At 46.7% G+C, this 143097-nt stretch overlaps 6 protein-coding genes and 2 pseudogenes across 10 annotated transcripts; 5 read left to right on the top strand and 3 right to left on the bottom strand.

The window, feature by feature from the left end:
* Positions 1 to 15829: 15829 nt before the first annotated feature.
* On the bottom strand, positions 15830 to 16057 carry SPAAR (small regulatory polypeptide of amino acid response; the record flags this gene model as incomplete). Its single annotated transcript, XM_084237830.1, has 1 exon — positions 15830 to 16057. The coding sequence occupies one exon, from the start codon at positions 16055 to 16057 to the stop codon at positions 15830 to 15832; it is 228 nt and encodes a 75-aa protein (XP_084093956.1).
* Positions 16058 to 52172: 36115 nt separating this feature from the next.
* LOC311173739 (olfactory receptor 13J1-like) lies at positions 52173 to 53519 on the top strand (annotated as a pseudogene). Its single transcript has 2 exons — positions 52173 to 52181; positions 52593 to 53519. The product of its transcript is annotated as an olfactory receptor 13J1-like (transcript).
* A 3163-nt stretch (positions 53520 to 56682) lies between these two features.
* On the top strand, positions 56683 to 57685 carry LOC311173738 (olfactory receptor 2K2-like; annotated as a pseudogene). Its single transcript has one exon. The product of its transcript is annotated as an olfactory receptor 2K2-like (transcript).
* Positions 57686 to 60219: 2534 nt separating this feature from the next.
* On the bottom strand, positions 60220 to 85474 carry TMEM8B (transmembrane protein 8B; the record flags this gene model as incomplete). Its single annotated transcript, XM_084237508.1, has 13 exons — positions 60220 to 60637; positions 60887 to 61003; positions 61137 to 61283; positions 68356 to 68534; positions 68701 to 68843; positions 68928 to 69051; positions 69211 to 69304; positions 72186 to 72511; positions 73029 to 73297; positions 73600 to 73733; positions 79636 to 79843; positions 80218 to 80407; positions 84955 to 85474. 13 exons carry the CDS (start codon positions 85472 to 85474, stop codon positions 60302 to 60304), a joined length of 2787 nt encoding a protein of 928 aa, XP_084093634.1. The 3' UTR covers positions 60220 to 60301.
* Positions 85475 to 87989: 2515 nt separating this feature from the next.
* Positions 87990 to 93752, top strand: FAM221B (family with sequence similarity 221 member B; the record flags this gene model as incomplete). The annotated part of the gene is made up of 7 exons (XM_084237829.1): positions 87990 to 88163; positions 88500 to 88641; positions 88777 to 88920; positions 89067 to 89210; positions 92911 to 93021; positions 93204 to 93401; positions 93589 to 93752. The coding sequence occupies 7 exons, from the start codon at positions 87990 to 87992 to the stop codon at positions 93750 to 93752; spliced, it is 1077 nt and encodes a 358-aa protein (XP_084093955.1).
* A 2947-nt stretch (positions 93753 to 96699) lies between these two features.
* Positions 96700 to 98709, top strand: HINT2 (histidine triad nucleotide binding protein 2). The gene is made up of 5 exons (XM_084238302.1): positions 96700 to 96786; positions 97910 to 98050; positions 98142 to 98246; positions 98345 to 98417; positions 98533 to 98709. The coding sequence occupies exons 1-5, from the start codon at positions 96706 to 96708 to the stop codon at positions 98622 to 98624; spliced, it is 492 nt and encodes a 163-aa protein (XP_084094428.1). The 5' UTR covers positions 96700 to 96705; the 3' UTR covers positions 98625 to 98709.
* Positions 98710 to 101173: 2464 nt separating this feature from the next.
* Positions 101174 to 102716, top strand: SPAG8 (sperm associated antigen 8; the record flags this gene model as incomplete). Its single annotated transcript, XM_084237828.1, has 7 exons — positions 101174 to 101241; positions 101292 to 101490; positions 101619 to 101793; positions 101990 to 102035; positions 102119 to 102233; positions 102354 to 102416; positions 102522 to 102716. The coding sequence occupies 7 exons, from the start codon at positions 101174 to 101176 to the stop codon at positions 102714 to 102716; spliced, it is 861 nt and encodes a 286-aa protein (XP_084093954.1).
* Positions 102717 to 103199: 483 nt separating this feature from the next.
* On the bottom strand, positions 103200 to 120589 carry NPR2 (natriuretic peptide receptor 2; the record flags this gene model as incomplete). 3 transcript variants are annotated; one of them, XM_084238610.1, is made up of 21 exons in its annotated part: positions 103200 to 103265; positions 103397 to 103488; positions 103754 to 104096; positions 105261 to 105329; positions 105507 to 105630; positions 106058 to 106204; positions 106363 to 106531; positions 106615 to 106770; positions 106951 to 107110; positions 108788 to 108859; positions 108989 to 109093; positions 109299 to 109376; positions 109595 to 109669; positions 109832 to 109961; positions 110418 to 110502; positions 110730 to 110862; positions 111083 to 111177; positions 111414 to 111549; positions 111831 to 111944; positions 118903 to 119108; positions 119923 to 120589. In XM_084238610.1, the coding sequence occupies 21 exons, from the start codon at positions 120587 to 120589 to the stop codon at positions 103200 to 103202; spliced, it is 3222 nt and encodes a 1073-aa protein (XP_084094736.1). The 3 variants fall into 3 exon arrangements, with proteins under 3 accessions (XP_084094736.1, XP_084094737.1, XP_084094738.1); XM_084238611.1 differs by having other exon boundaries at positions 109832 to 109952; XM_084238612.1 differs by lacking the exon at positions 109595 to 109669 and having other exon boundaries at positions 109832 to 109952.
* Positions 120590 to 143097: the final 22508 nt, after the last annotated feature.

Here is a 143097-nt window from a genome sequence, read left to right as displayed (position 1 = left end):
GCCTGCCTCCTTCAAAATATATCTGAATTGAACTCATTCCGGGGCACACCTGCTTCCCTGCAGGTCATTCTTCATGTTTGAAAGCTTCATGTCTCTCCCAATTTCAAAACCCCTCTAGTGGAGTCCTGAGAGATTGAGGAATCAAACCCCAATTCCTACCTGATCTGCACCCTATTCACCTCTTCACCCTTCCTTCCGTCTCCTGCAGCCACACTAACATCCTTGCTAGGTTCACATATTTCCAAGTTCCTTTCTGTCACAAGACCTGGAATGTGCTTCATCCAGGCAGTCACACTGCACCCTTTCACATCACTCAGGTGTCTGCAGGAAGGGCACCTTCACACATAGCACCTATGATTTCTCCCTTACTATTTCTTTCCCCCATAACACTCAGTAGCACATAGCAAACAGCCCCTTTATTTGTGTATTTACTGACATCTGTTGTGTTTACTGTTAACATAGAACACCCAGAGCAGAATACAGCACAGTACACACAATAGTACTCAATGAATATTTATTGAATTAGTGAATGAATTAATGAGGTAGAACATTTTCACTATGAAGAATGTGCACTGTATTCACTTTGGTGTAGTACATCAAAAGAAGAACAAAGAGGGCCTCCCTGGTGGCATAAGGAATTAAGCACAGCACTGTGAAGCTATCTGCAGCCACTGCAGCATGAGTTCAATCCCAGGCCAGGGGGCTACCCACATGGTGCAGCAGACCTCTCCTGACTCGCCCGCTGCTCCCCTCAGCAGCGTATTTCAGTCAGTCTGCCTGTTCTGTTCCCCACTCTGTCTCTGGTGAATCCTCTTACCCCCTTCCCCCACACCTCTGGCCTGTACACAGTTCCAGTATGCCTAAATAAATAAATCTTTAAAAAAGAAGGACAAATAAAGGTTATTCTCTACATGTTGAACTGATATCGAGAGAGAGTAAGCCATAAGGGTTTTGTGACGTGAAAACCACTAGGCAAATGGAGATGATTATCATGCTATTAATGTGGCTTTGTGCTAAAATGCACAGGGCGTATTCCCTGATCTCATGGATAAAGACATCAGCAAGTCCAGATGATCACAGAAGGCTCTAATGAAGGGCAACAGCTCATTGTGAGTATATTAGATTTCTAAGACTCCTAGAGGCTTATTTGAAGAACACACTTAGGTGGATAATTATTTCAATTTTAAGACTAGAGGTTTGAAATTATTTTTTTCAAATTCTAATTTTAAAAATTAATGTTTATCCAAAAAGTAGTATATGTGGAACAAATGATTACTTTGTCAATAAAGTTTAATTTACTGTACAGTAAATGAATCCCAGTTCTGTTTTCCATAATTTCACCAAAAAAATTATTCAGCTGCTGTAAATATACAAGACTGGCATCTAGTGGCCACTCAAACAAACTACAGCTCCAGCTCCTTGAAGGGTTGAATAGAGACGAGTGGATTGATCTTGTCATTTCCGAGGTCTTGCAGGGCGGTTACCAAATTACCAGATTTCACAGGCATTTACACTTTTTTAATGGCGTCTTATGAAGTTGCCATGATTTTATTTTGTTTCATCGGGATGTTAAACAACAAATCCCACGTGCTGTCTAACAACAATAACAAAGATTTTAACAACCTCCATCACAGAAAGAACATAATCTCCAAATAAAGGCATTACTTCAAATTGAAAATTTTTTTAAAGATTTTATTTATTTATTTATACAAGAACCGGGGTACAGGCCAGATGCATGGGAGGGTGAGAGGATTCACCAGAGACAGAGCAGGAAACAGAATAGGCAGACTGACGAAATAACACTGCTGAGGGGAGCAGCGGGCAGGACAGGAAAGGTCTGCTGCGCCATGTGGGACCCTCGCCGGCTGGCCGGGATCGAACCAGCACATATTTAACTTTATAAAAAATGTTTTTCCCCTTGACTATAAGACCTGAAAAACTTTATGGACCAGTAACAATGTGCAGGTTAGCATTTGGCATTGGCATTTGGAAACTGCTGCTGGAACAACCTTCACTTAAATACCCTCAGCAGCAGTCAGGGGCTTCCTTCAGCTACCTCCCTCTAGCCTGATAGAAAGGAGGTTTCTCTTTAACTGAGGATAACACTGGCAGCCTTCACCCATGGGTTCTGGTTTTGGTCTGGGATTCTCCTTAAGGAAACCTAAATCCTTTGTCTCAATTCTGATGTGTGAACGTAGCCCTCAGCTCCCAGCACTCACCTCCCATGACCTCTTCCCTAGGCTCAGTCTGGAGTTCCTTCAGCCAGAAGTTACAGGCTCAGCTGGCAGAGGAATAAGGGACATTCTACGCTTTCCAGGGGTCTGAATGCTACAACATTGAGATCATAGATGTTTGCAAAAAGATCCTGTGATGAATTAGAAGTCTGGAAACTTCTTTCCCCAGGCTAATCAACTGAGAACAGTATAGAAGTGTACTTATTTACCAGTCGTCTTGGCAAATGGGAGGGTCAGCACCCAGGGAGCCACAAACTCTTACATTACAAATCTTATCACCTGTATCCGTAGACCAATTCTCTCCCTCCACCTCCTGAGTCACTGAACAGTGCTGAGGTTTTTCATTGATCATGCTCCATTTCTAAGTTTCTTGCTAGTGGTTTGTGCCTTTGAGAGGAATAAAATGGGGTTACTGTGCTGCTTAATTTGTTTTAGCTGCGAGTAAATTTTTAAATCACGTATAAACAGTGGTTTAAATAAAATCATTTATCTTCAGAGTAAAAGCCTAGAAGTAGGCAGTCTAAGCTGGTATGGTAATCCCAAGGTATCAGGAAACTGGACTCCTTCTATCTTCTTTCTCCATCATGTGTGGTTTCCATTCCCAAGCTGATTTTATGGCCTAATGTGATTCCTGGAGCCAGTCACTACATCTGCATCTGGCCAGGTAGAAGGCGCAAAAGCAAAGAGCAGCACTTCCTCTATTTCTAGACATTTCACAGAAGCTGCACACCATTTATTGGCCATTTCTAGCTCCAATGGTGGCCATGTTGTTGTTTTTCTGATATTGAAAAAGGAGGCAACTGAGGTTGGGAGACAACTATCTATCAATATGTTGAAACTACTTTGCCCCACATGCACAAGATCAGACAAAATGTCAAATGATCATTGATCCAACCCTGTAAACAACCTCTTCGGAAAAATCACCAAACTCAACACCAAACTGCGTAGGACTCCACACCTAAAATCCTCTAAAATAAGATCAGTGACAACAATGAGATGAGACCAATCAAACTGTATCCAGCACAAGCACTATCATTCAAGCAAAGGGGGTTGTTTTAACTCAGATCTTCTGAGTCAGGGATTCTCAGCTAGAATCCCTTCCCAAATTTTCTCAGAAATGTCATGTTTTTCCAAAGCTCAAATCCTAATAAAGATACAATGAGAAATCTAGAAACCTGGGGAAAGTAATCCCCCTGTGACAATGAAAGCTTTACCATCAACACAGCTCAGTCACTGGCTCAAAGAAATGGGCTGATATTGTAACACTGTGATCTCCATAGAAAGGGGAGTTTCCCCTGGCCTCCCCTGGTGGAGGAGGCAGTTGAGTGCCAAGCTGTGAAGCTGTCCACAGTCTCTACAGCGCCACTTAGGTCCAGATGGCCGGAGATGGTCCCACATGGTGCAGCAGGCCTCTCCTGTAGCGCCTGCTGCTCCCCTCTGCAGTATATTTCGTCAGTCTGCCTGTTCTGTTCCTCACTCTGTCTCTGGTGAATCCTCTCACCCTCCTGCGCATCTGGCCCATAACCTTGTTCTTGTATAAATAAATACATAAATCTTTAAAAAAAAAAAAAAAGGAAAAGAAAAAGAAAGGGGAGTTTCCCTGCCCCACCCAAGGGAGGGTGGAGCTGAGCAGGGAGGGAAAGCTGAAAAAGTAGAGGAAGAATAGAGGAGGGAGGGGAGAAAACTGGAGGAGGTACGTGGAGCAGAGAGACATGTGAAGAAGCTGCACTTGCTTCTCAGCCTTGACCTTGTACCAAGAAGTTGGGGGACATGTCTTCTACATTTGAAACAGACATGTGTGAGAGACCTGTGGGGAGGCTGACAACGGCAGCCTTTATCTTGAATTGGGTTTTGATTTTGCTTTTTCCCTTCAACTTGCCTGGCCCCTTCTGCCCCTTTCCTGTGGTTCCCCACCAGAAGGTGCCTAAGACTTTTGGCAAGCTTTGGGGCCTCAGTGGCCCTGCTTTGGGCCAAGCCTATTTGACTGAACATTTACCCACAAGGGGATGGGTAACTTTGGGTGTTTAACTGGAAATTATTTTAACTGTATTCTTTCTCTTCTCTCTATCACAAACTAATTGTAATAAAATTCTTTTTATTGATAGTCTTACACACTAAAGTATGTTTTGTCTTTATGCAGCAGATGGCAGAACCTATTTAGAGCAAGCAGGTTAGGGGTCTTGGGGTGCCCCTCATTCTGCCCTGCTAACAATATCGAATCAAAAACAAGAACAGGAAACACTAAAGCCTGCATTGGGAAATTTAAGGTCACCAGCTCGTGAATGGAACAGGAGCTTGAAGCAGTGATGGCAGCGGCTGGCTCACGTGGGCTTGAAAGAGAGCCAAGTGTGCGCCTCTCTTTCCCACTCACAGTGACATCACATTTGTAGCTTCAAATTGATCACAGTGGGAATGTTTATACCTTTCCTCAGAAACTGGCAAACCCTATATATCAGGACCTTTTTTCCCCTCAGAAAGAGCCGGTTTACCAGCACACACATGTCATAAATATATGTGACCTGGTCAGACTCTAATAGTCACTTTTTCAAATAAAATCAATATTTGTAAGTTAATACACACAGGGTATATATTCAAATACTGTGAGTGGTGTCAGGAAAAAAAAACAGATTTTGGAAACAAAGTAAGTCCTTACATTGGCATTTTCAGCAACTGATTCTGCATAGTACTATTACATGTACTAGTGGCTCTGAATGCTAATATCATTTGAAAACTTCCCAGTAATGACTGAAGTCTGACATTTCCAAGTGTGTGAGTGTTCACCATAGGCTACCATTCTTTATAAACACTTAGCAAAAGAGATGCAAAAAGATGTGGTGGTTGTAGAACATTCCAACATGAAATCAGACAGCTTAAAATCTGAATTGGCAAGAGCAATATTGAATTTAACAGTAAAGTCAAGACCAGGGTAAACAGACATAAAAACATGTTATTAAAAAAGGAAAAGAACTTCTATGAAGCAACATGCTCCCTAATAACCCCTTTGAACATGTTTGGGACACATTCTTAATTCAACCAACATCAAAACGAAAGAAAGTTTTCAATGTCCACGATATTCATCATGAAACAAAGATCAAAACTACCTGATGGAGCAATTAATATTGTGGAGGTTATTTATGATGAAAAAAGTTATATTTAGGGCCTCCCTGGTGACCTAGGGGTTAAGTCTCATCACTATCACCATTATGGCCTGAATTCAATCCCCTGCCAGGGAGCTACCCATATGGCACAGCAGATCTCTCCTGTCTCTCCTGCTGCTCCCCTCAGCAGTGTATTTCAGTAGATCCACCTGTCCTGCTCCCCACTCTGTCTCTGGTGAATCTTCTCACACACACCCTCCCCCTGTACCTCTGTCTACTCCCCAATTATTTTATGCAAAAAAAAGGAGTTATATTTAGTTATATTTATTTATATGTTTATTATTATGGTCACTCATTATTTAAAAGCATATTACATTAGTCAGGTGCACTCAGTTTAAAGGATTCCAATTTTGTGTACAACATCCAAAGCATCATAATCAGGAGCCAGTGCAACATATGTCTTCTCTCCATCAGGTCTGATCAGGGTGTCAACCTTGGCCATGTCAATGTCATAGGCTTCTTCACAGCCTGTTTGATCTGGTGCTTGTGGCCTTGACATCCACCATGAACACAAGTGTTTGTTGTCTTCTGTCTTTGTCATGGCTGACTGGGTGGTCAGGAGGAACCTGATGCTGGCACAGTGGTCAAGCTTGTTTCTACTGGGGGCTCTCTTCCAAGGATATCTGGGTTGCCTTCAGAGCCACAGTGTTTTGGGTTGCCAGGGTGACAAAGAGATGATATTATTTGATATTATTATTATTATTATTATTATTATTATTATTTGTAGCTGTGGACACATTTCAGCACTGATTTCTTGGCCTTCAAGCTTTTGCTTTTGCTTGACTTTGGGAAGGAAGAGTGTTTCCTTCTTTACTTTTGGGGCCATCTTTGTGAAATTAACTTTTAAGTATCAAGCACTTGTGGCACTCCCAATTTTAACTTATTTTATGTGGGATAAATTTGGAGCTAAAGTTCCCTCCTTTTTTTTAATATTTTCTATATTTAGTATCTATGTAGGTAGAGATCATTTTTATTTTAAATAATCTTGTCAAAATATATTGGCTCATAATAGCAACAATAAACTATGAACCGTTTTATTTACCAAAAAAGGAAACTTTTAGCATCATACTGTCATAGAAAAGTATCTGTGGGAGCTGGGATTATTCTGTGCCTCAACAAGTATCCACTGTTTATTATTATGGTCACTCATTATTTATTTATTTATTTATTTATTTTTATAGAGGCATGATCTAACCGGCGCTGCAGAGGCCGCGGGCAGCTTCGCAACCCAGCGCTCAACCGCTGCGCCACTGGGAGGCCCTATTTATTTATTTTAAATAGAGGCATGTTTTTTATTTATGTTTGTTTGTTTGTTTTGTTTATACATGCACTGGGTACAGTCAGAAGCGCAGGAGGGTGAGAGAATTCACCAGAGCCAGAGCGGGGAGCAGAGCAGGCAGAAGGACCGAAGTACACTGCTGAGGGGAGCAGCGGGCGGCAGGAGAGGTCTGCGCACCATGTGGGACCCTCCTCCTGTGGCCGGGGAGCAGCTGGGGATCGAACCGGCGCCGCGGAGGCCCCGGGCAGCTTCGCAACCCAGCGCTCAACCACTGCGCCACTGGGGAGGCCCACACTCATTATTTAAAAGCATATTACAAAAAATGTAGAATTTATGACTTAAAGGATTCTCAAGAATTCCCAGAAATTCTAATTCGTCATTCTAGACTATTGAATATTTGCATCAGTTGGAAATTTGGAAACATTACTCTGATTTTCAAACTTTTTTAAGACAGCTTACTTTTTTCTCAAAAAAATCTACTTTGGGAAGATGTAAAAAATGAAGCTCTAGATGAAGAAGACAGTAGAATAGAGAGACCTGGTTCTGTCCTGAGCTTGGCGGCCAAGTAGCTGAGTGATGCAGGGCTGTCCCTTGAGTATCCCTAAGTCTTGGTCTCCTCACCTGTCAACTGCAGTTGATACAGCTCTTCTGGGTCCCAGGCTGATTATAGGGGACCCTGAGGATGACTCATGCAGAAGAACTTTGCACACCAAGGACACCCTGAATAATGCTCAGGGCCAAACAGACAGAGGGCTTCCACGCACCTGATACAACCCTTGTACTGAAAACTAGATGAGGGAGCAAGGCTGGAACCCTGAACACCACTCTCCATCTTACTTGCTTTCTTAGTAATCTGTCTGCCCCTCAGCCAGAGCCTGAACCTTTCAAAGGTGAGGCTTTGGGATGTACGCAAGAGCTTGGTTTAAAGGGGAGCTAGTTCCACGGTAACTAGTTTGGATCAGGCAGAAAAACACAGAAATGTTTGTTCCTCACAGGAAAGTGATGGGTTATAAAAGGCAGAGTGTGAACTATGAGGAAGTTCAAAATCTATTGGGGGCCAAAAAGTCGTGTTTCAGGGCGGAACTGCGTAAGTACAGAGGAATAGTCCAGCTCCTCCAGGCCTTCCGGTGGTGCATCTGCAAAAGGCCAGGAGGGCCTGGGTGGCTCCACTTCCCCACTCAGAGGATGCCCTTTGCCTCCTTGGCTGAGCTCACGCAGAAAAAGGGATCAATTTTGTTCATCTGTGTCCATAGGGTTCCTGCTAAGTGGAGCTTGGGCATTCCTTAGCTCCATAGATCCATTTTCTTTCTTCTTTTTGGCAAAAAACTATTTGCTGAAAATGATAATAGTCAAATGTGTTTTTCTCAACCTTTGTACCCTCATTTTCTAAAATACGTGTAATAAATAGCAGCACATGCTTTTTAAGATAAATCCAAACAATGCAGAAATATATAACATAAAAAGTCAGCTTTCTCCTCCCTCCAAGCCTATTCCCCAGCAGTAATCATATCTTTCAGGCTCTTCTCTATGTTTATACAAACACTTATAAATGTGTGTATATGTATTTGGGGGTTTTGAGGTTCTTTTTTTTTTCCTTTGGAAGGAGGAATGTGTACTTGTTTTTTCTTTTCTCTTAAGGGACCATTATATATCTCTTTTTTTCCCTCTCTCTCTTCTTCTATTGGACAGTCTCCAAGTCAGTACATTTTTGTAATGGCTATTATTGCATTTTGTAGATTTACCATAATTTGCTTATATATTTCCCTGTTGATAGATACTTGAATCTTTACAAAGTTTTGCTATTAAAACTAATACTATAGGGGCCTCCTTGGTGGTGCAAGGGGTTAGGATGCAACCTATGAAGCTATCCGCAGCCTCTGCAGCACGAGTTCGATCCCCGGCCAGGGAGCTACCCACATGGCGCAGCAGACCTCTCCTGACTCACCCGCTGCTCCCCTCAGCAGGGTGTTTCAGTCAGTCTGCCTGTTCTGTTCCCCACTCTCTCTGCTGAATCCTCTCACGCCCCTGCACTTCCAGCCTGTACCCCAGCTCTTGTATGCATAAAATAAATAAATCTTAAAAAAATCTAATGCTACAAGAACACCATCTGATATATATATATCTGCACACTCGTGGGGTGTTTCTGTTGGATAAGATTGGGGTTGCTGGAGAGGTACATTGGACAGCATCTGGCACAGGGTTCACCAGCCTCACTGTTACTCTTATCCTTCTCATCTGAGGGTGTAATTTCCGTCTCCCCATCTTTACCTCTAGGGAATGCAGCCCCAAACCCCAAAGCTCAACAGTCTTCTTAATACTGTGTTCCTTCAAATGTCACTTACTCTGTTCTTTGACAGCCAGGAATGGGATTAACTGTGGAGCCAATTCAACGTACATCTCAGTGAACACTAACAGCTGAGCAAAGAATATTTTGCTGCTATAACAAATGACCACAAACTTAGTGGCTTAAAACAACACAAATGTATTATCTTAGAGCTCTGGAGGTCAGTGTCCCACATGGGACTCACTGAGACTCAATGGGCTCAAATCAAAATGTCCCTTTTCCTTTCCAACTTCAAAAGGCTGCCCACATTCCGTGGCTGATGGCCATCTTCTATCTTCAAGTCTTTCTCATGTCACATTGCTTACCTGACTCTCCTGCCTCATTCCCACATTGAAGGACCCTTTGAATGCATTGGGCTCTCCTGGATAATCTTCTTATTTGAAGGTCACTTGATTCGCAACTGAAAGTGACCCTTTGCCATGTATATGACAAGCGGTTGGAACTGAGATGTGGGCATCTTGGAAAGACCACAGCCTTCCCTCCACAGATAGTAAGAGCTCATAGAGTGGCCCTCCAGGACCTTTACATGTGTATCTGGAAAGGATCCCTCTTGGGACCTGTCAGGCAGTGGTGAGGTAAAACAGGGAGACCAGTCAGAGGATATTGCCCAAGTAAGACCAGTGCAATGTCAGCAAGAGTGGGACCAGGGAGTGGAGAAGGGACCAAGGAGTGTCAGTTCACTCTGACTCCTAAAGGCTAGGGTAACCCCATGGATGGAAACCATGGACCAACTGGAAATAGAAGGCAGCCTGGGCTTGCCTAGTGCCAAGTGCCATGCAGACCTGAGGGCCTGTCCCTGTATTTGCATCACAGAAGTTCCCCAGGACCGAGGGCTAGGTTTCCTAAATCTGGTCTACAACTTTGGGAAGGCTTCTGTGTGGAAGTCCTAAGTGGCAAGAAAGCCCCTGTTAGCTATGGGCCCTGCCATCTCCGTCTACAAGGGGGCAGGGGCTTGGGGAGGCCTGGAAGTTTCCTCAGCCTTGCCAGAACTGAGGAGCTGGACCCAGGATGCAGGAACTTTCTCAGGCAGCCTGGGGTGGGAGCCAGGCCTCTCCGTTAAGCTAGGCTACCTCTACTCTGTCTCAACACTCACCCCCAGCATACCCTCTGGGCCCAGAACTTCTGGCAGTTACCCTCACACCCAGATCCTAAAATTTTCTGAGAACTTGGAGATCATGCCCCACTCCACACACACTCTTCAGCCATGCCTATGTCAATTTTGTGAATTAGGCAAAAGATATATGCGTGTCTATCTGTCCAACTAGCCTTCTCCTTGTGTCTGTCCAGGGAATTTATTTCTTAGTCACATTTCTTAGTCACAGTTTTCGTATCTCTAGCTGAGATTAGAGCTGGTTTATTTCACCACTTAACAAAATGACTTTTGTTCTTTCCCTTTGTTAGTTTCCTTTTTCTTACTCAAAGGCAAACCAGTCATTACAGAAAATACAGATAAGCAAAAAGGAGAAACATATTAAATACACAAACCGTCCCCCCTACCCCAGGAGGAACACTGGTGAACACCTGGACAAGTGCTCCCCACAGCTCTCCTCTCTACCTAGGGGGATTTCAACAGAAGTGGGATGTCACCACACAGTGTGTTTATAGTTCTCTGATTTCTTCTACTGTTCACTTCCCTTACATGGTAATGAGTTAAAATTTACCTCATTGTTTTTAAGCTTGCCTTGTTTTCCATTTTTTGGTAGGATTTGCTGGAGTTTAGGCTGTTTGTATCTTTTCACTGTTACAGTCCTCTGGACCTGTGTGTGTGTGTGTGTGTGTGTGTAAGAGGGAGGAGGAGGGAAGGAGAGAGGCTGAATCTGTCTGTCTTTTCAACAGTGATGTCCTGAGGGGAGTGAGGGCCTTGCACAATGACCCTTTTTACTTCTTGGAACAAGTGGTTTCCTTTAAGGAAAGTACTTTTCCGGAAAACATGTTATTTCAGGCCCTCCTGGTTCCAGAATCCCGTCTGTCCCAGAGCAAAACACCACCCAGGTTGAGGAATGTGGAGAGAGAACAGGGCAGGGTGGGCCCCTCCTCCTGATGGTGGAGCAGGCAGGATCTTCTCTCTCAGACAACCCTAGAAGGGTAGGAAGGGTTCTCACTGCCTCTGCACAACAGGGACACTGAGGCCTAGCAAGTTAGTGGAGGTGGGGTAGGCCTAGCCCTTTCCCCTCTGCCAGGTAGGGCAGGGTGGAACACCCCTCCCACCCTCATGGCCTCCTTGTCTCCCTGGGGTGGAGCTGGGAGGGAGGTCCGGGAGGTGAGGGGAAGGAAGCCTCTGCATTGAACTGAGAAGTACAGCCTCTGCACTTAGGAAGCCTTGGGGGGCCTCATGGGCAGGCTCAGATGAGGTATGTTACTCTAGAAGTCCAGCCCTCAGCAGACATTTTTCTGGGCTGAGGCTTCTTGGGCTGCCCATTAAGCATTAGCCCGGGTCTTCCTCAAAGATCCAGGTAGGAACAAGGCTTTGCTCAGGGAAACAGTGGACCAGAGGAGAGCTTGCTAGGCTGGACCTCCATGGAAAGGAGGACAGTCTGGCTCTGCTCCTGAGGTGCCTGCACAGCTGCACTGGAAGCTTTGACTCAAGTGCCTCAGTGCTGGCAGCTTAGCTCCCTACGCTGTGAAATGGAGCTGATGGGGCTGCCATATGGCTGATAAAATGACAGAATAGACTAGTGCCTGTAGCATAGTAGAGACCAATAAATAAGGGCTAGTAATAGTAGGAAAATACTGCATTTGGGAACTGGGAGGCTGGAGCTGAAGAGTAGCTCCCCATCAGATTTCCAGGTGACCTTGAGCAGTTCTTTCCCTCGCTGCCACCAGATAAAACCGACAGTACCAGGCTAAGTCTCTGTCCTTGCCCGGCCACTTCCCTCTCGTGGGGGTAGAGGCACTTCTGGTTGGCCTGTCCCTTTCCTTAGCACCACACTGAGGGATGACAGGAGTGTCTCGGGTACACACAACACAGCATGAACACACACACACACACACAACATACACATTCCCATCACGTATCACATAACATACACATTCACACCACACACACCACACAACCTATACACTCATACACTATATAATATATACACCCCAACACACATGCACGCACACCACACATACCACACCACACACACTCACACCCCCACACATACATGTAACACTCTACTATGGAGTCACTCCCTTCACTCCACAAAACTGTTCTCACCAAGGTCGCGACCCACACATGTGGGGCAAAACCCAGGATTTCATCTCCATGTTCACTGTCACCAGCCCCCTGGAGTCTTTCAACCAGTTGACCCGCCCTCTCTGAGACCAACTCTCTCCCACACAGGATTGCCAGGTAGAATACAAGGTACCCTGTCAAGTTTGAATCTCAGATAGACAATAAATGTTTTAGTATCTGCCCCAAATATTACATGGAACATATTTTTACCAAAACATCTTTGTTGTTTGTCTGAAAGTGAAGTGAACTGGAGGTTTCATGCTTTTATTTGCCAAATCTGGCAACCCTCTGCCCCACTTCTCTGCCCCATGTCACCCCACCTTCCGCCCCTTCTCCAGCTGCTTCTCCTCAGTCCCTCCTGTTTGTGAGAGTGCTCCAGGGGGGTTGGCCTTGACAGCCTTCTTGGCTCCAGCTCCCTGCACTCCTAGATAGCTTCCCCCACCCTCCTGGGTCATGCACTGGGATGACTGTATCCATTCTTCCCGCACCTTGTCTCTGGCTTCTAGTGTAGGGACCAACATTCCCCTCTAGCAACACACTGGTATGTGTGCTTAGAGACCTGCCCAGCTAACAAGCAAGCTGCCTCTGCTGCTGCATCACGTTACCCAGAATGTGCTGATCAGATGAGGCAAGAAGAGCTGCCCTCGAGAGCTGGCCATTGTCCGACCTCGTCTGCTCATGCCAAGTCAAACTGAGCCACTTACTCCCTACTCCCAAGCATTCTCTGAACTTGGTTCACACTGTTCCCTCTGTCTGAACACCCTCCCCCAAATTCAGCTTGTTGAAGCACCCTCTTTACTTCAAGTCCTGTTCAAGGGCCACCTCGCCCCTGGTTTTGTCAGGTCTCCCTCACCTTGGGCACCTGAGTGTGTTATTTGTAGGCTTGTGCAAGCAACTAAATGGAGAGTTCATTGAGGGCTGAGACCATGTGTGGCTGACTCCCAGGCCTCCTGGGCAGCCCCGGGGCCACCCTGTGCTCAGCCAGTGATATTGAAAGGAGGAGTGAATGACTGAGTAGGTAAATGAGTGACCAGATGAATGAATAAATGCATGGATAAACCAGGAATACTCAGTGAGGAGATGGGGTAGATGAGTGGGTGGATGTTTGGAAGGATGGAAGGAAGGATGGGTGGATGGATGGGTGGATGGATGGATGGATGGAAGGATGGATTGGTGGATGGAAGGATGGATGGGTGAACAGGCAGGTGGATGGATGGATGCATGAATGGATGGCTGGAGGATGGTAGTGGATGGATGGGTGGGTGAGTAGATAGGCAGATAATGAGTAAATAAGTGGATGAATGAAGAAATGAACAAATGAGGAGAACTTGGGGCTGAATGAGGTTGTCCCCACACCTGCACTACTTTGTTTTCAGTGATTCTAGTCTGCAGAGCCTCCTTCCACTGACCCAAAGAAAGCTGTGAACACTCAATATGGGGGCAGAGCCCTAGGCCTGGGTTCTGACACTTGGGTCCAGGTAAAGAACACCTGACCTAGAGCAGAGCTGACTCTTCTTAAAGGCAGAGAAAAGTCTAGGTCCCTTCTCTTCTCTTTTCCCCGGTCTTGTACATTTATCTGTATTGACCTGAATTTGCATGCCCAGGTATTTCTTTATATATGGACAGCCTCACCCATCTGACTGGTCTGGTAGACATGCACCACCAAGGCCCTCTTCAAGGAAAGGACCTGCCTCAGCTGTGGAGTTTGGTCTGAGGTTACCCCGGGGGGCAAGGGGCAGCATGCTGTGACTAGCAAAGGTGGGGGGATATTACGAGCCTCTATCAGGGCTTCCCTGGTGGCGCAAGGGGTTGTCACAGCACTATGAAGCTATCCACAGCCTCTGCAGCACAAGTTCGATCCCCAGCCAGGGAAGTGGCCTACATGGTGCAGCAGACCTCTCCTGTCTTGTCTGCTGTTCCCCTCAGCAGTGGATTTCAGTCAATCTGCCTGTTCTACTCACTGCTCTGTCTCTGGTGAATCCTCTCACCCCCTGTACCTCTGGTCTGTACCCCAGTTCTTGTATGCATAAATAAATAAATCCTTATCTAAAAAAAGAGCCTATATCACAATTTGACTTCTTCCTCTATCTAGTCTTGCTTGCTCTTGCTCCCCCTCACAGGTCTTGAGCCCTATAAACATCTTGCATCCAAAATTTTGTCTCAGTGTTCACTTCAGAAGAATACAACCTGCAATGCTTCCCTTCACTCGCTCCCAGGTCCTCCCTGCAACCAGTTTGCTTCCATGTACATCTATGAAAGTCCTACTTGGGGGGCTCTGGGATCCAGTATGACTCAGGTGTGATCCCCAGAAGCCCCTGTCCCTTGGACGCAGATCTGCCCTCCCTAAACAACCCCCACCAGCCTGACTCCCCTTCAGCCCTCTGCATTGCTGCAGCCCCAAGCCTTCCTCTCTGAGAGTCCTTCCTGTGGCAGACACATGACCAGGGCAGCCTCTCCCGATATTCTTAGAGGCCAGAGCCCCTCAGGGTCAGCCCTGCCCCAGCGGCTTGGTCCTGGGAGAGTGCCCCATTGAGGGCTAGATGGACCTGCAAGCCGGACGACACTTCACAGCACTCTTGAAATACGGTACAGCATTTATTTCGTGGGCACAGAGAAAGCAGATTTTCTACTAATAAAAACTGAACATCTCTTCATTTGTGATGAAAATGAGCTTTGCTACATGCTCTCCGTGTAACATAATATCTTAACTTATTTGGAATAATCTTTCAGTTCATGGTTTTTCTCTCATTTCTAAGTGACTCAAGTCACTCACTCTAAGAATAGAAGTGACTTGTTACAGTAGGAAAGTCTCATTCAAAACATATTAAAAGTCTTCTTGTAAATAAGACTTTGCTGTTGCAAAACATCTCATGCTTTCCGTGATCTTATTTTCTCTTGTTTCCTTTTGTGGCTTTTCAACTCTGATTCTTGGGAGACCCATAAAAGGATACACACTTTCAATTACAAAATAAATCACTGGTTCCCAGAAAGCAGCTTTTTGGTTTCACAATTTCAGGTCTGATTTCAGACACCCGGTAGGGGCCAGGCCTTGGCTGGGCTGTGAGCAAAGTGCACATTCAAGTAACAAAAAAACTTAACTGGGGAAGCAGGTAAGAAGTGACACTGTGCACTTGAGGGCGCTGCTTCCCCTGGTGGCAATTCAATGAGTTTGGCAGCCATCCTCCAGTAACCTGAGTTCACCCAGACCCTGTTTACCACGGATTCCTGTGATATTAGGGCCCTGTGCAGGCCAGATGAGCCGGCCCACCGTTCAATCAGCATCATGTTTAGTCGCTTTTCAGATCCTTCCTAAGAACCCTCCTGTGGGCAGGGTCCAGCTGAGTTCTCAGAGGCCAGAGCTGACTCCTGCCTGGTCCCACCGTCTCCGATCGCCTGAGCTAGAAGTCACAGCAAACTGGGTAAGATGGCTGGGCGCCATTCATCCAGCTGGATGAATTGGCTGGACGCAGGACAGACAAGGATGCCAGACTCTGGGGAGAGGGATAGCAGGGAAGTCTTGCCTGGGAGTGGGGGAGGGGCAGGGTAGGTGAGTCTGAATCCACCAGCAGAACAAGTCTTGGGGGCCATTAGGCCTCACAGGAAGGTCCAAAAGTCCCGGGCACCTGTCACCGCTTGGGGGTGACGACCTGGTCCTGTGAAGAGAGACGCATCCTGGCGAAATGTGGCCACAGTGAAGCTATGGCTTGGATGCCCCTGAGGATCCTGGGCCCTTGAGTCACAACTGAAGCAGCAGAGGAGACAAGTGATGGCCACAGTGACTACAAATAGCACTGCCACCACCCCGATCACTGCCGTCTCCATGGCCCCACGTGGCAGCTGGCTGGGGGCCGCCTGGCGTGGTCTGAGAGTCCTAGCTCCCCATCTGAAACAGGGGCTCTTGGTAGTGGCGGGTACTCTGCTCCTCCAGCAGTTCTTCCGGTGATCTAAGAAGATGCTAGTCTGAGGCCCTGGCTGGTGTCCCCTCTAGGTGCCCTCACATGGCACTCCCTGGCCTCTGCTGGTCTCTGTCACTGTTTTCTAAGCCTCAGACCAGGCTCCCACTGGTCTCCACAGACAGTTTCTGGCAGAAGCCTCATCCTGATCGACCCAAGCGCAAGACTCCTTGATGGGAGGGGCTGGAAGGAGAGAGCAGAAGACTTTGCTCAGAGGAAGCCTTGCTCTCTGGTGACGTCTACAAAAGTCAAGAGAGTTTATATTTTTGGAGAAGAGACAAAATAGACCCTCTCCTATGGATCCAAGCCATCTCCTCCCCTGGAGAACCTTGGGCCAGTCCTTGAACGATCCTATCTGCTGCTGCCCAAGTCCCTGGTTCCGTACTGGGCAGAGACTGCAAGGGTACCAGTTCTGGCAAGGTGGGGAGCACTGCTGGGTCCCCACAAGTGCATGGGGCTCCCTAGGCAGGGCAGGGGGGCAGTTTCATTTGCCTGCTTTTCTGAGTGGGGTTGGGAGAGCGTTGTTTAGATGAGGCAGGACAAGCTGCAGTCTGGTGACTTCTCAGCCCCTTCCATGACACACCCTGGGACTCCGAGGAGACCTCTTCACACTGGCTTCCCCCAACCCTCCCTGCTGCCTGCTCCACCCCCTGCTCACACTCCAACCTTGTGAATACTTACCCTGGGCTCCCAGGGTGACAGGTCTGGCTGTGCTTGGGGCCATGACCTCCCGACCTGGCTACTCAGGGCCAGGCCATCGCTTGCTCATCCCTGCGTGCTGCTGCCTTGGTCCTGCTTGGGGATAAGCTCTGAGCTGTCTGTGTAACTGTCAGCACTTCCTGAATGCAGATGTCTGAGAGCTGTGAGCCTTCCTCCAATTGTGAGAGAGGGCCCAGGACCCGCAGGGCTGCTGCCCCCTGGGTGACTGCACTTACCCCACCCCCCACCCCGGTGCACACAAGGTCATTCTGGCCCTGCCTCCACCAACCCCTAATCTTCATCTGCAATGTAGGGCCCCTGCTCGGCCCTCTAACCTTCTGCCTTGTTTAGATTTTCTTTTCTGAGTCTGAGATTTGCGGGTCCCTTACCCTTCTTTGATTCATCTGTGAACTGTGCCCTCTGGTCCAGCCTCATTATGGACATCAGCATATGCATGGAGGCTGTGTGCTTGAGGACAGGCACATCTGCTTCAAGAGCTCTTAGGGGTATTTGTGGACCTCACACTGATCATATGCAATGGACTGTGACTGATGTGACCTCTGAAGCCCAGGCCACAAAGAGTAACCCTTGATAAAGGTGGGTCGAGGTGAAAATGGCTTTCTAGCTCAGTCCCCTCACCCTGAGCCATCCCCAACTGCCCAGTCTGTGACCATGGCAGCGGCACCTTCAGAGAGTAGATGAAAGAGAGATATTAAGTTCTGCCCGTAATTCAGAGGTGTTTTTCCCCAGCTGTCACTCTTCTTATGTTTGTAATCCTGTGATGTGCAGCCCCTGCCCATGAGCCCCAGATGCTGTGGGGGTCCCAAAGATATCTGTCACTTAGAAGAAATGCCTGTGTCCTCTGAGCATCCATCATCATCAACTAATCAACAAAAAGACCACGGTCATCCATGCCACTGATACTCACAAGGAAGAGGGTAACAGCAGACCCCCTAATACAGATGGGAAGCTGGCTCTTCCCCTGGCTCAAGGCCACACTTAGGAAAGGCTGTTAGACTGACAGGGGCTCTGCATGGGGGGAGAGGGACAATGTCCAGGCCACCAGCAGGCTGCAGATATCCAGCTGCTCCACGCTTCCCGCCTTCCAGGCCCCCACGCCAACACTGGGAAGGTGCAGCAGGAGAAGGCGCTCCCTCAGCGAGGCCACTGGAACCCAAAGGCCTCCCTGGCTCCTCCTTGCAGGTCCTTACTGCTCTCTTCAGTATCCCTTGGGCCCTAAATATCTACCAGCGCTTATTCCAATCTTATTTACTTTTCCAGAGAGCATGAGACTCTGAGAATCCGCCCTGAGCATCTTCTGTGTGGGCTGGTTGGGGGAGGGGGGATTGGGGGGCCTAAGGGAGGGTCTCAAGAAGCTCTCAGACCTTGAGGGCAGAGGGGTTTGCATCCTTCCTGACATCTCTGGGGAAGAGAGTTTGGTCAGTACTCCAACAGACATACCAAAGAAATAATAAACTGGAAACCCACAGAAGAGGGAAACAAATTCTTCTAGGGCAAAAACACAAAGAGATCACATGTGGAAATGTCTGCTCCTCATTTCTTGGGGAGCAGAAATACACCCATAACACTCTACATTAAAAAAAGGAGTTCTCAGGGCTGTCAGCCTTACAGTAGAGGTTGACTAGTAGCATATTTCTCCTACATAGAGGAAGAAAAAGTAAAGAGAAAAAAAAAGCAAAGGGGAGGGGGAGGGTTTTTCTAGAGTCAATGACTGGTGCAGTGAGGGGAGGACCCAAGCCACAAAGATGGGACCCAGTGTGGGGGCCTCGAACACCCACCAGGAGGCAAAGACTTTATCCCAAGGTCAGAGAGGAGTATGGGCAGCTCCCTCTGGCTGCCTTATACAGAAGCTGCAGAGAGGGACGTGGCTGCAGATGGGCAGCCCTGAGGGACCCCACACGAATCTGGCTAGGGGCGAGCTAGGGCAGGACTCCGGGCAGGACACTGCAGAGATAAAGTCAACAATACACAGTGACCTACGGCCTGCTTCCCAGCCCAGAAATCTAGGGTGGCTGTCAGTGTGAATTTCCCTCCCTCCGGCTCCCCCTCAAGGTTCCCCACCACCACCACCACCACCATCAGGCCTCACAGAAACTCCACCAGGAAATAATGAAGAAACAGGACATTCTGTTCCAGTGAGTCACCAGGTCCCTGCTTTCCGCCTATTCTGGAGCCCAAGCCCTTCCCCACCACCGCGCCTGACGCCCCAGCCTCTCCTCCCTCTACTTCCAAGCCCCACTCACAGGCACAGGCTAAAGGCTTCAGAACACGGTTTCCTTCCTCCCTGTGAAATCCTGCCAGCTGTTGTTGGGGTGTTTGGGAATATGCCTCCCTACTGTCAAGAAGGGGTCTCTGTTATCCATTCTACTTTAGGGAACAGGAAACTGAGACCCTAAGGACACGAGCCCTTTTGCAAGACCACCCAGCATCACTTCCTCTAGTTTAAGGAGCTCCACCCTTCCCTCCCAACCCCAGCACCACACACACAGACACCAGGGGGTGCAGGCTGGCTAGAGACTTGAGGCTTGAATGAGAAACTGTGACCCCATTTCCAAGAAACAGTGACTTCAACACAGCCCACAGATGGGGTTTCTGCAGGCCTGGGCCGGGCTTGAAAGAGCACTGTAGGGAGAGACCTGGGGCCCAGCCTGGGCCGCCTCACCTCTCCTCTCTCTGAGCCCCTGGACTGTCCCACGGAAGCCCAGAGCCCCCCTGGATGGCAGAGAGCATTCTCTGGGCAGGCTGCATGCAACCCTAAATCCTCCCTCAGCACTGAGGCCCCACACCCTTCTTACCTATGGTCCATGGAGCTCTGCAGCACCCACCCAGCTTCCCCTACTGCACAGGCAGCCCTCACGCCCCAGGCAGAAGCCACCTGCTCCAGGCACTCACTTCCCATCAGAGAGGGAGGTCCCAAGCAGGCAGACACAGGCCTGGAGGCTCCCTCCCTCCCACTTGAATTGTAATCAAGAGACTCTTCATAGAACTCTCTTGGTGGTTTAGATTTTCTTGTATTAACGCACCAATGAATTGACCATGCAGCCTCATACTGCCTTCTCCAAACAAAAGAGCATTCCCAGGCCCCTCCCAGGTAGCCCCCTGGCTAGAGGCCTGAGGATGTCAGAAGACAGCACTTCATAGACCAGACAAGCACTGGTGCACTGGATGAACAGGCACTTCCGTGGCCACCAGGAGTTACAGTCATAAGGTGGTGTCTGTCCCCACAGCACCACCCTGCTCTTCCCCTCACTCATCTGCATGCACTGTGCCACCCCCGGCACACCTGCATTCTCTGCCTTCAGGGTTCACAGGGTAGAGTTTGCAAATGGAGTCTGAGCAGGACCAGGGCACAGTACCGAGCCTTCACCCCAGAGAGACGTCCTGCATGGGAACATCGGGGTCCACTGGTCCTGGCGATGGGGGGGCAGGCGACGGTTACCATCCTCAGTCATCAGTGGTGTCCCCGGTGGGCGTGATGGTGGGCGTGGTGGTGGGCATGGTGGTGGTGGTGGTGGGCGTGGTGGTGGTGGTGGAGGCCTGCGTGGTGCATGTGAGACACATGGCCAGGACGATGGGGGTGATGAAAACGTCCCGGTAAGAGCCAGGGATGAGCCCACCGGACTCGGTTTCTCCTTGCAACCGGCCGGTTCCTCTCCACGTCAGGTTCCTGATGGTCGTGGTCCAGGCAGGTGGCCAGAAGCAGCAGCAGCAGCAGGACAGCCACAGCAGCACCTGTGATCAAACCCAGGAGGGTCGTGCTCCCCAGGAGGCCTAGCATTTGGGCTCTGGACAGTCCCTTGCTCTCAGCAGCTCCTACAGCTTCCTCCCCTTCGGAGGCCTCTGCTCAGCCCTCACAGTCACTGGACTTTGTTTTCTCAGCCTCTGCAGGCTGGAAAGCAGCCAGGGAATGTAGGCGCAGCCCGCCTGGAGCCGCAGGCCAAGGGCAAGGCCAAGCAACTGCTAACTCTGGGAAGGCCACAGGGAGCTGGATGGGGACAGGGGTGGACAGGCAGGGCTGTGGAAGGGAGAATCAGAGGCAGGAGTTAAGAGGTTCTCTGGCCACTCTCCTCACGGCCCGGCTGAGGGGCCAGGCCAGCCCCTGACCCTCCCTGGGTCTCAGCTCTCTCCTCTTCTAAAAAGAGAAGGGCACAATGGTTGACAGTGTGGATTCTGGAACCACACAACTCACTAGCTCTGTGACTATGCAAAGTTGCCCTTTTCTGTGCCTCAGTTTCCTCATCTGTAAAATAGCTAAAGAATATCTTCCCTCCTAGGGTATTCTGAAGACTCTAGGAGTTAAGATTTATAAAACACTTAAACAAGTTGCTGACAAGTTTATGCTGTTAAAAATGGGGGAAAAGGGGGCCTCCCTGGTGGCGCAGGCAGTTGAGCAGGGCGCTGTGAAGCTGTCCGCAGCCTCCGCAGTACCGATTCGATCCCCACCGGCCCACGGAGCAATCCACATGGCACAGCAGACCTCTCCTGTCTCACCTAGCTGCTCCCCTCAGCAGTGTATTTCAGTCATTCTGCCTATTCTGTTCCCCACTCTGTCTCTGGTGAATCCTCTCACCCTTCAGTGCATCTGACCTGTACCCTGGTCCTTGTATAAATAAAATAAATCTTAAAAAAAAAAAAAAGGGAAAAAAGCACACCCAACCTGGAGTCCTTCATGCTGGCCCTGCTCACCAGCAAGGAGGGTCTTATCACGCAGGTGACTATGCTGGTGTTGATTAGAAAATGCCACACCAATTGATTTCGGGTTAAGGTTTGGGAGAGGTAGAAACTGCCATGGGTATTAAATATGGGCAGGGCCAACACCAGTGTAGTCACCTGCCTGATAAGACCCTTCTTGATGGGGCCTACCGGGTGGCACAAGGGGTTAAGTCGCAGCGCCATGAAGCTATCCGCAGCCACTGCAGCACAAGTTTGATCCCGGGACAGGCAGGGAACTACCCACATGGCACAGCAGACCTCTTCTACCTCAACCGCTGGGTGCTCCCCTCAGCAGTGTATTTCAGTCTTCCTGTTCTGTTCCCCACTCTGTCTCAGGTGAATCCTCTCACCCCCTGCACTTCTGGCCTGTACCCCAGCTCTTGTATGCATAAATAGATAAATCTTAAAAAAAAAAAAAGACCTTCTTTGCTTCCCCTGAGGGAAGGTGGCTTTACCTGAAATTGAGGCAGTGAAACAGAACAGATCTCTCTTTCTGACGCATAAGATAAGTATTCCTATCTGCTGCATTTAACAAGCTTGTCTTCTTGTATTCTAAGAAAAAGAAAGGATATCCCTAAGAGGATAATAAGGAAATTAAACAGCTAAGGAGGGAACCCCCCTCCCCAAATCTCCATATGCCTGCATCTAAAGGTCAAGCGAGGGGCCTCCCCGGTGGCGCAGCGGTTGAGCGCTGGGTTGCGAAGCTGACCGCGGCCTCTGTAGCGCCGGTTCAATCCCCGGCTGCTCCCCGGCCACCGGAGGAGGGTCCCACATGGTGCGCAGACCTCTCCTGCCGCCCGCTGCTCCCCTCAGCAGTGTACTTCGGTCCTTCTGCCTGCTCTGCTCCCCGCTCTGGCTCTGGTGAATTCTCTCACCCTCCCGCGCTTCTGACTGTACCCAGTGCATGTATAAACAAAACAAACAAACAAACAAATAAATAAATAAATAAAACATGCCTCTATTTAAAAAATAAAAAAAAAAAAAAAATAAAGGTCAAGCGAACCTCGACCATCTCGTTTTTTTTCACTTCTTTGTATAAACACCCCTCCAGGAGTCTGGTGCCCTCCTCTGCTTGTTCACAAATTAAACCACTTTCCTTCTCCTCAAACTCTGTTTCCTTTCATTGGCTGAGGGAACCGAGGCCAGCGTTCAGTAACAAAATAATCTTTCTTAAACTGGTAATCTTGCCCCACCCTCTTTCTGTCTACAAATACCCTGCATTTTGTAAGCCCTTGCAGTATCTAGGCATCTAGACAGGGTGCTGCCTGATATAAACTGCCTACATCTGGATGGGGTGCTGCCTGATATGAATCATAAAGCCCATTAGATCTCTAAAATCATGCATTTTGTTTTTGAATACCACTGTTAATCTTGCAGTGGAGTTTGGACTGGATGACCTGGGAGATCTCATCAGCTGAGGATCTGTGGCTCCCTGGCCTGCAGCAGAGACTTCTGGAGCTGAGGCGGCTTCTGTGGAAGGCTCTTCATGAGCTTGGTGGGAGCAGCAGGGCATATTCCCCAATCTCCAGGGAGGCGGAGCAACAGTTTTTACGCCTTGCATCCTGCAAGTTTCCGAGCCAAGAGGGCCTGGGGGTCAGCCCATAGCTACAGGAGGCAGGAAAGAGGCCCTGAGCTCAAAGAGACCAGGCTCCAGTCCCAGACTCCTGCTTCCAAGTTCAACAGTCTGGCCAGAAACAGCAAGCTCACTGCACCCTCACGCTGCCTGCCCCTCACATGCCATTACTGCTTGGGGAAGAATTTATAGAGTGGGCAGAAACTGAGCAGTCCCCTGCTCCTTTGGCCTCCTTATGCCCCATCCTCTCTGTTCATTCTAGACAAGCACTTTTCCATGCACCACACTGACCTCAGGGACAACTCGTGCTCTTCCTCGATAGCACTCTCTCTAGGCTTATTAGGCTGTTCTCAAACTCCTCCTCATTGTGGCTCTGGCTCCCCAAAGCCTCATCTCTGCATCTCCATCCCTGAGACCACAGATGCCAGGGCGGCCTTCCAGAGAGTCCCTGCCCTCCCCCAAGAGTGTGCTCCTCTCCCAGCCACGAGGAAAGCTTCCAGCAGCCAGTCTCCCCACTTTGTGCAAGCCCCTCCCCTCACCCAGTGGACTTCCTGCTTGGGAAAAGTGCCAGGACCAGAGGCCACCTTCTGGGACCTTCGTCTGTGACCGGGCTCTCTGCTCTCTCCAGGAGGCCTCAAACCCTTAGTGAAAAGCTTCTCTGGATTAAAAGGCCAAATATTCCCTTCAACCAAATTGGGCTCAGGGGCAGCAGGTCTAATGAACCCTGGGTTTTTTTTGTTTGTTTGTTTTTTTAATGAAGTAATAATTTTTATTTATTTATTTATTTGTTTGTTTGTTTGTTTATACAAGCACTGGGTACAGTCAGAAGCGGCGGGAGGATGAGAGAATTCACCAGAGCCAGATCGGGGAGCTGAACAGGCAGACTGATGAAATACACTGCTGAGGGGAGCAGCGGGAGGCAGGAGAGGTCTGCGCACCATGTGGGACCCTCCTCCGGTGGCCGGGGAGCAGCCGGGGATCGAACCGGCACCGCAGAGGCTGCGGGCAGCTTTGCAACCCAGCGCTCAACCGCTGCGCCACTGGGGAGGCCCACCCCTGGGGTTTTTGCCCTCGTAGGGGAAAGCCACTTGAACTTTTAATGATACTGGAGTGAGAACTCCCTCCTGTGGTTTTTGAGGTCCTGGGAGCCCAGCTGTCATTCCTGGAGGCCTGTTAAGGAGGGAAGTCTGCTGTATGGAGGACAAAGGTAAACAGAACTTTCTTCTTTTTCTAGAGCTTCTCCAAGGAGACCCCACACACACACACCAGCCAGGGAGGGTGCAAGGCCCTGCACCTACAGAACCTGTCAGCACAAATGGCCTCTTGGGACCACCCATACCCAGCCCTGGCTGAGGGTTGGAGAAGAGAAGCCAGTGCAGAGAAGGGATTGGCCGAAGGTTCCCCAGCATTGTGGCTACTCTGTGCCGCTAGTAATCAAGACAGCTCTATTCCAGGAGCAAGGGGGACATCTGAGGGGGAGTGTGACATCAGCTGGGACCTCCCACGGAGATAAGCTGGAGGAGGGTGTGTGTGACTGAGAGGGCAAGGATTAGGGGAGAGCCCCTCACCCTCCTCTCACACACACATGACATTTATATTTCTTAAGTGCGGGGTCACTGCCCAACTGGACAGAAGGTAGGTCCCCAAGGTGGGCATTTGATTAGATGCATTGGACACTCAGGGGAAGGTGTTGAGAAGATACTGAGAGATTCTGAGAGGCCTGGTTGGACACAGGACTTACAGGACTGATGACTTCGGAAGCAGGCGCAGGCATCTGGAGTCAACTCCCTCCCTCAGAAAGCTGTCCTGCGGCACTGGCCACAGGGTGTGATGTTCTGCACACTTCACAAGCAGCCTTCCCAGCTGTGGGACCAGAGTTCCAGGCCACAAGGCTGACAGGTCAACCTTTTGGAGTTCACATCGGTTATCTTCATGTCCATAATTTCCAGGGTGCACAGGCTTATGCATGTATTGATTTGCACACTTGTGTGTACTCATAAATCGACATTGCTCTGTGGGTAAACTTACGTATCAAAAACTGCCAATTCTTGGCTTAAGATTTAGAGCTTAAAATGTATGAGAATGAGCACACACTCATGCACATGTGCACAAGTGCATACAAGATCTATACAAGTTCACAAGTTTGTGCTTAATACGTCTTACAGGTGAGTAGTCTTTGGTTGTCTGTGGAGGGCAACCATTGTTTCCACTGATTGGTGGCACCACCTAGTGGTAATACAGTAAATTGATCCTTTCCACATTCTGAGTTGCCAAAAGTGATGGTGTCCTGATTTTTGTTTATAATTTGAATCTATGCATTTAACTCCTCTCCACTCCAAATTATGATCAGAAACTTTAAGAAATTTCCTCAAGATATAGTGCAGGTGGAACCATATTGATGAAGCCATTGACTAAGGAAGAGCATCGCTGGGAATTCTCCACAGCACCTATGTCCTATGATAGGCAGGACTAGGAAAAAGAATGAAGTGGGTACAGTCAGGACACAAGTCGAGCGACTTTAGGAACTGCGCAGAAAAGCAGGGACGTTAGCCACTAGGTTCCTTACCTGGACACTCAGGTCAGATAGACAAGGGAGACACTTCTCCCTGTAAACTGGGGCTGCCTCAGTAAATACTGAAATGAAGTTGCCCAGCTCTTCTTAAAGGCTTTCCCTACCCTGACCATGGACAATGGGAACCCCAATCTAGAAAACCAAGCATAAACAACTGGCATTTTCTTTCTTTCTCCATTGCCTGGAACCAGCATAATTGAAATTAATTTGCATAGTATTTTATAGAACCATTTCAGATTCCAGTCCCAAACATAGAGCTAGGTCATTCTGTAAAGTAAGCAAATACAGAAAAAAATACTAGACATACAACAAAAGATACATAAGGAATTTTGTCCTTTACTAGAATCTTAAAAAAATGCAAACGTCCCAAATTCATACATGTCCACAGATAAATTTGGCAATTTTGGTCAATTCATGTATGAATTTAGGAAAACTTACAAAATAAAAAATTTACTTTTAGATTAAAAACTAAATCAGGAAGGACTGCTTTGAAAATCTCCCCCATAACTCTGAAAAGGAGAATAAAGAGATTGGGGGAGGGGGCTTCCCAGGAAATCAAATATACTCATATAAAAGATATTCTAGAAGTAGAGAACAGAACCCACACAACCATTAAAGAAATAAAAATGTTTGACTTGAAGAATAAAGTCCTTCAGTGAAAGCCCCACTGAGTACTAGGTAAACTGTTTGAATAGGTCAGATCAGACCATCTAGAAATATCCAGGTGCAATTTTAACATTAAAAATTTTATGTGAAAAATGTATAAAGGAAATCAAAATGGTTGTTACTATGGAAACAGTTTTGCAGTTTTTTACAAAAATAAACACACTTTAGCATATGGTTTAACAATCACATTCCTTGGTATTTACCCAAAAGTTTAAAAATTATGTCTGCACAAAAACTTGCACACAGATGTTTATATGGTGGAGACCAGCTCCAGCTAGAAGTCGTGTCAGGGGTCTCAGAGAGGAGAGGACGGCGTCGGCCAAGTTTTCTCGAAAGACTGGGGGGAAGTGGAGCGAGGGAGAAGTGGAGCAAGATGCAGAGATGAGGGTCTCAGTGGATCTTTATTTATACCTTAAGGCAAGCAGTGGGATTACATCAGCGTAAGCATTGAAGCAGAGCAAAGACAATCAATACACATTTTTTCATGATCATGTAAAGACTCCCTTGGCCTTACACCTGTAGGCCATTTCTCTGGTAACCTAAGAACAACTGGTTTCCTTGGCTCAGCTCATTTTCCAGCATAATCAATTATATAAGTGTAGAGGGCAGGAATGGACCACAGTTCAGGTTTTCTGATCCAGCAGACCGGGTAAAGGAGGAGTCAGAGGCCTCAGAGGCTTTTTGCAGGTCTTTTATTTAGATTGACCAGACATACGCCAGGCAGGGGTGCTGGGGAGCCGGGAGGCTAGCAGTCCTCCCAGCCCCCAGCAAGTCTTCATTCTATCTGGGCTCTCCGGCCTTCTCTCAGCTTCTGCTTTCCTTGCTTCTCTCTCGGCTTCTGCTGGCGTCTCCATGACGCCGCCCTTAAAAGCACAGTCTTAGCCCAGGTGAATCCCATCTACCTATGCCCACACCCTACTCCAGGTGTCCGCCATCAGGCATGCATTCAGGACCACAAGGATCCATCATCTATCCTGATGGCGGGAGGGCAGAAAAGCCTGATATTTTTCCTTACCCTACAATAAGACAGCACACTATATAGCAACAATTAAGCATTCTATTAAACTTTGTTAGTTTCCGAGTGGGTGAGAAAAGTCTTATTCTATATTCTATTACTAAAATCAACCTATATCCTAGTATAAAATTAACTTGGCTAATTTATTGATTACTTCAAAGTGGCTTTAAACAACTTATCAAGTCTATCTTAGTTTTACTGAAGTCTAACTCTTAACTAGAAATTCCTAACCTCCACACAGCCTGTGAACTATTGACCTCTTGCATACACCAGGAAATGTACTGCTGCCGCAAGCATGCACCCCCTGTATTAGATTATGGCTTCCAAGCACAGCTGGTTTAGGGCAGCTTGTTCTCCATAGTTCTCAGGGCCAGAACATTTCTTTCCTAGCTATACCTTTAGCATTTTGTACTTTCTTTGATACTGATTCAAGTGTAAGAATAACAAATCAATTAATGTCTAGGTCCAAATTGGGTTTTCACATGCCAATTAATAACTTGCTAACTTCTGCATTAACCAAGAACAAAGAGGAGAGCATTGAAAAGGGGCGGAGCAACATGGCGGCGAGAAGACGCTGCGAGTAAGATCTCCCATTAAAAAAAGTTAATAGGGAGGAAAAGCGGCAGGTCCCAGTGAGAACTGGGACACGGAAGATAAACGGACGACTCCAGCAAACTGCCCGAAGAAGAAAGTTGCCATAAAAGAGGACGAGAAGGGAGGGAAGCGCAGAACCCTGCTCCCCTCCCCCGCCCACAGAGGCGGCACTCTCCGACCGGCAGAGACCAGGGAAACAACAAACCAAAACGCCCAACAAGAAAAACGGATGCAGCAAGCGGGACTGTGAGTGGAAAGGAACTATTTCAGCCACCACACCCCGTGAACGGGAGCTGAGGCGAACCCTGCAGGATCCGCCGTGGAGGTGAGCTCCACGCGCCATTAAAAAGAGAGCCCCGCCCACCAGGAGGAGACCAGCACCAGCACACAGCCCCGGCCGCCCGGTAAGCTTGCGCGAAAGCGGCGCTCGGATTGCAGCTGCCCAGGCCCCTGTGCCTGCGACCTAGGCTTGCGGGGAGACGGCGGAGGCCCTCCCTGAGTGAGCAGGAACAAGGTGCCCAGGCAGGGGAGCGGGATTCAAAAGGCGCCATTCCCGCGCCACTGATCTGGGCTACAGCCCGCGTCCTGGAACTGAGGGCTTTGGAACTGAGACCCGGGCGGAGGCCCTCCCTGAGTGAGCAGGAACAAGGCGCCCAGGCAGGGGAGCGGGATTCAAAAGGCGCCATTCCCGCGCCACTGATCTGGGCTACAGCCCGCGTCCTGGAACTGAGGGCTTTGGAACTGAGACCCGGGGCACGAAATTAGGGGCGTGGGTTCCCCACGACGGTGGGGCACAAGGCAGACACAGCACCCCAAAGCCGTTGAGGTGTACCCTACCATCCCCGCTCTGCTCCCTGTCCCACGGGGTGGAAAATCAGCTCCCCAAGGGCTCTAGGAGAGATCCCTGGTGCCACCTAGCGACTTGACCCCAGCACAGGCTACTGAAGGAGCTAGTGGCCAGCTGGGGAGTTAGCCCACACCGGGCCCCTTCTGAACAAGTAGTCTGAGCCCACAGGGAGAGCGAGCACCCACAGCCGGGGCAGACCAGGCGCGCAGAAGAGTGTGCCTGAGACCAGAAGCGCAGGGAGTGTGTCCCACATCACCATTTTAGAACAGGGACATTTCTTCAGTAAAGACTACCTGCAGAAGGCTTCCTCAGGAGCCAGAGGTGAGCGGGGGAAGTTCGCCCACGCCAGACCCCCTCTGGCCTGCAGTCCAAGCCCAGAGGGAAGCAGGAACCCACCGCCGGGGCAGACCAGGCGCACAGGGGAGTGTGTCCCCACATCGGCATTTTAGAACAGGGACCTTTCTCCAGTAAAGGCTGCTTGAAACTGACAGATGACTCCTGGAAGAACCAGAGGGGAACAGAGAAGCCCACCCAAGATGCCGGCAAGTCCCAACAACACAGTGTCCCAACGCATACGGCAAATTAGAAAACAGACAGTAGGGAGGAGAAGAACCACACGCAACCTAGCAACTCTCCAGAGAAAAAGCACACCACAAAAAGAAAGCCAGCCCCCAGATTGCAACGACAATAACTTGGAAGAATTTCTGAGCCTTCCAGAAAGAGAATTTAAAATTGCCGTGATTAAAAAACTGACAGAAGTCATAAAGGAAAACAATGATAAGGGAAAAATAATCAACGATCAGAAGAATGCAATTGAGTCCCTAGAGAGGGAAAACAATGGTCAGAAGAAAGAAATTGAGTCCCTAAAGAGGGAAGTAAAAGAAATGCAGGAGATCAAAGAATTAATGGAAGAACTAAAGAATTCTGGGAAAAGCAATGAAAGCAGAATAGATGAAATGGAAGAACGAATAAGTAATCTTGAAGACACAGAAATAAAAAGAACCAAAACAGAAAAGGAAAGAGAAGTACGAAGGAAAAAGAACGAAGAAAGACTTCGGGAACTATCTGACTCCATGAGGAAAGGAAATATAAGAGTTATAGGAATACCAGAAGGAGAGGAGAGAGATGTAGGAACAGAGAAAATATTCAAAGAGATAATTGAGGAGAACTTCCCAAATGTGAAGAAGGAGCTGAAAATTGATATACAAGAAGCAAGAAGAACACCAAACTTCCACGACGAAAGGAAAAATACAGCAAGACACATAATAGTAAAGCTCCCAAGAATCCAGGACAAGGAAAAAATAATGAAGCTGGCAAGAGGGAAGAAACAGATAACATTCAAAGGAAAACCAATCAGGCTGACATCAGACTTCTCCGAAGAAACACTACGGGCAAGGAGAGAGTGGAGGGACATAGTCAACAGACTCCAAGAAAACAGATGCCAACCAAGAATACTCTATCCCGCAAAGCTCTCCTTCCTCTTTGAAGAAAGAATATGGACCTTCCCAGACAAACAGAAACTCCGGAATTTCATTGCAACTAAACCCCCACTCCAAAAAATACTACAAGGAGTCCTAAAGCCAGAACCTCAGAGCGACGAATAACAATGAAAGAAGGCCAAAAAAAAAAAAAAAGTTATTAAAAGAATAAATAAATAAAATCAAAGGAAAGACAAACACAATGGCAAATACAGATGTTAACATATCAATATTAACTCTAAATGTAAATGGACTAAACTCTTCAATAAAAAGACACAGAGTTGCAGCCTGGATTAAGAAACAAAACCCAACCTTTTGCTGTCTCCAGGAAACACATTTAGCTACAAAAGATAAAAATAGGCTCAAAGTTAAAGGATGGAAAACAATCCTACAAGCAAATGGACCAAAAAAGAAAGCAGGAACAGCTATACTTATATCAGATAAAACAGATTTCAAACTCAAAAAGATAAAAAGAGACCCCAATGGTCACTACATTATGATCAAGGGGACAATACTTCAAGAAGAAATAACACTCATTAACATATACTCACCAAACGAAGGAGCACCAAAATATATCAGACAACTGTTGTCCTCTCTGAAAACAGACATCAGAGAAAACACATACGTAGTGGGAGACTTCAACACACCACTATCAACAATGGATAGATCAACAAGACAAAAAATAAGTAAAGAAACCAAAGCTCTAAATAAAGACCTAGAGCAATTGGGCTTAACAGACATCTATAGAACACTAAACCCCAAAAAAATGGAGTACACATTTTTCTCAAGCGCACACGGATCATTCTCCAGGATCGATCACATACTGGGGCACAAGACAAACATCAACAGATACACCAAGATTGAAATCATATCAACCATCTTTTCTGACCATGAAGGCATCAAACTAGAAATAAACCATAAAAAGAAGGCAAGGAACTTTCCTACCTCATGGAGATTAAAAACCACACTACTGGAAGACCATTGGACTAATGAGGAGATCAAAGAAGAAATTAAAAAATTTTTTGAATTGAACGACAAGGAGGACACCAATATCCTAAATGTATGGGATGCAGCAAAAGCAGTAATAAGAGGAAAATATATAGCAATAGAAGCTCACATCAAGAAACAAGAAAGAACGCAAAGAAACAACCTAATCTCGAAGCTCAAAGATCTAGAAAAAGAACAACAAAAAAACCCCAAAACCAGTAGAAGAAAAGAAATAATAAAAACCAAAGCAGAAATAAATGAAATTGAAACTAAAAAAACAATCCAAAAGATCAATGAAACCAAGAGCTGGTTCTTTGAAAAAATCAATAAAATAGACAAACCCCTAGCCAGGCTCACAAAGGAAAAAAGGGAGAAAGCACAAATAAACAGGATCATCAATGAAAGAGGAGAAATCACAACGGACACAGCAGAAATCAAAAGAATAATCAGTAACTACTATGAACAGTTATATGGAAACAAGTTTAACAATCTAGAGGAGATGGACAAATTCCTACAACTCTACAATCACCCAAAGCTAGATAAAGAAGAAATAGAACACCTAAACAGACCAATTACAATTAGCGAAATTGAAATGGTAATCAAAAACCTCCCCAAAAACAAAAGCCCAGGACCTGATGGATTTACAAATGAATTCTACCAAACATTCAGAGACGAATTAGTGCCTATCCTTCACAAACTCTTCCAAAAAATTGAGAAGGAAGGGACAATACCAAACACGTTCTATGAAGCCAACATTACACTAATACCAAAACCGAACAAGGACAACACAAAAAAGGAAAACTACAGGCCAATCTCCCTAATGAACACTGATGCAAAAATCCTCAATAAAATTTTAGCTATCAGAATCCAACAATGTATCCATAAGATAATTCACCACGACCAAGTTGGATTCATTCCAGGGGCACAAGGATGGTTTAACATCCGAAAATCAATCAACGTTATCCAACACATCAACAAAAAGAAATATAAAAACCATATGATAATATCAATAGATGCTGAGAAAGCTTTCGACAAAGTGCAACACCCATTCATGATAAAAGCCCTTGAAATTCTTGGGATACAAGGAACATACCTCAACATCATAAAGGCCATCTATGACAAGCCAACAGCCAGTATCATTCTCAATGGTGAAAAGCTGAAAGCAATTCCATTAAGATCTGGAACAAGACAAGGATGTCCACTCTCACCATTGCTTTTCAATATAATACTGGAAGTCCTAGCCAGGGCAATAAGACAAGAGAAAGACATCCAAGGAATCCAAATAGGAAAAGAAGAAGTCAAACTATCACTATTTGCAGACGATATGATATTATACATAGAGAACCCCAAAAACTCCACAGAAAAGCTAATTCAACTCATCAATCAGTTCAGTAAAGTGGCAGGATACAAAATCAACACGCAAAAGTCAGTAGCCTTCCTATACACAAACAATAAATCTGAAGAAGAAGAAATCAAAAAGACCATCCCTTTTGTTATTGAAACAAAAAAAATCAAATATTTGGGAATAAATCTAACAAAAGAGGTAAAGGACCTATACAAAGAAAACTATAAAACACTGTTAAAAGAAATAGAAGAAGACACAAAGAAATGGAGAGACATCCCCTGCTCATGGATTGGAAGAATAAACATTATTAAAATGGCCATCCTTCCAAAAGCAATATACAGATTCAATGCTATTCCAATCAAAATTTCAATGTCATTCTTCAAAGAAATAGAACAATTATTGATGAAATTCATATGGAATCACAAAAAACCCCGAATAGCCAAAGCTCTCCTGAAAAAAAAAGAAGGGAATGGAGGCATCAGACTCCCAGACTTCAAACTATACTACAAAGCCATAATCATCAAAACCGCATGGTATTGGAACAAGAACAGACATACAGACCAATGGAATCGAATAGAAAATCCAGAAATAAACCCACAGATTTATGGTCAACTAATCTTTGACAAAGGAGCAAAGACTATGCATTGGAGCAAAGAAAGTTTGTTCAATAAATGGTGCTGGGAAAACTGGGTCGCTACATGCAAAAGAATGAAGCTTGACCACCACCTCACACCATACACAAAAATCAACTCAAAATGGATTAAAGAACTAGACATAAGACCTGAAACCATAAAATATATAGAAGGAAATATAGGCGAAACACTACGTGATTTGCACATCAAAGACATCTTTACAGACACATCACCCAAAGCTGTGATAGTGAAGGCAAAGATAAACAGCTGGGACTATATCAAATTAAAGAGCTTTTGCACAGCAAAAGAGACAATAACAAAAACAAAGAGAAACCCCACCAACTGGGAGAACATTTTTGCACCCAACACTAATGATAAAGGACTGATCACAAAAATCTGCAAAGAGCTGATGAGTCTCAACAACAACAAAGAAAATAATCCAGTCAAAAAATGGGCAGAAGAGCTTAAAAGAAACTTCTCTGAAGAGGAAATGCAAATGGCCAACAGGCATATGAAAAAATGTTCAACATCACTTGTCATCAGGGAAATGCAAATCAAAACTACCATGAGATACCATCTTACACCAGTGAGAATGGCACATATTAAAAAAACTAGCAACAACAAATGTTGGCGAGGGTGTGGAGAAAAAGGAACTCTTCTGCACTGTTGGTGGGAGTGCAAACTGGTCCAACCACTGTGGAAAGCTGTGTGGAGATTTCTGGACCTACTAAACATAGAGCTTCCATATGACCCAGCAATTCCACTCCTAGGTATTTACCCAAAGGACACAGAAACATCAATTCCAAAGAACACCTGCACCCCTATGTTTATAGCAGCACTGTTTACAATAGCTAAGCTTTGGAAACAACCCAAATGCCCAAAAATAGATGACTGGATCAAGAAGATGTGGTACATATATACCATGGAATATTACTCAGCATTCAAAAAAGATAAACACATGCAATTTGCTGCAACATGGATGGCGCTGGAAGGGATCATGCTCAGCGAAATAAGCCAAAAAGAAAAAGAAAAATACCGGATGGTCTCACTCATAGCAGGAATCTAGAAAACTTAAATAAGGGACCAGGAAAATGAATAACTATAAGAAAGTGAAAATCAAAATCAACAAAAAACTATGAACCAGAGACACTTTTAGGGGGGCGGGGGCGGGAGGGGAGGGATTGGGGTCAGAATGGGGGGCTGCAATTGTATGGGGAATATAACAATAAAATTTATAAAAAAAAAAAAAAAAAAAAAAAAAAAAAAAAAAAGAGGAGAGCATTAGCAGGCGTTGCCATGGAGACTCCCTAGTTCAGATCTTCTTTGGGAAATGCAAGAACTCCCCTCTTCGGGGAAGTAAAACTTTCCCTCTTTGGGGGAGCACAGGAACTCCCCACTTCTTGGGAGTCTCCCCCAATGCCCGGACCATTTCAAGAGACAGCATGGGAGGCACAGCCTGCCGCATTTATAGCAGTTTTACTTAAAATGGCCAAAATTTGGAGGCAACCAAGATGTTTTTCAGTAAGTAGATGGATATATTGTGGTATATTCAGAAAATGGAATGTTATTCAGTACTAAAAAGAAGCTATTAGTCCTTAAAAAGACATGGAGGAATATTAAATTCATATCATTTGTTGAAAGAAGCCAATCTGGAAAAGCTAATACTGCATGATTCCAACTATATGATATTCTGGAAAAAGCAAAACTATGAAGACAAAAGGATTTGTGGTTTTCGGGACTACTGAGGAGGGAAGGATAAGTAAGTGAAACAAGAGGATTTGGTGGGGGGCAGTGTCTTACTACTGTGTAAGACACTGTAATGGTGGATGCATTTGTTTTAAAAACCCTAGAATGTACACCACCAAGAGTAAACCCTAATATAAGCCACAGACTTTGGGAGATGTGTCAATGTACCACTGCAGTGCCAGATATTGCTAGTGGGGGAGGCTGTGCATGTGTGGGGACAGGAAGCATATGCCAGATCTCTATACCTTCCACTCAGTTTTTCTGTAAACCTAAAATTTCTTTTTATAAAATAGTCTATTTAGGGCCTACGTGGTGCCAAAGGGGTTAAGTCTCAGCTCTCAGCACTTTTAAGCTATCACCAGCCACTGGGGCCTGTGTTCAATCACTGGCCAGGGAGCTGACCCACAATGGCTTAGCAGACCTCTCCTGTCTCACCTGCTGCTTCCCTCAGCAGTGTATTTCAGTCAATCCACCTGTTCTGCTCCCCATTCTGCCTCTGGTGAATCCTCTCACCCCTGTGCCTTTGGCCTGCACCCCAGTGCTTGTATGCATAAATAAATAAAATAAATCTTTAAAAAAAATTCTATTTAACAAAAAGTTTTCTTTTAAATCCTACAAACAAGAAATGTTTTAATTGTTTCTGAGAATAAAGAAACCCTCATTTTTTTAATGAACTCCAAAAAAAAAGGAGACTCTCTTAAGGCAATTAAAAAGAAAAATATACCAAACCAGCAGTCAACAATATGATTAATATGTAAAAATATAGGTGTTCCCCAAATATTGATGAAATTCATATGGAGCCACTATGGAAAGCTGTGTGGCAATTCCTCAATCTGCTAAAGATGGTTCCATATTATCCAGCAATTCCACTCCTAGGTATTTACCCAAAGGACACAGAATCGTTAATTCAAAAGGGCACCTGCACCCCTATGTTTATAGCAGCACTATTTACAATAGCTAAGCTATGGAAACAACCCAAATGCCCAAAAATAGATGACTGGATCAAGAAGATGTGGTACATATACACCATGGAATATTACTCAGCAATCAAAAAAGATAAACTCATGCAATTTGCAGTAACATGGATGGAGCTGGAAGGGATCATACTCAGCGAAATAAGCTAGAAAGAAAAAGAAAAATACCGGATGGTATTTTTAGTAAAGAAGTTCATTTAAAAATAAAAACACAGCGCTTGCTTTGACAACTGATAGACCAAAGCTGAAATGATATGGAGAAGATCTGCTTGGCCCCTGCCCAAGGTTGCCACACAAATGCCAGAAGTGGCCCTAGTTGTTGATTACTGGAAGGGAGGGGCAGGGGAATGGGAAAACTGGGTAAAAGGGATCCTTGTATAATGAAGGACAGAATGAGACTTCCAGTCCTGAACTTCACGTGTAGTGTATACAAGTGTTGATTTTTGATGATGCACACTTGAAACAATAAAAAATATAAAAATACAAAAAGCAGGGCCTTTGCTACATAATGGTAATAATTCTAAACATAATGAAATAAAAGCATCATTGAAAATTGGCAACAAAATAGGTGGAATTTGTAGGAATAAACAGAACAAGAATACTAGTGGCAGGGAGAAAACATTTTGCAGCGGGTGTGAAGAAAGCCCCACAGAATTGAGCTGACACAGTGCATCCAAGCCTTGTATCATCAGCAAATACTGAACCCCTGATTCATTAAATACAGTGTTGCATGGGATGGAAGTAATTTTTTTGATCCAAATACATATGCCTCTTCCTAATTGGCCAAGGCATCCACCTGGAGAGAGATTTGTATTATTATAGAAAGAATATACAGAAAAGGCACCTTTTAGGGTTAATATGCAATCTTTGACATTCAAAATAGGCCTTTGCCTTGCCAGTCAAACCATATTCCTAAGAAGGTTTTCTAATTTTTCTCCCTTTCAACGTACAGAATCCAAAACTAAGCTGAGGACCCAGTTCACGATCTCCCCCACAATGGAGGAAGCGACCTCGTTGCACGTGAAAACCAAGTAGCAGGGTTTGAAGCTATAAGGTCTATGAACATCCTGTTACCCAGACTTCTCCTCTCTTCTGGACCAAGTGGTGATGGACAGTAGGAAGGAGAGAGAAGAGAAATGAAGTATGAAAGAGGTGAGGCAGCTCCTGGGGAATTTCAAAAAGCAGAGGCAAGACTGCAGGCGAATGGGGGTAGCTACTGATAAACTGAGACATTAGTGTTATCTTATCTGGATAGTCTACAAAATCCAGGACTACGTGAGTATGTGACCTCATCTGTAGAAAGGGGGCAGGTAGTGTCGGGACTGTTCCTGTTGCCGCTCCAAGCACAGCTGCTACCAGTCGTTCTCACTGGGGTGAGATCTCACTCTGGTTTGGATTTGCATTTCCCTGATAATGAGTGATGTTGAGATTTTTTTTTCCCCATGTCTTTGTGGCCCATCTGTCCTTTCAGGTCTTTTGCCCAATTTTTGGTAGGGTTGTTTGTGGATTTTTTGTTGTTGTTGTTGTTGAGTTGTAAGAGTTCTGTATTTTTTAAATTAACCCCTTTTGGACATGTGATATGCAAATACCTTCTCCTGGTCAATAGGCAGCCTTTTTGTTTTTGTAGTACAAAACATTGTACAAAAGCTTTTTAGTTTTATTAGTCCCACATCTTTACTTGCTTTTGTTTTCTTTGGTATTGGAGTCAAGTCCCCAGATATATCTCTGAGCTTGAATAGCACTGTTATTTCTATGGAAGCAAGAACAATGAGCCTCCTGGGGGAGTGAATCACATAGCCCAATTACACATCTCCATAAGGGCAGACAAAACACCCCAAGACAGTAACACCCAAGGGCTTGGCTCCCAGCAGGAAACCCATCTGATTATGAAGACTGTCAACGGTAAGATTCAATTACCCCAACCTAATTAGCCTCTGAAGCCTGTCCCCAGAGTTCAGAGTGTCACCCTCCAATATCAGGCCTTACAAGCCACAGGAATAGAACCTCTCTGGAGGTGATGCCCAGTGAAAATCAATTGCTCATTTGGTCTGATCTCAGGGGCTGGTGCTATGAGAGATGGACAGAGTGACAGGTGTTTCACATATCTTGGTTTGCATTTACTATTTCTAGGAATGATGATGGAGGGGTGGAGTTGTTACTGAGAGGATACTCGCTGGGCTTGGTGGCTCCCCCTTACTCAAAGGACTTTTGAGTCTCCAGTTCAAGCAATGACAATTGCTGATGCAGTTTGAGGACAATTAACTCTGATGTCCGCTACTGGGACCCAGCCACTTGGTACTAGACAGTCCCTGATGGTTACCTCAGGGACTGTGCTTGGGTGTAGGCTAGAGGGGCGGAGGGTGAGCGGTTTCAACAGAGACAAGAGTGGGAAGCAGAAGACAGGTGGATCTACTGAAATACACTGCTTGAGGGGAGCAGCGGGCGAGACAGGAAAGGTCTGCTCCTGGGTTTCTCTCTGACCAGCCTGGGATCGAACTCGTGCTGCAGAGGCTGTGGATTGCTTCATAGTGCAGTGCTTAACCTGTTGTGCCACCAGGGAGTCTCCTGCACTTGCATTTTGGTCATGGACTGGTTGACACAAATGCGGGTGAGACTCGTGGGGAGGTGACAATGGTAGTTTTTGTCTTGATTTTGATTTTGCTCTTTTCCTCCCTGACTTGCCTGGTTGTTTCTGATCCTTTTCTGTGGGTCCCCTCTGGAAGATGCTTTAGACTTATGGCAGGCTTTGAGGCCTTGTTCTGGGCCAATCCTGCTTGGGTGGACTTTTACCCACGAGGGGACGGGTAACTTTGGGTGTTCGATTTAGAAACTATATTCTTTGCCTTTCCTGTATTGTTTCCTAATTGTATTAAAATTCCTTTTCATTGAAGTCTCATGTGTTTTGTGTTGATGCAGCAGATGGCAGAACCTATTTAGAGCAGGCAAGTTTGCGGGGTCTGGGGTGCCCCTCTCCCTGCCCTGGAACAGGATTCTGAAAGAATAGATTCTTTTAAAATAGATTTGGTCTTTTCCTTCAGGGGATCCTACCAGTGAGAAGCCAGCCGAGCCCTCAGTAGCAAAGTAGACAGCCACATGCCTGGGTGCTCAGACCTGATGTCCAACAGATTTCTAGATCTATAGTCCAGCTGCCAGGGTTCTGTGCTTGGGCCTGAGTCCTGGGATCCAGGGCTTCACAGATATTCCAGCCCCCAGCCCTGTGAGAAAGAAGGGTTTATCCCAGAAACGAAGGGAGAGTTCAACATTGGGAAAAATGTATATAGGTGGACATCGCTCCAAAAACATATTAGGGAGAAGAGATGTGATCAGGACAGCTATGAGCAGCTATGTTCAGGACATAGTAAAAGACCTGGATTTATGGAGAAACAAATAATGCTTCTGAATGAGAAAACTCAATTTTATAAAAATGTCAATTTTGCCCCCAATTTAGTCAATAAATTAAAAACAAAATCCCAGAAGAATTTTTACAAAATTTAACAAGCTGATTGCAAAATTTTTCTGGAAAAGAAAATGTGCAAGGATAGCCAAGATATTATCGACAAATACTAGTAAGAGGAATTTGATTTGGCAGATATCAGGACACACTAGACACTCACAGTAATTAAAATAGTGCAGTATGAGGACAGTAAGAGAAAATAAAATTTGTTTAGACTATAGCAGTGGGTCTAGAAAGACTCATAAATATATGAGATCTAGTATTGATAAAGATGGCATATTTTAATCAGTGAGGAAAGGATTACCTGTATAATAAATTCTAATGGGGCAAGTAAAGAAATGTACCCTACCTTACTCAATGCAGAGAGAGAGAGGGAGAGAAAGAGAGAGAGGTGAAATTAAAAATCAAAACAAGAATACAGCAGTGCAACATCTTTCAAATGTTAAAATAAAAAAAAAACCACTGTCAAAATTCTGCACCAATCAAAAATGACTTTCAAAAATGAAGACAAAATAAAAATATTTTCAGGCACACAAAAATTGATTTTATCACCAGTAAAGCATATCTATAAAAATTCTAAAAGGGGGCCTCCCCTGGTGGCGCAGCGGTTGAGCGCTGGGCTGCAATGCTGCGCGCAGCCTCAGCACCACGAGTTCGATCCCCAGCCGCCGGGCGAGGGTCCCACATGGCGCCCAGACCTCCCTGCCGCCCGCTACTCCCCTCAGCAGTGTACTTCGTCACTCTGCCTGTTCTGCTCTGGCTCTGGTGAATTCTCTCACCCTCCCGTGCTTCTGACTGTACCCATTGCTTGTATTCATAAATAAATAAATCTTTTAAAAAAAAATTCATTAGATACATTTCAAGAAAATTAAAAAAAAAAATTCTAAAAGGATCTTTTCAGGGATCCTAAAAGTGTTAAATATGTGAATAAATCTAAAAGATTTCCTCCTCTAATTTTTTAAGGAAAAAATTTGATTTAATTTTTTATTTATTTATGCATACAAGAACTGGGGTAGAGGCCAGAGGTGTGGGGGATAAGAGGATTCACCAGAGGCAGAGTGGGGAACAGAACAGGTGGATTGACTGAAATACACTGCTGAGGGAGCAGCAGGGGAGACAGGAGTGGTCTGCTGCACCATGTGGGTCAACTCCCTGGCTGCGGATAGCTTTGTAGGCTACATCTTAACTCCTTGCGCCACCAGGGAGTCCGAAATTTCTTTTAAAAATAGTTGACTGTTGAGCCTTCCTGATGGCTCAGGGGTTAAAGTCTCAGCACTATCAAGCTATCCACAGCCATTGCAGCACAAGTTCAACCCTCAACCAGGGAGGTGACCCACATGGCACAGCAGACCTCTCCTGTCATGCCCGCTGCTCCCCTCAGCAGTATATTGTAATAGATCTGCCTGTTCTGCTCCCCACTCTGTCTCTGGTGAATCCTCTCACCCTCTGCGTCTCTGGCCTAGACCCCAGTTATTTGATTCATAAATAAATAAAATAAATCTTTAAAAATAAAAAGTTGACTGAAGCCAAAGCAATAGCAAAGCAAAGGTATTATGGACATATAACACATGTGGGATGAAGACATAACAACAGCTCAAAGCCCAGGAGAAGGGAAATGGTAGTGCGCCATTAACCCTTATACACTCTAGGGAGAGTGGTATAATGTTAATTAAAGATAACTTGATAGATTATAGTTAAAGTAACCCCTAAAAATAAAAGATAGCTAGTATGCCAATAAAGGAAATAAAATTAAATTGTAAAAAATACTCAATGATTCCAAAATAATGCAGGACAAAATTAAAAAGGGAACAAATAGCAGATGGAACAACAACAACAAAAAAAAAAAAAACAGCAGGATGAAAGATTTAAACCCAATTATATCTATAATCATCTTAAATGTAAATGTCCTAAACATCCCAATTAAAGAGCAGAAATTGTTAAGCTGAATTTTTAAGGACTCAGTTGTATATGAAGAGCATACGAAGCAGATTTTAAAGGAAAAAATATTAACAAGGATAAAGAGGGTCCTTTGAAAAAACAAAGGGGTCAATTTATCAAGAGACATAACAATCCTAACAGAACTTCAAAATACATGAAGCAAAAACCGGCAAGCAAGAAAGAAAAAAGAGACAAATCTTTAAATGCAGCCAAAGACATCACCACCCTTTCTTCAATAATTGAAAAGACATAAAATGAGCACTATTATAGGCTATTTGAATAACACTCCAGCCAAGCTGACATTCAGAACACACTTGCTCAATTACGGAGGGTCCACAACTTTTTCAAATGCACAGCGAACAGGGCAGGCCACCAGCATTCTCAGGCCTTCCAACCCTGAGCTGCAGAGACTAAATGGCTGGTCTGTGAACCTGAGACTGAGGGCTCCCTTCCTCTTCTAAGTCCACACTCATAAGGTGGAGGTTCTCTGTAGATGCAGGATCCAGAGGATACCTGGGCCCTGACCTCATGCACCCTAGCTGGTGGGATGCCGGCAGAGACAAGACAAAAAAGATGACAGACTGCAGTCCCTTGCCAAGCCTTTGTCCACAGAAAGTCAGTCCATAAGAAGAGAAAATTCTAAACATCTCCCTCAAAGGAACGATTTGATTTTTTTTTTTAAGATTTATTTATTTATACAAGCACTGGGGTACAGGTCAGAGGCACGGGAGAGTGAAAGAATCCACCAGAGATAGAGTGGGGAGCAGAACAGTCAGAAGGACCAAAATACACTGCTGAGGGGAGCAGCAGGCAAGACAAGAGAGGTCTACCGCGCCATGTGGGAATCTCCCTGACTCCAACTGACGCCACGGAGGCTGCGGACATCTTCACAGCACTGCGCTCAACCCGCTGTGCCACCGGGGAAGACCCGGGAACTGCCTTGATTTAAAACAGCTTATGGAAAAGTTAATACTAAAATTGTTCTTGAAACCAATGGACAATAACAGACAGATAACCCAATTTTAAAAAGAATGGGCAAAAAATTCAAAGAGACATTCTCAAAAAGGAGATATAAATGGCCAATAAGCACACAAAAAGACACTCAATGGCATCAGTCATCAGGGAAATGCAAGTCCAAGCCACAGTGAGATCACTTCATACCCACTAGGGTGACTATAAAAAGGCAGATAATAGCAAGTGTTGTGGAGGATGTGGAGATATGGAGCCCTCACAGATTGTAAAATGGTGCAACCTTTTGGAAAACAGTCTGGCTAGTCCTCAAAAGGTTAGCCATAGAATTACTATATGATCCAGCAATTCCACCATTGGGTTTCTGCTCAAGAGAAATAAAAACACTGTCCACACAAAAACGCATGCATGAATGTTCATAGCAGAATTATTCATAATAGTCAAGAGGCAGAAACAACTCAAACGTCCCTCAACTCATGAAAAGATCAATAAAATGGGGGTTGGGGAAACAAAGATAAATAAAATGTGGTATATCCATTGTCAGATACCGAATATTTGTGTTCCCCCAAATTCATGTGTTGACCTCTAATGTTAATAGTATTAGAAACTGGAGCCTTTGTGGGATGATTAGGTCCGGACGGTGTAGCCCTCATCGATGGGACTGGTGCCTGCAGCCTCCGCAGCACCGGTTCAATCCCTGGCCGCTGGTGAGGGTCCCACATGGCGTGCGGATCTCTCCTGCCATGCCCGCTGCTCCCCTCAGCAGTGTACTTCATCAGTCTGACTGTTCTGCTCCCCGCTCTGGCTCTGGTGAATTCTCTCACCCTCCCGTGCTTCTGACTGTACCCAGTGCTTGTATAAATAAATAAATAAATCTTTAAAAAAAAAAAAAAGGCAGATCAATGGTAACTGGTAGGGGAGGGAGGAATGAATTGCCAAGGGGTATGAGGAAACTTTGGCAATAGCAGATAAATTCATATTCTTGATGGTGGTGATGGTTTCATCAAATTATATGGTTTAAACATCACTTATCTTCAGAGACTGCAACAAAAGAGCATGCTTAAAAACCATACTTATATATGATAATAAAGTCTATTTCTTTGTGTAGATAGCTATATGTAAATGACCAGAAAAGTGTCTAAACAGATACAAAACTAATAATACATGTTATTTTTGGAGAGTGGGAAAGGGAGTGTCCCTTTTACCCTATTTACTTCAGCATTCTTCACAGTTTTATATGAATGTTCCATAATTTATGTAATAAAATGAAAGATAAAAAATGCATTTTAATTTTAAAAGTTAAATACAAGTCAACAATAACAATACATAGTTACAAAGTGAAACGACCCTATTTGATAAAGCACCCTGAAGCCTGCAGAGGCATGGACTCTAAGGACTAGAGGAGGCTCAGGGAAGAACCATCCGGATGATGACCAGGATAATATTTAGAACAATATGATGCTGGAATAAGAACAGACACACAAACCAATGGAATCAAAGTGGAAACTCAGATATAAAGCCATACATACATGGTCAACTAATCCATGACAAAGGAGCAAAGAATGTGCTCTAGAACAGGGAAAGTCTCTTCAATAAATGGTGCTGGGAAAAGTGGACCACCACATGGAAAAAGATGAAGCTAGATTAGTACTCTATAACATACACAAAAACCAACTCAAAATGGATAAAAGACTCGAATGTAAGACTTGAAACCATAAATCATAGAAGAAAACATAGGCAAAACACTACACAAGATACATTTTAGAACATCTTTGAGGACTCACCCCCAAAAGCAAAGAAAATGAATGAAAAGAATAGCTGGGACTACATCAAACTAAAATGCTTGATGTAGCAAAAGAAAGAATAACCATGAAAAGATAATCCACAGATTGGGAGAAAATATTTGCACTCCATACAGCTGATATAAGACTGAGATCAAAGATCTACAAAAAGCTCACACAACTCAACAAAAACAAAGCAAACAACCCATCCAAAAAATGGCCAAAAGAGCTAAAAAGACACTTCTCCAAGAGGAAATATAATTGGAAAACAGGTAGGTGAAAAAAAAAATGCTCAACATCACTTACAATCAGGGAGATGTAAATCAAAACCGCAATGAGATACCATCTCACACCACTGAGAATGACCCATATTAGAAAAACTGGCAACGACAAATGCTGGCGAGGATACGGAGAAAAAGGTGGGAATGCTAACTGGTGCAGCCACTATGGAAAGCTGTGTAAATGTTCCTCAAATTACTAAAAATGGATCTACCATATGACCCAGAGATTTCACTCCTAGGAATCTATCCAAAGGGCACAAAAACAACAATTCGAAAGGAAACTCATATGTTTACTGCAGCACTATTTACAATAGCTAAGATATGGAAACAACCCAAATGTGCAAACACAGATGACTGATCAGGAAGATGTGGTATATATGCATGATGGAATACTAGTCGGCAATCAAAAATGATAAACTCATGCTATTCATAGCAACTTGGATGGAGCTAGAAGGGAGTATGCTCAGTAAAATAAGCCAGAAGGGAAAAGAAAAATATTGGATGGTTTCATTTATAGGAGGGATATAGGGAAACCGAACAAAAGGGTCAGAAAAAAAAGACAAAACTTGCAGGCAAAGTATAGATCTGAGGCACACAACAGGGAAGGGGGAGAGATGGTGGCCAAAACAGGGGAGGGAAGGGCACAAGGGACTATGGTTACAGTTCACAGGTGCTGTGGTGGTGGGAGAACTAAGGGGACTACACCCGAGGGAAGAAATCAAATATTGTACAAAAATGAACAACAATGTAAGAAGATTTTTAAAGTTTAAAAAAAAATTAAAGACAATGGTTTAGGGGTGTGAGAAGGGCCAGGGGGAGGTGAGAGTTCTAGGTACCCTGACCTAGGCAGATCCACTTTGCATGGACTCAGGGAGAAAGAATTCTGTGTCACAGAGTAAGCCCAATGCCATGCTCTAGGCTCAGGGTGACACTGAGCCAGCTCCTTCCCCTTTCCCGGGCACCTTTGTCCTCTGCAGACAGTGAGGACAGGTCAGAATGGCCTATGCAGATGTTGCTGCTCAATATTCTGATTCTGCCTGTCTCTCTCCATCCAGTTCATGACCCTAATACTCTCTTTCCAGATTCTGTGTTTTCTTAAGATCACTGGAGAGCTGAACCAAGACTTCTGGCTCTTCCTGGAAAGCAACTCTGCCTATCACTTGTTCACCCATTCATTTATTTTGAAATTCATTCATTGAGAATTGCTTATACATTCATGTAATTGTTCCTCCATCCACCCATTTTTTCATTCTATAAACATTCCTGGTTTAGCACTGGCAGGGCACTGACCTGGGAGGGTGGATCCCTGGCCCTGAGCCACTTTCTCCAACTTTTCCATTCCCATTAAGATTTCTTTTTTTTTTTAATTTTTTTATTCATTTATTTATTTGTTTGTTTGTTTTGTTTATTCATGCACTGGGTACAGTCAGAAGCGCGGGAGGGTGAGAGAATTCACCAGAGCCAGAGCGGGGAGCAGAGCAGGCAGAAGGACCGAAGCACACTGCTGAGGGGAGCAGCGGGCGGCAGGAGAGGTCTACGCGCCATGTGGGACCCTCCTCCAGTGGCCGGGGAGCAGCGGGGATCGAACCGGCGGCGCAGAGGCCATGGGCAGCTTCGCAACCCAGCGCTCAACCGCTGCGCCACCGGGGAGGCCCCCCATTAAGATTTCTAAGGAGACTATGTAATTGGGTCATTGAGATATCATCCCTAAAGCACCCCAAAGTTTCTGAGCTGGGCATATTTCCCCTTCTCCCTCTAAATTGCCTTGAAGATTGCATAGTCCCTCGGCACACTGGAAGTTTTGAAAGGTGCCTCCTCCGTTAGACCTGCCTGTTCCCTGGGAGATGTCAGCCAGGCTGGAGCTGGGAGCTACCCGGGTCAGTGAGCCCCTTGGCTGCCACAGTTCAGCCTCAAGCCCACTAGAATTTCCTAATTCTACCAAACTTTTTTTTTAAGATTTATTTATTTATGCATACAAGTGCTGGGGTACAAGTCAGAGATGCAGGGGAGGGTGAGAGGATTCACCAGAGACCGAGTGGGGAACAGAACAGAACAGAACAGACAGACCGACTGAAATACACTGCTGAGGGCAGCAGCAGGCGAGACAGGCGAGGTCTGCCGCGCCATGTGGGTTTCTCCCCAGCCGGCAGGGATCGAACCCGCGCTGCAGAGGCTGCAGACAGCTTCACAGTGAGGCGCTCAACTGCCTGCGCCACCAGGGAGGCCCATCTACCAAACGATACATTTCCGAGGATCCCACGGAATCCTAAGTATTTTGTCTAGTTCTACCAATTTGAAAATCGCCATTTTATTTGATCAAGTTGTCAACTCTTGATTGAATTCTGTGAAAAGTCCAGGCATGTTTTCTCAGTTTGGAAAGCTGGAGTCAGTGTGAAAACCCGTGTCCTACATAGTGTGGAAAGGAGGCCCAGGCTGCTTCTTTAACCTGTGTTCTCCGAGCTCCAGTCAGAGAAGTTTTCTGGTCTCTGAAGCATCTTCCAGGGAACCCGGGACAAGGATCTGGAAGAGCTGAAGGTGAGTGAAAAAATGGGGATGTGGGGGAGAGGAAGGGACCAAGCAGGAGTGAGGAGTCCCAGGGAATTATGGGCTTTGGTCTCCCTCTCTAACTCACTGTGTGATACTGGGCAAGCCCCTTTCCCTCTCTGGTCCTCAGTTTCCCCATATATAACACAGGCTTTTGTCCGACCGAGCTTTAAGATCACTCCCAGCTCAGCCAAGATGTCATCTAGGCTAGGAAGAGCTCGTATTTGACAGCCAACTGCTCATTCCCAATTTGTGTTAACCCCAGGAAATCTCAGCAAGACAGGGAGAAGTTGTTTGTGGCCAGGCCAGGGGTTTCAACTTGGCCTTTGGGATCAGGGTTGGCAGGGGAGGTGAAGGAAGAAGTGACTGAGAGGTGAGCGCCTCCTCGTGGTGCAAACACAGGGTCATGGGGCACAAAGGAGAGAGGTGGCCTGGGAGATGATAAAGGAGGGCTGCCTGGGGGAGGTGGCAACTAAACTGGTTTTAGATGATATTTGGCCAGGAGACAGGCAAAGGTAGAAGGGACACTGGGGATTCTGAAGACAGCTTCCTGGCCCTGCTCTGGGAACCAGAATTCCACAGTATCCCGCCACATCCCTTCTTACCTCTTCTTCTTACAGGCCTGTCCCCCAGCTGAAGGAGTTCAGACAGAGCAGGGAGACTCAGCTCCTCAGCACTCAGGCTGGAGCAGACAAGACACTGAGCTCTGAGGTGTTTCTGTCCTCCTGGTTCATCCCTGGCAGAGTTTACTGCCTACACTCAGGACCAGTCCTTCTCTAGTAATCCCTCCATGGCCCCTACTTGGTCTGCACACACCGCCTCCCCAGAAAAGGTAGGCCTGTCTAGTCCTCTGAAGCCCTGGCCACAGGTTAAGGGTCTGCACTACTGATTGCGTGTGTGTGTGTGTGTGTGTGTGTGTGTGTGTGTAAGAGAGAACAAGATTGAGAGACCCTGTTACACAGGCACATACACCCACATGAATGACCACATGGGTACATGAGCCTGTGTAGAGCATGTATACTCAGGGCACATAGGTGTGTGCCTGAGTGTCAGCAGGTGTTTATGCATGCACATATAGGTAGGCACTTCTGGGGTGACTCTGTGTGGGTTTATGTATATTTCAACAGGTAGCTAATGGCTGCAGATGCTTCCTAGTGACATTAGGGGATGAATTATAGAATGTGGGACCATGCAAAGAAGTGGTTGTAGGGCCTTCCTGGTGGCCTAATAGTTAAGTCTCACACACCCAAGCCCTGAGTTCGATCCCCAGCCAGGGAGCTAACACACATGTGATATAACAGACCTTTTCTGTCTCACCCACTGCTCCATCAGCAGTGTATTTCAGTAGATCTGCCTGTTCTGCTCCCCACTGTGATCTCTGGTGTATTCTCTCATGCCTCCATTCCCCACACCTATGGCCTACACACCCCAATTCTTCTACACAGAAAAAAAAGTGGCTGTAGCTTGACCCCACAACTGGAGCTGCAGGAGAGCATGATCCCATCTGCACCTCACCCCCCAGCCTGACACAGTACAGGGCACCATCCACGTTCTATTAAATGGCATCTCCTCCAACAACTCAGGCTTAAATTTTCCTGCTGAATCTTGGTGGAAGCACACAGTTCATGCTCCCTTGACCCTCAATATCTCTAGTTACACTCAAGCTGATGCAAGACCATCTATCTGGAGTCACAGGGGCTAGGTCAGAGCTTTCCTTGCTGGAGAAGTGGATCTTAATTCCCCGAGTTGGGCCCAGAGTTCTGGGCCCCGTGTTTATACTGTATGAGAGGAAAGAGTGTCTACAGGGCCCACCGAGCCTGGACCTGCTGGGTTGCAGAGGCCCTCTGAGACCCAGAGAGACTTCCCATCAAGGGAGATTTTTGTGACCTTCCAAGTCGCAAAAAGTGACAAGAAGAAAAGTATGTCTAGGGCCTCCCCGGTGGCGCAGCGGTTGAGCGCTGGGTTGCGAACCTGCCCGCAGCCTCTGCGGCGCCGGTTCGATCCCCAGCTGCTCCCCGGCCACCGGAGGAGGGTCCCACATGGCGCGTAGACCTCTCCTGCGGCCCGCTGCTCCCTCAGCAGTGTACTTCGGTCCTTCTGCCTGCTCTGCTCCCCGCTCTGGCTCTGGCTCTGGTGAATTCTCTCACCCTCCCGCGCTTCTGACTGTACCCAGTGCTTGTATAAACAAAACAAACAAACAAATAAATAAATAAGTAAACATGCCTCTATAAAATTTAAAAAAAAAAATGTTTAAAAAAAAAAAAAGAAGAGAAGAGACTAAGGAAGAAGCAGGATGGAGCGAGGAGACCTGGAGGAGGCGCATGGAGCCTAGAGACATGTGAAGAAACTGCGCTTGTCTTTTGGTCGTGGACTGGGTGACACAGATATATGCCACAGTGTTGTTCACTATCTGTGATTAGAGATAAGAAGTTTTCAGGCCTTCTGCAGGCTGTTTGGATGTCACTTCCTATCCTGCCCAGCAGAAGCAATCAACTGGAAAGAAAACTGAGACTGGAGGAGTAAGAACATCGCCATCTTTCAAGGAAACTCTTCTTACACCAAGCACTGCTGGATGTACTTCACACGTGTTCATTCCTTCACATGACTCCTATTGTTAATAGTGTACCAGTGATGCGAAGCTTGGATGGAAGGACATATTAAGAAATAACTCTCTAAAAATTGGGCCTATGGCTATAAAAATATTGTCATACTGTGCTGGGTAGTCAAATGAAAAGTCTATGGAGAATTCTTTCTCTGGTTGCACTTCTGTTGAGCAGCAAGTCTTGTTGTCCTTAAAATACAAAGCATGTTTCTGTGTCCTTTGGGTAAGTGCCTAGGAGTGGAATTGCTGGACCATATGGAAGTTCTATCTTTAGTAGGTTGAGGAATCTCCACACAGCTTTCCATAGTGGTTGGACCAGTTTGCACTTCCACCAGCAGTGCAGGAGAGTTCCTTTCTCTCCACATTCTCGCCAACATTTGTTGTTGCTAGTTTTTTTAATATGTGCCATTCTCACTGGTGTGAGATGGTATCTCATTGTAGTTTTGATTTGCATTTCCCTGATTGCAAGTGACCTTGAACATTTTTTCATATGCCTGTTGGCCATTTGTATTTCCTCTTTGGAGAAGTTTCTTTTTGGCTCTTCTGCCCATTTTTTGACTGGATTATTTTCTTTGTTTTTGTTGGGTTTCATCAGCTCTTTGTAGATTTTTGTGATTAATTCCAAAGAGCACCTGCACCCCTATGTTTATAGCAGCACAATTTACGGTAGCTAAGCTTTGGAAACAACCCAAATGCCCAAAAATAGATGACTGGATCAAGAAGATGTGGTACATATACATAATGGAATATTACTCAGCATTCAAAAAAGATAAACACATGCAATTTGCAGCAACATGGATGGAGCTGGAAGGGATCATGCTCAGTGAAATAAGCCAGAAAGAAGAAGAAAAATACCAGATGGTCTTACTCATAACAGGAATCTAGAAAACCTAAATAAGGGACCAGGAAAAAGAATAACTATAAGGGACACAGAAACATTAATTCTTAAAGTCTCTTAAGCTATATTTTACTTACATTTTTCCCTCCTGTTTTGTCTAATAATTGGCTACTTAATTTTTTTTTAACTGCATTTAGAGGCCTCGTGGTGGTGCAGGGGTTAAAGTCTCAGTGCTATCAAGCTATTGCCAGCCACTATGGCATGAGTTTGATCCCTGGCCAAGGAGCTGACCCACATGGAACAGCAGACAGCTCTCCTGTCTCACCCTGCTCAACTGTGTATTTCAGTCAGTCTGCTTGTTCTGCTCCCAACTCTTTCTGGTGAATCCTCTCACCCCCCCCCCCATACCTCTGGCCTATACCCCAGTTCTTATGTGCATGAATAAATAAAAATAATTTTTTTAAAAAAAATAAAAACTGTTATTTAGATATCTAAGGAATTAAATGTTACTGAACTAGTCCTATCTATATTAAAGGGCACTAATTATTGCAAGAGAAGGGAAGTAAAAAGAAAATAAACTCTGGAAGAACCAAAAAAAAAAAGAAAGAAAGAAAAGTATGTCTACATGAGCATACACCGGGTCACCAGAGGCATCTGAGCAGAAGCAGAATCAGGATAGGCATGGGAATCAGAAAGGATTTCTGCCTGGGAATGGTTTAGATTCAGCAGCCCAAGAGCACATAAGTTCTGGTTTGTTCCTCTGATGTCAGCACCATCCCCTGCATGTGGTAGGTACTTAATCACTTTTTTATTCTGGAATGAATAAATGTGGCAGAACTCGACAGAAATAGTCTCATGCAAGAGAGGCACTGACAGGAATCTGCGCTCAGGACACACATTCACTGGCTTATTGATGCGATGCCAAGCACTACAGAACACGGAGAGGCTGTCATGTTCCTTAGCTGGTGAGAAGACTGTAGGGGGGTGTGGGAGAAAGACATCCATCCAGTGTCATAGAGAACAACCAACATTTGGGGCTTAAGAGAAGCATGCATTGACTGTGAGCACGGTGTACGTAACACACAACTGAGAGGACTAGATTCTAGATGGCCCTGCCAGGCTGACCTCAGTTTCCCCATCTGAGCACTGGAAGGTCCAACGAGTTGACCTCTGAGGGGAACTTCCCTGCTGATGCCCCAGGAGTTCATGAACTCAAAGTTCCTGCTCAGGGCCAGAGAAAACAGGAGCTTCGGAGTTAGAGAAAGAGACCTATTAAATTTTAACTTAAAAGCCCACGAAGAAGACAAATTCTAAAGGTCAGGCCACACACAGTAGCTGATGAGGCTGTCCCTAAAGGGGGACAGGTGAACAGACCAGTAACATGTTCAGTGGCCAGCAGCCCCACCAAAGCTGATCTAAAGAGACAGGTCAGATTTTTGCAGGCTGCAGAGAAAAGAGTGGGGCATTCCCAGCCAGTGGGAACAGTGTAAAGCCATGCTGAGGTTCCTTCCAGCCAGCAGGACTTCAGAGACCTGCTGACCCAGCGGCTCTCAAAATGTGGTGCCTGGGCCAGCAGCAGCAGCATCACTCAGTCCTACTGAGCCAGGAAGCTCAGCAACCTGAGCTTTAGCAAACTTCCCAGGTAAATCTGGTGCATATTAAGGTTTGAGTACCTCTGGGCCCAACTACTCTTTCCCAGACGGTGTTGGTAGAACATGTCTGCAGTAGGCTAATGGATGTTGTGTGAAAGGAGGATCCATGGAGCAAATAAGTGTGGGGGGCACAGTTGGGGGAGTCATGCACCACATTGGCAGGTTTAAGGGTCTGAGGAGTCCCATGGTTAAGAGTTTTGTTTACTTTTGCTTTGCACAGTAGTGCCTCAAATTGATTTTTCAGATTACCCACTAACATCGCATTAACACTTTCTTAGGAGAATGCTGATGCAAACCAATCCTCATTCTTCACATGGATAAACTGTAGCCTAGAGGTGTAGGGATTGCCCAAAGTCACAAAGGGAGAAAGAGAGTCAGAGCTCAAAAAGACCCCAGCAAGATGCTTCATCCCAACAGAGGCTCTGGAGGCTCCCCACTTCCTTGCACCTACTTTCCTCCCATCCCAGCTGCATTTGCCTCCAGAACCCTGCAGTATGGAGCTGCTCAAAAGAGGTCTCTGAGTTCTTTCAGAAAAGATTTTCTGGCTACCCAGCCCTGGAGCGCCGCCTGCTCTTTGCCGTGTGCTCAACCATGCACCTGGTGGCCCTGCTGGGCAACGTGGCCATGTGACAGTGAGTGTGCTGGACCCCGCCTGCACACACCCATGTACTTCTTCCTGGGCAACCTCTCCATCCTGGACATATGCCACCTTTGTACCCCTGATGCTGGTCTACCCCCTGTCCACCCAGACTATCTCCTATGCTGGTTGTGCAATCCAGATGTGCCTGAGCCTGTCCACAGGCTCCACAGAGTGTCTGCTGATCACCATCATGGCCTTCAATCGGTACCTGGCCATTTGCCAGCCATTCAGGTACCCCGTGTTCATGAGTCACCGACTCTTTTTGTTGCTGGTGGGAGCCGCCTGGGTCTTCTGTCTCTTCAAGTCAGTGAGGGAGCGCATCACCTCTATGAGGCTGCCCTTCTGTGGCCACCATGTGGCCAGCCACTTCGCCTGTGAGATCCTGGCTGTTCTGAAGCTGGCCTGCGGTGACACTTCACTCAGCAAGTCCTTCCTGCTGGCGGGTGCCATCCTGATGCTCCCTGTGCCCCTGACGCTCATCTGCCCATCCTACATGCTCATCCTGGCCACCAACCTGAGGGTGCCCTCGGCCTCTGGGTGCCACAAATCCTCTCCACCTGCTCGGTGCACCTGGCTGTGGAGATGCTCTCCTATGGCACTGTCATCATGATGTACATGAGAGCAAGGAGCCCCACATCTCTGATGAGGTCTTCCCTGTTCTCTACACCCTGGTCATGCCCTTGCTGAACTCCATCATCTACAGCCTGAGGAACAAGGAGGTGAAGGAAGCTGCCAAGAAATTGTGGGGGAGGAGAAAGAGCTGCAAGTGACACAGCAAGGCCTCCCACCGTCAGTGAGGACAAGGGGGCACATGCCCTGTGGATCTTCATCCCAGAAGAGGCAGTGCCAGGCCTTCCAGACCCCTCCCCGCAGAGTAGCCCAGACCTCTGCCCGCCCCTGCTGGCTAGGCCACCTCTCAGCAGCCACTCCCACATCTTCACACCAGGACTTGGCCTGACCTCAAGACTTAAGTCTTTTTTTTTTTTTTTAAGCACTTTAAATGGGCAGGTTTGTTAGCAAAGGAGCAAAAGAGAGGCATCTGCATAGTCACCAGTGGGAACGGGAGCTGCCCCTCCTGTTTTGCCTTCAGTTTTATTCTTCCTTCCAATCTACCCTCTGAGGTGCATCCGGAGGGAGCCCCTCTGTGTGTAATGTGTCACTCTCCTCATTGGAAGCTCTAAATGACTTCCCACTGCTCTTAGGACAAAGGGGCACTCAAATCCTCACAAGCCGGCCATGTTGGCCCTGACCAAGTCCCAGCCTTCTGCCCCAGCTCCCCCTCCAGTCACACACACCAGCCCAGTGTTAGCTCCGTGCTACCTGCACTACCCAACTCCATCCTCTTCTTGGTTCTTTTCACAAAGCAGTCTCCATCCTGGCATGTGGCTCCATGTGCAAAAGGACTGCCTGACCCTTAAGACCCAGCTCAAATGACACCTTCACCAGGAAGCCCGCTCCCCCTCTACTTGACACCTCTCCTGAGCTCCTTCTGCTTTATTTTCAGTGTTCCCTTAAAAGCAGGGTGTGTCAGATTCCACTCTGGCCCAAGATCCAGCCCTGTCAAGCCCCAGGCCCCATGCAGTTTCTTAAATAAACGAACATGACAATGTGGAGGTGATAAAGGCAGAGACTGGAGTCCTCTCCTCTCTGGGCACAGCTGAGATGGAGCTCACAGACGACAGGCATGCCCTAGTGATCCTGGGAGGTGACAGTAGAGGCAGTGATGAGCTCCAGAGTCCAAGATTTCCAGACCTGTGGAGGTGTCTGACCAGGCTGCCCTGAGCAGGTGTGTGAGAGCTGAGCCTTGGTGCATGAGTGGAAGACAAAGGCCATTGCTTCTGAGGAAAGCACCAGAAGAGGGAAGACCCAGGAACTCGAAGGGCTTGTCCATCAGTGGGCAGTGGTCTGGGGACCCCTGGTCAGGTGTGTAAAGGGAGAGGAGGCAGAAAGGGGGACAGAACCTGATCACAAAGACCCCAAATGCCCCTGCTACCTCCCCACTCAAGTCTTTCATTTCAACACAAGGTCAGGAAGAGGATTGCAGAGTTAGATGGGATGCAGCCTTTCACCTGCTTGAAAGCATCCCCCACTTTTGTGTCCAGTGTCAGATTCTGAGGATAATATAGGTCTTTGTGTAGCAACACACCCAACAAAGACCCAGCCCTAGTATTTGAATCTGAAGCACAGTGGGGGGAATGCAGTCACATGAAATCACAACAGAGAAGAGTTGCTTCATTTAAATTTCTTCCCAGACTATCGGAGTGGGGGGGAGGTATTATAATAAAGTGGAAATCAAAACCAACAAGCAACTATAAACCACAGACATTCGGCGGTGGGAGGAGAAGGGAGTAGGATCGAAACAGGGGTGGGAAGAACACAGGGGACTGTGGTGATGGTGCATGGGTGCATTGGTGGTGGGAAGTTCACAGGGACTATAACCAAGGTGAGAAAGCACACATCGTAAAAAAATGAAGAATGATGTAAAAATATATATAAAATTTAAAAACAAATAAATTTCTTCCCAGACTTAAGTTTATATTTGATTTATATGCCAAACTCAAAGAGAGCTGAGTTTTCTAAAGTCCAGAGTATAGAAGGTAAGTGTCCAGGTCATTTTGAGTTTGAAGAAATGACTATTAGGCCAGAATGAGAGAATACCCCGCAGGGAAGGGAGGGAAATTCCTGGGCAAATGGAGACTTGGGAAGGGCATGGTTTACTCAGAGACCATGAGCCCATCTGCCCTACAAATGGTAGAGCCAATTAAGCAGGAAGAGTGAGAAAAAATAGAAAGCCCTGAAGACAGGGCCCTGATACTGCTACATTCAGCCTCATAGTCAACCCAGGAGCGAAGGGCCAGGGGAGGGTGAGAGATTCAAAACTGAATCTCTGAATGGCAGAAGCTCAGCTCAGCTCTGATTTCCCCTTAGACCAAGGGCCACCTGGACCATGAGGTAGCTTCCTGTCCTAACAAGACGGTGTCATGAGGATGCCAGGGTTGCACCCTGGGAATAGCAAACAGTGCCATTCTCAAAGAGGCAGAGAGGACAGCTCAGGACAACAATGACAGTCATAGGGGAGAACTCGGCAGCCTTTCACGCCCCGCTTCCCCCACCCCTCGCCCCTTTACCAAGCCAGTCAGTGACTGACAATGCCTCTGCCTGATTACAGCCTGTTCCTCCTGCTGGAACATCCTTGCCAATATCATTTGCCCTGCCAAGCAATATGGAAGCAAGAAATGAGTCGCTTGCTCTCAGTCCTGTGCCAGTGGCTCTATTGGATATGTTTGTTCATCTAAATAGCAAAAGATGGACTGTGATTCTGTAGGAGACATGACCAGAAACCAAGCTTCCATGTGCAGGCATGGAAATGTTCAACAATTTACAGCCCAAAGGAGCACAGACTGAGCATCTTCCTTGACCCACCTGGAGAGCTCCTCTCACTTAATTCAGGGGAGAGGTGACAGCTGAGCCACCTTTCTGTCTACCCACTTATTCTTACTGCCATAGGCCCAGCCCCTAAACAATATCTAGCACAGAGTGGTTACTCAATAAATATTCAGTGAATGTGTGATCTGAACTACTGTGGACATAATTCAGCCAAATGAAGCGATAACCTAGAAAAGATGCTTCCTTTTAACGGCCACGCCCTAGATTCCAAGGGAGCATGTCAGACATGACTTCTGTCTCCAAACTGCAGCGCTGAGAGGGCCAGTTGGCAGACCCACAGCCCCGCTCCTCCCACAGATGGTGGAACTAACTCCTGAGGCAGGTGGGGCTGACCCGGCCCCGGTCACACACCCAGGTTTTTTGGCTCCCAATCAGCAGCACATCATCCACCTCCATCTGGTCCAGAGAGCAAGGGAGGAGGCAAGATGGATGGGATAAAGCACACCAAGGCCTCAGAGTATGTGCAGCTGGGGCTACGTGACCACCATGACCTGGAGCTGGTCCTGTCCACCCCACACAGTTCCCCAGGAGCTACAAGAGACATGTCTCCTCTTCTCTGACCACCTTCCTTCATGTCCCGATGCTCGACTCCACCTACACCTGCACTCCAGAGGCCTGGCCATCTACTCCGTGACGTGCCAGGGAACTGCCTACCCATAGCACTGAGCCTGCTAGACCCTCGCCTGCATGGCCCCCTGTATTTCTTTCTCAGCGGCCTCTCCCTCATGGACATCTGTGTCTGTCTTTGTGCCTTCATACTGGTCAACTTCCTGAAAGCCCAGAAGACCATCCCCTTCCCTGGCTGTGCCCTGAAGATGTACTTCACCCTGGGGATGGGTACCACAGAGTGCCTGCACTTGGCCATGATGGCCTATGACAGTCACATGGCTATCTGCCAGCCGCTCAGGTACTTGGAGCTCATGAACAGGCAGACATGTGTGCAGATGGCAGCACTGAGCTGGGGCACAGGCTTTGCCAACTCACTGCTACAGTCCATTTTCACCTGGAGCCTCCTCTTCTGTGGCCACAATGTCATCAACCACTTCTTCTGTGAGTTATTAGCAATTCTCAAACTGGCCTGTGGGGACAACTCTCTCAATGCCCTGCTAATAATAGTGGTCACTGTTGTCCTGACACTGTCACCACTTCTTATCTGCCTGTCCTACATTTTAATTTTTGCCACCATTCTTAGAGTGCCCTCTGCTGCAAGCCGGTGCAAAGCCTTCTCCACCTGCTCTGCCCACCTCACAGTGGTGGTGATTTTCTATGGTTCTGTCGCTCCCATGTACTGTAAGGCCAAGACCGAGGATCTCCACTAGGACAAGATTATTGCCTTGTTCAATGGGGTTGTGATGCCATCACTGAACTCATCATCTACAGCCTGAGGAACACTGAGGTGAAAGCTGCTGCCAGAGCCCTCCTGCAGGGAGATATGCTCTCTAGGAAGATGTCCCACTGGGCCTGCTGCTCTCCTGCTCTGTCAGGCTGACAGGGTGGGTGAAACTGTGGAATGAACCTCAGCATTTCAGTAACAAAAAACAGAGGGTTTGAGACCTCCTGCTGCACGTGCATTAGAGGTTGGCTGTGGCGGCGGGGAGTGCTCTGCATCATCTTCAGTCCGCTGCGACTAGGAGGGACACAGCGGCTTCTGTCTGGAACACCACTGCTCACCACAGCAAAAGGGAAGGGGAAAATAACAAAGGCTAGCTGACTCAGACAGCTTCCATGCAGCAGCAGCATGTTACTCCCACTTACATTTCATTGCCCCACGCAGGGCACGCACCACAGCCAGCCATCAGGGGGTGGGAACTCAACTACTGAATGTGGGAAACAGCAGTAAGGGTGGGGAATTGCTTTAACCTGCACAGTCACTACACCCCACACAGTTCCCCAGGAGCTACAAGAGACATGTCTCCTCTTCTCTGACCACCTTCCTTCATGTCCCGATGCTCGACTCCACCTACACCTGCACTCCAGGCTTTGGCACACTGGACTATTCCCACTTCCCTGAATAAAGTCAGTCTTTGCTGCCTCTGTGTCTCCCCCTGCCTCTTCCCTCTCATGCCCAAACACTTCTTGACCCTTAGCTAACATATATTGGATACTCCCCATATACCAAGCTAGGCCCTGCGTTGTGTTCTAAGTGTTTTAGTGGTTGGGGAACAGATGTAATATGGAGATCTCAGGTGAGGGCTGCAACGTAGATGCTGTTGACCAGAGAGGACAATCCCAATCTTCTGGCATTGTGGAAACTCATTTGATCCTCACTCAAACCCCATCTCTTCCAGAAAGCCCCTTCTGACCCCTCTTGAGTGAGTGGGCTCTGCCCCAGCTGTCAGCCTAGCCTCTTCAGTGCCTTTTAACTCTCTCTGTGTCCTGGATGCCAGCTTCTTGAGTTCATGCATCCAAGTGACCTGACTCTCCACATCTTAATTGAAGGAAAAATATTTGATACAGGAACAAACACCTGGCCCTCACCTCTGCCACCTTCTCACCACTCACATGGCCACTATCTGCTCAGTGTCCCAAGGAAGAGGGTGCAGAAAGCAGAGAGCAAGGTATTCTTTCCTGGCTTTTGAGTTTTAAAAGCCAAGGCCCTAAAAGGGAACAGAAAAGACTTAGGCTTAAAAAGATATGGAGAAGAAATGGTAAGTCAAAGTTAGACTTCCCCACCTCCAGAAACAACACTCACTGAGCTAGAAAAGAGGAAGGAAGGAGAGAGGATGTAGTGAGAGCACTGGTACAGAAGAGTCCCAAAATGGAGGGGCCCTGATTTGCAGGATCTAAAAACCCCTGCTCAGGTTTGCAGGATCTAAAAACTACAGAAGCTAGTGCCTTGTTGGTCAAGTAAATCCTACCTCAGGACCCCTGAATAGAAATTACTTTAAGGTGTGTCTGGGTAGCCAGGGTCTTTGCATGTGGAACGGAAGTGGTGCAGAGAATCTCAGGACCATAAAGGGTCATGCAGATGAAACAAGAAATTGTTCTGGCATGGCCTGTCTACACCGCTGACTGAGACCTGGGTGGGATGATGGAAACCTCAGGGAGTTCAGCATAGACCTTGTGGTCAGAGAGAACATACTTCCAACATCTTGGCGTTATGTAATACCCTTGGAACTCAGTTGTGACCCAGGTAGAAAGAGCAGAAATTCCCAAATCACAAAAGATTATCATAAAAATTAAATTTTTTGATAGTTCCTGCACATGTTTTCACCAGTAGTCCAATTTCTTGGGTCCTCAATTTCTTTTCCTGTTGGGTGTGAAGATCACAGAGAGGTCTGATTTGAAATCATCCAAGACAGATAGACTGATATTCTCTCTGTCCCCTTCCCTGTCCCTGTCTCTCCCCTACCCCTACACACACACACACACACACACACACACACACACACACACATCCTCTGCTCCCAGCTACTGCACACTGACATGGTAGAGTAAAACCTTCACACCAGAGCTCCAGCAGCTCATTCAGGCTGGGCTCCCATCACCCTGCTGGTGTCCCCAGAGGCCGTCTTTCCCTTCCCTCCCCATGCCCTTGGATACAAGAAAAAAAGCAGCACAGAACCAGAAAACACTTCATTAGAGACACACCAGACTCCACCTGCATCAACTCAGCATACCAGTCCCCAGTCCCAGTCCTATCTGTCCTACCATGCCCCCACACAGCACAGCCCAGATGCTGTCTCTGGGGAGGAAGCCTGACGTCAAATTTGCTGAGCTGTTAGGAAGACTCAGGACTGGCTCCATCTCCTCAGGAATGACACTGCGTCCTAAAAGGCTTTGTCTTTATGGAAGGAATCCATGTTGTCAAGAGTGCTCCCCATCTCTCCCCGTGCCCCAGGACTGGAGTCCTTAGTCCTGCGGGCCCCATGGTCCCACACAGGTTGTAGTCGTCAAGGACTCTATGGATGCAGGAGGACTCCAGGCCCTTAAGAAGTGTTCCAGGTTCCCAGAAGAGTTCCATGTCCTTGAGAAAGACTCAAAGTCATCAAGAAATACAACTTGTCTTTTGTGCCAGGAAGAGTTCCATGCCCCAGGCACAAGTCCAGAACTTTTTGCCCCTAGGAAGGGTCCATGTTCCCCATGGGCAGGCCCAAAGCCTCTCTCAGCTGGCACAGATGCTGCTGACAGTAGCCCCTCCAGGGCCCACAAGGCCTAACTCTTCCTGCTCATTGATGCACAGCTGGTAACCACAACCACGGGCCCGGGCTCCAGAAGGGACCCTGCGGTCAGTCTTGGCACGAGGTGGCAACAAGAAGCCCACACTGCCGGCGATGAGCATGTGCCAAATGCTGTGAATGTAGAAGTAGTTGTCCCGGGTCTCCACAAATGCATAGAGCAGGACAGCACTGCCTGCAATAAGGCTGCCTGGGCACAGGTAGAAAAGCCAGCGACGCCAAGTGGGTGGATAGCAGTGCCGCCGGCGGACGCTGCGTACTGTCTGGGGAGGCAGAGAAGTGGGGCTCAGGAATGCAAGGCCCTAGAACTCAAGTCAGAGTGGGTCATTCAGGCTCCCCTGAGCTCTGGTCGCAACCTGGAAACATCTGCCATCACCAGAGTGAGCACCTGGAGCAGCACGGTGATGATGGCAGGGTCCAGGCCCACTTAAAGTGGAGACTAGATACCCAGGGCCCTGTCCCCAAGTCTAGTTGGAGACACCCCCTCTCCCCTCCCACCTCATCACCCTTACCCAGGCTGTGGCCAATATTCCCAGGGCGAAGAGACTGGGTCCCAGCAGGTTCCAGAGTCCATGTCGGTCTAGCTGGAGAGCCATGGACAGCAGCATAGCCCCCAGCAAATACAGCACCTAGAGAAAGAAGACTCCAGGGGCTGGGCCAGGATGGTGAGGGGTGCTTGACAATGTTCTCAGGGAGAGGCTGGGAGTGCATTTCAAGGAGACTTTGACTATGGCTGGACCCCAGGGCCCACTCTGGACTGACCTGCTTGACCACAGGCTGTAAACGAGCCATGGCAATGACAGTGACCCACACGGACATTAAGGAGCCCAGGAAATCACAGAACTGCAGCACATCGTAGTCCATGATGCAGAAAACCACAATGCCTGGTTGATCACAGGCATGATAGAACTGGAGGAAGAAATAAAAGGCATTGAGAGAACTTGGGGCAGAGGTCTAGGCCCAGGAAACTGGAGAAAGATGTCAAGGGTGAAATGTTGCTGTCAGAGAAGCCAAGGTCAAAGGGCACAGGCTGAGCAGAATTGGGGCATTTCCCCTCCCCACTCCTGAGAAAAACGTGGTAGAGAGTCCTGGTCTGCTTCACATGCTGTCTGTATCTGGCATCCTGAATTCTCATCCTCATCTTCTTAATATTCCTGCTTCTGGAATGTGCCATGGAGAGCACCAAGACAGGAGGTATGGTGGGTGCTTCAGGGTGCACGCTCTGGGACCAGACTCTGGTCTATTGGCCAAATCAGCTCCCAAGCCTCCCTACAAACTCCAGTCTTCCCTGATAGCTCAGACTCTGAATTGGCTTCACCCACTAGCTGGCTGTCTTCATCCTGCGTAGGTCACAGTTTTTAAAAAATGACAGTCCTAACGTCCTAAGAGCACAGTATTTCATTCTATGGAGTAGGGAGAATGTCCACATAGCCTACCTGTGAGAAATAGTAAAAAACAGGGTATAGAGAAGCTTCAAAGGGGGTGTAAGTGACACAGTGAAACTGGCACTATACTAGGCACAGCTGCCATCAGCTTCCCCTGCCTGGGTCTGTAGTCCCCAACCCAACTCTCTAGACAATGCTATCATGGCGTCCAGTATTTGGCAGTCCCTTATTTGTGGAAAAGGTTATGCAAGGACAACCTGAGTCCTTTGTCTTAGAACATTTGTTTTCACCCTCCTCTAAACTTCTATGTAGTTTTCATGTGACTTGAATATTTATTGATGCCAAACATTAAGAACAGAATATCTTTGGTGCAAAGATGACAGGAACATGTGTCTCTTTGTGTCATGTGCCAATGCACCCAAGGAAAAGATACTAAATAGGACCTCTGAGGACAAACAGTTCCTACCTGAGAGCAAATATGACAGTGGCATGCTGACTCGTCCCACCTCCTGATATGGTTCCTGCTCCTTATCAGGAAGAATGGTTTGTTATAGAAATGGAAGCAGGGTTAAGAGGAAAATAAAAGACCTATGATGGCAGAGAAAAGATTTCTGAGCATTTTAACTTGATCAAAATCAAGAAACTAGAGTGGAGCTTGAGACATGCCAGCAGACTTTAGGGAATCAAAAGCGTTTAAGATTCTGTGAATCCATCTGTGTGACTCCATCCCTTGCATGCTTCCCCAGGCCTTCTAGGAGCCATGATGGCTGAGGCATCTCCTGACCAGAGTGACAAGCTGGTGTCCTTGCCAAGGATGGACTAAAACACATCAGGCAGAACTGAAAGTGGGGCAAACAGGAAGGATAAGTGTTGTAGCCCCATTAGGTGGCCTTGAAGGGGCTTGATGATTGCCTGAAGGGATCCTTAAGGCACTACTTTCAGCCCAGGTCAGTTTCTTCATCTGTCCTTTAGAAAGAAAGTCTAAGTCACAGGGGCTTCTAAGCCCAAAAAAGAGGTGGCCTTACAAACACCAGTGACACAAGTATCCAGGCCTTCAGAGCCTTCCCTGGGTGAGGGCAGAGGGCAGGGATATTCAGTCCACAGCTGAAGAAAAGAACAGCTGAGCAGTATCAAGTCATTCACTCACTGTCAGCAATGGAGTCTCCATAACTTTAGGGAAGAATGAAAATGAGAGAGACGAGTCTCCTGTTTGAGTGAGTTAACAGTTGAGAATGAAAAGGTGGAGGAGACAGGATCAGAAAGAAAAGTTCAGGAAAACAGAGCATTTGATCCTGAACTTATGTCACAGACCATCAAACACCTTAATCAAACAGTACAGGAAACAGCAGTGGGACACTGCAGCAAATCTGTTGTGAAAAGGGACAGAATCCAGCAGTCGCCACCAGTAGAAGGAGAAAACAGACTCAGAAGTTCAGTCTCTAGAGTCAAAACATGAGAGAGAAATTGCTAGTGTTTTTTTTGATCCTGTTGAAGATTTCATCCAGTCATTCAAATTGCAAACATTATAACTTCAACAGACAAAGGGAGAAAGGCAAACAATACAAAGCCAGAAAGAAGCTAGAAATCAAAGAGAAATAAAATGAAAAAGAAAACAGAGCTATCATATCAGTTGACCCTGTGAAATCTTAGCTTTGATTCCTTCCAATTTTAAGCTGCAAGACTAAAATTTGTGTAACTGTTTTGTTTTTTTTTTCCTTCCTTTTAGAGATGCAGAATGTTGTCCCTTCAGGAAGACGCTGCCTTGGAATGGTCATGTTTTCAGTGACTTTTACCAGGTTTTTGAAAGGGCTTATAAGTTTAGAGACAAGGTTCTTTTTTAACATACTATTAAACTGAGAAAATGAGTTCTTGTACTGGGAAGCTCTGAGAGACTTTTCCTATGGGTTCACATCAGCATTAGAATTAATGTTTGAAGAGTTCTTTCCTTTTTTTTTAAAGATTTATTTATGTATGTATACAAGAACTAGGGTACAGGCCAGAGGGGTGGGGGGTGAGAGGATTCACCAGAGACAGAGTGGGGAACAGAACAGGCAGATTAACTGAAATACACTGCTGAGGGGAGCAGTGGGTGAATCAGGAGAGGTTTGCTGCGCCATGTGGTAGCTCCATGGCTGGGGATCGAACTCGTGCTGCAGAGGCTGTGGACAGCTTCATAGGTTGCGTCTTAATCCCTTGCACCACCAGGAAGCCCTGAAGATTTTTCTTTTTCTTATATGTGATTAGTTGGGAGTTCTTTTGGTTCCTAAATAAATCAATATTTTGGTCTTTTTTTTTTTTTTTTTGGTCTTTTTCTATTTTACCTATAGGACACTGATTACCCTCTACCTCCAAGACCAGAGGTAAGTACCACTAAATTACCTGGTACCATTTCATGATTTGGATTTTATTTTAAAGCATTAATGTTACAGTTTAAACTTAACCAAATGCTTACTCCATATGCCTGATTTTCAAATATCAAAAAGATAATGCTCAAACATTATTAGAAGAGGAACATGTAATAAATCCTTCAATCTCAGGTAAGAGCAGGTATATGTCAGCAGAAGAAAAGCAAAACTGAACTGTCTAATATTGAAAATACATCTAAGAGAGTAGTTAGTTGAAGGCTGATTTTCCCCTAGGAATGTCTCTGCACTGAAAAAAAGAGTAAGGAATAATGGAGATATTGTCTCTGGAGTGGAGAGGTTTTAGGGAAATCACTTTACCAATATTCTATGACTGATTATTCTCCAAGCATCCTAAAAGGTCAAAGAAATTGTTTAAGCTTATAGAAAATCCATAGGGGTAAAGTGAAATTAAAATTACAGTATGTGCAGGGGCACAGGTCAGGGCCGGTCCCACCCGGCCCTTCACACTAGCCCCCGCAAAAAAAAATTGCAATGTGAGGGAATTGGTCCATTGAAAATTGTGAGCTAATTTTTAAATTGGTATTTATAAACAGCAATAAAATAAGTGGTAGAAATGACACCAAAATAATTGGGGAATTTAAGAAATTTACATAGGCTTCTATTAAGATAATTCTCACCTAATTTGATAACTCTTCAGCTTTTCTTCTTTATTTATAGGGTCATTTAAGTAACTTTTTTCCTGTGGAATTCTGTATTTTTACAACATACCTATATAGCCATCTAATGCTCCAGAATGGTGTCCAGGCACTACAGAATATAAAGCAGAAATGCTACCCATGCAAAGACTGGGATATTTGCACTTAGGATAAAACAAAACTTACTGCTGCTCTCCTATTTTCTGCTTCCATTTTCTTTTGGAAATAGTCACTTCCTGCAATGCCAATGAGAAGGCAGGCTTGCAGCCAGGATGCCAGTGATCAGTAAGCAAGACTGCAGGGGCCTGCTGGGCCACCATGAGGACATGTGGTTTGAACATTTCAGGTTAGAGCTGCACAACTGCAGTGTCTGATGTATTCTCCCTGATTTCTTTTAAATAGCTCCTCTTACCCTCTAAGAATCTGAGAACTACTAAACTGAGGTCAGTCTCTCAGATGTCCTGGAGTGTGCAGAAAAACTCATGACCTCAGATGCTGCCACATATGGTGCAAAGGGAGTAATATAGCTCAGTGATTACACATGGGGGCCTGGAGTCAGGCCGAGTGAGAATGTAGGTGTTACCATTCCCCTTAAGTATTTAACTTTCCCCTCATCTGTAAAAAGGGATGATGATACAAAAAGCACCTGTGTAGCATAACCGTGGGAGAATTCAATGAGTAGTGTCTGACACACAACTTGTATTCAGTAGATGTCATCTTGCTGTTACCATTATTTGAACTGTTTGGTTATATGCAAATCAAGTGCTAGGTTTGTGATCTGTTGGTTTTGTCTTTTTGTTCTTAATTTTACATTTGTAAACTCCTGAAGAACCAATCTGTGTGCTCCCATGTCCTAGACAGGAACCAATGTACTGCTCACAGGTGTAGCTTCTCCTGGGTTTAAAGACAGGGAAGAAAAGCATCATCTACTGCCCTGGCACCATTCCCTGAGATATTACCCATGGGTCCTAAAGTGGAGTCTGATGAGGAAGGGAGTCTAAACTAACACTGGGACAGGAGAACAAACAGGGAACCTTCCCAGGAAAACTGGAAAACCAGTAGTTCTACATTTTGGCCCATGTGGAAAAGAACAGGAATTAGATCAGGACTTCAGCTGATACCTCAAAGCCAGTATCTTTCCCTTGATCTTTTGTTAATTGCTGCATTTAAGAAAATGGGTGCTCTAAACAACCCAAATGCCCAAAAATAGATGACTGGATTAAGAAGATGTGGTACATATACACAATGGAATATTACTCAGCAATCACAAAAGATAATCTCATGCAATTTGCAGCAACATGGATGGCACTGGACAGGATCATACTCAGCGAAATAAGCCAGAAAGAAAAGGAAAAATACAAGCTGGTCTCACTCATAGCAGGAATTTAGAAAACCTAAATAAGGGACCAGGAAAAAGACTAACTATAATAAAGAAAAATCAAAATCAACAAGCAACTATAAACCAGAGACACATACGGGGTGGGGAGGAGGGAGTAGGATCGGGGTGGGGTGGGAATTGTATGGGGACTATAACCAAGATAAAAATGCATACATTGTGCAAATATGAAAAATGATGTTAAAAGCATATTAAAAAAATGTTCTTATACCAAAAAAAAAGAAGAAAAAAGAAAAAAAGAAAGAAAGAAGGTGCTCTGTCTGTGGTGACAGGCTCTTTAGGATCCCTGGTTTTCCTATCTGAGGGGAGGCCTTTTCTTTTCAGGTTGGTATACTATCATAGCCAGAAAATGAGGAGTCATCTGATACCAAACAGTCTGGAGCCAAAGTCCAGGATGCTTGTGCAAAGCAAAGGGGAACAGATACTCTCTCCCACACACACCCTAGCCTTGATACACTTAGGTACTCTTGCTATTGTAATTGTGAACTGCACTAGAGATGCATGAAGCCAAGAGTGGGCTGGTGGAACAGCTGCTGCTACAGGATTTGGTGAGCAACAGTATAAAGGGCATCTGGCAATAAAAAGAGAAACAGTGTCTAATATAAAAATAGAATGAGGCACTGTCAAAGCAGATCTAAAAAGGGGCCAGTCAAGCAAAACTGGGGCACAATGTTCTCATTTAGGTTTGAGATACATCACTCTATGTGGCATGGTTCCAACCTGCTCTTCCTCATCTGTAGATGAATGTCCAGGAGAATAACACGATGTAACCCTCAGTTTCAGGACATTTGCTCCCCCAATTTCTTCTTGATGACAAGTAGAAATTTTGTAATTTGGACATATGTCTGATCTATTAATGCTGACAAAGAGGCATGTGTTGTTTTTTTGTTGCCAAGATATGAGGTAAGTATGAACCCATCTAGGATTTTTGCAGTGCTCACAGGCACTCACTGCACATCACATGATGCCAAGAGCCCAGAGATGAGGTGGAAAGACCCCCTCTGCAGCACCTTAGAGCAAAGTCTACATGTGGGTTAAGGACCATTAGCAGACTCACTCTTCTACATTTCTGTATAATGTCTGCGATGCTTACCTGTGACATGAATTTTCCTGATTATGGAGGGGTGGGAAACCACAAGGAAGGTTGGGGGGGAGTTTAAAACTGTATTAATCTTCACCAAAATATGTTCCTTTGAGCTGGGATTTTATATCACACTGCTATTGCCCATGATGCCTCAAAATATAGTTGGGTTTGTAAAGTTTCTTAGGATTCTGAAAAGCCAGACTACAAATTATGCAAAAGTTGTCTTCCAAAAGTTGCCATGAAAAAACAAGAAGCCCAGGGCCTCCCTGGTGGCACAGGTGGTTGAGCACCGCACTGTGAAGCTGTCTGCAGCCTCTATCTACAGTGTGGGTTCAATCCAGGCGGGCTGGTGAGAATCCCACATAGCGCAGCAGACCTCTCCTATCTCGCCCGCTGCTCCCCTCAGCATTGTATTTCGTCAGTCTGCCTGTTCTGTACCCCACTCTGTCTCTGGTGAATCCTCTCACCCTCCCATGCATCTGGCCTGTACCCCAGTTCTTGTATAAATAAATAAATCTTTAAAAAAACACACACAAGAAGTCCAGAGCAACAGAATAGGGAGGTATCTTTTCATAATATAATGAAGAACATGCTAAAGATGCAGGGATCCCCAGTACAATGGAGAGTATGAGCACGTATAAGGAAACCTTGCATCAAACAAGAACATAACGAAAGTGAGGAGTCTCCATGCAGAGATATGGATGATGGTGTAGATTTCCTGTCCCCGTGCAAAAGAGAACGTGATGGGTGTGGACACAACTTCATACTGTAGGGCAGGGTTTCTCAGCCATCATGTCAAGGTCAAGGTGCCCACCCCACACTGTCTCCAGTAACTGTAATCTTATGTTCACTTATTCCACCGTGATCCTAACAATTATCATGTTCGACTCGTGCCATGATATGAAAAGACTGGGAAGCACTGCTGTATAAGACACAGTGAGGAGACTTCCTCACACTAAGGTGTAAACATCCCAAGCCCATGTAGGACACAGTGAAATACAGACCCTCACCACCACAGATAAGGACTTGGTAAAGAGACAAATGCCACCACATACCGTGGAGAAGAACATGGTGAAGGTATAGACGGCAGCTTCTAGCACATATCGGCTCCGAATGGCCAGGACCACAGGTGGCAAAAACATGAGGTTGCTTAGGCAGAGCAGTAGTGTGGACAGCAGCTGGAATCCATAGGTGAGTGCATCTGCACTGTCGGTACAGCCCCAGCCCCGCCACCCTGCAGGTGTGAAGGACACAGGGTGGAAAAGGACAGAGGCAGCCCTGGGTTCTACAGATACTTCTGCTCACAGCCTTTGCCCACCCCTACACTCTAGTGGGTGTGTGTTCTCCCCTTTCCTCCCCTTCTCGCCAAGGAGGCTCCCTTGCCAGCCCAGCCAGCTTACCAGCCTTGCACTCGCAGGCTGCATACAGGTAGTTGTGTGTGCGCAGCAGCTTGCACTGGCCATAGGGCCCACAGTCATCCACACACGGCGACAGGAAGGTACGCAGCCGTACCTCGGCTGTTACATTCCGGCAGCGTACAAACCTGTGTGCACACACACTCTGGTGGTCACCTGGGGCACAGGGAACTCCCTCCCCTGCCATGCCCTGCCCACTCCAAGTCGCTCACCGAGGTCCCACCCCACATAGGGAGCGGAGGGTCAGAAACCAGGTCCCTGTCTGTGGGAAGGGAATTCTTAGCCTGGCCACTCTGGAGGAGGCACTGACGGCAAGGAGGAAGCCAGCCAGGGATTCTGGGGGCGAAAGGGAGGAGAAACGTGTTATGTGAGGACAGGCACTAAGAACCCTCACCCATCTGCCCTCATTCCCTGGAGACGCTAGTCCAGCCGTCCTCCATACCATCTCCCACTGCCCCCTATATCTCCAGCTTCCTCCACATTCCTCATGCCCACCTTTGGAGCAGGTCACTGCTGCATCCCCCAGGCTCAAGGGCACCTCGTGAGTCAGGCATCCAAACACTGTGACATTTTCCTGGCGTAGTGAGCTCTAGGGAACACAGGTATGAAGATGAGGCCATCATGCCCTCCAGGTCCTACCACTCCCACCCCTTACACCTGTTAACTCCTCCCCAGGAGCCCCTCCTGCCCCTCACTAGACACCTTATTCCTGCAGATGGTCTCTACACCAAAGCATCCCCATCCCCATTCTTAGAAAAGAGTAACTAGAAAACACTGACTTCCACAGCAGAAAACTTTCAAAGACCTACAAGAAGGCAAGACTTAATTCTAAATCCTTTCTTTGGGCAGAATTATTTAAACTCTGTTCAGGCAAAAGAAAACACTGCTTTTTCAGCCCCCTCTAGGTTGAAGGTTGGGGGACAGGGGCTATTGCTGGATGTAGAAACTAGTTGAGAACAAAGCAAGGCTGTCAATCTTCCTCACATCTTCACGCAGGTCTGAGGCAGGAAGCATGTAGAGAAATGCACTCTCCCTCAGGTTCTGAGCAAAGATAACAGAATGCCTAAAGGACTAAATGTAGCAATCTGGCTGGGATTAAAATAAACTAATATCCCATTTGTAAATATAAGGGGTTGTCCACAAGAATAAAGGTAACAAGATGCCATAAACTCACCTCCTTCTAAAGGACTGAGGTAACATTAAATACATATAACAAGATGCAATGAGGTAACTTTAAAAAACCAAGATAGGAAAGTAAAGCCTATCCTTAGATGTGGGCCATATATTTGATGCTTCCAAGTAATCAAGAAAGAAAACCTGATGAGTTACCAGACTTGTGAGTAGAGAAGACGAAAATTAATCAGTTTCATGGGAAGCACAGCAGCTAAAGGGATGGTTCTCGGGGAGATGCTCATCAAAGCAGCCTCCTGCCCATGCATCCTGTCCTCATCCACAAGTTTCATACAATTTGCTGGTCCCCTTCCTCAGTGCAAGCCCAGGGCAAAATGCCAAACATATACAGTAAAAAGCGGAGGGAGCCACAGAGAAAACATCCTCTAAGTAAGCAGTTCTCTGATCCAAAGGGAAGAGTCAAAATATTTGTAGGGAGAGATCAAAGCAGATATGTCAACATACCTTTCAGAACAGATGCAGGCTGTAGCAAGCATCTAAAGTGTGGAGCCAGCAGAACAGCATGCAGGTGGATAGAATGGAACCAAGTGGCCATTAGAGTAAATGGACAAAAGAGTAAAAGAACAAAGAGAGGGGCTGAGTAAGAGCTGCAGGGGACTGGGCCTCTACTCTCAGGAAACGAGTATGGATGGGGCTAGCCTCTGAGGGGGCTCTATAGTTTCAAGGTCAAATCAAGACTTCGGTGTCACTGCCCAAGGAATAGCAATAAGCAAACACAAAATACATACAGTCTTAGAAAAAGAGTCAGAGAGAATTTGAGTACTTCCAGTTGAACAATCCACCCTCAACTGCCCAGCAGTACCACTAGAAAGTTCTGAGCCATGTGCCATAAAAGACCACATCAGGTCACAGACCAGGTCCCAATGTGGCTGTTAAGAAAATGGTCCCTGACCTCAGAGCCCCAGAGTAGAGTTAAAAGGATCCCTTGCTAGGGAAATAGTACATAAATTATTAGATCAATGCCACACTAACACAGTGGCTAATGGCTGATAGTCCTTGATCAGCACTAAAAATAATGACTAAGACATACAGAGGCTGACTTCAAATGTGTGAATTACACAAAGGAGAGAAGGCCCAAGATTCAAACCAGTATTAAGAAATTCCCCAAAGAAGGACATAAATTCTTCCATTCAGGTTAAAAAGTTCACATGAAAATTCAAGATGGTAACCGGCAGCAGTTCACATGAATCTGACACAGGGCACAAAATTGTGTATGCCCCTTGGTTACAACTACATAAACAGAGGTTCACATGGAAAAGGACTCAGAAGACATATAGCTTTATGTCTTCTTCTATTTTCCAAAGCTTTTCCATGTGATTCTATTATTTTTATAATAAAACCAAAAGTAAAAATACACAACTGTTTTGAAGAAAATAAAAAGGAAGGAAAGGAAAACAGCCCAAAAATCTTAGTTCTCCACAAGCCCCAGGTGACCCCACAGTGTGATACGGGAACTGAGAACAGCAGGCTGCTCTCAGGCTGTGCACATGCTGCCTAGCACCCAGATCTGACTGCCATGGATCATTTGTTTCAGAGACATGAAGACCAACAGAAGTGTGCCCAGCAGGAGACAGCAGAGGAGCGGGTAAGGTCTAAGTCACTGCGGTAGCTCAGCTTGGGGGAAGTTGCAGGGCATCTGAAGGGTTGTTGAAATAGGACAAGGGTGTAACAAATGTACCACATGATGCCAGATGTTACAATAAGGGAAACTGGCGAGGAAAGAGGGCAACAGGTCAACTTTCCATCCTTTCCACTCAATTTTTCTGTAAGCTTAAAAACTGCTCTGAAAGTCTATTAATTAAAAAAAAAAAGGCAGAGATAGATGTACTTAGATATAGATTCTAGATCCAGTAAATCTAACAAAGATCAGTGGGTAAAAATCTGTGGATTTCAATAGAATGTCAGGAATGCCTTTGGCAATGAGAGCTGTCCAACGTGGACTACGTGGCCTTAAGAGGTGAACTCCCCGTCACAGGAGATATGCAAGAGAAGCGAACGCCTGCCATAGAGGGGGCCCTCAGTGAGGGGGAGTTAGCCCACAAAACCAGGATAACCCAGACACTCTGAGCTGCCCTGGTGGACCTCATCCATTTGCAGTCAGCACTCAGGGCATGCTTCTGGGCCAGGGCTGGGCTGAGATGTGGTCCCTAATCATGAAGTTGGAGGAACCCTGGAGAGGCCTCCAGTTAAGGATCCACCCACATACCTGACACTTTATCCTTCAAATTTCCCGTAGTTTCACCACCCTGCTCCCCTGCCCCCAATTCTCCAAAAAGTACCACATTGAGCTGGAGCTCCAGGCTGAGGACCCCTCCGCTATCCAGCACTGGCAGCAGCCTCAGGGCAAACACAGCTGGACGCTCAGGGGGTAGGGCCACGCTGGGGCCAAAGAAGATGTAGAAGTGGACGGAGAAGGTGTCCAGCTCATTGCGCAGCGTCGGGCGCACTGGCCAGCAGTGTTCGGGTGGGGTTGTGGCCCCAGGTACCTCCGAAGGGGCCCCAAGGGATGGTGGCTCTGGAGGCAGTGGCTGATTGCCCAATGACTGGGGCATGTTCATGGCCGCTCCAGGAACCAAGGCACGGGACAGGCTGGGCTGTGGGCACTCTGTGAGGCAAAGGAAATCAGAACAGGGCCTGCCCCTTCACAATCCCGCAGTCCCAACACAAACCAGTTCTGCGACAGACAGAACATAGCAAAGGGCAAGGAGCGTAAGAACTAGAGTCAAGTGTCCCTTGGGAGTATGGGATATTCGGAGTCACAGGAGAGTATCCAAGGGTCTCCTGATGGTCACAGCTAGTGGACTGTCATGTAAGAGGGAACTGAGGTCACTTCTTCCTCCCCAAAGACACTGAACACACTGCTGAAACAGGTGGCAGGCCCTCTCACTGATGCCCATAGAGCATGGGCTTCAGCAAGGATGGTGCCACAGAGTAAAAAAGTCCCTTAGCCCCAAATCAGGTGCAAAAAAGTTCCAAGGGAGTGTGAAGGAGCCTGAATGGGGTTGGGGAGATTGCAGGGACATGGCAGAGAGGGTCCATGAACACAGGCGCCATGCCAGCCTCTTCCTAGCTACAGATATCAGCACAGGCTGGGAGACTGGGGCAGATGAGGAGCTTCTGACCTTGCAACCGCACACACAGCTGGAAGCGGACAATCCTGCCAGTGCCCCGGGATGGTGCCTCCACACGCACGTAGACCCAGTGTCCCCAGGGAGGCAGAGCCAGCTCCAGCTGACATACCGAGGTACTTCCACAGGCCACAGAACTTGAGTTGTGCAGGGGTGGGGCCTTGGGACGTAGGCGTAGTGTCAGGGGGCAGGAGGATGCCCCTCGGCCCCCCACACACACCAGCTGCGCTGAAACCCTGTAAGTAAAGCTGGGCACAAAGACCCTGGGCAGAGGGAAGGTTGGGGGTAAGAAAAGACAGGGTACAGAGAGGTGAGAGGGACACCAAAATGAGAGAAGCACAAGGAAGAAGACAGTGTGTAGCGGGGTAGGGGACCCAGAAGGAGCAGAGCCTTTTGGGGGTCTCCCCCTATGCTGGGAGAGAGGGAGGCAGTAGTACAACCAGTACTGGGGGCTCTAGGTGGCTCAGCAGTTCAAGCTGGCCAGAGAGAGAACAGGAACAGCCAGGTAGGCTGAGAAGCCCTGTTTCCTGTTTGAGGGCCAGGTTTGAGGGAGTATTTGACTTACTTGTACAAGGCTGAGCGATTGTGGGGGGAGAGGGTTTGCTCTGAGGGACGGCCAGGCACCAGCACGGCAACATCCAACAAACGCCGGACAATCAGCTGTGGCTGAAGTAGGTACTGACACTCATCCTGGAGACCCTGAGACAAAAGTAAGGGTGGCGGGAAGGGAGAGACAGGGTGCTACTAAATCAAGGCACAGAGGCTGCTGAAGGTTGGAGACAAACCTCCCATGGCTATGGCTGAAGTCCCCCTAAGCTCCCAACCCTTCCTGCCAAAGCAGTAATTTCCCATGGCCACCTCTGTCCTTACTGGATCTGCAGGTTCTGCTGTGATCTTCGGCACTAGTGAGGGCTTGTAACTCATTCCCAGGCCTCCAATCTGACCACTCCTCCTGAGCATTCCTGTTTCAGTTCCTGAAACATCTCCAGTCCAAAGCTCTACCCACTAATTCGAATCTTTCGAATTTCCTTTATTCCCCACCCTGCCCCTTTCAAGTGCTTGCCTAGTGTCTAACACCCATGTGAAGCGCCACTCTTTACCTCCCTGACAATCTCCAGACTATAACAACTTGAGAACAGGAAGCTTGTCTTATTCTATTTCTGTTCCCCCAAACACAGAGTCTAACATAGAATGCACACCTTACAGATGTATGCTGAATGAATGAATGAATGAATGAATGAATGAATGAATGAACGAACCCAGTTGGGGGTGGCTCTGATCTTTATGAAGCCAAAGCCTGTCTTCTGACTCCTCTCCTACTTGCACTGCCCCAGGGGACCCATAAATACACCTGCTCCTTCTGCCTCACATTGTGTTTCTTCTGTTACTGGAGAACAGCCATATTTCTCTGAGTTGCTCTTCTGGAAAAAATCCCCAACCCCTTTCTACTCAGCTGACACACCCCAAAGCCTCATCACTCTTCAATTAGCAAAGTCCCACTTGTTCTGGTTCCTCTTCCACAGCATTGGCAGCGATCTAAGTCCTCAAATCTTAGTAGTTTGGGGAAGGAGGAGATGCCTGATTAGATCTTCTGGACAGAGGGCATTATGCTGGCACAACTACAGCCCACTATTCATTTACATGGTCATTCTGAACAAAACATACCTCTAAACTTAGTACTGGGACCAAAGTTTCAGGTCCTGGCATCCCAGTGAGTTCTGTGCCATGGAACAAACCAGCCAAATCAGTAACTTCCAGCATAGCTCCACAAGGCTAGGAGACCCCAATAGATGCCAGATCAAAAGATCTTATTACCGTCTGCCATTATCTGTGCCTTTTGCATCACTACATCCCCAATACCTGGCAAACCACCTGGCAAATATTAGGTGCTAAGAAAAGTATCTGTGAGTTAAACTGTCAAGAAGAGGGTCCCTTCAGAGAGCTTCTGAACCCACCTTATTGCTCAAAGACCTACATCTCTGCTATCCCAAACAGATGTCCCTTACCTTTGTGTCAAAAAATGCTGAGGATCATAAATATTATTACAAGGCATTTCATCAACCCTACTTCCTATGGCAGGAAATCACCACCACAATCATCTTGTGATGAATGAGCCCCACGGGGCTCATACTCAGGAGGAGGCTGCTGTCCCTACTAGCCAGTTCAGACAGAATACCTTGCTTGATGTTTTGCTTGCTATTGGCTTAAGTGATGGATCCACGGACATGACCTTTCTGATTAAGATGTGCTCCTTCCCTTAAACCATATAATGTGCACATCCAATACCTCTTCCTTATTGTGGAGGTGAAAATTCAATTAATGGAGCCCAAGAAAGGTTCGGGGGGCATAGCCCTCACCCTGCAATGGGATCAGAGAAAGTATACCTGATGTCAGGTGCTCAAGAGCTGCCAAGGCAGAAGCCAAGTGCGAGAGTCTAAACTGAGTCAACGTCAGCTCTCATGGGAGGAACAGAGTCAAAGCAAGGAAGCCTGAGGAACCAGCAAGGCCAAAAGTGCAAAGTGAAGAGGAACAGACTGAGAGATCTGGCAGTGGAAGGCATTAGCCTGACTCCTAGACTGTCCTAGCATGGGTGGGCTGGGTTTCTTTAAAAAGACCTGAGTACGGTAGCCAGGGTCAAGCTCTGGATGGGGCTTGCAGACTGAAGATGCCCAAAGATGGCATCTTCTCTGTGAGACTATCCCAGACCTGAGCACAGCCCTCAGCTCACAGTCACTCAACACCAAACAACATGGAAGTAAATGATTGTTGGGGCAGGACTGGAAGCAGAAAGACCAATTAGGAGGTTATTGGTTACTGCAGTGACCTGGAAGCAAGCTACAGAGGTGCACAGAGAGTAAAAATAGACAGCATGCTTCAGAGAATGCTTTAGAAGTAGAGTCAACAAGGCTTTTGGAGGGAAATAAGGAGAAAAGGGCAATCAAAGATGACACCCAATTTCGGGACTTACACAACTGGTGGGTGGCAGAGCCACTTATTAAGAAGGAAGAAGCGTGGACTAGGAATCAAAGAGGTTTGTAACTCTTGGCTTTGTTTTGATTTGTACATACTAATTTTGAGACATTTCTTAGACATCCAGTTGGATATGTAAGCAATTGGATATAAGATCTGAAATCAAAGAAATTAGGACTCGAGAAAATACCTAAAAGGCATTAATTTATAGATGGTATTTAAAATCACTGTGTTGGAGACCTCTAGGAAGAGAAAGGAAAAATAAAAAGAAGTTGTCCCAGGACCAAATATTGGGGCATATGGCTAAGGATCAAACAGAGGAGAAGCCAGCCAAGGACATGAGAAGGAATGGGAGGAGGGCAAGAGGAAAACCAGGGCAGCTGTGCAGTCACAAAGACCACAAGGAAGATGTGTTTCAAGGGGGAAAGAGTAATATAAGGCACTAATTACCAGCTAGTTATTAGTTAACTCTGGGTAAGGGAAGTGGGGAATGGAAGGAGATGAAGGGAAGACTTACTTTTCACTGTATGCCTTTTGTACCTTTCAAATGTTGTACCATGGGCATGTATTACCTATTTGAAATATAAATAAAATAATTTAGGAGGAGGAAGAGTTGAAGGAGCTGTATTAGCAGATTTTAACCACTTTCAATTTCAGTTGAGACACTCAGCCATGCTGGCTCCTTGTTGACAGATTCAACCAAATCCTTTCTTCTGTGCAATCTTCTTTCCTTTCCTTGATTTCATGATTTTACCTGCTTTCATCCACTTCAAAATCTTGGGCTTGGGAAGAGGAGGCATTTGAGAACTGTATCCCAAATATCTGAAGGATTTCCCCTAACAAGCCACTGGAGGCCAGAAATTACCCTCAACCCAAAGGCCAGCTCCTCATGGCACACTGAAAGCTGGGCACATGGTACACAGAGGCTCCAAGACAGGAGAGGTAAGGAGGGGGAGGGTATGGGTCAAGATGGATAGGTTGACAGGAATAGGGAGGAAGGAAAGGAAGAGAAATAAGATCAGTTTTGGAACATGAGTTTGAGAGAAGATGGCAGAAAGGTAACAAAAATTTGCCATGTCCCTACTATGCGCCAGGTTTATGTGAGGTGCTGGGAATGTAGCAGTGAAGAGCACAGCCACAGAGGCTAGCAGAAGTATGGGACTAGAGCTCAGAAGGGTGGCCTGACCAGGCAAGTCCCTTCCCTTTATAGCCTTTTAAGTTTCTTTATCACTCTCAGGATAAAGTTTAAACTTCTAGGCCCTTCATGATCTGGCTTCTTCTCACCCCTAGCCTAGCCAGCCTTCCTCAGCCACTGCAAAAACCACCCCACACTAAAGTACTTCACTCCCCTCTAAGCTTTAGCCCTCACTTCTTCCATTAGCCCAAAATTTCTTTCCTTGCTTTCTCAACATTAGGCCTCACTTCCTAAATTTCCTAAAACCACCTCTACCACATCACCAAGCTGAGTTAGCCGTTTCTCTTTGTCCTCTTAAAACATCTCCTGTGCCTCAACAATATACATCTTATTTGTGTCCCTAACACCCAAACCAAGGTCTGGGACAACATAGGTGCTGAAGGACTAAGATCTAAAGGGAAGTCTAAGCTCATCCGCCAAAACTGAGGAGGGCCCTAGAAACAGCACAACCTTCTTATCTCTGGGGCTCTTCAGCTCCCACCCTAGGATATCCCTGAAGCCACATTAACTTCCTATGATAGCCAAGCTTTATAGGAAGGCAGGCAGAATCATGGAACAGAGAGGAAGTAAGTCAAGAAGACAAGAGTCCTACAGGAAGGCTCTGGAAAATCCACCTACAGACTTGAATCTGAGGAATTAACCAAAGAACTTAAGAATTTTTTAGATGCCCTGATAAAATGCCAAAAGATAATCAAATTTTTAAAGAAGATCCTTGCTGCCCTATCCCCCACTCTAGAACAGACCTGAAAAAGAGATCTCTCTCATGGTGCCCAGTCTGTGGCCACTCATGGGCAAGGTATGACTGAGTCCTCATCTCTCATCTCACAACACCCCCAAAAAGCTCTGCCGACTAGCACTCCAGCTTGTAGTACCAAGCCTCTTGGCCTCGCTTGCTATCCCTAGATGCAAATGTGCATGTCTGACCTCTCCTTGCCAGGCTCCCACAATCCCAGCCCAGGCATAGGTCCTAGGTTCCTCCTGTTTACCCAGAAAGGTTTTTTGGTTAACTAGGGCAGCACTTCAGAAGAATTTTCCCTGTCAGTTCTCACAAAAAGTCAAGGATCAGAATTGGGATCAGCACAAGGTTTTGGGGATTTGGCCAAAGGCTTAATAAGACATTCCACCCAATAAAAGAACCCTGACTTCTGATGGGAGTCAACACTGACATAGAAGCCAGAGCCATCCCCAAGCAAGCTCCCAACACACACTTATCCAGAGGGCTCCCGGGTCTTGACAGGAAGTTCTCTTGTACATCACTCTCAGGGAAAACAGGTCTATCACTGAGGCCTTAAGATGCTACCTTGGCCCTGATTCACCTCTCTGACGACCGTGGTGCCCGTACACTTGTTACTTAGATTCTCAACTCATTCGAATGCATTATTAACACTTCTTTGAAAGCTGAGTTACATTATGAAGAGGAGAAATGAGTCTGACTGAGTCACAGAGCCCCTGCCCTCAAGGAACTCGGCCTGGAGAGATGTAAATGGGTCAAATCTTCACCTGATCAAAATTTCTGCCCCTCCTAATTCTCAGTGCCCAAACTGACTAGCCTTCTTGCTCTTTAATGTCCTGTTCTTTACTTCCTCACTCTGCTCATGCTCACCCCATCACCCTTACCATTGGCCATCCCACTCTAACAATGGCCAGTTCATCAAAACCCCCTTCCCACAAATGGACACAGTAAGAAACCTATAGATCTTCTCACTATAAAGAAGAAATCTGGCCTGTCCAACACTTGGAAGAGAAACATTTGGTACTTCCTTCCCCTCCAAACCAAAATGGAGAAGTATCCTGAACTTTGAGCCTACCCTTCAGACATTAACACCTTTACTCTATGGAAATCAGTGCTGATATTTGGAGGTCAGGAAGGCAGCAGGCAGGTTGGACACCAGCTGCCCAAAGCCCATTTTATAGAGGGTTTCCCTGCCTCAGAGTGCTCTCCTATGCACTCCTTTGGGTGGAGGGAGCTGAAATTACAAAAGAGGAATGAATTACCCCAGATGGACTAAGAGCTGGGCTACAACCTAGGAGAGTCTGTGGGGCTATGGTAAATCAAGATATAGCACAAGACCATTCCTGGGTCTGTACAGTAGCATCGACCAGTCCCTGGCTAGCTTCTGATCATCTTGATTAACCCTCTAGCTCCCAAAAGAAAAGTATACTACTCAAAATCTCAGGGCGTCTGATTCTGAACTCTTGATTTTCCCTTCTGCTTACCTGACCACACTATGTCCTCATAAGGCTCCCAAATTGCCTCCTACAGATCATTACTTCTGGCCCTAACATATGACCTGCTGACCTCGGGTTATGCTTCACCCCAGCCACCCTAATGCTATTGCCCACTCTGGCACAAGGCTGATGTGCCAGGTAACCCATGGGGGGAATTCAGTAGAGATAAATATTTCTTGCCCCCCTCCCTGGGCAGCATCAACCCACCTTGACAGAGATGTGGCCATGGGCCTGGGGAAGGTGGGCAGCCAAAAACCAGTCCCCGGGTAAGGGGCTGCTGACGTTAAAGATGCCTGAGGTGCGGTTAGGCAAGGTCCAGCTGAGGGTCAATGAGAAAACCCCAGGCACAGCCGTGTCCCCTGGGAAGTGTGTATGCAAGGGATTGATGACAGGGGGTGCCCCGGACCGGAAATACCTGGAGAACCAGAATGAGGAAAGAAGAAAAGCAGATAATGGGGTAGGAAACAAGAAATGGGGAAAAGAGGGTAGAACTGTCACTCATAACAGTAAAATAAATGGATTCCCTATACAGACATAAACAACAAAGTGGTTCCAGGTCAGGGGTCAAGGACAGGAGGTAAAAGGACAGTTCAGGCACTCACACACACAGTCAGACAACAGTCAAGAAATGAACAAGAGACAAGACCCTCATTCAGTCACACATCAGTCTGGACAAGGATCAGGGGTCAGGGTCAGGACATCAGTTAAGATATTCATAAAGGCATTCTTTAGTATGGAAGAGAGTCCAGGACTGGAAGTGGGAGTCAGGAGGTTAACTCAGGCACTCACACAGTCACACTTTGGTCTGGGCAGTGGTCCCCAAAGGTTCCCCCCTGCTCCTTGAAGATGATGAGGTTCCAAACAGCCAGGAATGTGTCCTCGGGAACATGGAAGTGGAAGAGTTCAGTGCTGGCAAAGGAGCGGAAAGGACTCAGCTTGCGGGGCGAGCAGGTGGAGTAGTCAGTCAGGAAGAGGCCTCCTGGAGAGCATGTAAAAGAAAATGAGCAGGTAAGACAGAGGGCATTTCCATTAATTAGGAGGCACCTGTCTTCCTCACCATTTGTTGAGCACTAACTCAACAAAAGCTCTCCTCTGAACCAAGAATTGTATCTCATGCTGCTCTAGCCATTATCTGCATTAACATTTGGGAAAAAATGACCCCTTTTAAAAATAAGGAAACTGAGGCTGAAATCTAGACCAAACTGAGGATTCAAACCAAGATCTACCTAAATGCCAAACCAGAACCCTTTATATGATCTCACAACCGCTCCTCACTTAGAAGCTATCATTCCCTTCTTTCTCAGACTAACAAAACAGTGTGTGTGTGTGTGTGTGTGTGTGTGTGTGTGTGTGTGTGTGTGTGTGTGTTGGCATGGGCTCTCACACCACTGAGCAGGCTGGAACTCCACCTGTGGGGCTTGGGAGTCAGCATGGAACTGTGTAACTTTCTTGTTCATTTCTTCCCCTTTCTGTTCCCCTGTGGTCAGGAGCAGTAAAAACCTCAGAAGCTTCACAAGAGCTGTCTGTACACTGGGTCAGGAAGGTGGGGGTAAGGCTGCAAGGGGCCTGCTTGGGTGGCAAAGGCAAGGACAGAAGCTGGCAGGCCACCATGAGAGTCACCAGAAGGGGAGGAGGGAAGGAAGGTCATCAGGTCCTCTGGGACTGAGGCGCAGTCAGGGGGGCGTTTCCCCACGGAAGGCCCGGTGAGGCAGTCAATTGGTGACCTACTAGAAGTTCAAACTACTTGAAAATATTAATATTTGGAAAAGGATGGGGTGGGAGGTAAAGAAGAAGTGGTCATCTCTAACTAAAAAGCCATGATACCTAGTCACGGTTGTTAAAAGCAGAGCCAACCTGAGCAGGAAAGTCTGATGTCAGCAGCTAGTCAGGGGCCTAAGAATTGCTGAACAGTGAAAAGCAACCAGCAATTCAGCTAGAAAGAAGAGTGCCCCAAATGGCAGACAAAGATCCCGGGAATCTGACTGCCCTGGAAACTTAAGACCAGTGCCAGCAAGATGACCCTAGGACAGGATGCCCTTAGAATAAGAAGGTTGGGAACTCCAGCAGCTTCAAGACAGAATAGGGTGGGAGAGGTGAGTAAGGGAGACCCTAGAACAGAGTTCTCAGCCAAAAAGAAAATATACACAGGGCTTACCTAGTCTAACACTCTCCCTCATTAAGGTGGGTCCTGCCGAACTGCAACAACCTCAGGAGTCACTCTCTAGAGAGCTTCCCTGAGTAGGTAAGAAGCCATCGTTCCTAGACTGACCTGTGCTCCCCTTCAAAGGTACTTGTTGCCTCCAAGGACTGTCAGGAAGGAAGACCTGCTGCCTTGCAAGCTTAGCACTGCCCAGGATCCAGAGTGCCTTGTGGAGCAACATTCAGAGTGGTGATGTATCCAAGAAGGATGAAGGGAAATGAACCAACTGATAGGGCAGATAGGTTCCCTAGGAGCCCTGGCTGTCACAACTGGGAGGCAGAAAGTCAAGAGCTGAGCCGCCTGGCCACCACAGTTCCCAGAAAGCAGTGCTCTGGAGCATCCCTGCTCAAGTTAGGCTAGGGCTTCTCCTCCACAGAGCTGGCACCATCAGCTGGGCCATTGCTATTGTTAGAAGAAATGTTAGCCAGGCCCCCAGGCAGACCCTCAGACAGCTGATGGTGAAAAGCAGCTAATGACCTTTGGGAAACCACAAAATAACCCTGTGATTCAAATAACATAGCATGGCCTGGAGAACTGGGGAAAGAATTAAGCCAGTTGGGGAGAATTGTAATGAGATGGGATAAGAGCACTTGGTAGACCTTACCACAGGCAGGACTTCCCTTCATGCTGTTAATAGCATGTAACCAGGACTAGAGGTCACAGAATAGGCTGGTGGGAAAAGGAAGTAAGCAGCATCTGGGAACACTAGGAGGAATCTAGAAGTTCTGAGGGAAGATGCTTAAGAAAGCATCCACAGTCCCATTCACTCCATGCCTTAGTCTGCGGTATCAGCAGGACCTAAGGGGCTATATCCCAGAGGAAGCATGAGTAAGGCCCTAGCCAAGCTCAGATGAACCTGTTCTACATGCTCCAGTACTTAAATGAAACTGGAGTGATTCTCCACCATCACCTGAAACACACATACACAAACACACCCACACACACACACAGAGGCTAAGGCTGGCCTCATTAGTGACAGCACTAAGTAAAACAAAAGGTCATTTCCTCAAATGGCAAAACATGCTTGGGTTATACAACTGTAGGTCAGCTAAGTCCAAGGAAAAGACCCGAGGCTTGGGGTGGGACCAGGAAATCCAGGCCGTACCTTCCATTTCTAAGGTGAGATTTAAGGCAACAATAAGCATTTATTAAGATTGTACTGATGGGGCCTCCCCTGGTGGCACAGCGTTTGAGTGCTGGGCTGCGAAGCTGCCCACAGCCTCTGCAGCGCCGGTTTGATCCCCAGCCGCCAGCGAGGGTCCCACATGGCGCACAGACCTCTCCTGCTGCCCGCTGCGCCCCTCAGCAGTATATTTCATCACTCTGCCTATTCTGTTTCTGGCTCTGGTGAATTCTCTCACCCTCCCCGCTTCTGACTGTAACCTAGTGCTTGTATAACTAAATAAATAAATCTTTAAAAAAAAAAAAAAAGATTGTACTGATGATCTTGTGACACTACCAACCTCTCCTTAGGTAAAACTCATCTCCACACTAGGTCCCAGAACAACCCTGCACACCAGGCACAGCGGCCAGGCAGTGACTATGAACAGCATGAAGTGCAGTCCTGGCTGCAGTAAGGTCTACTCAGTTTTCTTATCCCACCTCATTGCAATTCTCCCCAAAGTATCTAAACCAATTTCTAGTAATCATGCTTTAATCTACATCTTCTGACAGCTCTGTGACTGGTAGTCACCCTCCTCCCCTGACCAGCTCAGAACTTATTCAATGAGATCATGAATAGAGGAGCCCTGATGGCAGGGATGAGAACTATGAGTTGGGCATATCAGTACAGACACCCCTCACCAAAACTGAAAAACTGGCCTGGCTACTGTCTCTGCTGATTGCCCAATTTGCCAGCAGCAGTAATCAACCCAGAGCCCCTCATTGGTTCCTGCATTCAAGGAGTCAGGATGTGGGCAGATGGATTACCTATGTTGGGGGAGGCACTCACCACTGCCTCCTGCCTAGGACCTAGCCAATTGGAAACTGGCACTTCAGTGATCCTTCTACAGAAGGAGCAGAAATAGCTGAAGTGGAACATGCATGGGCCACAACATGTATCCTCCCCCTTACACAATAACACAGACACTCAGAGGATCGACAGGCTCCCCTACACCACACACAACATACATGTGCCCACACATACAAATGCACAAGTATGTACACATACTGCAAATGCCCAGCATTCCCGCAGAGCCCTCAGATGCAAAACACGTAGGTGCCCAGATACCAGTGAGCACTCACAGAGAGCTTGGGTATCTCTACAGGGGCGGCAAGCTTTGGCATTTATTGATCTCAAGTTTGTTTATGTACTCTCAGCTCCCAGATGCTGTTACCTATCATCTTATCTAGAGTACCACCCACCAGAGGTAGCTGGAGGCTGACATCAGGAAGACCAGTCACCTCTTTATGATGGGCATATTCCCATCATATCCTATCCATGAAGAAGTTGGACCTCTCGCTCCAAGTGACCATGCAAGTCACTTCTGAATGATGGCACTAGGTTGACAACTGGCAAATAAGGAACAGTTTGTGGATGAAGCCCCCTTGTGGGCAGGGAGGAGAGAGAGGATGTTTTCCGAGCCTTTCCCCACTTGGGTCTGTTTTCCTGTTGGACATATATCGCAGTGAAAAGAAAACAAAAAACAACCCTTCATATTGGAGTTTATAGCCCCCATCACTGCCATTTAAAGTTGCATGGCTTTTGACAAATTGCTTCCCTTACTGAGCTTCAGTTGCCAATCTGCAAAATGGCCTCGGCAACCCTGCTCTAAAAGTGTTGGAATTATTTCTGGGCAAATCAAGCTTGTTTGGAGCAAGATTCATTACAAGAAGAAAACTCCTAATGGCAGCGAACTCATGGCCATCTGCTACCACATCCTGTTTTCTACATGATATTTTCAAAATGCTTTATTAAACCTGTTCTAGTGCATGCCCAATTATCTCAAAGGTTTAGATCTCCCACATTGGACTAAAGGCACTCTGGCATGGAACTATGTCTCCCCCAGCAAACTTTGCAAGCAGGAGCAAAGCCCTCAAGACTCCCCTAGAAAAGCAAGTGTTAACTTGGGGACTGCATCAGAATAGACTCCAGGAAAGAAAACCGTTGGGTCTGTCCTAGGGACTACTGGCCACCTTCAAAGTCTTAAGCCAACCCTCCCAATTTCTGTCAGCTGTATAAGAACTTTCTCCTCCATATTTCTCCCCACTTCCTCCCCAACGATCTAGTGGCCCAGGTCTCACCTCTCTTAAATCCCTCCAGTCCATCCCGCCCTGCCAGAACCCCATCCCTGCCTGCCTCAATCTTTTCCTGCTTCTGCACTCACCAGCCCCTGGGCCAAGCACAGAGAACAGCAACAGCAGCAATAGGGCTGGTGGCAGCTGGAGCCCAGACCTGAGTCGAGGCTGGGAGAGGGGCAGGGTATGAGAGACAGTGGGGGGTAGTGGGAGAGACTTGGGTAAACACAGAGATGAGGGCAAAGGCTGAGCTAATGGGTTGGGTAGGGCTAGGCACTGGGGCTTATGCAAGGGCAGGGGATGGGGAGGAAGGAGGGTCTGTGATGGGGACTGGAGCAAGGGCAGGAGTCGGGCCCTGGGCTTAAGCAAATACTGGGAATGGGGTTGGGACAGGGACTGCGCTGGGAATTGTGACAGGAGGTGAAACAAGCGTAGGGGCCAGTCAATGGGCTGGGACTGGATGGGAGGCCTAGGTTGGGGCCGGGATCTGGGCATTCGCTGGGACCCAGGCTCGGGCCGGGACCGATTTGGGAAGCTGGGTGACGGCGGGGCTGGGGGCCAAGGTCCAGATCGGGATAGGACGAGGGGCCGGGACAAGGGCTGGGCCATGGCCCGGGGCGGGGGCGGGGCCGGAACCGGCCAGCGCGGGGCGCTCGCAGAGCTGACCCGCGGCTCCGCTCCCCACCCCCGGGGGGTGGCCTCCAGTGTCCTCGCGGATCCGGGTCCGGGGTTGGGCCTGCTGGTGCCGGGCCGGGGACCTGGGTAGGAGTTCAGGCCTGTGCGACTCCGGGCTGCGCTGGACCGGCTATAACCAGGCCCAGCGGCGGCGGCCTCGTACTGACGTCAGCATGATGCTCCGCCCTCCAATCAGTTCTATTGGTCCTTTTTAGAAAAGCCCGCCTCCTTCCCCATTCTATTGGTCTCTAACTTGGTCCTGCTGGACGCAGGACTGCGCCCCAGCTACCTGGCCGCCGGCTTTTCTCACCCCAACAAGAGTCAGACGCTGAGCTCTGATCCTTACGTTCCCGACTGACTAGCCGCCTACAGACATCCCTTGAGAACCCTCACAAACCCAGACACCCACGAACAGACACTACCCAGAAACTCTCAGAGATCCCGCAAAACCCCTTAAAAGAAATGAGCCCACTAGGTTCGGCCCCTCCGGATACAGTGCAGCCCCCACAGGAGACCTCACCCACAGGGGAAGTGACCAGACTGCAGTTGCCACGAAGACTACTGGGCGTTCCAGTTGCCCTGGTGACGGAGGCCTCCTCCACCTGCCTGCGTTCCAGAGGCTTCAGTCAAGCCCCTCCCTCTTTCACCTCAGACCCCTTGTCCCTCCTCATCCGCCCTTCCCTAAATCTGGCTAGAGCTCCTTTGCGAATTTCTGCAGGTGTCCAAGTCGTAGACTTGTAGGCACGACCTGTCTCCACACAGCCCCTGCAGCCGGAGCTCATTCAAAACCTAGAGCCTTCCCTCCCTCGTGGCTAACACTTTCCCCTTCCCAACCTTCCAGCGTCAGACAAGATCCTTACCTAACGACTTGTAACAACCAAGCCAAAGCCCAGAGGTATGTAGTTTCTCCAACATACCCTCTTTCAAATCCTCATCCCATCCCCCTCCTAACACCTTCTGTGCCCTTCCCACCTCTCAGTCCAACCCCCTCCCATTCTCGACTTTTCATCTTTACTCCTCCCTTCCACCACATCTCCACACCCAGTTCTCTCCTACCATGCTAATTCTCCACCCTCAGGTCCCTTTATGGTCATGGTCCGTCTGATCATCTTCCTCCCCCGCCATCATCATACATCTCCCCATAATCCTTGCTCCAAATTTCCCCTTTGGAAAGGTCCCGATGAGTTGAAGTGAAATATTGTATCTCTCTAGAAGGGCGGGGAGTGTTGCAGCAGTGTGGGAGAGTAGAGAACAAGTAAATTTAAGGCTGGAGTCCTTCCTCAGGTAGCGTTACAAGTGATGACAAGAAATTTATACTTAATCTTTAGGCTGAATCAGTGAATATTTGTAAGCAAGAGAATGCCATTGTTGGGTTTGTATTTTAGAAAGAGCTCAGTGTGGGTCAATAAGGAGTACTGACTTCTTTTGGACAGCCTTCCAAAATAAAATAGGCACACCTTGTTCTCCAGGGGGGCATTCTGGGTTTACCTCTAGGGCAACACCAACTCATTTGCATTGTCGTTTTAGTTAACCTGTCTCCTTCCCAGATAAGATTAGGCTCTTTGTAAAAGTTTAAGTTACATAAATTGATGAAAGAATAGGTTAGTGAATTAATATGCTGGGGAAAACAGCAAAGGGACAATGTTATTACATAATCCAGAGAGAGGATAATGAAAACTTGAATGAATTTGGAGGAAAAGGAGAGGGGAGAATGGATAATGGGAATATTTAGAAGACAGGAAATACAGTCCTTGATGCTCACTTAACTGGAAATTAGAACAACCCCCAGAGTTCAGTTTTGATGCCCTTTGGGAACTCCGTTTAGTAATGTTTAGCATGCAGTTGGGTTTGAGTGCGAAGTATGGGGGGGCTGAAGAGGTCTGAGGTAGAAATATGGATTTGGGAGTCATCAGTGTACAGCTGGAAGCTGAAGCTTTGAAACAAAGGACATCTTCAAGGGAGCGTATGTGATGAGATCCCTACACAAAACTAGACTGTGGTGGTCAGGGCCCTGTGTAATGTATAATGACATCCTCCTGCGCTCTTGGGAACATGCCCCCACTTTGGCTTGATATTCTCAGTCTCTAGAACTGCACACTCTGACCTCCATGGTCCTGAGGTATGCCCTTGAGCCTGCTCTTGAACTCACTGAGTTGTTGCAGGCAGGCTCCTTCTGGGATATGGCCCTCTGCTACCATCTACTGATGGGATTATGACTGCTCCAGACTTTAAGTTCCATCTCCCTCACAACCCAGAGCAGCATGCCACATGGGGTCTGTGCACATGGATGAACCTCTAGCACTATACCCTGATCCAGAGCTCATCTGCATCCCCCTTACATCTGAGGTGCACTGCGATCCTTATCCAAATTCCATAAGCCCCTGTGAACCTCAGCTTACAGAGCCTTCAATTCCAACCTAATGAAACCTGTACCCTATTTTACCACTAGATGGAAGCAGACCAGGTCACAGAAAAGCCTCATACCACCGTGGAGTCCCAGGAGCACATCTCTTCAAAGGACCCCTCTGCTGAGGACTTTCAGGAGCTCTCTACCTCTGAAACCATCTTGGAGCCTTCCATTCCTGAGACCCCTTTAGTGCCCCTTACCTCTGACTCTCATCTGGTGCCATCATCCTCTCCCCAGACACCTTTAGAGATCCACCCCTCTGCAGCCATCTCTGAGACACCTTTAGAGGCCCTTACTTCTGAATATAATGTGATGCCATCCTCTCCCCTGACACCATTAGACATCCAAACTTCTGAAACTATCTTGGAGTCTTCCATTGCCGAGACCCCTTTAGAGGTTCTTACCTCTGAATTTCATATGGTGCCGTCATCCTCTTCCCAGCTACCTTTGGAGGTCCACCCCTCTGCAGCCATCTTGGAGCCTTCTATCTCTGAGACCCCTTTAGAGACTCTTACCTCTGAAACTCACATAATGCCATCTTCCTCTTCCCAGATGCTGATGGAGATCCACCCATCGGCATCCCCCTTAGAGCCTTCCAAACACCCTTCAGAGCACTCTACCTCTGAGTTTCCTCTGGAGATTCATATCCTCCAGATGCCAGAGGAAAATTTTATTGTTCACACCTTAGCACGACGTCATTCCTCTGTATCTTCTTCTGATTATCTGAAAGAAGACTTTGTATTTCCATCTTCCTCTAATGAGGGCTCATCAACCAGGAGAGACTTACAGATATCTGATTATGAGTCTCTTCAACAACACACCCCTCCAGGTTCTTCAGCCCAGATTCAGCTGGATACATCTGCAGAGCAGAAGGAAGAGGAAAAAGAGGATGAGAAGGGGGTAGATGTCACTGACAGCACTGCTCAGCCTGAACACCAACTGGGCAAGAAGAAGGGAAAGAAAGGTGTTATCAGTAATTGTTCCTATCCTTTGTCCCCATTCTCATCACTGTCTTTGACTTGCCCCAGAAGGCGGGATGGGATTACCCACTGACCTGGTCCTTCCTCTTAGTTTTAGGGCCTCCTCACTTCCCCTTGGTTACTCAGCCCCTCTCCCCAGGTTACCCAGTCCAGCCAGTGGTCCCTGCTAAACAGGGAGAGCTGGTGGAAGTGGCTAAGGCAATGCCCAGAGAGAAATTTGGTGCTCAGGTGCAATATCGTTTCCAGTGGGAGAAGAACACAGCCCTATGTGCTCTCCAGACAGGTGAGCCCAGACAGCCTTTCAGAGGCCTGTGACAGGCCCATAGCCATCCTCCAGTCCAACAGGATCTGTGAACCTGCCCATTCAGTGGATTGCTGGCCCTGTGGAAGTGGAAATGCTTCCTACATTTTTTCTGCAAGGGGAGTATTCGGGTAGGCCAGGGTTGATAATGTGGATGCAGACAAAAAGTGAGGCTATTCACCAAAAAACCATAAAGTAAGGCTATTCATTGAAAAGCTAGACAGTTAAAAGTTGTTAAAAACAGAAGGGCCACAGGCCAACCCCAAATCTAGCACTCAGATAGCTTGTGCCAAAAAGAGCATAAAGCAGAGATGGCCCAGGACCCTGGACACTTGCCAAGAGACTTGACCGACATTGCAAAAGGCCTTTTCCCCTTAGTGGAAGGGTTGTTCCCAGGCCAGACCATGATCACCTGAGTACACAGTAGTTTTGAGTCTTCTCACCAGAGAGCCAGCCACGTTTTCTGAATTTCATTCCAGAAACAGGGCATGTTAGTGGCAGGGCATGTATGTCTATGTTTATAAAGGATGTGCCTACGAATTGTGTAAACACATCCATTACGTGTATGAGTATATCTACCCGTGTTACCAAACTTCAGATCTATAGGGATTACTTTCTTTTTTATTTTTTTTATTTTTTTTACATCATTGTTCATTTTAAACAATATTTGTTTCCCACCACCCCCTCAGGTATAGTCCCCATGGAATTTCCTACCCCAATGCACCTGTGCACCATCACCTCAGTCCCCTGTGCTCCTCCCTCCCTCCCTCTGATCCCTCCCTCTCCCTCCTTCTCCCTCCTTCTCCCTCCTTCTCCCTTGCAGAATGTCTCTGATTTATAATTGCCTAGTTTTGTACTGTTTTTGTACTTTTTTGTGTTTTGTACTGTTGTTATTTTTTCACACTGATGTCTTATTTGGTTCTATAGGGATTACTTTCATGAGAGACTATCCTTATCTGCTGTGAGGATGCTGGAGTTTCTAAACTGAAGTTAATAGATTTCACTGCATTTACTCTGGTCTTTCATACTTCCTTTCTCTTTATGATGGGAAAAGAGTTGTATTTAAACTAGATGGGCCAAAGATACACAGACATTCAGGTAATTCCATTCCTTGTCCCTCCTTCATGTAATTTACTTTCCTCATTACCATGTAGGGACCCTCCCCCACCCATTCCTGGTCAAGTCATAGTTATCTTTTATCTGTTCCTTGGTCTCAATTCAGGCATGAAATGGCTTTGCTTACTTATTTTAACATCTTTTGCCACTCTTATTCTTCTTGTGATTGAACCTATTCAGTTCCCTCATTCTCATTCTTCTCAGAACCTCCATTCTTCAAAGCTACTGCATTTCTTCTTCAGACTGAACTTCATCTTCCTATTTAAACAAGCAGTCATACTGAAATTTAAGTGTCACTCAATTCTAGACAAAGATATCATGGATCATGACTCTCTGGAGAGTTGGGACTCATAATAGTATATGTGATCTGTAGAGAAATATCAAGTATAAACTTTTCTTTTGTTCATTCAACATTTGCTGAGCATCATTTATGTGCCAGGTGTTGAGCTAGCTCTGGAGCTGGTGGTGCTGGTGGGGTTTCAACGACAAAAACCTCAATTAATTTGCACTCTAGTGAAGGACACCACTAAGTAAAAAGATAATTACAATTCATTCTAATAATTGTTATGATTGAGGTCAGGCCAGCGGAGCAAAGGAGCAACCACTATCAGTGGCTCGAGGAATAAGCGTAAGAAGGAATGACTTCTCATTTGAAATCTGTAAGATAAGTAAGGATAATGTGAGACATGACAGAGCAAGTCACCTGCTGCATGGATTTTGGGTCGAGTAGCCTAGCTCAGCACCAGAAGGACACAGAATTCTGCAGGCATTTCTGTGCCAAGTTCAAGAGTTGGGATTATATCTGATGGTAACTTGAGAGTCACTAAAATATTTTAAATGAAACAATAACACAAACTTTTTGAAAGATCACTCTGGTGATAGGATAGACTAGAGAAAGACAAGGCTGCTGATGGGAAGACTACATTGTGGCACTGGTACTAATTCAAATAAGAAGTGGATTGGTGGCTGTGGAGAGAAGTAGATTTGGGAAGTACTGAGTAGGTAAAACTGACCGTTGGATCATTTAATGTGTAGGGTAAGAGGGATGAACCTGAAATAACACCTAGGATTTTGGCTTATATAATTGATTGGATGATGGTGCCTTTAACAGAATGCCTAAAACAGAGTAGATGCTTGGTAAGTCTGTTGGATGAGTAGAAAACAAAGGATGAGTGTCAGATTTGGAAGGAATAACTGGATATAACACATTTGAGGTTTTATGGAACACACTTATAAGAGAGTCTAGTGGGCAGCTGGTTTAAGGGGGTCTGTAGTCCAGGAGAGAAGTCAGAGACATCCCTCATGTAAAAACAGCTATGTATTATATGGAGACATCCTGACTATAGAGATTTTCATGCAAATGTGATTGTGTAACCATGGAATTGACTGTTTTGTACAGAGTTAAAATGGCATCAGGTAATACCTGTGCTCCGTTCTGGTCTTTGTCCACCCATGATAGGAAGAAGGTTTGGAGTCAGGACAAATAGAAGACCCTACTCTGGAATATACTGCCAGATGTCAACTATTCCACTTTAAGGGCACTGACACCTATAATAGAATCTGTAGTTTTCAGTTTCTCCATTCAAAATCCAGTCTTCATCTGAACACTGGGCACTGACTCCCATATCAGTGCTTGTGCTTGACTCTTCCAGGCCCCAGGCCAAACCTTATTCACCTCCGCACTTCACCTGCTCATCCACTTATCCTGTTACTCCAAATAAAGTTCAGAATTCCTCTAGTGGAATCCTGGCCCCCACCCATGCCCATTGTGACTCTGCCTAAACCCTAAATCCTTCTAACCAGAGTTTAGGAGGTGTGATGGAACACTGGCACTATAGGCTGTCAGTAGCAAGACTAAGACAGCAAAGCCAAAAGTCACATCTGGGGAGGTTTTATACCCTGGAATACCATGGGTAAGACAAGAAAACTCAGTCTGACAATCAGGCATAGAATTGTGGATTGTGGCCCCCAGCATCAAAGACCAGAGGGTACTCTTACTCTTCTGGAAGTCCAGGTTCATGCCTAGATACTGAGTCTCCCTTCCTTCCTGAAGGAATTTGTTCATTCACTTACGAACTCTATGTTCTCTGAGCACCTGTTTTGTGCCACACCCTCTGCTAAAACTAAAGACATAGATGAGAAAAACAGGCCCTTCCTTGGAGGAACTCAGTCTAATGGGGTATAAGTGAACAGTCCATTATAATGTACTGTGGTGTGACAGGAGTAGCACAAGGAGCCATGGGAGGCCAGAGAAGGGGCCCCAAGAGTGGGGGAGTAGGGGACAACTTTATGGTGGAGGTGACACTTCATTGGAACCTTTAAATAGGAATGAAAAAAATCCTGCATTTGAAGTTCCTGCTTGTTTGGGACTCATACAGGACTCTTGACTAGGGTTGGGGTGGGGTCGGGGGGTGGCTCTCAGGATGAAAAACTCTGAGTGGAAAATGCTCTCTGGTTTTCCTCTCACATTTATACCACACCACCCTTGCCTTGTGGTGAGATTGGCTTTGAAGCCATTCAGATCCCACTAAACCAAGCTCTTATTACTCAATCCCTCCACACCCAGGTCTCTACATTGGTTGGCGCTGCCCCCACTATCTCTGGGACTGTTTCCGAATTAGGGATGAGTCTAAGTGCTTTTGTGGACACTTGTTGAAAGAACACCAGATCATCTCTGGTAGGATAAGTGACCATCCCCTGTTGGTAGGGTGTGAAACCCTGACATGTGTGGAAGTGTATGTTTGTGAGAGAGAGAGAGGAGAGAGAGAGAGAGAGAGAGAGAGAGAGAGAATGGGGGTTGGGAAGGTCAGGTCCTATCTGGTGCTGGTCTGATCCTACCACCCATCCCCCTCCCTGTAGATATATCCGTGCCCTGCAACATAAGCCAGTGCCGCTGTCTCATGTTCTGCTTTATCCCGTCACACCCAGAAGAGGTGGGTGAGTTCTGGCTCAAGAGAAGGGCCACTTTTGATCCCAAGGCCTGGAGAGCACAATGTCGTTGCAAACACAACCACGAAGACCATGCAGCTACCGGTTCCCATCCCTGCAGGATCAAAGGTAACTTCTAGGGCGAGGGGAGGGCGGGGGTGAGCCTAGGTGAGCAAAAAGTTTAGGGACAAGGATGGGGGAGCTGGTTAGGAGAAAGTTGACTCTGTGGTTAGTGAGAAAGAAATGAAAATGTAGTAAGCCCTTGAGGAAGCCCAGTTCTCTACCTACACTTTTCTTGGCTGTCCCCTTGCCCTAGGCTGTTGCTGCGACTGTTTTGAGTCTAATTTCCTCTGTGCGGCCTGCGACCGGCGCTGGGAAGAACACGAGACTTTCTTTGAGACTGAAGAGACCCGGCGGCGAGGAGGAAGGCCTCATGGTGAGAAGTCATCCAGAGACAGGGAGCCACTCCGGGGTCTGTAGGCAGGTCAGGCAGGAAAGCACTCCTGCCCTCAACCACCCTATCCAGGACTATCTCACCCCATTACTTGTTGTGTCCCATACCTGCACTGGTCTCTGCCCCCAGGAGCAGACTGTATACCCCTTGCAGAGAAAACTACCCTCCAAGAAGCCATTTCAACAACTCTGACTGAGGCCCTGCATAACCAAGGGTTCTCTGGCCATCCCAGCCCCCACCCCTGGGATCCCCAGCCCATACAGCCTCTGATATGGCCCTACATTAACCCCCATTCCTGACCCTCTTGCCTCTGCACTTCTCTCCTCCAGGGACAAACACGGTCAACACCTGGCACAGGCCTTTGTAAGCCTGACCCGGATCAGCAATAAAGGGGAAGACATTGGAATCTGAGCTGACTCTATATGGGCAGATGGAGCCTAGACCAGGAATAGACATCTTAGGACCTCAGAGTTGGCATGGACTGGGGGCTAAAGGGTGTACCACAAAGGAGAAAGCCATCTGCCTCCACCACACCCACATTCAAGCTGCTAATGCTGGCATCAGGGGACAGTAACTTTGAGGAAGCTAAGGAGGGAGAGAGTTTCAAGAATGATAGAGAGTAAGCAGTGAGGTTAGATGCAGCTGAGGGTTCCAGTAAGATGAAGACTGAAAAGGATTTTGCAATTAGGTCTTTGGAGGAGACTTTAGAGGGTGCAGTTCCCCCCCACCACCACCCTCAGTACAGTGAAGACAGAGACCTAACAGTGGTAAGTTCGAAGGAGTTTCTTCAAGAACCTTAGTTGAAAGAGTAGATGAGAAGTAAGACATTATCCAGAGAGGGAGGTGTCATCGAAGAAGTATTTTTTAGAAAGGAAAAAGGGAGGGGACCAGTAGACAAAAAGAAAAAGACCTTGGAGGACACAGAAGAGAAAGAGATACCTGGTGAAACAAGATCCCATAGATGGAGGGAGTAGATGAGGTGAAAGCAGAGGTGAAGGGATTCACTTTATACAGGGGAAACACCACTTCCTACAACCAAGAAGATGGAAGAAATGACACTTCACTGATTTGCCAGGAGCAGGATCTTGTGGAAGGTCCCAATGGGAACCTTCTATGTTCCCCTGTGCAGTAAGAAACAAGGTCAGTTGTTGGTAGGGGAGGAGAGGGTTAAGAGGTTGGGAGGATAACAGGAAGATAGAGGTGAAGGCTTGGGAAGGCTAATGTGGGGAACTGGAGAAAAACCTGATCAGAGGACAGTTGAAGATTCAGGTACAGCTGGAAGCAGAAACTAGAGAAGTGGAGAAGCAAACTATTTAAAATAATGGGTGGTGATGGGAGGATGATCTGGAAAAGGAGGCAATAGAAGAAGACCCCAAGATGTGGAAGGAGCTGACTATACAAATAGGGAAACATAGTGAAACCAGGAAGCAACCCACAGATGAAAAAGGAGCAAAGAACAGACATCTTTAATGAGGTCCAGAAGCAAGTGGGCGCAGTGAGAGCCATGGAAGCACAGGAGGCCATAGTTAGATCCTGTACCGGGCTGCAGTTTTTGGATGAGAGTCACCGCAGGCAGGTGGTCACAGAGGCTTGTGATACCCAGCAAAACAGCAGGGACCCAAAGCTGATACTGGGCAAAACCGAAGAATGCCCGGGGGCCCCAAATTATTAAGAGGGAAAGCCCACATTGCCCATTCTACGCCTTTGTGCCATCTACACACATGAAAGCAAAATAATCAAACTTTAGAGTGTTCAAAGATGTTTAATGGGGAAGAGACTGAAATGGAATAGAGAAGAGGAACTGTGAGTAGTGGAGAAGAGGATTTCAAAATACAGACTCCAAGTCAAATTCCAGAATTTACCATGCCTTCATAGGCCAAAGTTCAGTCAAACGGGCAAAGCCCAAGGCTAAGAAGCCAGGGCCCAAAAGCAGAGCTTGGGTATGAGTATATTAATATTTGGTGGCCCCATGTTTTTTAGGTCAAAAAATATATATTCCAGCAGAGCAAAATATACCACTGACCTATCCATGGTGCATTTTCCTTGTTCTTCACTCCCAGCTAACTGAGAATGCCATTCACAAGCTAATCACATGACACACCTTTTCAGATTAGGAAAGAACACTAGTTACATACTACTTTGCTTATCAGTCGTGTGGCAAAAGACACTCCTGCCCCTGCCCATGGGGGAAAAAAAATGCAAACACCGCAGTGAAAACTGCATAATCTTGCATCTTGGAAGTGAATCTGTTAAGAACTTAACACTGAGAAATTACCCTTAGATGAGTAAATTAGAATCCCTGAAAAGCTCAAGGTCTACCACTGCCCTTGTGTCGGAAATAATGGAAAACCAGGCCGGGTCACGGTCCCTTGCTCTCCAGCCCAGCTACCCGGGGCTTGAACTCCCGGGGTTAGCGGCGGCTCCTGGAGCCAATGAGCGCGGAGGACGCGCAGAACCCCGCCCTCCCGGGGGCCAATGCGGTGCGAGGGTCTGCGGTCGCAGAGCCCGTGCGCGGCAGGTGACGCGGCCCCGCCCCCTCGCGGCCCTCCCGTCGGGGCCGGGCCTCAGTCAGCGGAGCCCACCCGCTGGGGGCGTAGCCCAAGTCCGGGCGGGCGCTGCGTGCGGAACGAAAAGGAGGAAAACCTCCCTCTGGGGATCCTTCCAAAAGAGCGAGAAACTGTCTCACAGCCTGAAACAGGGGGTCCAGTAGCAAGAGAGCGTTCACGCTGATTAAAAGACGAAGCCGCTGCATCGGAAGCCGCCCGGAGAAGCAGAAGCAGCCACCGGCTGAGAAGACACCGCCCCTCCGGCGGCAGCGAGGCCAGGGGAGCGCGCAGAGCCACCCAGGAGCCGAAAGAGGCGGAGAGCGAGGCCAGAGCGCCGTCCAATGGGGCGTCGGGGCCCACCCCCCGGCCCCGCCTCCGGCCGGCGCGCAGCCCCGAGCAGGGCCCGCGGGAGACGCGCCCGCGGCCGGGGAAGATGGCGGCGGCCGTGGCGCTGGTCGCCGGGCTGCGCGTGGCGCGCAGGACTGTGACGGCCGCGGGGCCGTGGGGGGCGCAGGTGAGACGTGGCTACGCTGGCGAGGAGGGGGTTCCCCGGGCCCCGACCACAGGCAGGGCCGGGGGCGGCAATCTTCTCGGGACCCGAAGGCGCGCGCAGCCCTGCGGCCTTGCGGGGCCGGAGCCCGAGAGCGGGACTCGGCGTGCTGGCCCCCCAGGGCGCACCCCGGGGCTGCGAGTTGAGTCGGGCTGGTGGTCGCGGCGGCATCTCCGAAAGCCTCGCCGCGGGAATAGCTACCTGGCGAGCACAGTTGCCTTGCACAGGCCGGGTGCTGAGGTCGGGACAGGGTCATGAGCGTCTGCCTGACGCCCAGCTGAGCGGCTCCTGCTCGGGGCAGCCTCCTCAGTGCCCCCTGCAGGAAGTGAGCTGCTGCTTTTTCGGAGCCAGTCTTCTGCCTGCCTCTGGCCCCTGCCTGCCACCGAGCACTGGTGACTCGAGGGTCAGGTACACGCCGATCTTTTCTCTCACAATTCGACAGTGCTGGCTCCAGTCTTCCATGAGCCCCTGGAAACTTGGACTTCCCTACCCTCAATTACCTGTGGCTGAGGGGGCCGAGTTCACTTTAACGCTTCACTGGTTCAAGGGACTAGAGTTAAAATTCACAAAAAGAGATCAGATGTGGCACCCAGACGCCCTCTTGTCAAACGGCACTTGTATTAAAGCCTGAGAAAAAGAGGTAACAGGGCTCAAAGGTCAGAAAACACACAGTGGCAATAAAATGAAAACTTATTAACAAGGTGAGAATAAATGGAAAGTGGTCTCAGGATGCATACCATCCCCCTTATATTTGAAGCTAAGCCAAGGAATTTACCCAGTGTAATTCAGTAGTTAAAATATGAACAGGAATCTAAGTCTCTAAGCTCTCTGGATCCTTTCCCACGAACATACAATTTCCTGCACTCTTGAGGAGCAGGAATCAATTGTGTGGTTGACTCCTACATTGTAACAGTGCCTGCTATTTAACCAGGCCCCTCTGGTCCTATTCTGCTGTTTGATGCTCTTGCGAAATTTTTCTTCTGGGTGGGAACCACCAATAGGTGTTTTTAGAAGTGTGAAGTTAAGGACTAGTAGAGCCCACCTTCTGCCTGACTAACTCCCTTGGGTGTCTCTGACCCACCTTCAGGTCCGAAGAGCTGCAGGTGTTACTGGTGGGGATGAAGTGGCCAAGGCCAAGCAGGCAGCTCCTGGTGGAGCAGCCCCCACCATCTTCTCCCGGATCCTGGACCGAAGCCTCCCCGCTGACATTCTATATGAGGACCAGCAGGTGGAGTGCCCTTAGGACCCTACCCTTAGGAATCTATCATAGATACCATCTGGCCTATTGAAGTAACATGATGACTTCTCATCTGCCCCAGTGTCTCGTATTCCGTGATGTGGCCCCTCAGGCTCCTGTGCACTTCCTGGTCATTCCTAAGAAGCCCATTCCTCGGATTAGCCAGGCTGAAGAAGAAGATCAGCAGGTGGGAATAACAGGGCAAAACTTTTCAGCAGGAAACCCTGGATTCAGCTGAAGGCTTTGCTCTGTGAATGATGCCCCCTGTCTCCCTTTTCACTGTAGCTTCTAGGACACCTTCTTCTTGTGGCCAAAAAAACAGCAAAGGCTCAGGGGCTGGGAGATGGATACCGACTTGGTTAGTTACTTTCAGTCATTGCACCCCTCACCTGTGAATTCTCGGAACTACCTCTCAATATGATCTTTAGCCCTTGACCTTCCCCATGACCTCCTAACCTCACATTCTATTTCAGTGATCAACGATGGGAAGCTGGGTGCACAGTCTGTATATCATCTGCACATTCACGTCCTGGGGGGCCGACAGCTCCAGTGGCCTCCAGGTTGAACCTACCAACTAACCAAAGACACCGCATCTGGATGCTTGGATGGAGTGGGAGGGAAAAGGAACCCTGTGATGCTAATAAACCTGATCTCCCTCAATTTTGGTTTTTTTTTAAAGATTTATTTATGCATACAAGAACTGGGGTATAGGCCAGAGGTATGGGGGGTGAAAGGATTCATAAGGGACAGAGTAGGGAACAGAACAGGTGGGTTGACTGAAATACACTGCTGAGGGGAGCAGTCGGCGAGTCAGGAGAGGTCTGCTATACCATGTGGGTCACCTCCCTGGTTCTGGGGATTGAACTCGTGTTGCAGTGGCTGTGGATAGCTTCCACAGCCATAGTGCTGGGTCTTAGTCCCTTGCGCCACCAGGGAGGCCCCTCCCTCAATTTTGGATCCCTGTCTTAAATATATTAAGATCTATACCACAAATAGGAAAGAAAACTGATTCAGGGCTATGATGCCTCTTGACTATGGTCTTAGTGAAAGACATTAAGGAGGACCATCAATAGTTAAAAGAGCATTTTATTATAGACCTGTGGGTTCTTGTGAGTAGTGGTCTACCTGGGTCAAGCTTCTAGAAAAGCAGCATTAAGAATAAGCTCAAGTAAATGTTCAACATCACTTGTAATCAGGGAAATGCAAATCAAAACTACCATGAGATACCATCTCATACCAGTGAGAAGGGCACATATTAAAAAAACTAGCAACAACAAATGTTGGCAAGGGTGTGGAGAAAAAGGAAATCTTCTGCACTGTTGGTGGGAGTGCAAACTGGTCCAACCACTATGGAGAGCTGTGTGGAGATTTCTGGACCTACTAAACATAGAGCTTCCATATGATCCAGCAATTCCACTCCTAGGTATTTACCCAAAGGACACAGAAACATCAATTCCAAAGAACACCTGCACCCCTATGTTTATAGCAGCACTATTTACAATAGCTAAGCTTTGGAAACAGCCCAAATGCCCAAAAATAGATGACTGGATCAAGAAGATGTGGTACATATACACCATGGAATATTACTCAGCATTCAAAAAAGATAAACACATGCAATTTGCAGCAACATGGATGGCGCTGGAAGGGATAATGCTCAGCGAAATAAGCCAAAAAGAAAAATACCGGATGGTCTCACTCATAGCAGGAATCTAGAAAACTTAAATAAGGGACCAGGAAAATGAATATAAGAAAGTGAAAATCAAAATCAACAAAAAACTATGAACCAGAGACACTTTTTGGGGGGTGGGGGGCGGGAGGGGAGGGATTGGGGTCAGAATGGGGCGTTTGCAATTGTATGGGGGAATATAAAAATAAAATTTATTATTTTTTTAAAAAAAAGACAATATGAGGGAATATAGACAGCTATAAATACAGATATATAAATAAAACAACTGCTGAATTAGACATTTAAAAAAAAAAGAATAAGCTCAAGTAAAATTAAGGAAAAAAAATACAAAAAATAGGCACAAAAAAAAAAAAAAAAAAAAGAATAAGCTTGAGTAAACAGGAAGACCCTGAAACCCAGGAGTGAGACTAGCTTTATTCTGGCCCTTATTCAAATGCCAAGCCAAGTTCTAAAGAGATGGGAGGAGGGTGATCAAGTGCAGGCCTGCTAGTAGACAGTAACCACAACCTAAAAGGCTGCTACCCTTTGACTATCCCCATGTCTCACCGTTTTGCTTTTAATTTGTCATGTGAGATTTTAATCCTTAAATTTTTTTTTAAACACTTACCTTTCTTTTAAAAGTAAACCAAGGGGAAAGTAACTATTGCCCTACGCAAACACACGGACAAGTCTTTAGTCTGATATCACAGTCCTGTCTCCAACACAAAGAACATCTTAGAAAGCCTCAGCGAATCATGCTGGGCGAGGAGAGCGGAACCTTAAATGCTGGGCCGAGTGGGAATGGAATCTGGATGGAGAACAGGCGGTCCGCGCGGCTCCGGGTTTAAGAGACTCCGCCCCGCAGAATACTTGCCTCCACCCCCACGCTCTAAGACCGCCCAGCTCTAGTTCTGCGCAGTCTCCTGGAATGATTTGCCATTTCTATGGCAACCCGGTAGCGTGTGTCTGAAGATAGGGGCGGATCTACTGACCAGTTGCGGTGGAAAGCGCAGTTCTGGCTGCAGGCGTAAGGGAACAAGCTCAGCGAACCTTCTCTACCGCGCTTTTAACAACGTTGACGCATTTGTTTTCTTTCAGATCTTTAGACCTACAGCCCAATTCTGAAGGATTGGGGTCCGACTTGGAACCGTTTCCCTCTTTGGATGACCGTCCTCGGTCGACCCAGCCTGCATAATCCACAACAGCGACCTCCAGCGCTAAAGCAACATCATTACCTACAAAGACCCCAGGGCCCGACTCTGAGCCCAGCCTTCTCATGGAGACTTACTCTGACAGTCTTCTTGGAGAGCCTCACACTGGAAAGACAAGCCAGGAAAGTCTTAGCTGTGATCCTGTCTGTCTTTCCTCTATTACTGAGGATGCCTGTACTTCAATTGGCCCTCGTTCTTATCCTGCCGCTGCTCAGGGCTCCAGCTCTGGTCTTGACCATGACTCTAGTCCTTGTTATAGCTCTGGAAGAGGTGCTGGTCCTGCCCCTAAATCTGGGCATAGTCCAGTTTGTGTCAATGTCTCTGAGGTCAGGCTCTGTGCTCCTTCAAGCTTCAGGACTCCTGGGGCAGATCTGGCCCTTAATTATGCTTCGTGCCATGGGGATCCTCAGAAACAACCACCATGGGAATGTTTGCAAGTCCCAGAACCTGGTGTTCGAGGGTTATGGAAGCCCCCTGAGGCTGAAGAGAAGTGTGAATTTCTTCATGAAACAATGCCAAGGGGCCAATGTCTTCTCTACAACTGGGAGGAGGAGGTATTACAGTTTTGACTTACTCCCTTTTCTTGAAGGCTGCCCCTCCCCAGTTTCCTGGGGGAAGCAGTTGTTGATGATGAAGGTAGTACGGGAAAAGATATCATGGTAATTTAATTTGGGGTCCATAGAGAGCCACCAACCACCTGGATCAAGTCCCAAGCATGCAGGATGGCTCTGAGAGTTACTTCTTCCGACATGGACACCAGGGACTGCTGACCCTGCAGCTACAGTCACCCATGTCCTGCAGCACCACCCAGAAAGATTCTTATCAGTTCCTGAGAAATCACCACCAGCCTCTTCGAGGTGAGAAGCATGAGGGAGTGACAGAATAAATCCGTTAGAGAGAAAAAGAGAGGAAGGAATTTCTCATGGGATTTTTAATTGTCCTATGGAAATAAGGGCAAACGCCTACAATTTTCCTTCCTTTTCTCAAATTTGCTTATTCTGGCCCTCCTTCTTAACCAGACTTCCTCACTTTCCACACTCTGCCCTCCCATAGGGAAGCGTGAAGCCATGCTGGAGATGGTCCTGCACCAACAAATCTGGTGAGAGGCTGGGAGAAGAGGGAAAGGGAGGGGGAGGTCAAAAACCAGGGGAGAATGGCATTGACTATCCCAGGGCTGTATAGTAAAGAGGTACAGGTGGAACAGGAAACCACAAGGAAGCACTCTGAGGTCGAGTCTGTGACACACCATGACTACAAAAAGGAGCTGGTGCAAGCGGGGCCTCCGGCCCCAACAAAGGTGAGAACCCATCCCACCCTACTTATACAGCTGAGCTCTGATGAGCTATGGGAAAGAAGCAAGCCCTGGGGTTGACAGAGGGAGCTTCAGGCCAAGAATTAATCCAGTCTTTCTCTTCAGCCTCACGACTACCGTCAGGAGCAACCTGAAACCTTCTGGAAGCAGAGGGCATCACAGCTACCGGTGTGTGAGGGTGACTGGAAGATGGGGCTGGGGGTGGAGAAAGAGAAGAGGCTCTTCTGTTCTGGCTTGGTGAGGGGATCTGTCTTCATTCTGGCACTCTTTCAGGGTGTCAGTAATATCAAGACATTGGACACACCATTCCGGAAGAACTGCAGCTTCTCAACACCAGTGCCTTTGTCTCTAGGGCAGCCTCTGCCCTACGAACCTGAGGATTTCTCCCACCATTTAGGAGAAATATCTTCCCTTGTCTGTCAGGGAGGTGGGCTGGGTAGTAAAGGGTGTAGAACTACTCCTACCTAAGGGTTGAAGGCAGAAGTAGACTATGAGATTGATTTGTTTGTAGTGGAAAAGTGGGGAGAAGGTGAAGTCTGTATTTGGTGAAAGGACTTTACATAAAGGGTTCTCTTTCATCCCGAGATTGCTAGTTCAGTGATTCTGTGAGTTTTCATGTCCATACCCTATAACCTTTCCTGAGAGTTGCCCCTAACCCAGACTATGACACCATGACTTTTTTGTTGTTCTATATTTGGCCAAAATATTCTGGTTTAGATACAGATATTTACAGAATGGAGGGAGGAAAGGGACCAGGCAAGAGAAGGGGTGGGGGGATATGTACAAGACTGAGCTGCAAAGGGCAACAACTTTGATACAAGGTAGGGTGTTTGTGCACATTGGTTTCCATCTCATGTAACGATGCTGGTTTCTGGTATGTGGAGAGATGGTGGTCACTGCCCACCCAGGTACCAGCTGCAGGAGACTGTCCAATTGGGGAAGAAATGGGGTTTACAGGAGTCCAGCAGGTCCTTTACGCTCTCCTAGGAGCCAATAAGTTCGCATCTTTCCTTTTCCCTAGAAGCAGGCGAAGTAGGTAATTCAGATTGTCCTGCGGTAGTCCCTTTATCTCCTTCTCTTCCTCCATAGCCCCCCCACAGTCACTTTTATCCTCCCCTTCCATGACCTCCTCCCCACCCCTCCATCACCTTCATCTCCACATCACCCCGAAGCTCTAGCTGGAAGCATCCTAGCTCATCCAGAGCATCCTTGGTGGTAGAGGAGACGTGGATCTTCAAGGCTGGGGTGAGATGGGGGGGTCGGAAAAAGAAGACTCAAAGAAAAGGCAGCAGAAGAACTGGTGGTACTGGAGAGTGCTTTACCCAACCTCCACCCCTCAAGGGGCTCTCGATCATCCCAATGTATATACACTAGAATTAAATCATGCCCGTGGAGAGGGCAGTCGGAAATAGTCCCCGCTCAAATTGAGAGTAAGGGGGAACTCTGAAAAGAAGAAAGGGTACACAGATTGAGGCTAAAGTTAGGGTTGAGGGCCAGTGTCTCACCTTGACCATTTGACTCCATTCGGGAAGCGGTATTCACTGTGTCTCCAAAAAGACAATAGCGGGGCATCTTCAGGCCAACCACCCCAGCACAGACGGGCCCTGTGAGAAAAACAGGTTGGAGAGCTTGGGGAAAGCAGATGCTAGGGCTGGAGTGTGAGTCAGCCTTACCTGTGTGGACCCCTATGCGTAGCCTCAGCTGGTCGTGGGGTCGGTGGCGGATGCGGAAGGAAGAAACTGCATCCAATAATGCTAGGGCCATACGAGCAATTTCTGGAGCATGGCGTTGACCATTTCGGCCCGGGAGACCAGATACCACCATATAGGCATCTCCAATGGTCTCTACCTGATTGAGAGAATTAAAAGGTCACTTCTAACTATCGTGGGGGGAACACAGACTAGAAAATAAGTGCAGTGGTCCTGAGACTCTTTGGGGACAGGGGTATCAAGGAAACCTTTAAATCCTCCTTCCCCCAGCACCTGGCAAGTACTCAGTAAATGTCTGCTGAATGAATGGAAGCCCTCCCTGTAAGACAGTGGTGGACAAAGAGGCTCTGCTGTCAGGAAGGAGGAAGCAAGAAAACAGGGCTGACCCAAGGAGCACAGGGGCTGGTGAGGAAGTCAAGCAAGCCCAGCGATGTGGGCCGCAGACGGCCTAAACTGCAAAAGACAAGACAGCAGGTGTTTGACTTGTTAGTCATCCTGAAGCTGTGCAAGAGAATGTCCTTGTCTTTAGAGACTAGACACCATTTAGGAATAAATGGCACGATGTCTGAAACTTACGCGGTTCAGAAAATATTTTTTTTAATAACCATATAGATATAGAGGTAGATTTTTTAAATAAAAAACAGGAGACACTAAACAATTGGTGGATCTGGGTACAGGGTTTATGAGTAGTTCTTTGTTACAGAAATAACAGGGTGGCAGAGTAAGTCCAAAGGGAAGAGCCAGGAGTGGGTCTTTATCACCTGTACAATGTTAGGCACTTCCCATAATAAACCTGTTATTTCCAATTTACAGATAAAACATCCACAGTTCAGGTTGTTTGTGTTACTTGCCCAAGGCCACCCAGTTAGCAACAAAGCCAATATTCAAATCCAAATCGCTTTTACTCCCAAGTACAATAAAGCCTACCCTCTGCCAACTCACTAACTTCAACAAAAAAAACTTTGATGACATATACTGTCCCTCACCCCCAACAAATCATTCTGTACCCACATCCTATATGATTCTTCCATGCCTTGAGGGAATAGAGAGAAAAGATGGGTGGGCTGTATTTTTATTCCCCAGGCAAAAAGTGGTAGTTAGGGGCTAAATCTTGCGATGGTTCCAATTAGGGAAGCCTGTGAATTCTCGAGAAATCAGACTGCAGTACACAAGCACAGTGCCAGGGCCTCGTGAGTCTACACTAGGACGCTGGAGACCCAGGGGGATACTGACCACAGGGGTGATAAGGTATGTGGGGTTCAGGGAGATCAAGTCTCAGTGGAAGGGTAGCTGAAGCTCTCACCTTGTAGACATCAAAGTTGTCAATTATGGCATCGAAGCAGGTATACAGGTCATTAAGAAGTGTCACCACCTAACAGGGATGGGAAAGTAGAGGCCCTGAGACTTACGCCCAACATCCTAAGAGCTCTCAACCCACAAGCTGTCACAAGATAAGGGAACAGATCCTAGTTCCAAGCACCCCTGTACCCGAGAGCAGCTCCCCTGAGTCCCAAGCGCCTGGCCCCTACCTCTTACCCGGGGCTCTCACCTGCATTGGGGTGCTCTCTGCTGACAAAGCTGTGAAGCCCACAATGTCGCTGAAGTAGATGGTCACACTGTCAAAGGCCTCGGCCTGTACCGTCTCTCCCCGTTTTAACTGCTCCGCCACTGAACTAGGAAGCAATGGTGCAGTTTGAGCCAAATTCAGAGAAATGGGAGGGGGAGAGAAAGGAAAGGAGAGTGTGGCCTGCTGGGGAAGCAGGAAGGTGGCTGGGGAGACATTATAGCCTAGCACAAGGTAAGGGCTACAAGTGGTGGGACCTTGGGAGGGTCTAAATGTCTCAAGTTGGGATCGTTCCATACATACTCACTGGAGCAAAGGGTGGTGGTCTGAGATGAGGGAATGGGAAGCCAGAAAGAAGGCAGCACAGCTCATTTGGAGATAAAATAAAAACAGTCTCTAGCTGGAATGACAGTGTGGCAAGATGGAACAAAGCAGAGTTCTAAGGGCTAGGGGTAAGTTCTCAGGAGCTCGGTGAGGCAGAACCCAACAGAGCAGAACACCAAAGGGAAATTCAGGAAAGGTGACAAAGGGCTCACTGGGGAAGAATTTGGTAGAGCAGAGCTTCAGCCTTGCGTTTCTCCTCCAGATAGGCCTGTGTGCGTTCCTCCACCAGCTTCTCCAGGTTATTGGCATACTGTTCCATGCGCAACAGGAGGTTGTCCAATATGCTGGTGCCACCCTCCCTGGAGGGGGAGGCTAGGATATGGTACCTGCTGCAAAGTTCTCAAGGCTCCCAGGACTTCCTACCCAACCCACACTTTGCCCCAACGGCAACACCTCATCCACTAAGACTGATGAGGCGTCTATCCCTGGGCGTCCCTGGGCCCTCATGCCCTCTCACTTATTAAAGCGGCGAATGAAGCCCTTAATCTGTCCAAAGTCTGGTCGCTCAGCAGGGTCCTGGGCCCAACATCGCTCCATTAGCAAAACTAGTTCTTCATTCAGTTGGGTCCGGTCAATACTTGGCCGGAAATAGGGCCGCTGACCATTTCGGATCTTCTGGACAATCTCTGAGGATGATAAAGGGCTCAGATGAAGAACAGAGGCCCCCTCCCCAGGTAGAAGAGCCCATGGGTAGTAGATTGACACTTACCTTTAGGACTCAGGTCCAGGCCCTCCAAGTAAAAAGGACCACTCCGAAGTGCTATCTCCTGTAGGATGATCCCAAAGCTATAGACATCAGCCTTCTGCATGCCCGTGGTTGGCAGGGGGTTCCCACTGAGCAGTTCTGGGGCAGTCCACAGCTTCTCTGAAAAGAGGGAACAGGCTGACCAGGTCCCCAAAAAGGATACCCCCAAGCCCACCTGGGCTTATTCCCATAATGCTCCTCGTATTACTGTCAATACATCTCCCTCTCCCACCCTCCCTCGGTGGAAATCACCAGGGCCAGAGGAGCAATATGAAAGTGGGCTCAGGGGGAAGGCCTCACTGGCATAGAGGGCGTGGCTGTCATCAGGTTCAGCAGTCGATCGGAAGCTGGCTAGGCCATAGTCTGTGATTTTGAGCACAAAACGACTATCCACCACACAGTTGGAGGACTTGAGACTCCCATGGGATGCAATAATGCTGTTATGGAGAAAGGCCATGCCCTGTAGAATACAGATCAAGTCGTAGGATTGGAAGAACTCTACCACCACTCCACAAGGTGGGTGTTAGCCAGCCAAAGATCTTGGAACCTTAAAAACAATAAACTAATTTTGGAGGACAGTCTTTGCAGAATTTCCACCCAAGGAAGCAGGCAGAATAGGAAAGTCATACCTTCCTAATGCCAGAAGCAATATATTGGCACCCCGGTACCAGAGATAGAAAAATGTTTAGGAAAAGGGATAAAGAGAGTCATCAATTATTACACTACAAAGTAGTCAATTGTCTTGAGTAGTGAAGGGAGCAGAACTATGAGGGGAATGCCAAGAAAGATATGACCCATGGTGCTCTCCAATTCGTAGCCACTCATTAGCAAGACATGGTTTGAGACACAGGTATCAAGAGTAGTTAGATGCACCAGGGAAGACTAACCAGTTGTAAACTTTAACATATAGTCATATTTAAGCAGGAAATCTGGAGAGAGGGTGAAGGCAATCTACTAGGACATGTAGACCAGAGAGAGAGAGAGTAGAGAAAATAGTGTATTAGAAAAACCTGGAAAATGGACAAAAGCAGAAGACAGTGCAAACCAACACAGAAAATGGAAACTTCTGGCCCTATGGGGCCATAGAGGAGGGAACCTTTGCCAAGGAAAGACTAAAAGGCAGTCCTAAGTGGGCAGAGTGGTGCTTCCCATCAGGGAAACCCTGCCTGCTCACCAGGTCAGGTCAAGGGGCACAGAGAAAGACACAGGGTTCTATATTCGAACTGAAAAAGCTCTGTCTAAACAGTCTAAAAGTCTAGGTCCAGACCTAAACAATTCATAATTTTAGTTTTCTTCCCTTTTATCCCTTTTGTTATCCACAAAATCCTTGGTTATCTCCAAATTAGTGAATATAGAAATGATAGGCTTCTGGCTTTGTTCTCTATCTCCTTCCCATCCATTATTATTCTCTCCAGAGTCATGTTTTTCTTATATTTATCATCACACCCATAGTTGAACACCACATCAACTTTGCCAAATATTTTTTCTCATTTGATGGCAAACTTTCACACACACACAAAAAATCTTTAATAACCTCATGAGAATTCAGCAAAAAAAACAAAGCCAGCGTCAGGCATTGTATGGGAGATCCATCAGGCCAGCTCACTGGCCATGGGACTGGCTTCTACACTAACCACCATGCAAGATTCCAATGTCCACCTCCAAAAACACAGGACCTGTGAAGATAGCTGACACCTAGTATGTTGTCAGATACCAAAGGTTTAGTATCATTTTCCTTGGTTTCTCTTAGATTTCCTTGTAAACGTTCTTTTAATTTTCAGTTTTTACGAACAAAAGATCAGATAAACCAAATATTGGTCAGAGAATAAATAATGAGAAAAAAACAGGAGATAAATATGTTTGAAGAGCCCATTCATCTTTTTCCCTGCTAAGGGATTTTAATATAAGCTCTTGGAGGTGAAAAGAAAGATAATGGAAGAGAAATCTGTAAGATCTGGAGCAGGAAGACAAAAGTTCTGTACAGGCCCCCTTTGTACCCATTATTACCCAAACTCGGGCATAAAGGAAATGGAGAGAATGGGATTTTCAGAGTACTACGAGGAGAAACTGTAAGCACAGACAGAAAGAAAGAAGCATTTTGAAGCAGACGAACTCAGAAGGAGTACAGAAGACTCACCTTTACAAGGTCATTGATGAGCGAATAACGAAACATCCAGTCCAAGTTGATGCTGTCATTTTCCAGAATATCCTGGGTAGTGACACGAAATAGCTTATGTGACTATCCTAGTCCTACTAGCTGTCACCTCCATGGCATCAGGATCACGTTGGGTCCCCCATCACTCACACACATGCCTCTGCCAACCATCTCCACCCTTACCTGTAAACTCCCACGAGGGCAATACTCGGTGACGATGCAAATGTTGGGAGGGTCTATACAGGCACCAATGAAGCGAGTGAGATGGTTGAACTGAACATCCCTCATCTGACAAAAACAATGGAAAGGAAAAGATGACTGAAAGAACTAAGAACTAGACACATACCACTTAGGGGGGGCCCTCGCTCTAAATTTTGCCTGCACTTGTAAATAAATCCCTGGTCCTCTTAGCCAATCTTACTGTGGATAGCCTTCCCCTTTCCTCTTCCCATCCTTATTTCCCCCTGACCCTCAACCCTTGCCTTCTACATACATGTTTGAGTTCAAACAGAACCTGCCGGGTCAGCTCAATGCGCTTCTTATTCACATGCTTGATGGCAACGACATTTCCCTGATGGTGGGAGTGAAAGGGGAAAAGAGAAATTAATATCAGACGGAGTTTCCGGGTGCTAGGAAGCACAGAGAACTGTGGGGACATCCAGGAGCTGAGCTGGGCAGAGAGAGGGCACAGAGAGGATGACGAGGGGCAGAGGTCCATGGGAGAGGTGGCAGATGGGGATGAGACAGGAGGAAATGGTGGGGACCAGAACAAGCGGGATGACTGTTCACCTTGAAGTGACCGGTGTTGGCAAAGATCTGGTATTTCCCATGGGCTGTCATGAGCGAGCCGTAACTGGATCCCCGCTGGGGCCAAGGGCAACATGGAGACGGAAGGATGAAAGGAACATTAGATGATGATGGTAGGGCAGGGGCTGTCATTACAGGCCAGTGTGCTGGGAAAGGTCCAGGGAGAGAAAGGTCAGGAACTCGGAGGGAAGCAGAGGGACAGCTGAGACATGGGCTCACCAGTGACAGTGTGAGGCGACTGCCTGCACCTTTATGATATCGCTCTGAATTGCCAAACTGCAGTTCTTCCCAGCGAATGCGCCACAACATGCTGGCCAGCTCCTTCTCCAGCATCAGCTTTCTGTAAGGACTGCGCACCTCAGTTGACTGGCAAGCCCAATCCTACCACCCCAGACGCCAACAGGGGGGATGCAGGGACTTCCCTACAGCTCCTGAAGCTGCAATTGCTACAGCCGAGAGGCAGGACTGAGAGAGAAGGATGCCCTCTCTACATGTCTGACTCAGGACAAATGCCCCTTGCGCATTTAAAATCACAGAGACTGAAGGTCAAAATTCTTTCTTAAAATGGGAGCATCCATGGAAATGCGCATTACCCTTATCCAACCCCACTCGAAATCACTAATCTACAGTCAAAAGTGGGGGAAATAATACCTAGGCTAGAAGACAGTTAAGGAGAAAGGTGAGAGAGGGAGGTATTGAGTCTTAGTGACAAGCACCAGATTAAGAGCCCGGCTCCCCCACCCCATTAGACGGTGAGAAGACTGTGAGGCGATGGGAACGGAGGGAGTGGCGAGCCAGAACTCACCGGAAAATGAGGAAGCTGGAAACACCAAACATGATGAAAGTGATTCCTGTGCCCAGAGCCACAATTGCCAGGGTTGAAAGCGGAGCTGTAGGGAGAGGGGGGCCCTGAGGAAGACTGTGTGTGCAGATGTAAATATGGGGAGAGGGGTAGTGCTCAGGGCACAGGGAGTAGACAAATTTCGTTAGGGAAGAAGGAAGGGGGTGTAGAAGTAGAGGCAGAAATAGAGCTATGGGTGGGGGAGTCAGTGAGGCAGAAGTGAAGGAACGGAGAGTAAGGGAGGAAGGACTGCTCCCAGTCCCTGCACACACCCACTTTTATCACAGGATGGGTCGTCCATGTCAAAGGCACAGGGGGGATTGTCCAAGGGGGGAGCCCCCTTCACCCAGGGGATAGGCCGCCCAGTCCACCAAATCTGCTTCTCGGCTCCTGAGTAGTGGGCTGCAGGCTGCGAGAAGGAGAAAACTAGGCCCACAGGCCTGCTCCCGAGCCTCTTCCAAACCCCATCTATTTGACTGCTTTTCTCTCAGGCTACCACCCACCCAGGCTACAGAGAAAATCAGTCCCTACCTCTAGTACCTTTGTTTCTGTCCCACCCCCCACCCCGCTGAACCCTTGAAAGCTGGATTTTCGGGGCCCACACTCTTCCCAGCCTCCTTCCCCATCACCTGAAAGTCCCCTGAATCCAGGTCTCCCATGGCCCATAGGACAAAATCAGTCTCCCGGTCATTGTTCTTGTCCATGACAACCAGTCCAGTTACACCTGAAGGAGAAAGAACTCTCCTTAGAGATCTATCCTAGACCCCTCTCTTATTCCCCCAGTCCCTCCAGCTTCTTCAGAGTCCATCCCTGCCCCTATTCTTAATATGTGTCCCTCTCTGCCATGTTCTTTGACCCCTATTAACTCTCCCTCCTTCCCCTATTATCTGTATTTTATTCTTCCCACTCCACTCCCGTGCCTGAGAGACCTCTGGACTCTCATCTGAAGCCCTCCATTACCGTGGTATCTCCGTCCCTGCATCTTTTCCACAATCCGAAGTCCATCTTCCCGGGTGCCCCCTTCCTGTATCGTCTCATTCAGGACTTCAGCATATAACAGGATCCCGTCATAGAAGCAGCCAGCAATGAGGTTCATCTGGGGGTGGTAACTTTGGCAATGCCCTCCAAAGGTTCTGCAAGGGACCCCTCCCTCAGCCCCCTGTTCTACCTCCTCTCATTCCTAAGGTGACATCCCTACCTAGCTGGGCAGTAAGACAGAAGGAAATACCCTGATGAAGGTAAACAGTCCCTCCTACCCCGCCACCCCAGTAGCAGACAGCCCCCTTGCCTCCACAGCCAAGGCATGATGCTAAGTTGGGGAGAAGAGTCTTTCCTCAAAGCCGGGTCCAGCTCTAAGGGAAAGAGACAGCTACTTACCAGGGACGGGGCCAGCTCCACACCAAAATCTTCCCGGGCTCTTATCAGCAGACGATTCTGGAATTCCTGATACTCAGGATTGGGGGGTTCTCGGTATGTGATCACCAATACTGTCTGTACCAACAGCACATGGGAGGGGGAGAAGTAAACAGGGTTCAAGATGGGCATTAGGGGAAGACAGGAAGCAGGAGAGGCAAATGTGAAACATGCATGCAATGAAATACACATGGTGTGTCTGAAGGCTAAGCCCCACATGTTCAATACATCTGGGGAGAGAGTGGCAGTCCTCCTTCAAAGGTAGATAGGGTGGTTTGGGAAGGACCCTGGAAACAGATAAAGTCAACTTCATCCCCCAAGCTTAGCCCATTGTCTTCCTAAATCACTTGATACCACCCAGGCCTCCCTGTCAGGCTGCCTCAGTTCCTCTGTCCCCGTCCTTTCTGGGTGTCTGTTCATTATCAAGGACAATGCTGATCAACAACTCCTCTCCTGAAGTGTTAATTACTGTGATCGTTATCTGTAAAGTGTTTACATTTTCATTTGGGCCAAGTGGAAGACAGAGCCTTCACTGAGTGAATGAAAGAGATTTCAGGCCCTCTGACACCTGAGGGGTGTCACAGATGTGACAGAAACACAGATGTGACTCCATTTGTGAAAGACTGTGAGCTCATCCATTTAACATACGTAGAGTACCTGCCATAAGCAGCCCTGTCCCATGTATGGGCACAATCCTACATGTCACTAAATAGTAGATATGTGTCCCAGAGGAAACACACAGTCACACTCTCACACACATTCGGCAGGGAAATGACACCTGTGGTTTCAGCCATGCATGATCTTACTGCTTACAAGTCAGCATGTCTCTGGCCCTCATTGGGTGCCTGCCTGACTCCCCTGGCCTCACACATTTCTCCTTCCCTAGCTGATGTACATGCCAGTCTCAGGCCGCCACTAGGATTGAGACCAGCAATGCAACTTCAGGATAAGACTTCAGATCATAATTATATTTTGTTAAATGTGACTCTGTGAAATGAGACCTTAAGATACAGTCATTTCTACCAGTTCTGTTAGTTCCCATTACAAAAAGTCAAGTAGACCATAGTGCTACTAGATAGAACGCATATCAATTCATTGGGAAATATTGCAAAGGAAATAATGAAGTCAGTCCCTAACAGATACACACTGGAGTTGCCCTCATGATGTAATTATTCTTACAGCAACATTTGGAAGTTCTAATACTCTCACACTCTCAAGCAAGATAAAAAAAAAAAGAAAGAGGGGCACAGAAAGGGACTGAGGGTTCACTTAGTAACACCTGTTCCAAGAATAAAAGAAAATAGGAGGAAAGATATTGTTGATGAACAATGTGAAAAAGTTGGAAAAGACAGGTTTAACACAATTTATATTTCAACATAAAGACTAATGATAGGTTTTGATGTTTTTTAATGCTTTTGTAATGTAATAATTCTATAGCTTTGTTTGTTTACTAGACTAGCTAACAGTTCTCAAACTTCCCAGTCTTACAAATCCTTTATACTACCAAAAATTATTTTGGTTATTTGAATTACATTGTCAATATTTATTGTATTAAAAGTTAAAACAGACAAAATTTTAAAATACAAGAAAACACATCTCCCGGAGCTGCCACAGTGATGACATCATCACGTATCACGCAGCTGGTAGAAAACTCCACTGGAACATTCATGAAAGAATGAGAGTGAAAGACTCATCACCCAAAGCAGTGATAGTGAAGGCAAAGATAAACACCTGGGATTACATCAAACTGAAAAGCTTCTGCACAGCAAAAGAGACATTAACCAAAATAGAGAGACACCCCACTGATTGGGAAAAAACCTTTGCACTCCATCCAACTGATAAGGGACTGATCGCAATGATATACAAAGAACTCACATTGCTGAATAAAAACGAAATAAACAATCCAGTCAAGAAATGGGCAGAAGTCAAAAGACATTTCTCCAAAGAGGAAAAGCAAATGGCCAAGAGGCATATGAAAAAATGTTGAACATCCCATATAATCAGGGAAATGTGAATCAAAACCACACTAAGATAAAACCTTACACCAGTAAGAATGGCACATATCAAACAAACAAGCAACAACAAATGTTGGCGAGAATGTGGTGAAAAAGGAACTCTCCTACATTGGTGGTGGGAGTGCAAACTGGTCCAACCATTGTGGAAAACTGTCTGGAGGTTCCTCAGTCTACTAAAAATGGAGCTACATATAATCTGGCAATTCCACTACTAGGGATCTATCCAAAGGACACAAAAACAGTGATTCAAAAGAGGACCTGTACACCTATGTTTATTGCAGCACTATTTACAATAGGTAAAACCTGGAAACAACCCAAATGCCCAAAAATAGGTGACTGATCAAGAAGATGTTGCATATATACACAATGGAATATTATTCAGCAATCAAAAAAGATAAACTCATGTCATTCGCAGCAACATGGATGGAGCTAGAAGGAATTATGCTCAGTGAAATAAGCCAGAAGGAAAAAGAAAAATATCAGATGGTTTCACTTATAACAGGAATATAGGGGAACCAAATAAGACATCGTGTAAAAAATAATTATAATAATAACAGTACAAAACACAACAAAGCAAAACCTACAATTATAAACCAGAGACACACTGCAGGGGAGGAGGAGGGAGAGGGGTGAGAGGGAGGGAGGGAGGAGCACAGGGGACTGTGGTGATGGTGCATGGGTGCCTTGGGGAAGGAAACTCTATGGGGACTCAATCTGAGGGGCTGGGGGGGAGAAAATATGGTCTAAAAAATGTAAAAAATGATAAATGTTAAAAAAATGAAGAAAAAATGAGAGTGAGAAGCAAATAACATCTTAATATGATTTTTTAAAAAAAGATAAACACATGCAATTTGCAGCAACATGGATGGAGCTGGAAGGGATCATGCTCAGTGAAATAAGCCAGAAAGAAAAAGAAAAATACCGGATGGTCTCACTCATAGCAGGAATCTAGAAAACCTAAATAAGGGACCAGGAAAAAGAATAACTATAAGAAAGAAAATATCAAAATCGACAAACAACTATGAACCAGAGACACTCTATAGGGGTTGGGGGGCAGGGAGGGGAGAGATTGGGGTCAAAATAAGGGGGTTGTAATTGTATGGGGAATATAAAAAATAAAATTTAAATGAAAAAAAAAAAGAGTTTTGATCTCATGATTCCCCCTATAAAAGGATTTCAGGTGCCCCCAGGATCCCAAGACCACGTTTTAAAAACGGCTACACTGGCCCTCCCCGGTGGCGCAGCGGTTGAGCGCTGGGTTGCGAAGCTGGCCACCCCGGCTGCTCCCCGGCCACCGGAGGAGGGTCCCACGTGGCGCGCGGATCTCTCCTGCCGCCCGCTGCTCCCCTCAGCAGTGTACTTCGGTCCTTCTGCTTGTTCTGCTCCCCGCTCTGGCTCTGGTGAATTCTCTCACCCTCCCGCGCTTCTGACTGTACCCAGTGCTTGTATAAATAAATAAATAAATCTTTAAGGAAAAATAAATAAATAAATAAAGCATGAGAAATCTTTAAAAAAAAAAACACCAAAACTGCTACATTATACTGTTTTGCTGTGGTTACTAGCTACTGCAAAAACAGAGAACAATAAAAATAAAAAGACGAGGATGATCAGCCAAAGAGGTCCGCCAGAAGGTGATGGTAGGTAATTGAGTCCCATTTCGCAGTGAAACCCAGGCTGAAAATTTTTAAAAAGCAAAGGCAGCCACAAATGGGTTCAGCAGTGGCTAGAAGCCAGGAATGCACCTTGGAAATGTGCAAGGGCAGGAGGTGCCTGTCTCTGCCTGCAGACACACCAGCACTGAGACCCACGGAGACTCAGTCACCATGAGAGGCACCAGCTGTGGCCAAAACAGACACAGAATGGTGTCTCGGAAGAGATTCTGCCCTACACAGTCCTTGGCTTAGTGCTTTTCACTGCAGGTGTCCCCATCTGTAACCCACACTCATGCTGACCATCTAGGCTGTGACCTCTGCTGGGCTGCTGACCCCACAGCCCCCGACTGTACATCATGGACCTCTGGATCCTCAGGGCCTGGCCATTTGCTTCTTGAGTTCTGTGGTATCTGCTTCTTCCCTATCCTGGTTGATCATCGTGGGTTACAGTCGTTCCTGCTAGGTCTATTCCTGTCCAGATAATTCCTAGTCCTATCCCTGTCTCCCCAACACAGACCCAATTCAACTGCACAGATGTGTGCCAGCCACATGGAACACAAAGATGGGCATGGGGCCTCCCCAGTGACACAGGGGTTAAAGACTCAGTGCTATCAAGCTATTCCCAGCCACCGAAGCATGAGTTCGATCCCTGGCTAGGGAGGTGACCCACATGGCGCAGGAGACCTCTCCAGCCTCACCGGCTGCTCCCGTCAGCAGTGTATTTCAGTGGATGCACCTGATCTGCTCCCCATTCTGTCTCTGGTGAATCCTCTCACCCTCCACAACTCTGGCTTACACCCCAGTTCTTGCATGCATAAATAAATAAAAATAAATTTAAAAAAAAAGATGAGCATGATCCCTGCCCTGACCAGTGATGGTTTAACAGAGAGAGAAGTACTATCACCATGCTTCATTTCAGAGCCCCTCTCCCCATAGCAATTAGCCAGCATGAACAAGGACCTTCTCCTTGAGCATGACACCCTCCTGGAAAAGCCTCAGGTACCTATATCAAGGACTCCTCACATCCACTGCCACCTTTTCCAGGCTGGTCTGGTATCTCTGGGACATAAGAACTCTCTACTCTTTCATTCTTGGATTCTAGCTCAGAATTTCCCCGCCATCCTCCCTCACCCCCTGCCCTGCTTCAGCATTGGTAAAGGGTGAGAGTAGCTTTACCAGAGGATACCTCATATCCCCTTCACCCCCACCCCACCCCAAAGTCTTGATTTTCCATTCAGCATACTCCTGCTTGTCAATTTCCCCTTCTCTGGTATTGAAGCAAAAAGTCTTAGTTTTTCAGTCTGAATAACATTAACAGTGAATGGGAGAGATGAGAATGATTTTTTATAGCTAATTTTTAGCTGAACTAGGTCCCTCCTCCCCCTGCCCTAAGTGCTGTCCTCCCTCTACCCTAAGTACTGGGCTCTGTTGGCTGCTAGAAAATCTCACACAAGAAAAAGAGGTGTCTCTTTCTCAAAAATAATAGGGCCCAGAAAGCTATGGAGTCCTCCCATCTGGGAATGTCACACTGGCAAAAGTGCACTGTCTCCTCTTACCAACTCAATTCTTTTTTGTTTTCCAATAAGACTTCTAATAATTTGTTCTATGTTTGCATTTATTTGCTTATTTGTTTACTTCCTGTCTATCCTACTAAATGTATGTTCCAAAAGGCAGGTACTACCTCTGTTATGCTCTCCACTACAACCCTAACACAGTGACTAGGACATAAATAGGTAACAGAATGAGTCAGTCTTCAAATGAATAATGTGGCCAGTTCTACAGCAGACAAAGTTAAGCACAGAGTGGGAAACTCAGTAAACTCAGGGATTCAGGAATTGTTTCCTAGAAGGGAAAATAGCTGGTCTGACCTTAAAGAACATGCAAGCATAACCCAAACAAAGTGAAGAGTTTGTTTCAGGCAAAAGTTATAAACAAAACCTATCCTGTCACTGCCCACATTCAAGTGCAATCATCACAGACTCTTACTTAGGCATTAAGTCACGCACACACTCGTCAGTCACAACCAAATACACCATCACAGCCACAAAAAACCTTCCTCATCGGAGAAGATGGCGTCCAAGCCCAATCCCCATACAGCTCTACTTAGACTCAAAGAACCACAGCACGGAAAGGAGGGATATGAAAAATTGGTGCGAGAATCAGATAATAATGCATGGGCATGATTTTGAGAAAGAGAGACATGGGTTGAGGGAAGGAAAAGCATTCCAGACAGAAGGAGCAAGAGTAGGAGGGGGGACAGGGAGGCCCAGGGGCTGGCATGTTTGAGAGTGGTCTTGCCTCCTGGAGCACTCCATATGCGAGCACTAGGCAATAAGACTGCAGGAGTCCACTGAGAACAGGATGTAGAAAATGTTAAATGTCATGATTAGGGGTTGGGATTTTCATCTGTAGGAAATAAATCATTGAAAGTTATGAGCAGAGGCGTGAAATGAACAGTCACATCAACTGTCTTTCCAGATTAAGTCCATTTCTTCCCAGGCCTGCTATGGTCGCCCTGGCGCAAGTTCACATCACCTCACTCTATTCTAGCCTATTACAGGTGCTCTCGCTCCCTTGAGTCTCCTAAGCCAAGCTCAATTCTGTCATTATATTTCTTCTCAAAAAAAAAAAAAAATTGCAAAGACCCCACAGTCAAGTCCAATCCCTTAATCTTAGGTTCAGGGCTCTCATTATTCCAATTATACCTCTGCATCACTATTTCCTGTATTTGCTTCCAGTGAACCCTTCTTTCTTGTCAGTACCTTTTTGGTTCCCCAAATATGCCCATTCTGTCTTCTTCTATTTGTTCAGGAGGAGCCCTGGATCCTCTCCACCTCCCACTAGGAACATGGCATCTGTCTTTAACGTCACAATGGAGCTTCACTTCCTGCACAAAGCCTTCCCTAAACCCAGCCCGCACGACATTCCCTCCTCTGAGCCACGCAAGTCCCTTAGTGTCAGTTCCAGGGCACACAGTCACAGCCTTTCTTGCACTTGTACTTAACTGAACCACAATGGCACCTCGTCTCTCCAGAGAGAGGAAACCCCTCCCAGGGGCAGGGACCATATCTTTCCCTGAAATTTTCTCTTCCACAGTGTCGTTTACTACTGGCGCTCAGGAATGTCAGTGTTTGGGGGGCCTTGGGAGGGAAATTTGTCAGAAGCTTCTGAGAATCTGACTGAGAAAAGAGTCACAAAAGCAGGGAAGCAGAGGCGAATGATTCTAGGCTTGGAACTCCTCTGTTCATTTCACTCCTGCGGTTCGCTCTTCCTGCCCGGTTCCTAGGGTGTCTGTGGGGTGTTGTGAGAGACAGAGAATCTCCAAAGTAGGCCCTCATTCCCCTCCTTCAAGTTTGGCTCAAATGATACCTGGAACGCCTCTCTGAGAGCCTGGGCCTGTTCCCCGGTGCGATTGTCCTGCCAAGGCCGGCCTGTAGAGCGCGTAGGGCCTGCACGGAGACTCTCCCCAAAGACATCCAGGTAAAAGAAGACATAGTCCCCATTGGTCAGGTTCTCCCTCTGCGCCTGAAGCAGGATCTCATGGAGCATCTCCAGAGGGCCACAGATATACACAACTGGGAGCAGGTACATAACAGAGGGACACCCTGAGAATGTTTCCAGATCCCCAAACGTCCCCCTCTCTGAACCATCTGCATTTCCATCCTTAACAAGGAGGATAGGGCCTTCTCGCCCATCAGCAGATACTCCAGCCCTCCCCTCAGAGCCTAAGTCCCAAGTACCCTGGGGCCATATGGACCATCTGGCCCAAGTCAGAGCCTGGCTCCAGCCCCCAGAGAAAGGAAGCTATTGGCCTCCAGTCCCTCCTCTTCCCAGAGTTCTGCCTGCTGCTCCCCACCCAGTTCTCCTCACTCCCCCTCTTTGCTCAGTCTTTCCCTAGACTCAAAGGCACTGAAGGCTCAGAATTTCTCTCCATGGGAGCTTAACCTGTCTCTCCCAACCAAATCTGCCTGAGTGCCCAAGCCCAGTTATGGAATCCTCACTATGGAATCCTGCCACCACAGGGTCTTGGTCCCCAGACTGAGAAGTCTCTGCTCACAGATAGCACCCACCTTGGAGTAACCATTAATCACACTCACTACTCTAGGGCACACACATTGCTCCCCAAACTCAATACTCCCCTAATCTCCCTTGACACAAGCACCACCCCCATGCCATCTTAGTCCTTGTTTACCTCTGATTATGACCCCCACAAGCTCCCCTCACATAAAGCCTCAGCCCGCTCAAGGCATCAGTCTTCATGTGCCTCCTGACCCCAACCACCACATACAGCTCCTCAACTCCTTCCTCCAACTCCAGCTTCCCCATGCTGAGTTCCAGGGATATAGGACCCTCCTCCCCGGACCCTAAAACAGCCTGGGCCACACTCACTGCGCCCGTTGGCCCGGATGAAGTGGGTGGCCTGCTCAGGGCCCCCTGGCTCGCCGGCATACACCTGGTGGTGCACACTGAGGTTGCTGCCCTGCAGAGCCTCAAAGACGCCCTCGATGGTGAAGTAGTGAGGCCGGTCATCTGTGCGAGCGTCCAGATACAGCAAGGCAGCCCGGGCAGTCCAATTGAAGTGCCCGTGTAACGTCACTACAAACTCACCCAGCTTGGGAGCAGAGGGGCCAGTGCGCACCAGGGTACGATAATGCTCATTCTTAGCCGCAAAACCAGAGGCCACAGCGCCCGCCGTCAGCAAGGGAAGGTGCCAGTGTGAGGCAAAGCGGGCCACAGAGGCAGCAGGGTACACGCAACCCGGGCCCAACAGAAGGTCGGGGTCATGGTACAGCTTGAGGTCCACGGCGCGCAGTGGTGCCAGGTACTCAGAGCAGGCGCCGTCTAGTTCAGAGCTGACAAACCGCAGGTCCACGGGCAGTGCCCGGCCCAGCGCCTCCACAGCCAGTGCCACAGCAGGACCCACCCGTGGCCAGGCCCAGGCATAGCTCAGGTTGCGTTCTGGCAGCACCACCGCCAGCGTCAGGTTCCGCGCCCCAGGAGGACGCACCCCACCTGCCAGGGCTGCCACCAACAACAGGAGGGATGGCAGTGCCATGGGGAGAAAGAAAGCAGCCACCCCACCTTCCCGCGAACCTGGGGCGGCTCTGGCCTACAGGCGAGGCACCAGCACCACCGCCCAAGCCTGGAACTGGAGGAAGAGGGTAGGAAGAGAAGTGAGACCAGCCCGTGGGCTGGGATACCAGGTGGCGGGGGTCCCCCAGGAGGGTGACGGGAGGAAGCCCCAGGGGGTGGGCAGGAGTGGGCCCACCGACCTAGGGCAAACACTGAGGGCTAAGAGGAGGGCGGAGGGAGGGGGGGACCAAGGGGGGCTGCCCCCGGGATGGGGACAGCGAGAGGTGAAGTCGCCTGATGGGTCTAAAGCGGAGAAGGCAAAGGAGACCCGAGACTGGGATGGGGTGGGGGTGGGGGTGGGGGGCGGGCTGGTACAAAGACAAGGACTGGGGGACCCCACAGCTGAAGGGGCTCGGAGGGCACAAAGCTGCGAAGAGGAGGACGAGGGGGTAAGGGGCGAGGGGGCCGCGCCGCGGAGGGACCCGGACCATGGGCGGGCGGGGCGCAAAGCGAGGCCTGGGCCGGAGGGGAGGGGAAGCGGGGTGAATCTCCCGGGCCGGCTCCTCCAGCTCCTGCCTGACTAACGGGCCCAGGGCGCTGGTCCCATCCGGAGCGGCGGCGGCCCCGCCCGTGTCCCAGCTCCTCTCCGCGCCGCTGCTCCTGGGCCCGGCGGCCGGCGCTGCCCGCGCTTCCTCCCGCCCCCGCCGGGGCCCCGCGCGCCGCACGTCCAGGTCAGGTCGCCGCGGCCCGGCCCGTCTCCGCTCGCTGCGCCGGCGGCGGCGGCCGAGAGTGACTCCCCGGGCAGGCCGCCCGCCCCCGCCCCCGCCCCCCCGGCCGCCCGCCCGCGCCCCGCTCCTCCCCCTCCCGGCCCCACCCTCCGGCGCCTGCCGTCTCCCCCCGCCCCCCGCCCGGCGCCCGGGGACCTCCCGGGGCTCCAGCCCATCCAGGGGCACCTGGGGTCTCCGCCGCGGGGCCTCTCAGGCCGGCGAGGTTCCCAGGCGTCCCTCACTTTAAGGGCCCACCCTGTGCCCCCCAAGCCCCCCCGACCCCCCTGGCTGTGTACACCTCACACGTCCCCCGCTGAGGGCCTGTCCCCTCCGCTTCTCCTATTCTGGTGGTCTTGGGGCTCCTTCTCTTAACTCTCACACACTTTGAATCCCTCAAACACTTCAGATTGCAGGAAGCAGTCAGGATCCCCCAATTATTCGTATCTCCACAAGTCCTCCTCTAGCTGGTAAGCCACACCACCCCGCCCAGTGCCGGGACCCCCCACTCCCTCACCAGCAGACAGGCCGGCTCCCCAGCACAGGCCCCTCTGGAGCAAGGGGCTCGGCACGATGGCTGATCTTTTTCTCCTCGGTGATTATGAAGTCCTCCAATAGCCCTCTTTCTGTCCCCAGGCCCCTCTTGGGGCTTCCCTTGTCCTCAGAGCCCCTCCAAACTCCACTGAGCTTCCACCACACCATCTGCTCAAGGGCAGGGGCCAGGAACAGCCTCTTTTGTCTCCCTGCACTGCACAGGCTTGCTCGTGATAAAAGCTCACGGGCTAACTAAGCAGACCACTCCACCGGTAATGGGAGTCCTTTGTAGCCCCCTTGGGTTCCACCTAGAAAGCTCACCCCAAATAGCCCCTATCTGTAGTGCTGATCTGAGTAACAGCTTGTGGGGGATGATGTCACGGTTGCTGGGAGGGTCTGCTATAGGTCCTTGGGGAGCTTGCTCAAATTGTCATGAAGGCCATGCACATAAACTCATTCTCCTCCCCTAGCTGAGAGCCACAATTTGTCCCGCTCCTTCAAGTCACTACTCTAGAAATCACAGCGCCAAGAAGCTGGGAGAGCTCTTGGGTTGGGAGGGGGGGGGCGTGCATACAGGGGGTGCAAGAGTAGTTTCTCTGAGACAAAGGCGACACCTAGTGGTTTGGGGGAAAACTAAGGACAATACCATTTTATTCCTAGGCAGATTTATTGAACAAGGGCTGCCTTGAACAAGCTGTAAGGAGTGAATACAAAAAGAAAAAGTATACGATAAAGCCCTTACCTTTGAGGCTCATACAGCTGAAGTCTCTGAGGAGCAGAAGCCAAAAACAAGCCGCCTGACAACATCTCTTGCCCCAAGCCCAGTAGAAATGGAAGCCTTAGGACAGATCCTTCTTTTTTTTTTTAAGATTTATTTATACATACAAGATGTGGGGTGTAGGTCTGAGATGCGGTGGGTGAGAAGATTCACCAGAAGCAGAGTGGGGAGCAGAACAGGCAGATTAACTGAAATACACTGCTGAGGGGAACAGCGGGAGAGACAGGAGAGGTCTGCTGTGCCATGTGGGTAGCTCCCTGGCCTGGGATAAACTTGTGCTGCAGTGGCTGTGGATAGCTTCGTAGCACTGAGACTTAACCTCTTGTGCCACCAGGGAGGCCCAGGTCATATCCTTCTTTAACATGGTGGCAGTAACTCCAGTTGCAGCTCCTGACACTTAATGAAGAGGAATTTCATCCAATCCGAGCAAAGAAAAGAAGGCTAGAACAGTCACAAGGATGACAGAATAATATGAAGAAACACATGACAATAACTTTAGAGGGAGTCAACCAAATTACAGACCATCCCCACCTTAGCAAAGGTTCAACTTGTAAAGTTTCTCTTACTTTTTTTTTTAACTTTAAGATGGCATGAAATCGATACACACCCTGCAAAGCTGTAGTTTGAATTTTGAGATTTGATCTTTTCCCAGGTAGCAACATTGGGTAGGATGTTCTCTTGTAGTGCTCCTAGTCGGTCATGTCATCAGGAGGGTGTATTAATGGTGAGAAGCCAGGCAACTGTCCCAAAGCTCGCCATCAATACAGTAGTGAATGTGTTACATGAGATAATCAATGCTTTCTTATAAAATAGGCTTTATGATAGATGATTTTGCACAACCATAGGCTAACGTAAGTGTTCTGAGAACACTTAAGGGAGGCTAGGCTGAGCTATGATGTTTGGTAGGTTAGGAGTATGAAAAGCATTCTGATTTAGGATATTTTGCAGTTTATAATGGTGTAAATCAAGGAAGATCTGTAATGCTTTTTAAGCAACTACACACAGCTTATTGAGAAAGGCAGATCCAAAATAATACACTCTTTCCAGAATGTCAGGACTAGAAGAGATCTTATAAGTGTATTCTTCAAATCCCTTATTTTAAAATAGTTGAAAGCTGAATCCCAGAGAGGAATGTCACATAGCTGTCCCCTGTCCCTCTCCTCCAATCCCATATGACTTTGTAATATTCCCCTCCAGAATGGAGACTAGAATCCAGGCTTTCTGGTCTCTCAGGTATTCTGCTGGCTCATGGGACCAAAATGCATGCATGAAATCTCTTTTAGAGAGTAATGGCTACCAAAGACACAGATGAATCTCTAAAACACCTGCAAACCTCAGTGAAGACCAGCCTCCACTACTACCAAACTCCCAGACAAGTTCAACTACATGATATCATTATTTGAATATTAAGGACTGTGGGATCCCCAGCCCTCCTTGTTCTTGGGGCTATTATTTTGGTGCCCAGTTCTGCTGGTCAGGCTAAATGTACAGGAAGGCAGGAGGCTCTCACCAGGGCAAAAGTCCTGGTATGAGGAACATACTGGGAAACCTGCTGAGAACAGCAGGCAGATATTATGGCCAGATTAAATTATGTTAAGGATTAAACTTTCTTCTTCTTTTTTTTTAGATTTATTTTATTTTTTATGCAAGCACTGGGTACAGTCAGAAGCACGGGAGGGTGAGAGAATTCACCAGAGCCAGAGCAGGGAGCAGAACAGACAGACTTACAAAATGCACTGCTGAGGGGAGCAGCGGGCGAGGCAGGAGAGGTCTGTGCGCCATGTGGGACCCTCGCCAGAGGCCAGGGATCGAACTGGTGCTGCAGAGGCTGCGGGCACCTTTGCAGCCCAGCACTCAACCGCTGCGCCACTGGGGAGGCCCACTTCTATTTTTAATGAATTTATTTGTTTATATATATATTGCATCATTGTTCATTTTTGTACAATGTATGCTTTCTCTGTTCCTTTGTAGTCCTCATAAAATTCCAACCAATTCACCCATGCACCATCACCATAGTCCCTTGTGTTCTTCCCTCCCCTGCTTTGATGCCCCACCCTCCCCTTCCCCTGCAGAATATCTCTGATTGTTAATTTGGGTTTTTTATTTTTTTTTTCCTGATCTCTGGTTGCCTGTTAATTTTGGGTTTTTTATTTTTTTTTCCTGATCTCTTATTTGGTTCCTCTTCATTCTTCCTATAAGTGAAACCATCCAATAGTTTTCTTTTTCCTTCTGGTTTTTTTCACTGAGCATAATCCCTTCCAAGCTCCAAGGGATTAAACTTTCAAGGAGCAAATTAGCTAGCTACTAGAAACTTCTATGGTTTCCAAGTTACCCTGTTCCTTAGTGAAAAGAAATGCTAATCCCAGTCACACTTAGGCCAGAGGATCCTCAAGACCCTTGCTGAGTTCTGAGACCGCCATGAGAATCAAGCTCACGCTAATCTTCTCTAAGACAGGGCCTGGTGCCCCAAACTGACTCTGAGTTCAGTACTAAAGATTTTCACAACTTAACCTGCTTTCTCAGCTAATTGTGGCCCCTCAGGTTTGTTCCACACTAGACCATGCCTGCCAGGTCTATAGGATTTCAGAATAATGAATGACCTTCCAACCTTCTCTCTGCTTGGCAGATCTGATCTGCAGAAAAAGCTCTCACTGTATGTGATCATCTCCTGCACACACGACAGAAAGGTCCAAGAGAAACTGCCAACAGAGGGCAGAGAACAGCCATGGAAAGCTAGACAACATAAAGCAGAGAAGCTGTATTTCAAATTCAACATCTGTATACAAGGGAAGCGGAGACAGGGTATAAAGAAAAACAGAGTGAAACTTATTGAAGGCAAATAAAAACTTGATTAAAATTTTGCTTTATTTCTTTTATCCCAGTGAGGAAGAGACAGAATCCTAAAAACCCCACATGTAGCCCACCCCCATCCACCTCCCTACCTTCCTCCCGCTCCGTGCAGCAGCTCACAATGTAGTCTCGGCCTTGGGTCCAGTCCACCTTCTCATAATATTCAATGTCCTCAAAGAATCGCTATTATTGTTTAAAGGGGCAAGGGTTTTTACTTTGAATTTATATATAATTTTCTTTTTTAAGTTAAAAATGTAAACTATTTTCAAATCAAATCTCAGCTTCTTCCCTACCTGCCTAAGTAATAGTCTAAAAGTTGGACTGGTACCATACTGTGAGGGTCATACTGTGAAAGAAAGCCCAGTCAAGTAATTTTTGCAAAGAAGAGACTCCACAGAGAGCAAGTGACTCCACAGAAGGAATTCTCAGGAGAAGCGACCAGGTACAATTATCTTTATGATGATTCAAGCTCCAGGTGAACCCATTTTTCATGTATCTACTCCATCCAAGCCTGGACCAGCACCTCCCTAGGAAGCCAAAAAGGTCCCAGTGAGTGTTTCCCATTGCTTTTAGTACTTGGCCTGTTTCCCCAGTATACTTGGCCTGTTTCCCCAGTACCTCTGTGTTCCCACTGCCACCCCTCACCACTGCCCACCCAGGAATGACTCATAACATTTTGGGAGCATCTGATTGTATAAAGACTTAAATAAAATATTCTGTTACATTTCCTTCTCCACTCCATTAAAAATCCTATTTTCTTCATAAAATCTTTCACTGAGGCCCTCCCTGGTGGTGCAGGGGTTAAAGTTTCAGCACTATAAAGCAATCTGGAGCCACTGCAGCATGAGTTCGATCCCCAGTCAGGGAGCCGACCCATATGGCGCAGCAGAACTCTCCAGTCTTACCTGCTCCTCCCCTCAGCAGTGTATATCAGTAAGTCTGCCTGCTCTGCTCCCCACTCTGTCCTTGGTGAATCATCTCACCCCCCTCACCTCTAACCTACACCCCAGTTCTTGTATCATAAATAAATAAAAATAAATGGTTAAAAAAATTTTTTGGATCAATCAATGTAATCCAACACATCAACAAAAAGAAATATAAAAACCATATGATAATATCCATAGATGCTCAGAAAGCTTTCGACAAAGTACAGCACCCATTTACGATAAAGGCCCTTGAAATTATCGGGATACAAGGAACATACCTCAACATCATAAAGGCCATCTATGACAAGCCCACAGCCAATATCATTCTCAATGGTGAAAAGCTGAAAGTATTCCCATTAAGATCTGGAACAAGACAAGGATGTCCACTCTCACCACTGCTTTTCAACATAATACTGGAAGTCCTAGCCAGAGCAATAAGACAAGAGAAAGACATACAAGGAATCCAAATAGGCAAGGAAGAAGTCAAACTATCACTATTTGCAGACGATATGATAATATACATAGAGAACCCCAAAAACTCCACAGAAAAACTAATTAAACTAACCGATCAGTTTAGTAAAGTGGCAGGATACAAAATCAATGCACAAAAATCAGTAGCCTTCCTATACACAAACAATAAATCTGAAGAAGAAATCAAGAAAACCATTCCTTTTATTACTGAAACAAAAAAAAAAATCAAATACTTGGGAATAAACCTAACAAAAGAAGTAAAGGATCTATACAAAGAAAACTATAAAACGCTGTTAAAAGAAATAGAAGTAGACACAAAGAAATGGAAAGACACCTCCTGCTCATGGATTGGAAGAATTAACATTATCAAAATGGCCATCCTACCAAAAGCAATCTACAGATTCAATGCTATTCCAATTAAAATTTCAATGTCATTCTTCAAAGAAATAGAAAAAAATATTGATGAAATTTATATGGAGCCACCAAAAACCCCCGAACAGCCAAAACCCTCCTGAAAAAAAAAGAAGGGAATGGAGGCATCACTTTCCCAGATTTCAAACTATACTACAAAGCCATAATAATCAAAACAGCATGGTATTGGAACCAGAACAGACACATGGATCAATGGAACTGAATAGAAAACCCAGAAATAAACCCACAGATTTACGGCCAACTAATCTTTGACAAAGGAGGAAAGAATATGCACTGGAGTAAAGAAAGTTTGTTCAATAAATGGTACTGGGAAAACTGGGTCACTACATGCAAAAGAATGAAAGCTTGACTACTACCTCACACCATGCACAAAAACCAACTCAAAAAATAGATTAAAGAACTAGACATAAGACCTGAAACCATAAAATATATAGAAGGAAATATAGGCAAAACACTACATGACATGAACCTCAAAGACATCTTTACAGACACATCACCCAAAGCAGTGATAGTGAAGGCAAAGATAAACAGCTGGGACTACATCAAATTAAAGAGCTTCTGCACAGCAAAAGAGACAATAACAAAAACAAAGAGAAACCCCACTGACTGGGAGAACATTTTTTGCACACAACACTAATGATAAATGACTGATCACAAAAATCTACAAAGAGCTGATGAGACTCAACAAAAACAAAGAAAATAATCCAGTCAAAAAATGGGCAGAAGAGCTAAAACGAAACTTCTCCAAAGAGGAAATGCAAATGGCCAACAGGCATATGAAAAAATGTTCAACATCACTTGTAATCAGGGAAATGCAAATCAAAACTACAATGAGATACCATCTTACACAGGTGAGAATGGCACATATTAAAAAAACTACAACAACAAATGTTGGCCAGGTTGTGGAGAAAAAGGAACTCTCCTGCACTGCTGGTGGGAGTGCAAACTGGTCCAACCACTATGGAGAGCTGTGTGGAGATTTCTGGACCTACTAAACATAGAGCTTCCATATGATCCAGCAATTCCACTCCTAGGTATTTACCCAAAGGACACAGAAACATCAATTCCAAAGAGCACCTGCACCCCTATGTTTATAGCAGCACTATTTACAATAGCTCAGCTTTGGGAACAACCCAAATGCCCAAAAATAGATGACTGGATTAAGAAGATGTGGTACATATACACCATGGAATATTACTCAGCATTCAAAAAAGATAAATACATGCAATTTGCAGCAACATGGATGGAGCTGGAAGGGATCATGCTCAGCTAAATAAGCCAGAAAGAAAGAAAAATACCGGATGGTCTCACTCATTACAGGAATCTAGAAAACCTAAATAAGGGTCCAGGAAAAAGAATAACTATAAGAAAGAAAAAAATCAAAATCAACAAATAACTATGAACCAGAGACACACTTTGAGGGGGGAAAGGAGGGATTGGGGTCAAAATCAGGGGGTTGCAACTGTATGGGGAATATAAAAATAAAAAAATAAATTAAAAAAAATTTTTCAGGCTCCCTGGTGGCTCAAGGGGTTAAGCACCACACTGTGAAGCTATCCACAGCCTCTGCAGCACGAGTTCGATCCCCAGCCGGCCAGGGAGCAACTCACATGGCACAGCAAACCTCTTCTGACTCACCCGCTGCTGCCCTCAGCAGTGTATTTCAGTCAGTCTGCATGCTCTGTTCCCTACTCTGTCTCTGGTGAATCCTCTCACCCCCACACCTCTGACCTATACCCCAGTTCTTGTATGCGTAAAGAAACAAATCTTTAAAAAAAATTTTTGCACTGAGTTATAAAAAAGGCATGTGTTCCCTTGCCTTTTAAATCATGCTAGAGTGGAATTATATTAATCACCATTTTATTTTTTAAAGATTTATTTTATTTATTTATGCATACAAGAGCTGGGGCACAGGTGGGAGGTGCAGGGTTGGGGGTTGAGAAGATACACCAGAGACAGAGTGGGCAACAGAACAGGCAGACTGACTGAAATAGACTGCTCAGGGGAGTAGTGGGCGAGACAGGAGAGGTCTGCTGTGCCATGTGGGTCACCTCCCTGGCCCAGGATCAATCTCATGCTACAGTGGCTGCCAATAACTTCATAGTGCTGAGACTTAACCCCCTGTGCCACCATGGAGGCCCTCTAATCACCATTTTAATCTTTGGTTCTGCTTAGAATTTCTTAGAGAAGACAAAGACTGGGAAGAGGAGGAGAAATCTGAGGCAATATTTGACAAAGCTGTGCCTTTTTTGCCTGGCTGCAATATGTCATGAAAAAACAAAAAAGAGTAGCTGAACACTGGCAATGAAGGGCTAGCAGGCAGACGGCCTGAAAGCAGGAAGCCTGGTTATGAGGCTCCTGGAGAAATCCAAACATGAAATGCTAAGTGCCTGGTCCCAAAGAATGGAATAGTGAAGGGAGAGAGAAAAGCAGATATGAGATAATTTAAAGGAAGAAATAGCAGACTTGGTGGTAGGCTGGTGGTAGGGAAGATAAAGAGGTATGGGTCACAGAGAAAGGCCCTTCTGGGATCAAATAGGAAATAGAAGTGTGAGAAGCAGCTGAGTGAGGATTTGCAAACAAAGCCCCTGTTCCCTCTTAGTGGATGCCACCACTCTGAGATGCCAGCCCAGAGTTGCCAGTTCTTACAATTTTTCCTTTGGGCTGTTTCAATAGCCTCTGCCACAAGTCCCTGGGCCTCCACTCTCACCTCCCTCCAATCCTTCCACAATGTGTTCAGATGCCAATGTGACCTTTGGAAACAAAAACCTAATTATGTCACTTCCCTGCTTAAACTCCTTAAATGGTTCCCCATGGAAGCTGTGCTTTCCAAAGTGTTATATTTAGCAGCAAAGCCCTTCCTTCAAACAAAAGTTCAAATGCAACCCAGAAAAGAAGCCCAACTGTTCCAGAGGAAGCACCCTAGGTGGGCCCAGAAATCAGGGCCCTTGCCCTGACTGCCTTCTCAGACAGTGCCCCTGAGGGCCTGAACCACTGGGCAGTAGCCCTCGAATAAGCTACTGAGGAGGACACAGAAAGATTTTTCTTTTATTTTTCAAAAAGATGTATTTATTTATGTATGCAAGAGCTGGGGTACAGGCCAGAGGTGTGGGGGTGGGGGTGAGAGGATTCACCAGAGGCCGAGTGGGGAAAAGAACAGGCAGATTGGCTGAAATACACAGCTGAGGGGAGCAGCGGGGGAGACAGGAGAGGTCTGCTGCGCCATCTGGGTAGCTCCTGGCTGGGGATAGAACTTGTGCTGCAATGGCTGCGGACAGCTTCATAGGTTGCGTCTTAACCCCTTGCGCCACCAGGGAGACCCTCAGTAACTTGATTTAAAACAAACAAACAAAAAATAACTGGAAAGTTTTTCAGGCCACCAAAAAATTCATGCATGCTGAATAAAGCCAATGAATAAAAAAATTCAGTAACTTACTTTGCTTTTGGCATGCTTTATTCAATAATTCTACTTTATCAAATCATCATGAAATACATATTATGATTACATGCAGACCTAGACTTAGTTCAATTTATAAAATGATTTATATTACCTATCACTTATGAAATTTAACTAGTGATAATAAATGTTAGAATTCAATTTAAAACTGTGTGAGGGAGTTATTATTTTAGGGAGACTGTGAGCCAAAACATTTGCGCTCTAAGCCCAAAACAGAACTTTGAAAATCATTGGCTACATAGTGACTCTCAATCCCATCAGACCTAGTTTCTCCTCATCTAACAAATATTTTAAATAACAACACTGGTACTAATCTAAAACAAATTCAAAGATAATACAGACATCTATACCCATAATATCAATACACCACAAGTGTCCTAATTGTAAAAAATATAAAAAAGAACTGAGACAGGGCCTCCCCTGGTGGCGCAGGCAGTTGAGAGTAGGGCTGTGAAGCTGTCCGCAGCCTCTGCAGCGCGGATTCAATCCCACCGGGCCTGTGAGGGTCCCTCATGGCGCTGCGGACCTCTCCTGTCGCGCCCGCTGCTCCCCTCAGCAGTGTATTTTGGTCATTCTGCCTGTTCTGTTCCCGGCTCTGTCTCTGGTGAATCCTCTCACCCTCCCACACATCTGGCCTGTACCCTGGTTCTTATATAAATAAATAAATAAATCTTAAAAAAAAAAAAAAAAGAACTGAGACAATAGCTTAAGTAATAACAGACCAGATTTACTTATATAAGAAACCATACACAAATGTTTGGTAGGTCATTCTAAATTCATACAGAACTCGGGTTATCTGAATTATCCCAACTTTAGGATATTTGACATTTAAAATGTATTACTAGCACAGGTACATTGGTGGGGGAAAGTTTATGGGGACTACACCTGAGGTGGGGGGGAAGCAAATATTGTTTAAAAATGAACAATGATGTAAGAAATAAATAATAATAAAAAGAAAAGGAAAAGGAAAAGAAAATGTATTACCAGTACCAAAGTACAAACACAAACAAGATAAAAGTCCTCTGTAATGGAATTTGTGACCTAACAGGGTAAGAAGAAAATACCTGAAACAATATATTCTTAACTACGTAGAGCTGTTCTCGCATTGCAGGTCTAGCATCCACAGCCCCTGAACTACTAAAATGCCAGTTGCACCCACCTCCCACCAGTATAGCAACAAAAATGGCCCCACAAATGTCCCAAACGCCCCTCCAGGTGCAGTACCACTGCCATTCAGAACCATGGCCTACAGGCGAGAGAAGGAGCACCCGGCCCATCAGAATCAGGCTCTAGTCTTTCTCACCTGCCTCCTCTATCCTCAAAACACACCGGACTATTTGTCCTTCCCTATGTGGGCCACTTTAGTCCAAGCCCGCAATTTCATCAGCCTGAAATATCTTCTCTTCCCTTTCTTCTGACTAACTAGTCTTCTTTGAGATCTTCCAGACCACTTTTTATAACCCTTAATACATTGCTTTTCCAATCAAAAAAGATAAACTCATGCCATTTGCAACATGAATGGAGATGGAAGGGATTATGTTCAGTGAAATAAGTCAGAAGGAAAAAGAAACATATCAGTTGGTTTCATTTATAGGAGGAATATAGGGGAACCAAACAAAGGATCAGGAAATTAAAAAAAAAAAAAAGACAAAACTAACAGGCAAACTGTAAATGGGAGATATTCAGCAGGGGAGGGGGAAGGAGAGGGATTAAAACAGGGGAGGGAAGAGCACAAGGGACAACCCGGTGATGGTTCACGGGTGACTTGATGGTGGGAGATTTATGGGGACTACACCTGAGAGGAGAAATCAAACAATGTACAAAAATGAACAATGTAGTAAAAAAAATTGTATATATATATATATATACATAAATACATGACTTTTCAAGTAAATAATTACTTTCTACTTGCCCCCATTAGATTGTGTATTCCATGAAGGATGAATTCTATCATATTTTATCTTTGTACCTCAACACTGACGATGCACTTTAGATGTCAAATAAGTACTTTCTCAATGAATAAACAAGAGGTTGGATGAAGGGATTCACTTTACAGGAAATATTTCCTCTGAGATTACAGGAAAAGAGAAAAATCAAGGATGGATTTATTGATGCATAAATTTATCTGTTGAGCACTAAACTCAGTTGGGTACAAGCATAACCTTCCACCCGATCACAGTCTCCATCTGTGACAAATGTATCCTTCATACTTCACAACAACACGGAGAGACTCCATAGCTCTCCACTCCTTTGTGGTTATTTTTTTTAAAGATTTATTTATGCATACAAGAAATAGGGTACAGGCCAGAGGTATGGGGGGAGTGAGAGGATTCACCAGAGACAGAGTGGGGAACAGAATAGGCAGAGTGACTGAAATACACTGCTGAGGGGACAGCAGGCTAGACAGGAGAGGTCTGCTGCACCATGTGGGTATCTCCCTGGCTGGGGATCAAAATCGTGCTGCAGTGACTGTGGATAGCTTCATAGGTTGCATCTTAACCCCTTGAACTACCAGGGAAGTCCCTCTCCCTTGTGGTTATTTAAAAACTTAGTGCAACCTGATTTAAAACTCTAGTCTCAGGTCCGGTGCAGAACTCATCACCTCCCCTCTTCCAGCCTAGGCTTGAGTCATGGCTGAAGGAATTTGAAGTGGGAGACAGTGTAATTCTTTCTATAATTTCTCCCCTTCCTCTTCTAATCCTTTAGGAGGGTCTCTAGAAGGGTCTAGCTTTTCAGGGCTTGGGGACCAGGAGAACAGAGAGGAAAGAGATCACTGTCTCTTCCTTAAACAAAGCAGTTAATGCAAACTGCAGCTGGTTTTGGAAGACAGGTTATTCCAGCTTTTTGTTGGGTAGATGTCAAAATGTTATCTTTTATGGGGCCCTTGTGGGAATTTTCTAGAAAATCCCATGAGGCCTCGCCATTGAGTTGTGACCTGATGTAAGGAATGTTGCTCCAAATCATCTCCTTTAACCTTCTTAGCTTCTGTCTAGCAGGCAGCCTCTCGATGGGCTACCAGCAAAATGGTCCAAGCTCAGTTACCTTCCTCAGTGTCTCTTTGACCACAAGAAACTCACATACGTTTGCTGAGTTAAATGAAGGAACACAAGCCGTTCCACCTCTTTCAAACTGCTTTTCCTCTTCTCAAAAAAATGCAGAACTGAACAAGTCCATTGTTTAAACAGATAGTCCAGTCAGGCAATGAGAAATCATTCTCCCTTTCTGTAGAGTCTCTTCAATGCCCTCTTTCTTAGTTTATGGGAAAAACACTCTCTGGCAGGCTCACGACTCCCTCCCTGAGTCATCCTTACATAGACTGGGGATGAGGAGGAGTGGTAAGAACTATGGTTAGAGGTACCAAGTCAGTTCTGGCAGTTCTTTGTAAGCCCTAGGGAGGGTGACTGACTCCAGTTGCTAGCAAATTTTTCTATAATGTGTGATATTTATTGTTTCTTTGTCCTATCTTTGGGCCCTAGTCACCAATTCCTGGGCACTAGGAAAATTCAACTCAGTATCTCTGTGATATGCTGAAGTGAAGAAAAGGTAACATGAAAGAAGGCATTCAAATGCACTTATTTCTAACTGCTTGACTTAAGAAGCAAGGTCATCTTCTGGGTGAAAGAAAGAATTAGGAGCTCAAGTTTCAGGCTGAAGAAAGAAAGACAATAGAGACAGACTGGTAATAGAACATTGAATGAAAATCACAGACACTTCCCAATTTTTTTTTAAAAAAAGCACATTATACATGTTATACAATAATTTTGCATATCATTTCTGGGGCAAGTTGATCCAATATTTCCTGAAAACCCTCAGATCAGTCAAAGAACCCCAGATTAACAGCAAGCCTCAAGCTAAGAGAAAGCAAGTGTTATAATTCACGGTTATATATATGGGAGGAAGGAGTGGTATTTAAACAGACAAAGTAGGGCCTCCCCAGTGGTGCAGCAGGTTGAGCACTGTACTGTGAAGCTGTCTGCAGCCTCTGCAGCACAGGTTCGATTCCCGGCCAGCTGGGGAGAAACCTACATGGCATGGCAGACCTCTCCTGTCCCGCCCGCTGCTCCCCTCAGCAGTGTCTTCAGTCTGTCTGCCTGTTCTGCTCCCTGCTCTGTCTCTGGTGAGTTTTCTCACCCTCCCGCACCTCTGGTCTGTACCCCAGTTCTTAAATAAATAAATCTTTAAAAAAAAAAAAAAGAAGTGGAAACATTTAAAAATAAATAAATAAAAATAAACAGGCAAAGTAAAATCTAGGTCAGACATATAAGGACATGCATGTGTCCAGAAGCAGCCCAGTTTTCTAAATGCAATATTTTTAAATGTTCTAATCTGAACTATTCCGATTGCCCGACTCTTGTTTATTCAACTTATTTTTCGGTATTAGACCATGATAGCTCCATCTGTTATTGGGTAGGATGAGGGACACCTCTGAACCCCCAAATCTGCCCGCTCAAAATAGTTTCTGCCATCTGCCATCAAGACAAATCATACTCTAGTATGGAAGAGTAATGGAAAGGAACTGTAATACAATTAGCATGCAATAAAGAAACAGAAAGGAAAGAATTGATAGAATAGGGGCCTCCCTGGTGGCACAAGGGGTTAAGCACCGCACTATGAAGCAATCCGCAACCTCTGCAGCATGAGTTCGATCCCCGGCTGGCCAGCGAGAAACCAACATGGCGCAGTAGACCTCTCCTGTCTCGCCCACTGCTCCCCTCAGCAGTGTATTTCAGTCGGTCTGCCTGTTCTGTTCCCCACTTCGTCTCTAGTGAATCCTCTCACCCCCTACACCTGTCTTGTACCCCAGTTCTTGTATGCATGGATGAATAAATCTTTTAAAAAAAAAAAAAAGAATTGATAGACCCCAGTTCTTGTATGCATGGATGAATAAATCTTTTTTTAAAAAAAAAAGAATTGATAGAGTAGTATCCAAATCCAGCACCCAAAGTTACCCATCCCCTAATGGGTAAATGCCCAGCCAGACAGGGTTGGCCCAAAAGCCTGACACAAGTCTAAAGCACCTTCTGGAGAGGACCCATAGAAAAGAGGCAAAAGGCGCCAGGCAAGTCTGAAGGGAAAAGAGTAAATTCAAAATCAAGATAAGCCCTGCCATTGTTAGCCTCCCCACGGGTCTCTTACCCACATCTGTTTCAAGGGTCTCCTTCCATGCCACCAAGTCGCTGGTACAAGTCCAAGGCCAAGAAGCTAGCGCAGCTTCTTCACATGTCTCTGCTCCATGTGTCTCCCCACGTCTCCTTCTTGCTCTCCTTCCTTGCTTCCCTAGTCTCCTCTCCAGCTTCTTCTCCCTGCTCAGCTCCACCCTTCCTTGGGTGGGGCAGGGAACCTGGAAACTCCCCTTTCTCTAGGGACCACCCTGTTACAATTCCACATATTAATAGTAAATATAAATAAAAATAAAAATAAAGAGACTTCATTTGATGATGCCTTAAAATGTGGATGTCAGGTTAGAAATTATTAACATTAATTGATTCCGGAAGGGGAGCAAAGCATCTTAAGGGACAAGATGAAAGGAAGGAAGCTTTTTTCATTGTATACCATTTTGTGTTTCTTTCATTTTGTAACATGTATGCAAGTATTACCTATTCAAAAACTTAAGTTAAAAATAAATATTAATCAGGGCCTCCCCTGATGGCGCAGTGGTTGAGCGCTGGGCTGCGAGGCAACCTGCAGCCTCTGCAGCACTGGTTCAATCCCTGGACGCTGGCGAGGGTCCCACATGGCGCGTAGACCTCTCCTGCCGTGCCCGCTGCTCCCCTCAGCAGTGTATTTTGTCTGTTCTGTTTCCCACTCTGGCTCTGGTGAATTCTCTCACCCTCCCATGCTTCTGACTGTACCCAGTGCTTGTATAAATAAATAAATAAATCTTTTAAATAAATGAGTAAATATTAATCATAAAAAGTACTGAAATATAATGATGATATAAATGCTTCATATTTTGCATGTTTTAAAGGCAGGCAATGAGACATTAAAGGAAAGATGGATAGATAAATCAACATGATAAATCCCCATAACAGCACTAGGACGATTTAAGTTATCGGAGAGCAGAATGGTGACATCAGAGCTACTATGGACTAAATGCTTATGTGTCCCCAAAATTCATACATTGAAAATTCTAACCCCCAAAATGATAGTATTAAGAGGTGTGGCCTTTGGGAGGGTGATTAGGTCATGAAGGCAGAGTCTTCATGAATGGGATTAGTGTCCTTATAAAAGACCCCAGAGAGCTCCCTTGACCCTCCACCAAGTGAGGATGCAATGAAAATATGACTGTAAGGGTCTCTCTGGTGGTGCAAAGGCTTAAGACTCAGCACTGTAAAGCTATCCCCAGCCACTGCAGCATGAGTTCAATTCCCAGCAAGGGAGGTGACCCACATGGCGCAGCAGACCTCTCCTGTCTTACCCGCTGCTCCCCTTAGCAGTGTATTACAGTTGATCTGCCTGCTCTGTTCCCCACTCTGTCTCTAGTGACTTCTCTCACACACACCCCCACACACACCCCTGGCCTGTACCCCAGTTCTTGTATACATAAATAAATATATCTTTAAAAAAAAAAGAAAAGAAAAGAAAATGTTACTGTAAATGAGGAAGTGGGTCCTCATTAGACACCAAACCTTCTGGCACTCTGACCGTGGATTTCCCTGTCTCCAGACTGTGAGAAAAAAATTTCTGTTGTTCATAAGCTACCCTGACTGTGGCTGCTTATTATAGCAGCCCAGATAAACAAGACAAGGCCTAAGAGGTTTTTTCTGAAAGCCAGTAATTTGAAACAAAAAGATAATAATGAAGTATTACAGAAAATGTAATCCAAGATTAATAGCCCTAAAAAAGAGTTAGGAGTAACAAGAATTGGGTGCCCTCCCCCCAAACATGACTTAGGTAATTTCATGTGTAATGTCGTAAAAACAAGGCTGAGATTGGTTGGGGTAATCCTGGGCCAAGAATAAAGTCATGGAAAATCAAATTACTTTCCACAAAGCAAATCTTGACCAAACACCAGACAAGACGGAATGTGAGGCTGACTTGGACTCTTCCTTGAGGGCTGAGGTTGATTGTTAAATATATGCTTACACATACATGCACATGTTTGGATGGGGAAGGAGCTCTAAAATCAACAGTGTGACTATATGACTGCAAAGACTCGGTGTTAGATGATTTAGTCATTGTCCTCAAACACCTGTTGGGTCTCTGAAAGAGAAAAATTGAGTGGTAATGTGATGCCAGGCTCCCCCACATGACAGCTGAGACAATCTGCCCTCAAGCGCTGACAGTGACCAAATCATCTAACAACAATGACAAAAAGGTTGCCCATCATCTGTGGTTCAGAAGAAAAGAAGAAAAGAACCCTACTATTTTTCTTTCTCCTTTTTAAAATTTTCTTTTGATTTCTTTTTTCCTCCCTAATGTTTTTCTTTCAAATATAAGCTTTGTGGGCCTCCCCGGTGGCGCAGCGGTTGAGCGCTGGGTTGCGAAGCTGCCCGCAGCCTCTGCGGCGCCGGTTCGATCCCCGGCTGCTCCCCGGCCACAGGAGGAGGGTCCCACATGGCGCGCAGACCTCTCCTGCCGCCCGCTGCTCCCCTCAGCAGTGTACTTCGGTCCTTCTGCCTGCTCTGCTCCCCGCTCTGGCTCTGGTGAATTCTCTCGCCCTCCCGCACTTCTGACTGTACCCAGTGAATGTATAAACAAAACAAACAAACAAACAAATAAATAAATAAATAAAGCATGCCTCTATAAAAAAAAATTAAAAAAAAAAACAAATATAAGCTTTGTACTAAGTGGACAGAAGGTCAAGTAAATAGATTCCAGGATCCCCAGATTAAAACCTGCATACCATGAAAATAAATATAAACTATTCGGTAAATTGTAATGCATTATAGGGTGATTATTATGATAATTATTAGGGATTTTTTCCTACCCCCAAATTAACTAGACCACAGCTTCAGCTGTTTGAGATCATATTCTGGAAAAGTGAAATGTTTGGGAAGAGAAAATGTGCTTGTTCTTGTAATGTGCAAAGGGTTTTCAAAAATTCTAGGAGGAGGGCCTCCCTAGTGGTGCAGGCAGATTGAGCTCAGCACTGTGAAGATGTCCACAGCCTCTGCAGCACAGGTTCAAGCCTGGCCAGCTGAGGAGATACCCACATGGTGCGGCGGACCTCTCCTGTCTCACCCGTTGCTCCCCTCAGCAGTGTATTTCAGTCAGTCTGCCTGTTCTGTTCCCCACACATCTGGCCTATACCCTGGTTCTTGCATACATGAATAAATAAAATTAAATCTTAAAAAAAAAAATCTAAGAGGAGCTACTCAGTGATACATGCCCAGAAGAGGGTTTAGAAACTGTTACATTCAGTTCAATACAACAAATATGTCCAAAAGGCTTTCAGGGGAAACAAAGATAGGTTAGAATATAGTGCCCTGCCCCACCATCCTTAAGAAGTACGCTAACTAGGAAGAGCCAAAAGCCAATTCATGTGCCGGTGATTATGTGGCGAAGGAAAGGGATGTCCTTCCCACTCCCAACAGCTGGCTCTACCCCCCGCCCCCAACCCCAAGGTCAGGGCTTAGTATGTTTCTTCCCAGATCCACTCCTCTGCCTCTCAACCCTTCTACTCTAGTGAAGCTGACACTGCAAATTGGGTCCTGGCTCCCACGTCAGCAGCTTCCTGCTAAATTCAGCTGAGAGGCACTGGCAGAAGGCTGGGAGTCAGAAGGAGGCCAGAATATTTCTTTTTCCTTCCCCTCTGCCTTAGCCAGCATCTCCCAAAAGAAGCTGTATGTCCCCTGTGGCTCTTGTTGCCCTAAAACACTCTCCAAAGTTCCAGCTTCCAAGTCAGCCTGGCCCCTGGACCTCTTCTCCTTGTTCATGTCAGAATATTCCTGCTCTGGCTCATCTCTGAATTCTATGAATGGCTTCTCAGGGTTTCCTTGACTTTTTTTCTACTTGTATTAATTTTATATTCTATATTTGTTATTTTTTGAGTTGACATTTGCTTATAACACTATGTGATTTAGGGGTATGAGTTCACACTTCTTCAGATGTATGTTAGTATATTGTTGTTGTTTATAGCTAATTCTCTAGATGAAATTCCCTCTGGTTTTCTTTTTTTGTAAAGATTTATTTATTTAGGCATACAAAAGCTGGGGTACAGGCCAGATATGTGGGGGGTGAGAGGATTCACCAGAGACAGAGTGGAGAACAGAACAGGCAGACTGACTGAAACACATTGCTGAGGGGAGCAGCTAGGCGAGACAGGAGAGGTCTGCTGCACCCTGTGGGTAGCTTCCTGGCCGGGGATTGAACTCGTGCTGCAGAGGCTGCAGATTGCTTCATAGTGTGGTACTTAGTACTTAACCGCTTGAAATACTTAACACCTTGCGCCACCAGGGAGGCCCAAATTCCCTCTGGTTCAACACTGAGAGTGATTCTGTTTTCCTGGTTGAACCCTTAATGTGGCAGCTAAACCAAAAATGAATTCACTCCTTTTTCTGAGCAAAGACCCTTATTCCAAAATTAAATTCAAGATTCTGCTATTGATGTGAGTATAGATGTAGAGAGTGATGAGAAAACTGATTTTCCTCTTCTCGCAAAAGAACACAGGAGAGAAAAAGAGTGGGATAAAGAGAGAGGAAGGAGACTTTGGACTTCCTATTCTGTCCTCAGTATAATAATATGAAGTGGGGCCACTGACAAGGACAAAGACATGACTGGATCCCCCCTTAACATTTGGGACAAGTCAAAGAGAGCATACCTGCATTGGGCAGAGGCTTCTAGAAACCCCAGGCACTGAAATATGCACTCCACACCACCCCTATGTAAACAAAATTAATACTTTACACCAAAAATGTAAGTATAAAAAAGTTCAATTAACTCAGATTTTCCTCCCAAAACTACATTTACACATTTTTAAATATATCAAAATCTTTTCCTGCAAATCTATTTGGGCGCCCAGCTTTTACAAGTGCTTTAAACACATGCTTAGTCTAACCACTGGGTCATCCAGTGCCAGTCCTGTACTGCCCACATTGTCCAAGCACCAGTGGTTGGCATCTTGGGGATGGTGCAAGGGGTTGGGGGCAGGGAGTACTCCTGGGTGAGCCTACTGAGGACTAAAAAGAAGCTGTGGGTTTTAGACAGGTATGCTGGTGTGCCGACCTGAGCGGCCTCTCTGAGAGCCATACCATGGGCAGGGTTGGCCTGCTGCTGGTGAGGTTTGCAGTGGGTATGCCTCCAAGGGGTTAGCCATGTGTGGGCAAGCTAATTTCCCAGCCATCAGAACCATCACCCATCACCACCAGCATCCATCAAAACCACCACTGATCATCATCTTAGAAACAGAAATGACCAAGGTGAAACCAAGACAAGTTGCCCTACATGTGCCTGGCTGTGTACAAAGTCTGAAGAATAGAACCAGTTGGGGAGGGAAAGCCCAGCCATGGAGCTCTGAACTGGACTGGGAGCTAAGCATCCTCATTTGCACACACAAATGACTGGATCAGATCAAGTAGCATGACATTAAGTTCTTCTCTATCAGTGGAGGGAAAATGCAGGTTCTAAAAATGAAAAATTAAAATCTCTTGTGTTCCTTAGTCTGTGACTATACAATCTATACCCATCATATATTTACCCACTTGCATGATTTTAGCTAGTGTGGGAGGCTGGTAATTCTTAGATGTCTGTCTCTAGGTTCACTTGCCTTTGTGCTCAGGTGATTTTTTCTGCCAAGAATACCCTCCCACCTACCCATATTTTGCATATTCAAATCCTAACCATTCTTCAAAGTCTGGTTCCAAGGCTGCCTTGTTAGAGAATTGTCTTTCACCTGACCCCTCCTGGTGTTTTCTTTCTCTGCTGCAGAGTGAGGGGACAGTGGGTATGCCTTACCCCCCCTCCCAGGCATCAAGCTACTTGAAAACAGATGTGTTTATTCATCTCTGGATCTCCTTAGCACCTACAGTATTTGTTAATGGGAAGAACACCACCCTTCAGAGTCTAGGATAATGCATTTCATTTTATTTTTTATTTATTTTCTACATCGTTGCTCAAGATGATGCCTTTTAAAAACTGTTTCTGAAACTTCACTTTTAATGGTGCCTTCAGTCTGAGAGTCACACAAGAAAATCATTGTCACCAGCAACTATTGCTTTCATTTTTGCTATATGCCAACTACTGGGCCACGAATAGTACCTGACCAGCAAGCTCTAAACAGGTACTATTATAGTCCCAATTTAGTAAGCACACTGAGGCCTAGAGATGTAACTATTTGCCCAAGACTACCTAGCTAGTGACAAAACTAGGATATGACCACTTCAGTCAAATCTACATTGAATCAAAATAACCCAGATTGATTGCTCACTTAGTTAGTAAATTTAGAATACCTTTAACTGTTCCAGTAAAATTTATCTTAAAAAAATAAACATTTATATATATTAGTGTTATATACTAACATATATATTAATGTTATATACTAATACTAATTTTGCTATATAGTATGCAAAATTATATAATAAATACTAACATATATATTAAAAAGAATATCTGTATATTCTATTTTCCCATCTATAAAAAAAAGATTTTTAGAAATAATAATGCCTAATGCTGGCAAGTGAAGGAAAACAATACTCTGGTACACAGCTAATTGAAACACAAGCCAGCACACCTTTAGAGAGCTACCTGGCAATCTCTACCAAAAAGTCATTACAATGTTTTTACCATTAACCCATCAATTCCACTTTAAGAAGTTAGCTAGATAAATCATTTATAGATATAGATTCAATGATAACATAGTATTGTTTGTAATGAAAATTTAATAAAGATTTAAATTTCTAATAATTTATATTTTATAGGGCATCTTATAATTGAATTGTTACACTCAAACATTAAAACCAATTAGCCCACAAAACACTGTTTCAGGGTCTCCCTGATGGCACAGGGGTTAAAATCTCAGCGCTCTCAAGCTATCAAGCTACTGGCAGCCACTGAGAAATGAGTTCAGTTCAATCCCCCGCCAGGGAGCTAATGCACATGGCCCAGCAGACCTCTCCTGTCTCACCTGCTGCTCCCCTCAGCAGTGTATTTCAGTAGATCTGCCTGTTCTGCTCCCCACTCTGTCTCTGGTGAATCCTCTCACGCCCTGCACCTCTGGCCTACACCCCAGTTTTGATGCATAAATAAATAAATCTTTTTTAAAAAACACTGTTTCAGAGATGTGTGATATCAAAGATTGTTCATCATATATCTTTAAGTGAAAACAGAAGGTTGAATATG

Source organism: Talpa europaea, assembly GCF_964194135.1.
Source record: "Talpa europaea genome assembly, chromosome: 7".
Lineage (NCBI taxonomy): Eukaryota > Metazoa > Chordata > Mammalia > Eulipotyphla > Talpidae > Talpa > Talpa europaea.
The sequence above is the reverse complement of the archived record's forward strand: the minus strand, read 5'-3'. Positions and strand labels throughout refer to the sequence as shown.

What these genes read in the sequence shown, in the direction of transcription:
- HINT2 (XM_084238302.1), top strand. Translation starts at nt 96,706, where the DNA reads ATGGCGGCGGCCGTGGCGCTGGTCGCCGGGCTGCGCGTGGCGCGCAGG. An exon ending in CTGAAGAAGAAGATCAGCAG is followed by an intron (nt 98,247 to 98,344) that starts GTGGGAATAACA and finishes TTTTCACTGTAG; the next exon opens with CTTCTAGGACACCTTCTTCT. An exon ending in GGGAGATGGATACCGACTTG is followed by an intron (nt 98,418 to 98,532) that starts GTTAGTTACTTT and finishes ATTCTATTTCAG; the next exon opens with TGATCAACGATGGGAAGCTG.